The sequence below is a fragment of the Muscardinus avellanarius genome (genome assembly GCF_963383645.1).
Source record: "Muscardinus avellanarius genome assembly, chromosome: 8".
Classification (NCBI taxonomy): domain Eukaryota; kingdom Metazoa; phylum Chordata; class Mammalia; order Rodentia; family Gliridae; genus Muscardinus; species Muscardinus avellanarius.
Window position 1 is genome coordinate 87261041 of NC_137794.1, and position 144179 is coordinate 87405219.

General features: G+C 40.1%; 2 protein-coding genes across 3 annotated transcripts; one reads left to right on the forward strand and one right to left on the reverse strand.

The window, feature by feature from the left end:
* Positions 1-18315: 18315 nt before the first annotated feature.
* Positions 18316-50500, forward strand: LOC308266301 (TATA box-binding protein-like 1; the record flags this gene model as incomplete). 2 transcript variants are annotated; one of them, XM_080700466.1, is made up of 7 exons in its annotated part: positions 18316-18437; positions 44244-44316; positions 45936-46018; positions 46183-46246; positions 47864-47967; positions 48060-48154; positions 50421-50500. In XM_080700466.1, 7 exons carry the CDS (start codon positions 18316-18318, stop codon positions 50498-50500), a joined length of 621 nt encoding a protein of 206 aa, XP_080556592.1. The 2 variants fall into 2 exon arrangements, with proteins under 2 accessions (XP_080556592.1, XP_080556593.1); XM_080700467.1 differs by lacking the exons at positions 18316-18437; positions 45936-46018; positions 46183-46246 and having other exon boundaries at positions 44182-44316.
* Positions 50501-54608: 4108 nt separating this feature from the next.
* On the reverse strand, positions 54609-116647 carry SLC2A12 (solute carrier family 2 member 12; the record flags this gene model as incomplete). The annotated part of the gene is made up of 5 exons (XM_080700127.1): positions 54609-54762; positions 67839-67971; positions 73190-73312; positions 94683-96023; positions 116536-116647. The coding sequence occupies 5 exons, from the start codon at positions 116645-116647 to the stop codon at positions 54609-54611; spliced, it is 1863 nt and encodes a 620-aa protein (XP_080556253.1).
* Between the last annotated feature and the right edge of the window lie 27532 nt (positions 116648-144179).

Below are 144179 nucleotides of genomic sequence, written 5' to 3' on the forward strand. Positions count from 1 at the left end.
TTGCCTGGCTTTGCAGGCCTTCCTTTAAAATTTGGAAGGCAGCCCATCCCCTTTTTCTCCAGCAAAGCCAGTATTATGTGAGTGCTAAGATGAACTATCAGCAGGAAAGGTAGTCACATCCTCTTTAATCACAGATGCCAGGCCTGCCTCTATCCTGACCAGTACTTCCTCTTCTTTTCTTTCATCCATCTTACTTTCTTCCACAATATCATCTCTCCTGGTCCCAATTTTACACATGATTTTCTGGCCAAACTGTAAATCTCTCTGGTATATTTTCTGCTCCTGAAACTTTGGTGTATAATTTGCTGAGTGTGAACATCAATATTCATAATATAGTTTGTATACTTTGCTGTTCTGATATTTTCTCTACCAGCTTAATCAGTCCATTCATCCTTGTAAAAAGTTTCAAGACATGGGCAAAATGTTAATAAGTTCTTTGCCAAAATGTAACACATGTGGGCTCTACTTCATTTTCCTATGGAGTCCTCTTTGCCATTGGAAATCTCTCCAGTACAGTCTCTACTAGTCACCGTTCTAGCCACATTCTGGCCCTTCCAATTTCCTCTCAAAAACCAGTTCCAAATACCCAGACAGCACATGGTCAGACTTGGATACATCAGTGGCCCCACTTCTCTGATACCAATTTGTCTCAATCAACATTATCACTGCTGTGATCCAAAAAACCTGACTACACAACTTAGAGGAAGGTAGATTTTTTATTCTAAATCCAAAATATTACATAAATATTTATAAATTAATTGTATTGGTCATGGATACAAATTCGACAATAAAAAATAGCAGAGCTGGGGATCTTTAATATGTTTACATTTGAAAATGTTATAAAGAATGTCTTCAGAATCAGTGGAAATCTATAATCCATGTGGAATGCATTTTTGTTATGTAATAGTCTTACTACATGTATTTTTTCAAACAGTTAATAAATTTATTTAATACCATTTATTGTTGGTAATTTATTATTTTCCAACAAAATAGAAATGCCACCTTTACACTTTGCTAGACGTCTTTAAATATATGGATCTATATTTTCTGTTCTCTTCCATTAGTACTTTTGTCCATCCCTAATCCATTACTATACTGTAATATTGCTATTGATTTTCAATGATTTTTTATATCTGACAGTTTTAATGTTCTTCATTGGCAAATGTTTCTGTTATGTTCCTGCATTTTCTTTTTCAGATAAAATTTAAAATCTTATTAATTTTATAAAAATTATTATTGGTTAAAGTGGGATAACATTGGATTTATAGCTACATTTCAGGAGAATTGGCATCTTTATACTATTGAGTCTTTATATGTAAGCAGATTTACACTTTTTCTCTCCATCTTTTGTTTTTCTTCCCTCTATACCAGCTTTATTATCTGCTAGGGAGTATCATCTTATTCCTCACTGAAGAGGATATGTCAGTTTGTTGTTTTTAATTTACACCCTCAAGTTTCACTCCCAGAAAAGAAAATTGCTGCTTTCCCAGCCTCACCTTAATAAATCCTGGGATATGCTAGCTACTTTTAGATTGGCTTGGCCCTATATCTTTTTCTCATCCAATCACAGTAGTCAGGAAGATTTGGCAATGAATTCAATTAATAGAGGTAAATCACATAGTAATATAAGCAAGAAAACAGTCATATAAGGAACTTTAAACTATAGCATAAGGTTGGGTTACTAAGGGATTGGTAGTAAAAAATAAAGAAATTTTAGAGAGAAAAATGGTGAATCAGAAGAACTCACAGCATTCCAGCAGTTTTCTAAGAGTGGATTCAAACAGGAGACAAAGTAGGAGGACACTGAGAAAGAGCTGGTAAGCAACTCTGAGCTAGCTACCAGGTAAAAAATCCAATTACTGGTTTCTAGAATAAAAGGAGAATTAATCAAAGAAATAGTTCCAGGCCTGCTGTGGCTCAGTGGGGGAGGGGAAGCTCTTCTTCAACAACACAAAAAAAGAGCTTAAGAAAAACCCAAACTGACCAACATTCTTTCAATCTGAGTAGAGAATGGGCTCAGAAAAGCTCAGCTGAGCTTAGCAGTAAGAAGGTCCTCCAGCTTGAGGTAGACTCAGGATTCCCCAAGCAGAGGTGCTAAAAGTAGGGGAAAACTGACAGATTTGGAAAAATTGTGTTTGGACTTTCCAAGCCAATGACAAACTGGAAATCTTGCAGATCTTGCAGTTTTGTTGGTTTTAGACCTTTTTATTTGATTTCTTGTTCTTGTTCTTTCTATTCTTTTTTCTTAAATAGTTTTCTCTTTTTGCAACAAAGTGAGTGTCCATTTAAAATGCAGTCTGGCCAGGCATGGTAGTGCATGCCTGTAATCTCAGTACTTAGGAGGCTGGAACAGAAGGACTACAGGTGTGAGGCCAGTCTTACTCAGAAATTTAGGAAAACCCTATTTCAAAATAAAAATAAAAGAGGAATAGGGGGTGTAACTTAGAAGTAGAATGCCTCTGGGAGCACCCTTCAGTACTAAAACACACACACACACACACAATCTGATTTTTGGAATAAGGAGTATGGCTGAATAGGGTGGTGAAATGGGTCAGATCAAGGCTTGTTGGAAAGCAAACGGGGCTGGAGGATAAATTGAGGAATTTTCACAGACATCATCCTTCTAGCACATGCTCAGGGCTTCTTGAAATTAGGGTATAATTTAATGTAGATCAATCAACAGATGAAACAGGCAAAAGAGACAACCAACAGTCTTGTCAGACTTGCACTCCCACCCTCTGACACAATGACAAAGTTATTTTGTGGGTGAACTTTGCTCTGAAATAGACAAAAACCCCTGCCTATACCCCTAGCCCAGCAAAGTGGTCAGGTGAGGAAGGGACTAATCTCAACATGCTGACTTGACAAACAGGTTGGACCAGTTTGAAACAAAGGTGAATGCCACAAAAAGCATAACATCATAAAAGTTCCCACACAGAAGGGAGTGCCCCTTATCTCCAGAAGGAATATTGAAAATATACATGAGGACTGCATAAACATTGATATTATTAATACATTCCTCAAGTTCACTGAGAATATTGAGTTTCTTTAGAGTTCTATCCAATTCTATGTATTTTGCCAGTTTGACCCTACCACACCTCTTCCTTTTCACTCACATCTCATATCCCAGCCCCTATCCTGCATCTATTTTACTCTCCACATTTGTGCATGTGGTACTGGGGATTGAACTCAGGGGAGCTCTACCTCTGAGATACACCCTATCCCTGTTTTATTTTTAAACAGAGTCATGCTATGTTGCTAAGGCCGGCCTCAAACCTTCAATCTTCTTGTCTTAGCCTCCCAAGTACTGGCCTAGTAATTTAGGCTACAGTGCCTAAATTACTCCCCACATTTTAATCCCTGTCTCTTTTACCTTCTGCACACTTTTTATTTCTTCTTTCCATTTTTTCTATTTATTTTTGTTATTTCAATGCCATACCCTATTATAACTTAACATATACCAATTAATTTATAATATATTCAGCCTATTCTACAATATTTCTCACTTGCATTTCTCATTGATTAGTAATAGAGTGGTAGAGATAATTGCCAATTACTTTTATAGTGTATGTTGATATATAATTTGCTCTTAAATTATCATTATTATTTGCAGTCACCCTCTCCTTTCCAGAGGTATTGGGGATTGTATTAACATCCATAATGGTTTGTGTCAGGAGTCAGCACAGTAATTTCTGTGGGTTCTTGGTTTCCATGGTGAAAAGAATTTCAACATGAGCCCAGTCAGAAACAAAGACAGAGGTTTAATTCAAATGAGGATACAGTTCAAAGAAAATGCCAGCCATCTCAAAAGTGTGTAAGCAGCTACAGAGAGAGTGGTAAAGAGCAGCCAAGAGTGGCCTAGAGGCCCTCAGATCTAATCTATTGTTTTTTTATAGTAAGGGGTGGCTAAGGGGTACATGGTGGAAAATGAGGTACCAAGGGATGGCGGTCTTTTTCTTTGAAGATTTAAGTGTAGATTCCCTTTGAGATAGGCCTCCCAGGGAGTGGAGATGGGAAGGTGGGCAGCCAGGGTGCAGGGATCTTTAACAAAATGTTAAAAATGTTAATTTTCTGAGATCTCTTCCACAAGGTAAAAGAAATTCAGACAAAAGGTAAAGCTCTCTCAGGATTTAATTGCCTCAGAATTTTCTGATATGGAGATAGCTCATTACAATTTAAAAGAATGGGCCTGACTCTTTTATTTTATTTTATTTTTATTTTTTTGCAGGTCTGGAGATGGAACCCAAGGGCCTTTAACCTTCCAGCCACACCCCCTGCCCTATTTTCATTCTTTATTTTGAAACAGGGTCTCACTAAGTTGCAGAGGGCTTCACTAAGTAGCTGAGGCTGTCCAAGAACCACGATTCTCCGGTCTCAGCCTCCCGAATGCTGGGATTACAAGCGTGGATCACCACGCTCGGTTTGGGCCTGACTTTTTAAGAAATAAATGAGCTCTGTTTAAATGAAACTAAAGAAATGAAGCTTCTATTATCAGAATATTTAAGAAATCGGGGGTAACACTAAAAAACCAAGGAAGGTCTTGAGGTACAAACCAAGGGTAAAGGTAACATCAGTGAAATAATATCAGAGAACTTTCCAAACTTCTGATATTAAATGGATGTCCACATACAGCAGGTATTCAGAATTTCAAATAGACAAAATAAAAAAGAATGTCTCCATTACACCTTGCAATTAAAATGCATAAGATAGAAGCCAAGAATAGAATCTTAAAATTCTCAAAAAAAATCAGATCACACTCAGACATAAACCAAATATGAGTTGATCCTGATTTCTCAATCCAAACTCAAAAGGACAAGAAATAAAATAACTTCCTACAATACTGCTATATCCAGCAAAGCTATCCTTCAGAATCTAAAGAGAAATAAAAATCTTCCAAGATAAACATAAACTAAAAGAATATATGACTGCAAACTAGCACTATAGAAAGCACTTAAAGAGATATTACACAAAAAGAAAATTGAAAATAAACTTCAAGAACTTAGAAGGGATGAACTTCATTAGAAGAATAAGTAAAGGAACACTAAAACCGAATAAACAGTTTATATAAAACAAAATGGCAGGAAGATAAATTTCTTTCTGTAATAGCACTGAATGTGAATGATCTCAACTCCCCAATTAGGATACAAAGACTGATGAAATGGATTAAAAATTAAGATCAAAGATATACCATGCAAATGTAGAGCAAAAGCAAGAAGAGGTAGCTACTCTCATATCCAACAAAGTAGACTTCAAGCCAAAATTCATCAGAAAAGACAAAAAGAGTCACTTTAAACTGGCAAAGGGAACAATCCAACAAGAAGATATAATTATAGTAAACACTTATGCCCTGAATGTCAGTGTACTTGCCTACATTAAAAACAAGCAAGCAAACAAATGAAACTACTTGACATTAAGACATAAAGAGGCCCCAGTACAATAATACTGGTATATTTCAAGATTTTTTAGTCTTTTAGTCTTCAGACTAAAAAATACTTTAATCAAATGGACTTAGTAGATTTCTATAGATTTTATCTGACAATAGCTGAACTAACATTCCATTAGCTGTTTATTCTAGGTTATAAAGCATGTTTTAGGAAAAAAGTATTGGTATATTCCCCTGGCATCTTTTCAGATCATAATAGAATAAAATTAAAAAGCCACAGCAAGATCCATAGAAATTTCACAGATATGTGGAGATTGTACAATATATTTTTGAACATACCTGAATCAAAGAAGAAATTTGGGAGATATTAAAAATTCATAGAATCAAATAAAAATAGTGGTACAACATAACAATATCTCTGAAACATTATGAAGATAGGCTTAAGTGGAAAGCTTATAGCATTGAGTGCCCACCTTAAAATATACATTCCTAATGTTCACTGAGAATATTGAGTTTCTTTAGAGTTCTATTCAATTCTATGTATTTTGCCAATTTGATAGATAGATAGATAGACAGACTCCAAATAAACAACCTAATAATGCATCTCAAGGCCCTAGATGGCAAAACAAACTCCAAATACAATAGAAGGCAGGAACTAATTAAGATCAGAACTAAAAAATTAAAAGGATCACTGCAACAAAATGTTGGTTCTTTGAGAAAATAACAAGATTGATAAACCAACAGAGAGGGGTGGGGGAGGAAGGGAGAGAAAACCCAAATTAATTTTATTAATCATAATTAGGGACTATTTAGAAAAGGTATAGTCCAATAAACTGGAAAAACTAGATAGAATATTTCTAGATATATACAATCTATCGAAATTCAACCAAGAGGATACATAAAAACGAAGCAGACCAATAACAAACAATGAGAATTAAGCATGAATAAAAAGCTGTCCAGCAATAAAAGCTTATGGCCATATGGATCCCCAGTTGAATTCTACTGAACATTTAAAGAATAACTATTGTCATCTCCCCTCAAATCATTCCATGAACTATAAAAGGGTGGAATACTCTTAATTTTATTCTATGAATCTAGTATCACTCTGACATCAAGATAGGATAAGGACACATCAAGGAAAGTAAACTGTAGACCAATATTCCTATTAAGCACAGATGCAAATAATCATTAATAAAACACTAGCAATTCACAATCAAAATTACATCAAGAAGAGTGTATATCATACCAGAAATGCAAGATTGGTTCAAAATATGCCTATCAATAATTGTAATTCATTATATAAATAGAACTGAGAGCAACAATCACAATCTCGATTGATGCAGAAAAAGCACCCATTCTTCTTAAAATTTAGCAACCATTCGTGTTAAAAACACTGATGAAGGTAGGGATAGAAGAAACTAACCTCAACATCCTACAGGCAGGCAATATACAACAAATCCAAAGCCAATAATATACTGATCAGGAAAAACAAAGTATTTTCTCTAAAGCCAGGAACCTAACAAAGATGCCCACTATCACTACTCCTATCCAATATGGTGCTTGGGATTTTAACCACATCAATCAGGCAAGAAAAAGAAACTAAGTGGATACATATAGGAAAAGAAGCAGCAGAATTATCTGTTTGCAGATGACATGATTTTATACTTAGAAGACACAAAAAATTCCTCCAGAAACTTCTAGAACTGATAATCAAATATAGCAAAGTAGCAGGATACAAAATCAACTTATAAAAATCAATAGCTTTTGTATACACCAATAATGACTCCACTGAAAAAGAAATTTGAAAAACAATTTCATTAACAGTAGCAAAAAAAAGACCCCCACATAAATCTAACCAAGGAGGTGACATCAACAATGAAAATTAGAGAACACTGAAGAAAGAATTTGAAGAAGATACTAGAAGATAGAACTTCCCAGATTTTTGTGTAAGCAGAATAAATATAGTCAATATGGCCCAAAGTGATCTACAGATTCAATGTAATCCCTCTCAAAATATCAATCATATTGTTCACATAACTAGAAAAAAATCTCTAAAATTTATATGGAAGAACAAATGTCCCAAAATAGCCAGAGCAACTCTGAGCAATCAGAACCATATAGGAAGCCAGGATACAGGCACACTGTAATCCCAGTACTTGACAGGCTGAGACAGGAGGATCACAGGTTTGAGATCAGCCTCAGCAACTCAGTGAGGCCCTCAGCAACTTATTAAGACCTGTTTCAATAAAAGTAAATAAATAAAAAGGGCTGAGGGTATATCCTGGAGGTAGAATGCCCTTGGATTCAATCCCCAGTACACACACACACACACAAAAAAAAAAAAAAAAAAAAACAAGGAAGCATGCAGGAGGCAGCACAATACCAGACTTTAAATTATACTATAGACTACGGTAACAAAAACAGCATGATAATGGCATAAAAATGCACTCATAGGCCAATTAAATAGACTAGACTATAAAGAGATAAATCCATGCAACTATGATCAACTGATCATTTAGAAAGGTGCCAAAATACATGAGAGTAAAGACAGCCTCTTCAATAAATGGTACTGAGTAAACTGGACATCCATATGTAGAAGAATGAACCTAGATTCTTAGCTCTCAACCTGCACAAGTCAACTCAGGGTGGATCAAAGGACCTAGGAATTAGACCAGACACTTCACAACCATTAAAAGAAAACACAGTGTATAGTTACAGACAACAACTTCCTTAATAAGACCCCCAAAGCTCAGGAAATAAAACCAAGAATTAATAAATGGGATGTCATCAAATTTAAAAGCTTCTACATGATGAAGGTGTAGAGACCACAAAGACAGAACCTACAGAATGGGGGAAAAATACTTGCCATCCACCCCTCTGACAGAGGACTGATGTCCAGAGTATATAAAGAACTGAAAAATTTTCACACACACACACACACACACACACACACACACAGCAATAAATGAGAGTAATTGTGTTCAAGAGACGTCTCTACAAGAGATATACAAATGGCCAAAAAATTTAAAGATGTATAATATCCTTAGAAATCAATGAAACCCAAATCAAAATTACACTGAGATTTCTTCTTTCTTTTTTTATGGTGACAATGGGGATTGAACTCAGGGGTATTTTACCTCTGAGCTACACCCCAGCCTTATTTTACTTTTACTTAGAAATAGGGTCTTACTAAGTTGCCGAGGGCTTCACTAAATTGCTAAGGCTGCCCACAAACTTGTAAGCCTCTCATCTCAGCCTCCCAAGTACTGGGATGACAGGCATGTAGCACCATGCCTGGCTACACTGAGATTTCATCTTACTCCAGTTAAAATAGAAATCATAAAAATACAAATAATAATAAATGCTGGAAAGGAAATAGAGGGAGAGGAACACTTATACACTGTTGAGAGAATTATAAGTTAGTACAATCACTATGGAGGTCAGTATGGAGGTTCCTAAAAGAATCTAAATGAAACCAACATATAACTCAGCTATACCATTCCTTGGTATCTTTCCAAAAGAACTAAAGTAAAAACACTACAAGGACACATGCATACTCATGTTTATAGCAGCATAATATACAATAGCCAAGTTATGGAACTATACTGGTTTGGATTTGGGGTGTTCCCTAGTCCTCATTAAAACAGAGTGGAAGTGTTGGGAGCAGGGCATGGTTATAATCTCAGCATTACTATGGGTTTATCTGGGTGGTGGCCCAGGTCAGTAGGGTGTGGCTGGAAAAGATAGATCCCTGGGGCTGCAGCCTCTCTGGCTTCTGGCCTCCATGATGTGAGTAGCACAGCCTTGGTCGATCTCTCTCTCTCTCTCTCTCTCTCTCTCTCTCTCTCTCTCTCTCTCTCTCTCTCTCTCTCTCTCTCTCTCTCTCTCTCTCTCTCTCTCTCTCTCTCTCTCTCTCTCTCTGTTTACTGCCACCATGCCATGAGATCTGTAGTTTAACTCCAGTATATTCAAGGAAAACCATGAGCGAATAAATCTTCCTTCCTCTTAGCTATATGGTCAACCTTTTAGATTATACCTGTGAAAATTCTTACACAGAAACCAAACTAAGTATCCATCAGCAGATGAATGATTAAAGAAAATGCTCTACTTACACACAATGGGGTTTTATTCAACTATAAAGAAAAACAAAATTATGTCACTTGCAGGAAAATGGATAGAACTGGAGAATATTTCAGAAAATCAAGAGCTCCATGTTTCCCCTCATATGTGAAAGATTTAAAAAAAAAAAAAAAAGAAAGAAAGAAAAGGGACCTCATAAAGATTAAGAAAGAGACCAGTACAGTAGTAGGAAGGTATTGGTGAAAAAGAGAGAAGGAAAAGGTGATATATGGGACAGGAAACAGGTCATATAAGGTACCATTATAAAACTTAAAAATAAACTTGCTGGGTATGGCAGCACACCCAACATGTACTTGGAGTACTTGCTAGTACCTGAGAGGCTGAGACAGGGAAATCAGATTGCAGGTTCAAAGCAGGACTCAGCAATTGTGTGAGATTCTGTTTTAAAATAAAAATAAAGAAAGGAAAGAAGGAAGAAAGGAAGGAGGGAGGAAGAAAGTTAATTCTTTTTATTTTTTATTTTTTTGGAGGATCTGGGGATGGAACCCAGAGGCATTCGACCTCCGAGCTACACCCCGTGCCCAATTTTTTTATTCTTTATTTTGAAACAGGGTCTCACTGAGTTGCAGAGTGCCTCACTAAGTAGCTGAGGCTGTCCGCGAACCGCAATCCTCCGGTCTCAGCCTCCCGAATGCTGGGATTACAAGCGTGTGCCACCATGCCCAGTGGAAGTTAATTCTAATGAGTATAGAAATAGCACCTATAAGGAGCAAGCACTGCCTCTACAGCTTAAAGGGAGCAGCCAAAGAAGAGCCTCCCTCCATCTGCCCCACCCCACCTACATCCCTGTGTCTGAATGCCTGAGATCCAGATATTGGAGAGAACAGTGCCATAGCTCACTGGATGACGTGGAGTTCATGATGATTCACAACAGAAGTCCCTGGCTATTCTCCTTTGGGATGCTGGGAAAGCAGTTCTGAGGCAGGGGTCTGGATCTGGAGGCCCTCCCCAAGAAGGAGCAGAGGCTGGGGCCACTGCTGCAGAAGCCTCATGGATTGCAGGAGTCAGAGCTGGAGAAGCTACTCATAGGTAGCCCCTGTGCACTTCAGGCACTTGCCTGGCTTCTCATCCTCCGCATGCTTCTTTCTATAGCAAAAAAATGCTATATTTCTGTGCAATAAGATAGAGTTGTTTTTTCTTTAAACGAAGTTTACATTTTCCCCAAAAAGATGAGCCACAGACTGCCAGGAATTCTTATATCTATTACTGATTATACTAATTACTTCCCCAAATCAGTCACAGTTCCACTGAATATTCTGTTACCTGAACACTCATTATAAAGGTAACTTTTATGAAGAGTTGCATTGTGGTCTCAAAAAGATAAGTCTAAAAGTGATACTGTGGGGCTGGAGTTATGGGAGAGTGTCCTTCAGTGGAAGGGGGAAGAGAAATCAAGGGATGAACTTTCCTTCTGGATGATGAAAATGCCCTAAAATTGATTGTGGTGATGGTTGCACCACTCTGTGAACAAACTAAAACCATTAGAGTGTAGACATTAAGTGGTTTAATTATGTGATTGGCAATTAGAGCTCAATGAATAAAGCTTTAAAGAAAAAGATATGTCTAAGTCCCAGCATCCCCCCTCACACGTCTGGAATTGAAAACTTATTTGGAAATAGGATCTTTGCAAAGGTAATTAAATCTTCAGATGAGATCATCCTGGATTAGAAGGTAGGCCCTAAAACTTATGGCTGGCGTCCTTATAAGAAAAATAGGGAAAGTTGAGAAAAAATAACAATATGGAGATGGAAGGCGAGTGGAGTGTTACATCATAAGCCACAGAATGCACAGGATGGTCAGGCCGCCACCAGGAACTAGGAGAAAGGCACAGAACATATCTCGTTCACATCTTCAAGGAACCCACTCTGCTAGCACCTTGATTCCAGACTTCTGGCTTCCAGAACTGTCAGAGGATACATTTTTGCTGTTTCAATCCACAAAAGATGTAGTATGTTGTTATGGGAGCTCTGGGAAATGAATACTTCGGAATATAAATAAAAATAGGAAGAAGTAAGAGAGAAAATGGTTAGTAAATACGAATAGACACACAGAACAAGCCAGTAAAAAACATGCAGATAGATAACACAGTCCTTGTTTCCGCAGTCTTTGCTTCCCAAGGCTGTAGTTGATATCTGTGGCTTCATATTTCCTGTACACATTCTGTATTTCCCCTGCCCTTAGTCACAACTTCAGCCGCTTGGAATTCTTTTCTTGGTGAAGTGGCCCAGTTTGCCATCATTTCTGCGTGATCCGAGTCCTCAAACATCCTGCCTTTCATTTCAGTTACTGCTGTTTTTCCATTGACCTTACTGCTGGAAAACGCTAAGAGTCTCCTGGGTTCTAAACTGTCCTTCCTCCAAATCTCTATTACATGGAGGGAAGCCAATTTCCTCTTTGTGACAGGATCAATCAGTCACTCCATCCAGGAGATTACCTACTGTCTTTGCCTTTTGCTTTAGTTGTATAAAAAAATCAAAATGAGCTAGATGTGGTGATGCATATTTGTAACTCTAGTATTTGGGAGGCTAAAACAGGAAAATCACAAGTTTAAGGCCAATCTCATCAACTTAACTAGTTCCCGTTTTAAAATAAAAAAAAAAATCAAAAGGCTGGAGGTAAATCTTGGAGGTAGAACACACCTGGGTTTAACCCTAGTACCACTCACAAAAAAAAAAAAAAAAAAAAAGGCCAGGTGGTAATCTTTCTGTCATCCAATTTCATGGAATCATTGGTGCATCTCATGGTAGAAGCACTGTCTCCTGGGGACTAAGGTCTCTAAACCAGGAGCAGATAAAGAAGGAAAGACTCTGAGGGATGCTTATTAGGTTAGATGAGGTACTCTTGCTACCACATCTTGATGCAAATGTACATTGGCTATGGGAGAGACAATGCTGCATGACTTCAAAAATACCATGTAAGACAGAATCCCATTTTTCTGGGTATTGTCTCCCAGATGGGCCCCTCACCAAGTTGTTCATAAGTCATTTCACTGTTCACTTAAACCAGCTGCTTCCCAGTGATGGTGCATGTGGTTGGCCCAGTTAATTCTGTAGGCACTTCCTTTGCTGTGAAATGAGTTCCCTGATCAGAGGCAGTGTTGAGTGGAATGTACTGATGGTGGATAAGGCATTTTGAGAGCCCTTGTTGTCACGCTTGCAGAAGCATTATGAGAGGTAATGTGTTTATTCCAGAATATGTGTTTATTTCAATGAAGATAAATCTTTGTTCATTCCATAATGGAAGAGATCCAGTGCAATCAGCCTGCCACCAGATGGCTAGTTCATCACCCCTGGGAATGGAGCCATATTAGAGACTCAGTGTTATTCTCTGCACTTGAGAGATTAAGCACTTGACAATGCTGTCAGCAAGGTGATTCTGGGCAAGGGAAAGTCTAGGTTGTTGAGTATATGTATAGCTTCCATCTCTACCACCACGGATGCATTGATCAGAGGTCCATCCGGCAAGCAGTGGGGTGGCTGGGCAAAGATGCTGACCAGTATTCTCAGTGTGTGCAATTTGTCCACCTGATTATTTAACAGTCTCTTCTGCACTGGATGCCTTAAGTGTGCGTTCAGATAAACAGATATCGTCATAGTTTGTGCCCATTCAGAGAAGGGCACAAAACTTCCTTGTCATCTACTTTTCAACCCCCTTCCTTCCAAGTCTTTGACCTTCTAGACAAACTATTAGCAACTGCCCAATCTGGTTATCTCTCACTATTGACATGCTGGGAAAACAACTACGTTGTCTTATTTGTACCCTCTTAGAGAAGTGTCCTTTACCACTATTTTTCAGACTCCCAAATGGGGCCAAGAAAACCACCTGTGCTGCTGTGGATTCTAGAGAGGGTTTCTATGCTTCAGGAGCCTGTCAGGGAGCTTGCTAAAAAAAAAAAAAAAAAAAAAAGGAAGAAATCCCTTTCCTATTTCAGTGTCTAACCAGCATTCTCTACTGACAGAACTTAACACTGTGATAGGTACGGGAGAGAAAGAGAAAGAGGGGGGAGAGAGAAAGAGGAGGAGGAGGAGAAGGAGGAGAAGGAAGAGGAAGAAGAGGAGGAAGAGGAGGGAGGAGGAGAAGGAAGAGGAAGAAGAGGAGGAAGAGGAGGGAGGAGGGGAGGGGAAGGGAAGGGAAGGGAAGGGAGAGGGGAGGAGAGGTGAGAGGAAAGGAAAGGAGAGGAGAGGAGAGGAGAGGAGAGGAGAGGAGAGGAGAGGAAAAGAGAGGAGAGGAGAGGGGAGGAGAGGAGAGGATAGGGAGGCACTACTTAGAGGGTCCAGATTCATCTTTATAGAGCAGGAATAAAAAGAAAATCTGGAACTGAGGAACAATAAACAGCACAGGTACTCTATAGTTGGCTCAGCTCAGGTCAGAAACCCACTTTCTAATTAATCACCGAGGCCCTCACAGATTGGGGGCAGGCAGAAGGTAGAGCCTCAAAATAAGGGGCAGTAAAACTCTTTCTCATAGAAGAGTGGAGTTCTAGGCTAATACAAAACCCAAAAGCCAAAATGTCCCTGTATTTCATTCTATATCTATTCAGTGCATGTGTGAATACATACAGTTTTCCCCATATCTATAGTTTTTTTTAATAATTCAACTATCCCTTATACCACCACAAATAAAGGCGATTCCTCTGTCATCTGAGTAGAAAACTCAGTCATATCCAGCTACTGATTTCAGTCCCAAATTCAGAATCTTCTAGTGCTATCAATCTTGATCAAGTCCAGATATGGATCAATAATGAATAATGAATTTATCGTTAATACATAAATATGTGATGCTGAAGGATGGAAAATGAAACTAATGAAGACAAAGGCGAAAGAAAATGCCTCATGCAATGGTAGTAAGCATCCCATATTGTACGGGGCAAGAGGAATGATAAAAACGACCCCGTTTCTCCAGGAGAGAATCAAGATCTTTGGTAATCCAACCAAAGTTTCAAGATTTTCGTGTCTCAAAGAACCTTCCTTAGAGGTGTAGTGAGAAGGAATCTCCTTAGATGATCCTGGAAGCCTAATTAAGCCTTCTTCAGAACCTGAAGACTGAAACTTTGCCTTTGAGAGGGCACAACAATGAGCATCTTTTGCCAGGTTGACTACTTTCTGGTAATACCTTAAAACTTTCCTTGGCTGTCAGTCAGTGTCATCTGGAGAAGTGCATTAGCTTGTTATCAGAAATCTCACTGAGATGTGAGCTTTGAACGTGGACCCTGCCCTTTCTGTTTCTATCCCTTGGAAACTAGCCTGGTAGCTCTGCTTATCTCCAAGATCTTAGTTCAGTGACTTCTGTCATGGAGTCTGTCTGAGGAGAGGAGGATGGAAGAGGCTGGGCTTATGAAGCCAGCTTACAGCATCGGACTCCATCCCCTAAGCTGCTCCCCTTTCAACTGGTATAATGAGGGAAATGATCTTTATGATAAAGGGACATCACAGAAGATATCTGGGGATGATCAAGAGGGATGAGTTATCCCTGACTCCATACTCTCCTATGTCTCTATGCTCATACTTAACCTTATTAACTTTATGAGGCAAAAAGTTTAGTGGTTTCAACTGGCAGAGTAGATATTTTCTGATCCTCAATAGTATAGGATAACTGGCTCACTAGCAGAAAGGACTCTTCCTAACAATGCTGTATAATTTTCACTCACTTATTGACTGTCTCTTTCAGGAATCCCATGCTGGACTGCATGTCCCCTAGCACTACGGGAGGCAAGAAGCAGCCAACATATTCCAATAGCCTAAATTTTTTTTTGTTTGTTTTTGGTCAATTTTCCTAAAGGTAGGGCTTTAGTGAGTATAACAGATCATCTACCAGTGTCTCTCAAACTGTGGTGAAGTAGTCACTTTTTGGTTGTTGTTCATTTGTTTTGTTCATTTATTACCCATCACAAATGTTTTCATAAATAGGAAACTGCTTGTTTAGATGATGCTGTGATGTAAAATTATTAAAAGTTTGAAAATGTCCTTTCCATTTCTGTATTTATTTCATTGCTGACTATTACAACTTGCGGCCTGGCTTTGGTCCATTCGTCGCATTTTCTGTAGCGCCCCATCTAACCAACAAAGCTTGCTATTTTTCTATCGTGGGATTTACGATGAGGAGTCATATATCATTTTACAAGTGAGGGCTAGGGAATTGCAATTTACCATTTCCAATAATCAACTTCTATATTAATCAAAGATCATTATCCAGAACACACACTGCATAATTCTAACCTTACAATGCATTTTCTCCTAGCTGGTCCATGAGTAATGGGCACATTACAATAGGAGTAAAGTCCATGTCTTACTACTACAAATGTCTTGGCCAGAGGAATGGTGTTAGGGACACTATGAGAACATACCTGCATCCCATAAGTCTATCTGATCCTTGGGAGCGTAGGGTAATTAACCCATGGGAAGAGAGGACTCTTCCTAACAATTCTGTGTCATTTTCACCCACTCTTGCCTGTCTCTTTCAGAAAGGCCACGCTGGACTACATGTCTCCTAGCATCCCATTAGTGGAAAGTGGTTCTTACAGTGAAACCACAACCAATTCCAGATGGAGGAACTATAGTAGTGAGGCAAATTGTTGACTGATCTGTGATAAAAGAGAGCCCAAAGCAATTGGCACGCTGGATTCCAGGTATCTCACTGATATCACTGAATGAGAGCGCCTGTGAAGACCCCAGAGAAGGTCACTGTTGTAAAATGACTTTTCAGCAGTGGCACTGACCACTGGAATAGAGCATTTTGCACTGATGGTTCAAAGTCTCAATTTCTCTCCAAGTTCTTCTCCTGTCAACCTTCGCTCTCTGTGTTTCCCTGTCCTAGCTGTGTGATTACCCCCGCACAATCAACACTCACATACACTCTCCTGTCTCACTGGAGCATTCTCTCCCATCCCTTTTAGAGATCAGCTGAAAGGTACTATACATGCATTGTTTCCTAACCCAGCTTTCTTGTTCATTTTCTTCATTATATCTGGCACAGGCTACATTTATTTAATTTTCCTCAAAAGGCAAATTAGTGCAGAAACTGAAACAAATGTCATGGTTCTGCAGAGGTTTTAAGTGCTCAGATATTTTTCTGAACACTCATGACTAGGAAGTAAAAGAGGCATCCTTGGAGAACCAGCACATGAACTCCAATAGTTGCATACTCCCCAAACGCTCAGAATTCACCTCATATCTTCTTTTTCAAAAGGGCAGTGATATATATATATATTTTTTATCCTTGAGTCACACCAATTAGGGCCAGACACCTATGACCCGCCTTATGTATGGCTTTAATAAATTAAATCGAGGCTGACCCTTGTCCTCACCCAGGGTCAGAGACTTCTGGGCAGTGAATTAGGGGAGCAGGGGCCGGTGCCAGCCTGGGAGTTGGGGATCCTCGCGGTGTGACCCCCCCGGGCCGTTAAGACAGTCTCGTTCCCGTGGGCTGCGTCTCTCCCGAGGGCCCGAGGGCGCACCCGGGACCCAGAGCGGCCGTTCAAGCGGGAGTGTGGGTCCCCGGATCGCCGGGCGCAGACCGCGGCCCCTGCCCTGCAGCCCCGGCCCTCGGGACGACCCTTGTGGTGAAAGCCCAGCAAGGAGAGCTCTGCCGCAAACCCAGGTGCAGTGAGGGACGTCGAAGGGACAGGCGATGCACGTTACCTGAGCTCCCCGGCTCTTCATCCATTGATTTCTCTCCAGCCATCTTTTCCTTCTCTCATCTATCATCCCCTGCCGCTGGGCTTTACAAATAGGATTCGATTATCTTAGTGAGAGCTGTACCGCAACCTCGTAAATTAACGCGTTTGACCGGGGAAAAAAAGGAAATAGGACTTTTTTCTAAACAGATGTCTCCTCTAAGTCGCTAAGATTATTTTTATTAAAGATAGGAGAGACCTTTTGTATAGAGTCAACGACAAACTAGAATGAGAGATTTATTTTGGTACTGGAGCTTGAACTCGCAGGGGGTTCCACCGCCAAGCTACACCCTCAGCCATAGATAGATATATGTGTGTGGGTGTGGTGCCGGGGTTGAACCCAGTGGCACTCTACTTCCAAGTTACACCCTCAACCCTATTTTATTTTGAAACAGGGTCTCGCTAGGTTGATCTCACTACTTGCTGAGGCTGTCCTTGAGCCTGTGATCCTCCTGCCTCAGCCTCCCCAATACTGGGATTACAGGTGTGCCTAACCACATCCGAATATATATATATATATATTTTTATTTTAATTTTGAAATAGGGTCCCGCTAAGTTGCTGAGGCTGGCCTCGAACCTGCCCTCAGTACTGGGATCTTAGGCTTGTGCCATCACGCCTGGCTAGAACGAGAAATTTAGAATGACAAAATTCTAATGTTTGACAAAAAACTAAAAGTCCATTTAGAGTACATTCTGTACGTCATAAATTATGTTCACATGTTTAGAAATCAGCTGAAAATAGACCAGGGATGCAGATTTTTCAGAACCTTTTCAAGCGGTGCTCGGGTCAAAAAACGCGAAGCCCAAGGCCGGCTTGCACGGCTGCCCACGCCCGCTTCGCCCTGCCCAGCCCAGGCCAGGAAGGAGGAAGGCAGCGCGCGCCGAGGGGCGGGGCGAGCAGCGGGAGCAGCGAGAGCCGGAAGTGGGCGGCTAGCGAGGAGCACAGCGGGGCCCTGTCCGGCGGCGCTCTAGCCACCGCGCGCCGTCTCTATGCTCCTCCGCGTCTAGTCTATTTATTGTCGCGGAGAAGCTGGGGCCGCCCTGTACCCGGAACAACAAAGCCCGAAAGTCGGAGCCCGAGCCTCGGGGGCTCCTAGCAACGGGCCGGGGCGGGAGTTCCATGGAGACTGGGGAGCGCGCCCGCCTCGTCTTCATCCTTGTGCTCCAGCTTCTCCTTCGCATCCGACGCAACCGGCAGCAGCGCTGCCGCCGCGTCCTCTGCGGCCGCCCGGTCTTCCCACGGTAACCCGGTCGGCGGTGCGGGGCGGGAGGCGGGCCGCCGGGCGGCCGGGCCGGGCTGCGGTGGGGGAGCGGGGGCGGGACTGGAGGACCCGGGCCGGCGGCGGGGCGGGCGGCGGGGCTCGGACGGCGGGTGAGATGTTCAGTCATCGCACCCGGGATAACGGGTGGGGGTGGGGCGCCGAGGCCGGCCGCCTCGGGAAGGCCGGGAGGGAGCTGGCCCGCCGGCTCCGCCGCCCTCGCCTGAGGAGGAGGGACCGCGCCAAGATGCTGGGGCTCGGCCGCTTCCCAGAAAACTTGAGCGGCCTCTCTTCACCGGCGGGAAGGCTCCCAAATTAACGGCTTGGTCGGCTCCTGGTCCCACCCGTGCGACAGCCGCGTTTTACTATTAACATTATTATTAATCAGAATTAGGCTTGATGAAGAAGGAGTCGGAACTGAATTGTGGGTAGGGCTGGGTAAGAATCAGAGTAGGAGAATAGCTTTGTAATGACCAATAAGAGCCCCCCCCCGCCGCCTCCCATAAATCTAATAGTCAGCAACGGTTGTTTTAAGAAAGCTCTCCTTCTGCCGATGCGTGCATCTGCAGGCTGTCAGTGTTCAATAAGGTTCAAACTACAGCCGGTCTACATCTGGGAACTCTCTGACGGCATCTGTCACCTGCAGTTTCAAAGCGACACTGGCAGTAACTAGTGTGAGCTTTTGTATTTAGGGTTGAGAATAGTGCCTTAAAATTGTAGCGCCAGAAAAGGCAACAGCAAGTTTGTGATGTGTTTGTGTGTGTGAGACGAGGGAGATGAGGGAAGGAAAAGAGAAGAAGAAAAATAATGGTGATGATGACTGGTTCCTTGGGAAAGTTGAACAAAAAAAGAAATATAAGGATAATGTTCAGTCATCTGTACATAATATACAGTCTCGTAAAGTGAAAAAATAGCAGTTCATTCGAATCAAGAAGTGACTTTTAGCAGTCTCTAGTTGGAAGACTTATGCAATTTGATATGCCCAGTTAAATATTTATTAGTTTATACTGTATTTTTAACCTTCCATCACAGATGACTTAATTGCTTTATACTTTTCAAAACCATTTTAGGCTAGTTAATTGAGGTTTTTCTGTGTGCACGCTGGAAAGGTCACATATACATACTACAATAATAACATTTTTGTGGTCAGTGGAAACAAAGTTCTTTATTAAAGTTGAAGGATAATGATGAAAATAAAACTGATAAATTATAGAGTCAGTCAGGGCAACCACAGCTTCTCTTTTATTCCTCATCAATTTGGTAAGTTTGGCTTCTTTTAAGCAAAAAGGTGTTAACTTTAGCCCCAGGTCCCCTCTTTATAATCTGTGATCTCAAAATCAGGATCAGAAATGGTAATAACATTTTACTTTTGCTGTCCTGAATGAGGGCTTGCCAGAATTCAGAGGTGTTTAGTTCATTTGTTTTTGGTACCAGTGATTGAACCCAGGAACATTTACCTCCTAGCTATACCACCAGCCCTTTTAAAAAAATTTTTTATGTTTCATAACAAGATCTCACTGGGTTGCAGAGGCTGGCCTCAAACCTGTGAGCCTCCCAAGTACTGGAATTACAGGTGCATGTCACCTTGTCAAGCTCAGATTACAGGTTTTTTTTTTTTTTAATTCAGGCATTGCATTTAAAGCTTTAAATCTGGAATTGACATCTAGTGTCTATTCAGAGTAATTTCATGTATGTACAAAGAGATGGATGTTTTTCTTTAACAAGGATGGGAAGTATGAACGTTGGGAAACATTACATTTTAAGACTGTAAGAAGAAAAAGTCAATATTAAGATTTTTGGCTTAGTGAATCAAAGGCTGTTGTTTAATCTTTTCAAATGGCTGTTTTGTGAAGGATATTCTGGGATAACCCCACTTGAAGTTATGGATATTGAGTCCTGGGATTTATTTCATAGTGTTTATAAGACTGAAAGAAGTCACTTGACCTCAGGGCTAACATCAGACTCACTTCCCCTGGATCTGGTTTGTTGAGTCTTCTCTACCTTCTCAGTTTGCGCAGGGGTCAAGATTCTTTCTTTATTAACAATCCAATTTCTACTTTCCTTGCTCTCTCTCCCCCAACACTCCCAACATTCGGTACCAACACTCCCAACATTTGGTATTGTGTTTTTTTTTCTTTACCCATGTGTGTACCAATCAAAAATCATTTTTACACTGTATTTTTAATGGAGTTTTCAGCATATGTTCTTTGTATATACTTTTCATTAATGTTACATCATTTGTTATTTTTTTTCTCTGAACTCTTCCCTTTATTTGGAGAATTGAAATTGTCATATCAGATAGTTGGTTGTAAATATAACAGGTAAGAACCTTAGCTAAGAACAAACAGATTATATTGAAATAAGGCATGAGAAAATATTTGTAATTTTCAGAATAAAAACTATTAGAAGTCTAAGTGTAATATATTAATTGTAGATATAGTCACTCTTTTAAAGGTAAAAAGGTGCTGAGCCTAGTGGTGTATACTTATAATATTCGTACTTAGGAGGCTGAGCTATGAGGGTCACAATTTCAGGGACAGCATCAGCAAGTAGTGAGACTCTCTACAACCTAGTGAGACTCTGTTTCAAAATAAAATAGGGCTGGGGGTGTAGCTCAAAGGTAAAATGCTTCTGGATTAAGTCCATATTACCACACAAACAAAAAGGGTAAGAGTATTATAGAGCCTGCTGTGAATTTTAATTGAACCATTTTTTCATAATTCTGATTCTAAAAAGGCATTTTAACACCAATATTTTAAAATCATTTTGCATTTGAATATTTGACTAAAATTACAATTTTTCAAATTTAAGGGAGTTAAGTAATTTCCACACATTTTTCTTCACATAGGAAATTGTCACTTCAATTTTTTTTAGGATGGAAACAAATAATGAAACATATAGCTGAATCTTTTTGGAGCATGTCACTTACCATAGATGTGTCACATTATTTAAAAATTAGCAAATATTGTCTAGTCTAGTTGAGTAAGTCTGAGTACTGTTTTTAGATAAGGAAGACCAACCGGTAATAACCTGGTGATTGATTTCATTCTATTGCATCATAGACCATGAGATGAACTTACTGTTATGAAAAATAAAAAGTTCAAATCAATTTTCAAATTAATAGTAGAGTATATCCACTGTTTCAAAACCAGAATATGTAATGCCTTGAAAATTTAGATATATCATAACATTTGAATTTAAAAAGATTTCCTGAAATTAATGCCCATTGTATTGTACTTTTTATATGTGTGCCACCAGTTCAGGTGTGCAAAGCTGGGTGAAAGATGTGTTTCCCTTTGGGTGCTTTTTGTTTAGGTAGAGAAATGATAATACATGACAGGCACAAATTTGAATTTTAAATACTTAATTTCACACTACCTGATACTATAGTTGTTACTGTATGGATATTATTATAGCTGCTAAAAAAAGAAGTTTCTTGAGGGTTAGGACTGTAAGTCACCATCATACTGTGTGTTCATATCCTGAAGTTGTGTATTTGGTAGATTAATGTGTTACTAGGAAAAAATATTTTTAGTTTACTTCAGGGACTTATCTAGTAGATGAGAACCTTTCTGAAATCTATTCTTGATGCCTAACATTTCAGTTTTTTATCTTGGCTGTAGGGATGCAAATTAAAAGCAGCCAAAATTTCTCAAACATAAGTGGGCTTTGCTTTAGCCATATCATACAATAAAAAAAGAATGGTTGACAGTCAACTTTAGCAGATACCATTTTGGGAGATTTCAAAAGGATGGAAATCTATATACATATCTGAGATCCTTTCAAGCCACATAGACAAGCTCGATTTTTGTATTATTACAACAGGTTTTTCTTTAGCAGAGAGATAGAGTGTGTTTGTATAATTGTGGGGGGAAAAAAACAAGATTCCAGAAGTATGTCATTGGTGAAAAGGAATCAGGTCATATTAGAAATTTTGCTAATTTGGTCTTATTTGAGACCAGAGGGTGATAAAACTAAAAATTTGGCTTAAATGGCTGGTTTTTTGGTTTGTTTGTTTGTTTGTTTTCATTTTTGTGGGACTGGGAATGGAACCCAGGAGCATTCCACCTTTGAGCTATACCCCCAGCCCTATTTCTTATTCTTTATTTTGAAACAGGGTCTCACTGAGTTGCAAAGGACCTCACTAAGTACCTGAGGCTGGCCCCGAACCATGATCCTTCTGTCTCAGCCTCCCAAATGCTGGGTTCTAAAGTGTGTGTAACCACGCCTGGCAAACGGCTGGTTTTCTGCTAAGAATTATGCTGCCAGGGCTCCTACTAAATCAGTCAACTTCTGAAGCAGCTCGGAACTATTTCAAGTAAGGGTCAGTAACAAAACTTTAAAATTTCGCCAAAAAATACAGAACTTTGGCTATTGACTACTTTTACCAGGTAGTGTTTATTAAGAAAGAATACTAAAAATCAGATGGTATGTTAAGGACAGATTTTTCTCAGAACATGTGTGGGTGAAGTGAGTTTTGAATTGTGCCTACATAGATATCTATGAAGAGGCACTGGCCCCATGGTATTAAGTTTAGCTCACTGAGGACTTATAACTTAAAAGAATTAAGACATATGTTTTTGTTAATTAAATAGTTATGAAGAATCAGGTATTAAATTTCCTCCTTTTGATAAATTACTAACATTTTTATTGTGAGAGCAGTTTGGGTCAGAATTGGTTACCTTCTGGGGGGAATTAGTGTAGGTGGAACTTTCAGGAGTATTGCCTGTGGATATCAGGCTGTGCTCAGCATTGAGGCTCTGCTTTTTTGCAGTTGTATGGCCTTGGACAAGTGTTTTTGACCACCCTTAGCCCCAGTTTCCTCATCTGCACTGTGGTGTTAATATTAGTTGTGTCTTATGGAGTTGCTGGAGAATTAAGTGTAAATCACCTACCGCTTTAGTTAAGAGCTAAAAAAAAATACTTGTAGGTACTGTCAGCAGTGGTGCTAGGCAGTGCATTAAAGGTGAACCATTAGAATGTTTTGTTTCTTTTGTTCATAGGCTTTCTACAGTTGAAGTTCTTTCCTTTTTTTATCACAGGCCATTGGACTCATCTCTGCTGCTAGGTTTGGGGGGAAGTAGTTTTTAAATTTTTGAATAGTCACACAGGCATCTGGTTATCACTTATAGCAGATGGACTAAGTAAAAAGAGACATCTATGTTTCTTAGAAAAGGAAGGCCAACAAAGGCTAGTCTGGCACCAGGTTGCAGCTATTGAAATGCTATTTCCCAGTGGAATTCCCTGGTTGTTTAGCTGTATGATACTTCTGAATAAAAGGAATAGACCCTACTGGTTTCATTTAGCAGACTTAGTCATTCTTTAGGAGACACTATTTTTTACTTGTATAACCTTAATTGATGGTAAGCTTGAAGCTTTTTAGTGTCAGTATCAGGATATTTAATTCAAGTTTTCTGTGTCACTATAAATGTTCTAAGTAGTCGCTGTCTTGTAATGTTAGAAGTACCAGAAGTTGCTGCTTTGCTCCAGCAGTTCAAGTGGTTCAGGAATGACTTCATAGGATTCAAAATTGTTCATTTATGGTAAAGTTAAAACCAAATGTTGAGGCTACCTAATCAAGGAAATAATTTGATATTTGTAGCTTTATTTAGGCTGCTATTGAGATAGCTTTTTTATAGTTAAACTAAATGTTTTTATTTTGTTGTATGTATGAACATCTGTAACTACTGACTAAAAAATATTTCTACCTAAACAAAATGAACTTTCCAATTTTGTCTTTAGGTCTTGGTTTTCAATTGAAATATAGTTTTATAAAATATCTAAGAAGTTTATATAAAATATATTATTCAGAGTATTTTGTGCTTTCAATGTGTAGAGGTTTTTAAAATTCTTTTTTTATACTGTGCCAATTTTATTTGTTTTTAGTTTTTTATAAACTTCCATACACTGAAGAGATTGGCAATATATTTGTATTTAGAGGTATGACTTTTGTTTTCTTTTAAAGTCGGCTTGATACTGTTAACTTAGTTGAGCAACTAGATAGATCAGAATAGGTTTAGTATTGATATAATATTGTTAATATTATCATCATAATCATGAGATGGTTCCAGATCTAAAAACTTTTATTTTCAGATACTTTGGGGACTGTTTGGAGAAACTTTTAAGAAAGCAAATCTCCCAAGTGTCAATGCTGTAGTCTCCAGTAAGACTTGGTGTTTTGAGCCAAAGTCTACATGTTAATGTTTCTCCTAAGACAGGAGGATCACAGGTTTTGAGGCCAGCCTCATCAATGTATTGAAGCCCTCAGCAACTTAGTGTGACCCTGTTTCAAAAATAAAAAAATAAAATGGGGCTGGGGGTGTACCTTAGAAGTGGAATGCCCCTGGGCTCATTCTCCAGTAAAACACACACTCACACACTCACACTTAAATGGCACTGAAAAATTCCTGGCACTTAGTGTTTTTGCTGTAGTTTTCTATGTTTAGGTATACAAATACTTAACATTCATCGTTCTGCCATTGCCACACTGTTCAGATGCTAACGTGCTTGTGTACATTTGTAGTCTAGGAGCAATAGGTTATACCACAGGCTGTACCATCTTGGTTTGTGTAAGTACATCATGATGTTTGCCCAATGACAGAATCACTTGTTGGCCCATTTCTCAGGATGTATCTCTGTCTAAAAAGTGATACATGACTGTCTTTAATTTATGGATCCATTAAGAATATGCCTTTTAGCTGGGCATGGTGGTGCCACCCTTGCAATCTCAATACTTGGAGGCTAAGGAGGAGAATTGCAGGTTTAAGGCCAGGCTCAGCAGTTTATCAAGGCCATTAACAACCTAGCAAGACTCTGTTTCAAAATAAATAAATAAATAAATAAGCCTGGCGTGGTGGCACATGCTTGTAATCCCAGCATTTGGGAGGCTGAGACAGGAGGATCCCAGTTTGCTGCCAGCCTCAGCTACTTAGTGAGGCCCTTTGCAATGTATTGAGACCTTGTTACAAAATAAAGAATAAAAAGTAGGGCTGGGGGTGTAACTCAGAGGTAAAATGCTCCTGGATTCCATCACCAGTACCATAAAAAATAAAATAAAATAAAGGCTGAGGATGTAGCTCAGAGGCAGAATTCTCCTGAGTACACACACACACACACACACACACACACACACACACACACCACACACACACACACGCACGCACACACACTAAAGAATGCCTTTTGATTTAGCCTTTTTAGGCTTTTGTTTTTGACTTGTTAAAATTAGAAGAGTTTCAAATGTCTGTACCATAGACTTAATTTTTCTTGTGATGTATTCTCATTCTCACTTGGTAAATAAGGGAATATCGACTTTATCGTTAAACCCAATTTAATTGAATGGTTGGTATCTTAAAAGTGACTGACAGGGTAGCCATTCCATGATAACCAGCTATCATGGAATAGCCTTAAAATATGGATGAGGAAGACCCTTGAGCAGGGGGTGAAATAAAGGAGAGAGTAACTTTTAGGAGGGGAAAAGGAGAACATAGAAAGTGCTAAATGTCCATACTATTTTAAATCAAATAATTATTTTCTTGTTTCAGAAATATATTTCTGAATTTGTAAAAGCTCCTGGAAAACATTTGCCTTTCAGCATTTGGAGGTCCAAATTAAAACCAGTAATAACTTGCAAGGTACAGGAGCACTGAGCAGAGCATAAGAGAAAATGAAGAATTGGAGTGGTTTGACAATATGTAAATTCTCTTTGCTGCGTGATACAGAACTATTTGGATAGGTATTTAATTTGTATATAAAGAATGCAAATGTTGCCTCTTGATTTAAAAGTATGAATTCCTACCACCACCATATACTGGAGATTGAACCTAGGGCCTCTGGCATGGTACACACGCCCCTTATCACTGTGGTAGTGTATAGCCCCTTTTATTGTATTTTATTATTACTATTTTTGATGAGGTACTGGAGATTGAACCCAGGGGCATTCTATCTACAAGCTACACCCCCAGAGCTATTTTTTTATTCTTTATTTTGAAACAGTTGCAGAGGGCCTCACTATGTAACTAAGCCTGGGCACGAACCTGCAATCCTCCTGTCATAGCCGCCCAAGTACTGGGATTACAAGCATGTACCATCACACCTGGCCATTTATTTTATTTCTGAGATAGCATCTTGCTAAATTGCCTGGGCCGACCTTAAACTTGCTGTCTTCCTGCCTCATCCTTCTGAGTAGCTGGGATAACAGCCCTGGACCAACATTACCAACCTGTAATTATAAATCTTAATCTCTAAATTGTCATCATGAAAAATGTCTATTGTTTCCACTTATTTCACAGCCCCATAATTCTTTCATTTGTCCTTAAAAGTATTCATTTAATTCAGCAACTTTTTTTTATTGAAATTAGAACAAAGTGCTAGTTACTGAGCCAAAATCTATCTAAAGACACACATTAAATTAAGCAGTTTGCTGGGCGTGGTGGTGCACACTTGTAATCCCAATATTCGGGAGGCTGAAACCAGAGGATCACAGTTCGCAGACAGCCTCAGCTACTTAGTGAGGCCCTCTGTAACTCAGTGAGACCCTCTTTCAAAATAAAGAATAAAAAATAGGGGAGGAGGTATAGCTCGTAGGTTGAATGCCCCTGGCTTCCATCCCCAGACCCGCAAAAAAAAAAAAAAAAAAAAAAAAAAATAAGCAGTTCTTCTCAGGGAGTTTGTTGCCTGCAGTCTAGTAGACAGTTCTAATACAAACTGGACCTTTCATTGCGGAGTCCTCTCTCGGGATGCCCTTCCTTCTCCCAGTGTTTCATGTGACTGGTTCCTTTTCTTCATGATCTCAGGTTAAGAGTCATTTCTCATCTGTAACAGAGTTGAAAATTCTTCCCCAGATCATTCCTCCTAGAGTTTCTTTTTATGGTGTTGTTTTCTAGATTATATTTCTAGATTATATTATATTCTCAGACGAATTGCTGACCTACTTGGTATCTGTTTTTTCCTCGTGGAATATGACTGCCATAAGGGTTCCTTGCCTGACTATTTTGTTCTGAGGTATATTCCTAGTGTCTGCCCACGGGGCTTGGTTCACATTAGTTATATACTAAATGTGTAATTATGTGTAGGAGTTTCTTAGTTGAAGGAGTGGAGAAAGGGCATTCTAGCTAGTCCTGTATAAAATCATGAAAGGATCTGGCATTATAAGCCGAATAGTATAAAGCTGAGAACACTAAGATATATTAAAAGAAGATTAGGTTATAAAAGGAAAATTGGAAGTAGAAAGCACATTGCATTCTAAGCCAAGCCAACTAGATTCTATTTCCAGAAGAACCAAGAGATGTTTCTTTAGGCAGGAGTGTGGAATAATTACAGAGATAATTCTAGTACTTGTTAGGTAGATGGACTAGATCTTTGGAGACTATGCACAGTAAAGAGTGAGTTCCATTAGAAAGCTGTATCCATAATATGCAAGAAAAGCCTAAAATAAAGCTGTTCCTTTGGAGGCAAAAAAGTTAATTTTAAGTTAGCTGGGCATAGGAGAAAGATGAGAGGACAAGGATTTAAGGTGAAATTCTTTCATTTGTCCTTAAAGTTGATTCTGAAATTTCTGATTTAGATGCATAAATGTTGGATGGTGGCTCCATTGACTAAAATTAAGCAGAGACAGAACAAGAATAAGTATTTCTAAAGGGATTAATGAGTTTTGTTTTGGATGTATTGGTTTAGTTCGGTAGATATGCCTAATAGATATTTGCAAATATGAAACTAAATCTCTGATGGATCAGGATTGGTGTGGGAGGCACCCATAAGCTCTTGCGTAGCAGCCGAAGCCTAGAAAGCTTGAGAGGACAAGGCTTTAAGGCAGGGATCTTAAACTTCAGGGATCTTAAACACACTTGAGAATATGAGGAAAATAATGGCCTCCTCGGGCACACATATAGATTTGTCTGTATATAGTGTTAATAGATTCCTAACTTCTGAAACTGTTGTTTCAAACTTTCCAGTGGCTGTCCTATAAGATGTTCTGGTTTAAGGAGCAGACAGAAGTATTTGAGTTGGAAAGAAAACCCGGGAAAGGCGCCTCAAAGCCAGGGATGGGGATTGTAAAGGGAGAACTTTGGGAATTGGTGGTTCCCAGTGTCTTATGCTTTAGAGAGGGCCAGTAGGAGGAAGTTTCAGCGGTGCCACTGCAATAGAAACTAGCTGTTTATCTATAAAGTTTCATGCTGCGTAAGGGCAGAAGTCAGATTTTGCCAGGTTAGAGCAGGAATCAGAATTGAGGAAGCAAGGTGTGGTCAACGGAGTGTAGGAATCTTGATGTTCTCTATGATAAACATTCGTGATAAAAGAATGTAGCCTATGTTAAGGGACCTAATGACAGGGAAATTCCATTATTTTGACTACCTGTTATGATGTTTCAGCCCAGTGGGTCTCAACTAGGTGCTCATTAGAACCATCTTACACATGGTTTAAATATTATGGCCCTACCAAGGTCAATGAAGTCAAGATCTCTGGGGAATGAGCTTCTTTTTAGTCTGCTTCTTTTGTCTTTTTCTTAATGGTTAAGAACTAGTATTTGAATATGGGTTAACTCCCCAATACTCATGCAGGAGTTTAATCCCCAAAGTTTTACCTTAATGATATTACGAGGGTATAAATCCCTGACCTTTGGAGAGTAATTAGGTTTATATTAAAAAAAATTAGGGTAGAGTCCTCCATGACTGAATCCTGGTGGCTTTGTAAGACACAGGATAGACCAGACACACAAACACATGCACCCCCTTTGTCTTTCCACATGATGCTCTACTTTGCCTCAGGACTAATGCCAGCACACCATGCCCTTGAACCACTGTGAGCTACATAAACCTCTTCATAAAATTATCATGTTCTGGGTATTTTGTTATAGTGAAGAAAATGTATATAATTTGAAGCAAAGAACTGTCTTATCACTCTTATTCTGTGTAAGAATTCTTTTCTTTATTTGAATGCTATCACCAAATTACACCTCTTATTCTTGTGATAGTTTTAAATCAATGAGTTTTAGTCTTTCTTCAGACCTTAAGTTTAAATTTTAAAAAAAAATTATGGTTTTTTGTAGTCATTTATCTCTATCCTAGTTCTCCATAATTATCTTTTTTGACAGACATAACCTTTACTCAGATATGACCAGTTTCAAGTAAAATAATTTCTTAATGGTGCTTACATGAGGAAAGAACATTCTGTAATTGTTTTGGCTTTTAATTATATTGCATTTTTTTCTATTTGCTATTTTTAACCAGAAAATTTGAATTCTACATTATTTTCTCAAGTAACTGATTTCATAATCTCTTTCTTAAAATGGCATTGATTGCAGAACATAGGCTTTAAATGAGTTGTCTTTGCTAAAGCAGGCATTTTTTATGAATGATAACCCTGTAAAACTGTTGAAAGAAAACTGTCCAAATAGGAAACTTCACTTGTGTTTTTACCTCACTGTGCTTTTTCTTAATTGGATTCTTACCCATGAAATAAAAATCAGAATAAGGAGAAATTTAATATCAATGTACACTAGCCCTGACACTAACCAGAAGCTGGAAGAGGATGTTTAGTCCAAGCTACCTAGACATTTATACCTATAAGTAAAAATAATTTTTAAAAATTATATTAGCATTAGTTTAATGGCTAAACTAATCTTATAAATTGTAGTCTACTATTAGAGGTTAGTTTGAGACAAATAACAAGCTTCTTGGTAAAGATATATGCTTAACAGTTTTTCAAATGATTGTTTATAGTAAATGAGAATAGGGATGTGTAAAATAATTACAATTTAAATAAAATAAACATCTTCAGCTCAATTATCAAATTAACACCCTGCCCTGTTATACTTTTTTTCTTTTCTTCCTTCCTTTCTTCTTTTTCTTCTTCTTTTTTTTTGGTAATGGGTATCAAATCCAGAGGCAGTCTACCTCTGAGCTATACCTGCAGCACTCTTTTATTTTTCCTTTTGAAACAGGGTCTTGGCAAATTGCTGAAGTCCTCACTAAGTAGCTAAGCTGGCCTAGAACCTGTGATCCTCCTGTCATAGCCTTTCCAGTACTAAGAAGACAATTGTGTGCCACTCTGCCTATTTTGCTTCCTTACACATCACCTCCCCAAAGCAAAACCCTCACAGTCAACTATATGTTTTGATTTGAAATGATGTTGTTGGAGATTTTTTAAATCACAGTTAAATTTAGGGTTTTCTTTTTTTTTTTCAATACCAATTTCACTTATCAGATACATCAAAGTTGCATTTTTTATTTTACCCCTGGCTTTTAAACTTAAAAGAACATGATATATCTTTGTGTTCTAGAACTTGAGGACTACAGTGAATAACTAGAAATACTTTCCATTTTTAAATGTTCTCTGTCCATGAAAGATGAAGAAACACAATGATAGTAACAGTGAAAATGGCTAAATTTGAATGCTTACTATACTTGCTAGCATCAGTGTGCCAGTACTGTGCTATAAGCTAAGCACTTTAAATGAAATTTTAACAGTACTCTGCAATAGGTTTGTGATCTGCCTTACTTTACAGATGAGGACCTTGAGGCACCACGGTATTCAGTAACTTTCCCCAGTCATGAGACTCATAACTATTAGATCTGAATTTAATCTAGACAATTTGCTGAGCTCTCACACTTTAATGTGTGTGTGCATGCGCAGATGTGATATTTTAAAAAATAATATCGGGCTAAAGGTTAAGCTCTATAGACATTTAATTGACTGTATATGGTGGTTTGGGATCCATGCCAAGACCTGGGGTACAGAAATAAGTAAGGTTCTATCATGCTTCTGAGGAGCTTATTGTCTACTGATAGACATAAACAGAAAATAATTCACTGGAGTGAAACTTCACTTTGGAAAACTGCTATGATAGAGGACTGGTTTACATGGTAGTGGGACTCAGGGAGATGCTGGCTTAGTCTTTGGCATCAGCTTTCTTAGTTCCTTTGATTAAAAAAATTACCCATTACGATTTTAATTACTGTCCATACTAGGGTTTCCAAACTTACATTTTCAGCTTTGACCTAGACAGTCCTGAGCAGTGGGCTCTTCTCCGATGATCTGTTGTTTCTATAAAACAGTAGGGGTCTGATGTGAAGAACAAGCAGGAGTTAGTCACATGTCAAAGATAGTCCTTTTCAGCTGAAGGAATACATTAAGGAGGGAAAAAGTTAATACTCTTTATATAAATAGTTTCTATAAACCAATATGAAATCTCAGAAGGAAAATGGAGAATGTATATGAGACAGTTAACTTCAAAGAAATAGAAGTGTTTGGTAATATTTAAAAAGTTTGCCATTATTAGTATTCTAAGAAATTCAACAAATTCAGTATTGCCTTTTCACCTTTCTTTTTTCTTTACTTTTTTTTTGCTGTGTGTGTGTGTGTGTGTGTGTGTGTGTGGTGACTGGGAATTGAGCTGGGGCATTTTACCTCTGAGTTACACCTCCAGCCCTTTTTATTTTTGTTTTGCAACAGGGTCACACTGGATTGCTGAGGGTCTCTCCAGGTTGCTAAGACTGGTCTCTAACCTGTGATCCTCCTGTTTCAGTTTCCCAAGTACTGGGATTGCAGAGGTCTGTTATTACACCCAGCTAGTATTGTTAATTTTTATATCTCAAGTTGTCAAAGATTTTTATAAAAATTCTTTGGTGGTTGTATAAGATAGCACATATATGTGACCCCAGTCTTGTTTAATTTGCACAGAGGAGATTGACTTAGTAGCCTAAAACCATGTGCCTCTGTGGATATAGGGGGGGAAAACTTACCAGTAATTATTATTGTGCTACAATTATGAGTAACTTTTTTAATATTTCATATGTAATCAGAAATGGCGTGATATTTTCTTTAAAGGCCATACATTAAGATGACTTATTTGAAATATTAAAAAATCTGTTTGCATTAAATTTTGCTTTTATATAATAAAAATTAATATGTCAACTTTCTCATCTTTGAGTTTGAATCCTCAAATTCAAAGTTGTAGTCAGTAAAATGCAGATGGTCCCTTGCTTACCATGGTTTGACGTACAAAGATACAAAAATCATATTCAGTGGAAACCATACTTCAGGTTTTGAATTTTAATCTTTTACCTGGTGAGCAAAATGTAACCAGATACTTTTGAAATGCTGGGCAGCGCTGTGGAGCTGTAGTTCCCCATCAGCGACATCAACAAGAAGAGACGTTTCCAATAGTCCACAGTGGACTGTGTTGTTAAGCTAGGATGTTCGGTAGATTAGGTATGGTAAATGCATTTTATACCTTTGACATTTTCAGCTTTTGATAGGTTTATTGGGATATAACTCCATGGCAAGTTAGGAACATCTATATCTTTCCCTCTTTATTATTGACAGCAGTACATCAGTTAATAATAATTCAATAGCATTGAATAATGTGACTTTAATAGAGCATATTATAATTTGTAAGGTGCTCATTAATTCTTAAACAATTCTGTGAATCAAACGATATTATTTGCACTTTACAAAAGAAGAATAGGAGCAGTTCAGAACTAGTTTGTTGTTACGTAGTTTCTGTTAGGCTCATTTCTAGTGTCTTCACATCCAGGTTTTCTTTATAAATGTATTTGTTTCTCTGTTGAAACAGTGAAAATTTTAAGTAGAATTCTGTTTGAACATTATTAAGATGAGATTGGTGTTAGATTATGAGTTCTTATATTATGAAATATTTTCTTTTTTCAACCTGAATTGCTTCATTAGAATGTAAATTATCTTTCTTTAGGAATTCACTCAGAAAATCAGCATCATTGTAATCTTCTGCTACTGTTTAGGCACTGTTATAAATATCAAAAATTGACTGAATCATAAAATATGCTTTTCTTTACTGTTGTGTGTCTTAAGTAGATAGCTGCTGGTAACCCTTAGAGTTGTTGTTCATTAATCTCCTTAAAAATGGTATTGCTGTAGCTTTTTGTAGTTTTTAGATTTTAAGAAATCATAATAATCATTCTGATGTGTTAGTCACATCAATACTACCTCCTTGCCTGTTTTCAGACTTGGTATTTAGATTATGTGTTGGGTTGGGGTGTAGCTCAGTGGTGGAGCACTTGCATAGCATGTTTAAGGCCCTGAGTTCAAGTTCCAGGATCACCACCACACACAAAAAAGATTAAATAAATAGGTAGTATATAGAGACATATTAAGGTTAACTTTTTATTTAACCTAACATAATGACAATTTTGTGCATCATATACTTTTGCTTTTACATAAGTATTTATTAAAGATTCTGTATAATGTGGGTGATTAATACCCTTGAAAAATGCAAGGTTATACTGTTAGAATTTTCTTTGTGTCCCTACATGACAAAAATGCCAACACGGAGGACTGGCTCCTAAAATGTTAAGCTCCTACACTAAGCACAAAATGTCCTCGTGATAGAATGTCACCCTGCCAAACAAGTTAAAGGTTTTGTTTTTTTCAACTGGCTATGCTATTGCTCCTTAGTGCACCTAACTTTATCTCTCTACTGCCCCTTCAAACCTGATTGCATATTGAAGAGGAAGTGGGTAGTTCAGAATTGGCATGATAACTTATCTAAACCAACAGTCGTTCTAGAATTAAAATGGAAATATAGTTTATAATTTCTCAACTTACCTGTATTTACCTTTCATGTTCCATCCTTGGGGTTTTAGAATCAGATGCTGTATTTCAGAATAGATTTCCCAAGTTTGTTTGGCTCCTTTGGCAAAATCTTAGGCATCAGGAGATTCATATGAAACTTTATCCAGGTCCATTTGTACCAAGTTCAGATAGTGAATGATGCTTGTACTTTACAGGTGAGATAATTAACATATGTGGCAGTTCCTCCTGAATATTTTTGTAGGATTTCTAAAAATAATTACATTTGCCTGTTGCTACCATGTCCTCTCACCTGACAAAATTAATAGTAATTCCCTACTAATGTCTTTCACTCTGATCATTTAGATTCTTCTCAAATATTTTGTACTGATATATTTTGCCAGAATCTAATCAAGAATCATGTTATGCAGATATATTTGTTCATTTTAATTAAAGGGCTTTACACTTATTAGTGTTAAATATTATTGATAGTGCCTCATTGGTTTAGCCCAGGGATCAACAAACTATCTTAAAGGTCTGCATAGTAAATATTTTAAAATTGGGCATTCGATCCTTGTCGGAACCACTCAGCTGTGCCACATAGTCTCTGTGGAAACCCATGAGTGTGGCTGTGCTCCAGTGAAACTTACAAAATAGGCACTGGGCCATCTGCTTCAGTGTGCTGACCCCCTACCTAACCTGTTGTCATCTGGGTTTTTTCCATCTGTTGCTATGACAGTTCTCAAGTTCTAAAATCAGTTTATTAAATAATACTATTTAGTTATAATATTTAATGAATCCATCAAATAGTAATAGCAATCATTTGACACACACATACCACTGTGCTATATGCTTGATATAATCATATTTAGTCTTTAAAACACCCTGGTTGTGTAGATGACATCACCAGTTTACAGAATACAAAATAAAAGTAGGTAACTGACCCAGTGTCACCTGGACAAAGTAAACACATCAGAGTCCCCTGTGTTTTATGCTGTACTGTCAAACAGATTTCAAAGAACATGCTCTTCTAAAAGACAAAATGTTATTTTTTCTCCATTTTGGTCGCAGGCATGTGTTGAGAGACTGCCAAGTAATGTGTTTGAATCAGAACATAAAATGTCTATTTTCTCATCTGCTATTTTTGGAGAAGTAGACAGAATATGAGATTGGTTTGTCTGGCATGTCATGCCTTTAAAAGAGAATGATCTCTAGAACACGTGAGTTCATGTTGTGTTACAGATTTATTTGTTACCAGGCTTCCTTGCTTCTGCCTGTTCTGAGCTTATGGGTGGTGATTTTGTGGTTGAAACTTTGAGACCCCTCCCTCAGTGCCCTCATCTGGAACTTGAGTACACTTAAAGTAGCGAGATTCTACTTATCTTTAGAATCAGTTTTATTTAGTTTTAATATTTTGGATTTCAGTTATATTTTAAGATTTTTCATTTCTTTCATTTTTTTTTTTTTTAAATGACACTGTATTGTGGCCTTTCAGCTTAAATCTCTTTCTTGGTGTGGTAAGTTTCAACGTCAATCTTTGATGAAGTTTGTGTTATGAACCAGGAGGTGGCGGTCTTTTCCAGGTGATAATTTAGGGTTGAAATTTGTCATCTTTGCTCCGGTAATGTTTTGGAATGTCATTCAAAAGTCAGTGGACCTAAAATATAGACTATGGTTTCTTTGTAAAATCATCAAGAAAGAAACTGTTAAAACTTCTATGATACATTTTCATAGAAAGTTAGAAATATGACCTTTCTTAAAGGTAGAAAAGTTATAGTTTTGAACTTTGCTTTTAGTAGAAGGAAATATTTGGCAAACTAAATTCATAGTAGGTATTCACTTATAAAAAGGACAAAACACTTGATCAAACCAAGTCTGTTTGTGTGTGTGGGGGGGGTACCCTGGGACATTCTGACTCTGAACTATACCCCCAGCCCTATTTTTTATTTGTGAAACTGGGTCTCATTGAATTACAAAGAAACCAAGTCTAAATATTAGGCCATGAGCAAATTATTGTTATTTATATTTATATTGAAATGAAAATAACTAGTTTTTCTTATAGTAAACCTAATATGCATTTGTTTTTGTTTTTTAAATCTAGACTCTACCAAAAAAATAGGAAAAAAGTCCCCTTGATGTGCCAATTTTCTGAGTAGAATAAGTGTTAATATTTTGGTAGGTATAAGTATATAGTATATGCCTATTTATAGTAACCAAAATGAACCCATCAGACTTGTGTGATTTTTTTTTTTACTCTAACAATATGGACCTGTCTAAATTTCTGTAATCTTATACTTTATAAAATATATTTAGTAGTATATTTCATGAGACTATTGTATTTTACTGAACAGTTCCCTTTAGATAGACATGTAGTATTGATTATAAAATTTTTGTGCGTAATCTTGTATATAATTTTTTGGTTGAATTATTTAAGATATATGCTTACCAGGCTTTGTTGCAGTTTCACAATGTATATGCACATTTTTAAGTTATTTGAATATCCACTGCCAGATTGTCTTTCATAGAAAGTTTTTTGTAATAAGTTATAAGAGATTGCTGGTTTATTCATACCTTTGCCAACACCGTTCGTTATTTACTAATATAGACCATAGAAGTTTATATAATTTTGGAATCAAAGGATACGGAAAACATTGTATATCCAATTGTAGTCACACGTAAGCACTGGATTATAATGGCCTTAAATGTTCATATAAAAAAAAGAGAAAAGGCTTAAAGCTAAAATCTTAATTTTAAATATTTTCTAATATATGAAGTTAGATGAAGAATAGGATAAATATATAGAAGGAAAGAAATGGTAAACATTGGCAAAGAATTTAATAGAGATATTCAACTGCTGAGTTTTGTTCTTTGGAGAAATTTATCAAAGTGGAAAACCTTTTAGCAAGATTCAGTGGGAACAAAAAGCATGGATAATTGATAATTTAAAAAGGAGTTACTGTATTACAATAGAGATTTTTAATGATTTTTAAGAAAATGATGAAGACTTACAGGTCCAGAACTTAAAAAATATAAAAAGTGGAAAATATCCTAGAAAAATGTAATTTATCAAAACTAACTCAAGATCAAATAGAAGACATTAATTTGTCTCTTAGAAATCTACCACACAAGCCGGGTGTGGTGGCGCACGCTTGTAATCCCACCTCTTGGGAGGATGAGACAGGAGGATCGTACAGGTTCAAAGCCAGCCTCAGCTACTTAGTGAGGCTGTCAGCAACTAGACCCTGTTTCCAAATAAGTATAAAATAGCCAGGCGTGGTGGCGCACACTTGTAATCCCAGCATTCGGGAGGCTGAGACCTGAGGATCGTGGTTCGTGGACAGCCTCAGCTACTTAGTGAGGCCCTCTGCAACTCAGTGAGACCCGGTTTCAAAATAAAGAATAAAAGATAGGGCAGGGGGTGTAGTCCAGAGGTCAAATGCCCCTGGGTTCCATCCCCAGACCCACAAAAAAATAAATAAAAAGTATAAAATAGGTCTGGGAATATAACCCGGAGGTCTCAAAAGCCCCTGGGTTCTGCCCCCAGTACTACCACCCCAGAAAAAACCATAAAAAAAAAAAAGAAAAGAAATCTATCAAACAAGCCAGGCATAGTGGCATGCACTTGTAACCTCAGTATTTGGGAGACTGAAACCAGTGACACAGGTTGCAGTCATCTTCAGCAACTTAGGCCCTCTGCAACTTAGACCCTGTTTCCAAATAAAAAATAGAGCTGGGAATGTAGCTCAGAGGTAGAATGCCCCTGAATTCAGTCCCCAGTAACACACACACACAAACACACACACACACACACACCCCGACCAAATAAAAAACAGACCTACATAATTTTCAAGTAAGTTCTTCTAAACTGTCTTCCAGAGAATTAAAAGAAAAGAAACCACCCTAACTTGTTTAATGGATAACCCTTCATACTCAAAGTAGATAGGAGACAGCACAATAAAAGATTATAGGGTAATTCTACTTTTATGTTTATTTTTATTTTTTGGTGGTACTGGGGATGGAACCCAGGGGCCTTCTACCTCCAGGCTACACTCCCAGACCTATTTTATATTTTATTTGGAAACAGGGTCTCTTAGGCCAGCTGAGGCTGGCTTCGAACCTGCGCGATCCTCCTGTCTCAGCCTCCCAAGCGCGGGGATTACAAGCATGCACCACCACGCCGGCTGTAATTCTACTTTTAAACATAGATGTGGCAGTCCTAACTGAAGTATTAGCGAAATCCATCAATGTATTTTTTAAAAACATGATCTAATTGGGTTTGGGACATAATGTTTATGTAATAAATTTAAGAGAATTGTATGAGAATGATAAAAATTGAGAGTGGAGGTTAAAAATTGAGAGTAAAGTGATCTATAGTAGAGATTTTAGGACAGAAATAAGGGTGTGATTTGGGAGAAGTGCATGGCAGAGGAGGCATCAGTTGTGATATTGAATTTTGAAGCTGAATGGTAGGTACATATACGTTCATTGTAATATTCTTTGGCCCTTTTGTATATTTCATGCAATAGTGTTAATTATCAGACTTAACAGCATTGTGAGTTTGTCACTTTCAAATACTGTATTTTTGGTGGAGTTTTTAAACACATTTTTCTTAGAGCTACACAAACTAGTAAGAAACATGAAATGTAATTGTGTTTATTGCATATGCATTTTAATGTATAGTCTTATAAGACTTGTAGGGCAGTAAAAGACTCATATTTTAATGAAAATATGTGGCTTTGTAGGCAAGAAAAGAAATAAAAGGAACATAATTAGGAAAGGAAGAAGTCAGATGATATAATATTATTCTTAGAAGACCTAAAAAGCTCCAGCAAACAACTTCTAGAGCTAATAAATTTAATAAAGTTTATAAAATTAGCATGCAAAAATCAATAACTTTATTATATACTAATAATGGGTCTGTTAAAAAAGAAATTCGGGAGACAGTTCTACAGACAATAACTTCAAATATAAAATATCTAGGAGTCATTCTAGCCAAAGAGGTGAAAGACCTTTACAATGAAAATCATACAACACCGAGGAAAGAAATGGAAAAAAGATACTAGAAAAGGAAAGACCTCCCAGGTTCATGAATAGACAAGAGTTAATAGTCCCCAAATGGCCATATTACCAAAAGTGACCTACAGATTCGATGCAATCCCCAACAGAACACTAGTGACATTATTCACAGAACTAAGAAAAACAAGCCTAAAATTAACATGTAAGAACAAATGACCCAGACTAGCCAGGAGGAGGAGAGGGAGGGAAGGAGGAAAGAAGGAAAGAGAAATGGTGTAGACATTACAATACCCAATTTTAAATTATGCTGCAGAACTATAGTAACATAAACAACATGGCACTGACATAAAAACAGACACATAGAGCAATGGAAGAGACACAGAGACAGACTCACACAATTACAGTCATCTGTGATGATCCTTGACAAAGGTGCTACAAACACACATTGGAATAAAGAAAGATGGTGCTGGGAAAACTGGATGTCCATATGTAGAAAAACGAAGCTAGATCTCTGTCTCTTACCCTGCACAAAAGTCAATTAAAAAGGATGAAAGACATAGGAATTAACCAGAAGCTTCACTTAAAAAAATCATAGTATCAACACTTCCAACATACAGGTGCAGACGACATCTTCCGTACATCTTCAAAAGCTCAAAAACAATACCGAGAATTAGTAAATGGGATGGCATCAAATTTAAAGCCTTCTGTACAGCAAAGGAAAAGATGCGCATGAAGAGATAGTCTACAAAAAAGGAGAAAATCTTTGCCAGCTACCCTTCTGTCAGAGGATTAAATTTAACATCAAGAAGCAAATGACCAATAAATGGGTAATGAATAAAACAGACTTCTCAAAAGAAGAAATACAAGTGGCCAACAAATATATGAAAGAAATGCTTAACATTATTAGCAACCAGGGAAATACAGATAAAACTGCACCGAGTTATAATGGCAGTCATCTATACAAATAATATGCTGGCAAGGGTGTGGGTGGGAAAGGAACAATTACATATGATTGGTGAGATTATAAATTAGTACAACCATTGGGAATCTGTGGAGATTTCTCAAAAGATTAGAAATGGAACTGTTGTATGACCTAAGTATGCCATGCCTTGGTATTTATTTATTCCAAAGAATAAAAGTTAGCATTTTATAGCAATACATGCATATCTCAGTTTATATCAAGGCAAATCACAGCAGCCAAGTCATGGAGCCAAGCTAGGTGTCCATCAGTAGATAAATAGATAAAGTGGTATATACACACAATAGCATTTTATTCAATCTTAATGAACAAAATTATGTCATTTGTAGGAAAATTGTTGGAACTAGAGACTGTTATGCTAAGTGAGATCAGCCAGTCTCAGAAAGTCAAGAGTCATATGTTCTTTTCATAGATGGAAGCTAGAGAGAAAAAAAAGGAGTGGAGGGATCTCATGAAACTCGAAGAGAGACGGGGGAGGGAGGAAGAGAAGGAAAGGAGAATTACTGGGGGGGGGGTGAAATTGACCAAATTATATTATGTTTATGTACAAATATGTAACAGCAAATCCTACTATTATGTGTAGTTATAATGTACAAAAGAGAAAGAAAATAGGTGTTTTTGAGAGTAATATTTCAGTCTTGCTTACAAATTTTTTTCCATGACTAAGAATAAAAAGAAATACTTTAAATTCTAGGTATATGAGAAGTTTAACTATAGATATGGGATGGAAATGTTGGACTTTATAGCATTCATTAACCAGTTACTATTAAACATTACTCTTTGCAAAATACAGTGTTGAACCACGGGCATTTATTGACCTTTACAACATTGCATTTGACCTTAGGAAACTTAGAATTTAGTAGGGGAAATAATTGATCCAAATGTTTACTTGTAGGTAGCATAAAAGTCAGGAGCAATTTGGAATATTTCTTTCCTGTAGCAGCTTGTTCTTAATTTAATCAAAGTTTTCTGTGTGTGGAATCAGGAATAACATAGGCACTTTAAACTATTAATACTCCTAGAATTTTTGTTGTTTGTTTTTGTGGTACTAGGAATTGAATCCAGGGACATTTTACCTCTGAACTACATCTCCAGCCCTGTTTTTGTTTTTGCTGTTGCTGTTTAGTTTTGAAATGGGGCCTTACTAAGATACTGAGGCTGGCTTTGAATCTGCAGTCCTCCTATCTCAGACTCCCAAGTACTGGCATTACAGATATGCGCCACCAAGCCTGGCTCATGTAAACCTTTTTTACCCACTGATGCATTATTTGCACTTAAACTAGAAGATATATAATAGGCCCTCAGATGCTTAAAATTTGTCTGTTTTACTGGATTGCCATTCTAGTTATTCTATTTTAAAAGGGTATATGTTTCACTGTAAGAATTGAATTCTGAACTGAATATGATGGCACATGTTTGTAATCTCAGTAGGAGACTGAGATAGGAGGACCACAGTTCATGGCCAGCCTCAGCAACTTAGCGAGACCCTGTCTTAAATAAAAAGCAGTAGAATGACCCTGGGTTTAATCCACAGTAACACACACACACACAAACACGCACGCACGCACGCGCACGAATCTTTTATATTCAATACTATTCTTATATATAAGATTGCAAGATTGCAGATCAGTCTTTTTTAACATCATAATAAAAGTAAGTTCTTTCATGTAGAGCTCTTTTAAAAATACTGCTTTTCTCATTGTATCTTTCAATTATGTAAACTTTTCATTAAAGAAGTATTATTTTCTGAGCCTGCTTGACAGATAGATTACTTATCTAAAATATGAACACTTAGCAATTTAGGATAAACTATTTCCATGGCCTCATTTTGAGAAATTTAGTTACTAAGATTTAGAGAGCAGGGTCAATTTTGAATTAATTTCAAAGCTTATTTACCTTTTCTTTCTTGAATTATTTTTATCCTATGTATTGTTCTCGTATTGTCCTCTCAGGCAATTTAGTAGCTTATAAAAATAGTAAATTTGAGTCACTTTCTTTTAACCTGTTTGATTTTTTAAAATCTGTCATTAAGCAGCAAATTTGATATGTTTTCTTTATACAAAGTTTATCCCTAAGAATTTGATTTTTGTAGCATATCCTCCAGAGATGTGTAGCAGTTAAGACTAGGTTGGGCTGCATATAACAGAAACTCAACATAAGGGAAATTGACTTTTCTCTTACATTGGTGAGACCTAAAATTAAGTGCAGGGATTAGTAAGGACCCAGGCTTCTCTCTCACTCGATTGCCTCATGTCCCCAATGCCTACCTCAGCTTCAACTCCCATGTCAAAACTCCAGGCAGCAAGGGCAGAAAGGCAAAGGAGTCCTTGCTGGCTTCATCTGTCTTTTTAAGCAGACATCCCAGAAAACAGTAACCATTTTATTTTATGTTTTATTAACCAGAACATTGTCTGTGGTCACTTGGCTGTACCTGTTGCCAGGGAGCCTGAAAACGATAGCAGTTTATTTCTGTCACAGTGTACACAACTGGACAGCTGGGTTCTGGTCATTATGAAGGAAGAGTAGATTGGATGCTGGAGTATGTACCCTGGAGCCTGTGCCTCACAGTTACCTCATGCTTTTTTGTAAGAAAATAGTAGAAAATGGTTTTGGCCAGATGTCTTAATAACTGGGCTATAGTAATCTTAGAAAGTGACTCTAAGAAACTTCTCATTGCCTGTTGGTTTGAACTTATTTCATCAATAACCAGTGCCATTTATTGTGTTTTTATTTACCAGATATATGTACTACATACTTTGATACATTATAATTTTTAAAAATTAGTTTTTTGTGGTAGTAGGGATTCAAATCAGGGCCTTGGGCTTTTAGGCAAGCATTTTACCACTGAGCTATACCCCCAGCCCTGTCATATTTATATACTGCTCACAACACCACTCTGGTAGGCACTGTCTGTTCTGTGTTGCAGATGAGAACAGTGAGGCACAGTCCCCATTGGGCCACTCTTGCACTATGGAGTAATGACTTGAAGTGGCTCAGAAAAACAAAGTTATATGCAAACTAAAGGGAACATGTAAGACTATATAGTATTCAATTTTATGTACCAATTATACCACAACTTCATTACACTTTCTCTCCCATTCTCCTGTTCCCTAATTTTTCTGCCTTTGTTTCTAATAACACAAATTAGGGAATTTTCATTTGGACTCTTGGCATATTGTTGTCATATAATAACTTGAAACCTTATACAAAACACTAGTTTTTTATATTGTGACTGCAGGGAATCTTAAGTAATCATAGTACATTATTAACTATTTCTCATTTGGGATTGGGGGTAGGAAGGTAAGCCAGATTGTCATAGCTTAAGATGTGAAAGCCCAAAGAGAATTTTTTAACTGGTTATAGTCACATGCTTAGTAAAAAATAGGGCTTGCTGTTTGTTTATATAGATGCTTTTATTATAGGAATCTTGAAAAATATATATGGGGAGATTCTGATCTTAATAGAAATCATATTATGTGCAACTATTTGTTAGAACTCTCCCCTGTACACACAAGTACATGAGCCCTTTGAGGACAAAAACCTTGCCTTGATTCTTTTTTTTTTTTTTTTTTTTTTTTACCTCTAATATCCTCCTCAGTATGTAGGAGTATTCAGGGAGTGAATAATGAAAGAACAGCTACTAAATGAAAAAGTTTATTAAATTAATAATTCTGCTTTAAATTGAAATAAAATCAATTACTCTGCCCCAAATAGAGAAAGTAGGCCAACCTCTATATATAGCCACAGCAAGTTGTGTGAGGTGGTTTTAATACCATAATGGCTGGACATGGGGACTACAAAGCTTAGCCCCTGAACATGGTTTGGGGACTTGCCGTAACTGGCACACCTGGAACATAGTGGTTTTAAAGGCAAGTAGCAGGAGAGAAGTCTGGCACATTCTTGGCATGTAAAGATTACTTATTGAGGAATGAAATTAATATTAAGCCTAGATTTTGAAGAATATTATATAACATGGTATTTTTTAACTGACATTTTTAGTAGCAAGAAGGGACATAATTTAATTCTCATAATGTTTGAAAAATAATTACAGATTTCTGAAATTTTAATTTCAAGATTATTTGTGAAAAATAAATTGGCAGAACATATGAGTTTAATGACTTTATTTTGTTTGATTTTTTCAGGATGTGATCTTTGTGGTGGGAAGCTACATTTTTAAACTACCCCAATGGATGCAGACAGTGATGTTGCATTGGACATTCTAATTACAAACGTAGTCTGTGTTTTTAGAACAAGATGCCATTTGAACTTAAGGAAGATTGCTTTGGAGGGAGCAAATGTGATTTATAAGCGTGATGTTGGGGTAAGTATCTGAATTTTGGTATGTATACTGCATAGTCTTATTTTATACTGCTTTGAATGATATGAAGTATGTTTATTCTGTAGATAGCTTATGAGCACCTTACCATGCACATGGTGTGCTTGATTGTGTCATAGAGGTGGCAGGTTTTGGAAATTGCCTATGTCTTGACTCTTAGCAAAGAACTCAGTGATTACAGAGGCATGCTTTTGTTCTCTCGATATCATTGAACCAAAGAAAGGGACCTTAATACTTTGTGTGTACCTAAATGTAATTGTATCCGAGTGATGCCCTAATAAAATTTTTGTAGTATGTTGTCATCATACTGACAACAATCTGAGTTGATGGGTAAGCTGGGCTGAGAGGCAAAGGCAGTATAAATTCAGACCAATGTCTCTCAATCACTTATATATTAAATTTTATGATAATTCTAATTCAAACATCATCTTGATGTTGGCAAATTTTTAAGGTTCCCTGGATTTACTAGTGTTTTAGCTATCGAATATGGCAAGTGATGAAGAAAGGAAATAATTCATAATGTAATAAAAAATTTTATAAGAGAAATGCCCAATTCATTTACATGTTATTTTGTCCAGTAAGTTTTTATCTCTTTCTTACACATAATGTGCATATAATGAAGATTTCCTATGAATAAAAAGTTGTAATGAATATTTAAATTCACATCTTTTTTGGAGCTTAATTCTTGACCTATTTATACTGGCTTTGTAGCTAACTTTAAATGCCTTTCATGTAAAAGGAATCTCCGATAACATTTCAAACTCCAACATTTCTCCTATAAAAGAGAGATTTCCATGTAGAACTTTGAGTATGTAATAGACATCTCACCTCTAAGATACAATACAACGTAGTAATGATTACCATGAAGCAAAATAAAATGGGGCTAGAAATTAGAGAATGGCAGAGGGGATAGGTGTTAAGTGACAACCTGGTTCGAGACCTGAACGAATTGAGACTATTGAAGGGAGACTATTCCAGATGTATGTAATAGCTGCTTGCAGTTTTTGATTTGTGAGCAAGTTTGGTATGTATAGAGATCCATGGGAATTCCAGTGATGTGAGTAAAGCAGAATGAGAGTTGAAGTATTTAGGTACTCAAGAGTTTATTGACCCCATGATCCCAAGGAGTGTATGCAGTGAGAGATTTATATAGACCTATCTGTTTTTGTTTTTTGTTTTGTTTTGTTTTTATGGTAGTACTGGGAGTGGAACCCAGGGGCTTTCTACCACCAGGCTATCCTCCCAGACCTATTTTCTATTTTATTTGGAAACAGGGTTTCACTAAGTTGCTGAGAGCCTCACTAAGTAGCCGAGGCTGGCTTCGAACCTGTGTGATCCTCCTGTCTCAGCCTCCCAACCGCTGGGATTACAAGCATGCGCCACCACACCCGGCTTTTCTGTTTTTTTTTTTTTTTTTTAAAGACCTTTGGCATTAATTATGTTTTTGTATTCAGTATTGGACTTGGTTTTAGAATATTGATTTGAAGAACAATTCTAACCATGGATAAGCTTGGAGTAGTGCTTGGATATTAATATGGCCATATAAAATAGAACCATATATGAAAATTAATGCTCACTGGGTAATCAGATTTATTTTTTTCCAGAAAGTATTAATGAAGCTCAGAAAACCTAGAATTACAGCTACAATTTGGTCCTCAGGAAAAATTATTTGCACTGGAGCAACAAGGTAAGTGTTACTTGTTTTTTTCATTTGTATTTTTACTGTTTTTTCCCAATGGAAAGGCTGTTTTCTTAGACTGAAAAACAAAATCATGTGTAATGTTTTATTTCTCAGTATAAGATATATATTTTTTTTAACTGATAGTCTTCTTTTTTTATTTTAAAATATAGCGAAGAAGAAGCTAAATTTGGTGCCAGACGGTTAGCCCGCAGTCTGCAGAAACTAGGTTTTCAGGTAACATTTTCAAAAACTGCACTGCAAATATCAGGGGTTTATTTTTGTAAAATTAAAAACATTAATTTGATAGACTAAAAAAATCACAATAGGAATTGTTCATATGACTGAACTTTTTCTAAGTTTTTATAATGAGTGCTCTTCAGTGTAAAAACTTAGTAGCAAATCTTGATTATGTGGGTATTTGTAAAAAATCCTAGCTTTTCTCTAAATTCCTTTCCTATAAAAAAGACTTGTTCCCTTATAAGTTAATTACCCTTTCAAATATATATATATATATATATATATATACATACACATACATACATATTTTTTTTTTTACTTCTCATCAATAATAAATACTTTTTGCTCAGTTTAAGAATGCCAGGAGAATTGACATGGGCACTCTGGGTGGCAGGCTGCCACATGTGTAAAGCAGCTGTCACTGGCTGACATGTCAGCTTTGCCACATATATTTTACAGACAGAGCATTGAATAAAATGACATATTATGGCCCTGGCAGGTCATTTGCAAATGATGAGTGAGTGAAAGAGAAAGGTGAGCTACAGTCCTGGAAGAGGTGGACCAAGCCAGGCTCTTTGGGGAGTTAAGTTTCTGTCCTGGGGTTGTTGGTGCTTGAGGAGAGTGGCAGTAGAGGGAGCCTGGAGGTATAGCCATGACGTGACACTGGTGTCCCTGCACACTTTTTTGGCTATCTACTGCTTTGTGCAAGTACTGAGTTGGAGGACAGTGTGCATCCAGAATTGTGGTTTTAGAAGGAACATTGGGAAAAATAAGATGTAACAATTCAAGATGTTGGTAGGAATGGTTTAAGTCACTACTGTTAAGAGAACATTTTCAGCCATGGAGCTGCTTTTCTTAGAATACAACAGAAATGTTGAAAGTAAGAATAGTTAGTTTAAGGCAGTTTTATCACTCTGTCCCCAAAAGGAAAATAAACTTCTACTAAAGTCATTGGAAAGTAATTTCACCTTAATGAATTAGAGAAAAATATGTGACCTTTAGAGCCCAGTGTACACTTTCTGCATTTACTGACTTTATAAAAGGACAACTTAGCCAGGTGTTGGTGGCACATGTCTATAATCCCAGTATTTGGGAGGCGAAACAGGAGGGTTGCAGGTCTGAGGTCAAGCTCAGCAACATAGTGAGACCTTGTTTCAAAACACTAAGATTGGGCTGGGGATATAGCTCAGAGGTAGAGCAACCCTGGGTTCAATCCCCTGTACCAAAATAAATAAGAAGAATGAAAATGGTTTCATTTTGATTCTTTTAAAAGAAGGAGGACTCTAATATTTGTCTTTACTATTCTTGCCCCTTTCTCGATAGTCTTAAATATCTCATTTAAAGTAATAAAATTATACATAAAGTAAAATGTACTTTTTAAACATGCAAGTATCTCAGGTTTTAGTGTGAGTTCAATGAAGTTTTTAGCTTTTTTCTTTTATTGAATCATAGCTTTTAATTCTCAATAATATAGAATCCATACTTAAGATATTTTTATTTTATCTTGTATGATCTTGTTTTTTTAAGAATTGAAACTTAATAATGATTGTCATTATGAGCAGATTTTTTTTGTTGTTCCAAAATATTTCATTGAGCTTTACTTTTCTCCTGAAGGTAATATTTACAGATTTTAAGGTTGTTAACGTTTTGGCAGTTTGTAACATGCCCTTTGAAATACGTTTGCCAGAATTCACAAAGAACAATAGACCTCATGCCAGGTAAGGTTTTACAGAGTCAAGATAACTTACCAAATTTGAAACTTCCAGGCAGGCTATAAATATTTATATTAATTGTGACACTTTTTATATAGTTATGAACCTGAACTTCACCCTGCTGTGTGCTATCGGATAAAGTCACTAAGAGCTACGTTACAGATTTTTTCAACAGGAAGTATCACAGTAACAGGTAATTTATGATGTTAAAACCAAACTTGTCAGTTATGGACTGAGTGATATTAGAGACATCCAGACCTAGATGAAAATGATGTTCGATATGATGATGAAAATGATGCTCCTTTCAGTGAAACACTATGGCTGCTCTTAAGGGCAGTATATATTCTGACTTTTAGCACTAGAGATTAGTTTCATCTACTTTTGTACTAATTGTACATCTTATACCTACAGTACTCTTTGGGGTCTTTCTTGTCCCCCCCCCCCTTTATTTCTTTTTGTACTGGAGGCTGAATCCAGAGGGATTCTACTTCTGAGATATACTCCTGGACCTATTTGATTTTTTATTTTGAAAAGGGGTCTTGCTGAATTCCCGAGGCTGACCTCAAACCTGTAATCCTCCTGTCTCAGCCTTTCAAGTTCTGAAATTGTTTTGTTTTTATTAGTGAGATTTACCTATATTGTTTTATGTAGAACATTCATTCTCATTGTTAGATAGTACCCAGTATGTGATTGTATTCTCCACAGGTGTTTGGCATGTTTTCAGTTTGGAGCTATTAAGAATATTCTAAAAAAAAAAGTTTTAGTATATATTTTCATAATAGAAGTTTTTTATTTTTATTTTTTATTTTTATTTATATTTTTGGGGGGTGCTAGGGATTGAACCCAGGGGCATTCTACCTCTGAGCCCCACCCCCAGACTAATCTTATATTTTTTATTTTGAAATAGGGTCTCTCCAAGTTGGAGTGCCTTACTAAGTAGTTGAGGCTGGCCGCGAACCTGTGACAACTTCCTGTCTCAACCTCCCAAGTACTGAGACCACAAGTGTGTGCCACCATGCCTGGCTAGTTGCTAAATTTTTGATATCTTTCATTTAGAGTACCCAAAAGAGCCAGGCATGGTGGCACACGCTTATAATCCCAGTACTTGGGAGGCTGAGACAGGATCCAGGTTTGCGAACAGCCTTGGGTACTTAATGAGGCTCTTTGCAACTCAGTGACACCCTGCTTCAAAATAAAAACTAAAAAATAGGTCTGGGACATAGCTCTGAGGTAAAATGGCCATGGGTTCCAACCCCAGTACTGCCAAAAGTATATATGTATGCAAAATATTCAAATATAATTGGCACTTACTTGTTATACATTAGTTTTGTTACATCTTTTGAATCTAAGTGTTTAGAAAGGGTGGTTTCAGAAGACTAGGCATACATGTCAAAGAGTACCATGGGCATGCAGGATATTTTTAAAGGTACTGTAATTATAAATTGTTTAGAAGCATTGCTTGGGAGTCAGGTGCAACATTAGGCAAAACTGAGAGAAGGGAAATTTCTTTAGTGTCCTTGAATTTTTGCTTTTTATTTTTTCAGTTCTTAGAACTTAGATGCCTTGAGACCCCCAACAAATAAGCTTTAGTTTTGACTCATCCCATGAATTTTCCCATCTTCCTTGGGAACTTTTAAAGCCAGTTGCTAGGATCTACCTGAATTGTAAAAGTAAGGTAGTGGGAACAAGTCTTATTTGTTCCCTTCTTTCAACTCTATTTCTACACTTGGAGCCTGGCCTGAGAGGCCTTAAAGTCTGTTGATAAGGCCTTGCTAAGTATAAAACAAAGCATACATTAAAAAATCTGCATTTATTCAGCTGATAGACAGTTAAAGTAATTATAAATTGAAGACACTTGACCTTGTTAATTATTACGCATTATAAATGTACATCTAGTCTCCTATGAAAGGTTAACAATTCAGTGAACACATACTGAGGAAAGCACTACACCATGTGTACGTGGGGGTAAGGAAGTCAGAAGGCCTGGAGAAACAGGGCAGTGTTTCCTTAGTTCACAGTGAGAAGACTCGCATGTTTTCATGGCTTTTCAATAGAAGTAAATGGTCAGTTGATTAGAATACAGGCCACAGCTGTATTCTAATCAATAGCCAGACAACAGTGACCAAAAGGATAATGGTGCCTCATCCTGTTGTTATTCTTGGCTGTGCATGTTATGGTGCTTTCTATTCCCCATCATGATATACTTTTAAAATATACCCTGATTTCATTACTGATGTCCTAAAACAAGTAACATTATTTGTGTTTTAGATATTCCTTAATTGTCCAGAAAGAAAATCTATATTTTTTGGTTCTTATTATGATTATGTGTATGATTATGTTAAGTGTAGTTTCCTTTTGAATAATGGATTTGATCATCTGGCTCTGATGACTTTTTTAACTCTGGAAGCACGTTTTCTTTCTCAGCCCTTCTTACCCTTCCCCTCATATGTTTGTCACAGGGCCCAATGTAAAGGCTGTGGCCACTGCTGTGGAACAGATATACCCGTTTGTGTTTGAAAGCAGGAAAGAAATTTTATAATTCATCACTTCATTGGTTAGAAACTCTAACTGAGCACCTTTTAAAGCCTGCTGCACATTGGACTCAAAAGAAAAACTGGACCAACAGAAATTGAGGAAATAGACTCTTGTATTCACTCACGACGACAGTGTAAGCTCCAGTCCCTTTGGGTTTTATTTCAAACTTTGCTGTAATATAAAAAGGAAGTTTACAAGACATGACATTGCTGCTTTTACAAAAGGACATTCTATTTATTTTCGCAGTAATTCTCATGTCCCCATAAACAGAGCTGTCACAATGTGCACTACCTTAAATTGTTTTATTATTGTCATTGTTATTTTTTCCAGTTTGAGCTGATGTGTTTTATTTGTGAATAGTCTTTTACATTTTTGTATGCTGAAAATGGGCACCAAAGAACCTGTAAAAGTTATCTTTTTCAATTGAATGTGCACAAATAAACGTTTGGAAAAGATCTCTCTTCATATCCATTCTGTAACTTTTATTCCCTGTTTTCTATTTTAACAAAAATTGTATTCATAATTTTTTTTAATCTATGCAAGATTAGACTTTGGCTAAAGTGTGTTGGCTTCTTTTTGAAGTGCATTTTGTACATATATATGTCTGTATATAAAACATGTATATAGCATCTTTTCATGCTCTGTTACCAAATATTAAATAGGAATTTTTTTCTTGCAGCTTAGAAATAAAAATATGGGTACACTCTAGGGAACTAACTTTATAGATGAAGGATAATGTTTTATGTTGCTAATTTAATATGATAGAAAATGTTAAATACTTTTTAAAAGTTAGGAAATTGTAGTTTAAAAAGAAAAATCCTCTTACCCATTAGATGAGAGAAGCTGTGATGGGCTGCACCTGCCATGTACCTTTGTTATTCTGAAGAGACTCCATTAGAGTTGTAGGGAAGTGATTGAGGTTCTTGACTCATTAAACTTAGGTTGGTGCTCGAGGTCACACCAACTAAGTCTTATTTCTTGTCAGGAGTTGATAGCATCATGCAGTTTTCACAAGAAGTGCCCACAAGCTGCCTCTGTGCCACAATATAATTATAATATAGTTCACCTTGAACTTGAAAGCCATTATACAAAATATGTCTTTTCCCTTGTTGTGTCTTATTTAACAGAGCTGAAGAGTGAGTGTTTCGTATATGGGATTACTATTCTTAAAGTTGTGGTCAATAAGCACTTATGAAGCAGTGTGCTCTGGCTCGCCCGTGAGTCCTGGAATGGTAGTGCAGGATCAAGGAGTTGTACGCTACTACTGTGTTTAGGAGTTTAGTTTCATCAGTAGGGATTTCTACCTAGAGATAGGGCCATGTAGATGTAGAGAGAATCAAAATAGCCTCTCAGTAAAAACTTTCTAGAGACTATATTCCAACAGTCTCCCATGAAAATCTGAATTACCAAAATATTTTGAAGTGTTTGTTAAACTTGCAGCATCTGAACCTCCTGGTTTAATGCATTTTCCATACCATATTATAAAATCTTGAAAACCTTGCTTATGCACTGCATTGAACAGCACATACTGTTTCCTGTTTATCTTTCTTCTCAAAGCCTTCCCTACCCTGCCAATCACTTCCTCAACATTAGGGGAGAGATTCCAATGTGACATTTAGACTTTATTCCTTTTTTAATTTCCATTTATTTGCTTCATTTCCAAATTAGGATAGCTACAGAGAATAGTTATAAGAGTTACAGGCAGACTGTTTTAAAATAATTTGAAATTTTCACACTTAGTTTTAATAAACAGTAATAAGTGAATACCAGTTTTGCAGTGTTCACCAAAAAATAAGAAATATAGAATAGGGGAAAATAATTACATAGCTAAGGTGCAGATTCAGGTGATGTAACATTTTCAGTGTTCGAATGACTCAAAAGCCTGGCAGCTCGTGGAAGTGCTGTATCTGATGGGGAAAGAAGCCTGGCCAAGCCTGGATTCTTGCTGCGGTGTGAGCCCCACGGGGCACTGTAGTGAAGCTGGGAAGAAGCCAGTGTGTCTGATGTCCTCTTCTTACTTTCCACAAGTACTGTAAATTTGTTTTTTTAATAAATAAAAGCTGTGAATATATACTTACAAATGATAAGTACTCCCCTTTCTTATTTTTGTAAAACAAAAAGCTTTATTTGGTGTGTGGGGGTATTGGGTAAAAATTGAAGATAAAATTGTTTAACAGCCTCACTATGATAAAAGAATATAAGAGAATGTTTGATACTGAAATTAAAGCCATTAAAATATGCCACCTGGATTTATTTTCTGCCCATTTACAATGAGTGGCCAAACCAAGAAATAGTTAAAGTGTATGTGGTGCTTGAACTTGAAGTATAGAACAATTTTGTTGAATATCTTAAAACCTGTGATGGTTGGCAAAAAAAAAAAAAAAAAAAAATGCATATGGTAACCTGCCTTGGTTGTTTAAAAAAAGTCTCGGCATACTGTTCTACCAGATTCATGTTAAATTAAATTGATCTTCCACAGACACACTTTCCCTTCTCTTTCCAAAACAAACAAAAGCAGTGCATGCTCTAACTTGCTTATGAAATGTACCGCAACAGAATCAAGATCTCAGGTCTCCCTGCCAACTTTAATTTAGATGATGCTGTCATTTCAGAACCAGGACTTTGAGTCACTCTCTTGAGTCTCTGAGAGTACCATTTTACTATTGCTTACACAAATTTATAGTCTTTCCACTTTTATATAAGGGAGTGTAGTAGATCATGCACTTTATATCAAACTGGAACAATTTATTAAGGCCCAGCAATAGGAGAATTCCAAAATAAATTATTAGGTACTCTGCCTCTTGGCATTCTATTTTCTTGAGATTAATCGTATTTTTAAAAATTAATTTTCAAATCAAACTATATGCTTTAAAATGGTTTGGAGTGTGTCTTCATAGCTCATACTAGTAATCTAATGGGTTTCTACTTGAGTGGTTCAATTTTCTTTCCTTGTATCCAAATTCTCTTGGTAAAGTGCCTTATCAAGTCTTTAAAGTTCAACTAGGACACAGACCAGATCATTCTGTGTGTAAAAACCTAATTTGCAGGTCTGGTTGGCTGTCTTTGTTTCATCACAGAGAACACACGGAATTGCCCTGTTATCTGAATATTATTTGTTAAATCTGCATTCATCTGAAGGTCAGCATTGATTACAGCCTGTTTGCCATAACCTGAGGTAGAGATATTCCTGAGGAATGGGGGAAATTGCAGGAAAACAGTGGGTTGCTGTAAGTTATCAAGAAAGCCTTCCAAGGAGGGAATTTTTATAGGTTTGACCTAATAACTTAAACCTAATTGCCTAGAGAGTTTGATAAATAACTGAGTGGCCTGACTTTTTTTCTGATGTTTTACTAACAGTTACTTCTAAATAAATAAGATCCTAAGATTTTTAATTCATTCTTTATGATCATTTAGAAAAAATAAAGATGGAAAAATGCTTAACATCAAGTATTAAAGAACTCCTTTTAATACTTGGCAATATTAACAGAAATTCATAAAAGTAATATATTTTGCATTAAGTTGTACTTAATTCACAAAATAAGCTATGTAAGTTTTAGATTTCTAGAACTCTAATTAGGAATTATCACCAAAATCTTAGCCAGGATCCTGATCCTAATTTAGAACATATGTGCAACTAAATTGTCCACATTATGTGTCCTGGTTCATTTTACACAAGACCCCATGCAAGTAGTGTCTTTGTAGGCAAAAAAATGTAAGCTCATGTCCAGAGCACTTGTGTGTCTGAATAATAAAGCTGAGACTGGCCTCCATGCGCACACTGCCTGCGGCAAAGGTCAATCTCGTCACCAAGACTTAGTCTCTCAAAGGCTGCTCTGTGAAAAGGGAGAAAGACTGATCCAGCCAGTATTGTTTTTTAACTTGATATCTTGCTCAGAATAAAAAAGAGTTTGTTTAGGACCTTGTACCTCATCTACCTTTTGAATTTCCTTTTGGAGAAGAGAGGATTAAAGGTTGTCTGTCTTTACAGTTTCAGGGTGTCCCCTTGAGAATAGCTCAATGACACCAAAGATATGGGAATGGCAAGCAAGCATGGGTACAAAGACCCCCTGTCACCGTGCTTATCCCGTGTCGCCATGTCTAGGGACCTGACATTAGAGCTCTGGAGAAAGCTGCCTTCGTTGTCCCCTTCCATACAGCTTTTTACACTCCAGAAGCTGCTCTTGAGGTTTTCTTTTTTGAAGCTGTGTTGGCACTAATTCTTCTTTGCGATGACTCATAAAACAAATGTTGTTTTTCACATAGTTCCTGAAAGGGAAAGAGGCACTAATGAAAATGTCAGTCTTAGTTTATAGTACTTGGAAAAAATATGTATGCTATTATTTTTAAAATCACCCTGGGGTCTTAATGTTTTAGTTGTTTTAGCATGCAAAATATGTTCTTATTGTAAAGTGTTTATGTATCGTGAAATTTAGTATGTACCATAGAACTTTGGTCACAATCTCATTGTAAAGGGTTCGGTGGGGTGTTTTCTCAGAACACAGTCACAGCAGTCCTCTCTGTAGGCTGGGATTCTGAGGGTAACAATACAGAGAACTAGTGGAGATTTTATCCCAAATCCTATCTCCTTTTCTTTCTCAGATTTCACCAATATGCCTAAACATATCTATAAATTCTTCCTTCTATATTATCTCCTCCTTCATTAATTATTTCTACTGGATTATTTTATCAGCATAAAATATGCTATAGTATTTTATTTTTATATGAAAAAGAAGGGGGCACTGGACAAGATAGCACACCCTTATAGTCCTGGTACTTGGAAGGCTGAGATAGGAGGATTGCTGGTTAAGGCCAGCCTCAGCAACTTTGGTGAGACCCTACTTCAAAATAACAAAAAAGGTTGAGGGTATAGCTTAGAGGTAGAATTCCCCTTGAGTTGAATCCCCACCACCACCAAAAAAAAGGGAGGCCACCCTTACTCTCCCTTTTTATATATCTATAATTTAACCACTTTAATCAGGTGACTGTGCATGGTAAGTGCTATGAATGGGGTAGATAAAAACTGCTTTCCACAAGGGAGACAAGCATGTGGCAAATCATGTAAGGTGGTAAAAATGCTTACTGAGAAAAGTAAACAGAAAGGGAAGAAGAAGGGAAGGGATTATCTCACAGCTGGCTTTTCTCTAAAGCAGTTACGAGTGGTCAGAAACTGGAAGGAAGTTGGGGTAGGAACCCTGTGAAGAATGTCAGAACTAAAAGGTGGGAGCAGGAAAATGGTTTGATGCCTGGGAGGAGATTCAAAGCCTAGGGAGCTGCTTTTAGGATGGGAAACAATGTCTTGTGTGTTATGATAAACCCACAGAAGGAGAAATTGATGGCGCAGAGCAAGTGCCGGGCTCCCCTCAGCACCGTGCAGGGGCATAGGTTGAGTAGGTTAGGAGACCTCAGAGGGTGACGTGGTCTGTTTTCTCAGTGTGCTGGAAATTCACTGGCAGAGAAGATGGAGGCACTGCTGGAGGCCCGAGAGAGTATGGATATGAAGTAATCTCACAAAATCGGAAAGTCAAGGCACCAGGAATTGTGGATGGTTGTGAAACATTCCAAAAAACCTAGTCAAGACTTACTTTCATAGATTCTAAACAGGACCAGTCAGCAGAGTTGTAATGTTTTCTATTTCCTTTGGGTGTGTGTGTGTGAGGGGGGGGGGTAGTACTGAGGATTGAACCCAAAGGCATTCTACCTCAGAGCTACACTCCCACCCCTTTTTTATTTTTTATTTAGAAACAGGTTCTTACTACTTTGTGGAGGGATTCACTAAGCTGCTGAAGCTGGCCGAGAACCTGCAGTCCTCCTGCCTCAGCCTCCTAACTACTGGGAATACGGGTGTGCACCACCATACCAGGCTTTATATGTCTTCAGCAGCCACATTTTGCTCCTCAGAATACAGGGGTAAAAATAAGCTAAAAGTTGGGTTTAATTAGAGTCTTTTGCCTGAATGATGGAGGGGAGGGTAAAGAAGGGAGAAGAGGATATGCAAAGGAGCAGTTTGGCTGTCCATAGAATCTTGGGGAGTAAAAGAGAGCCTGGGTGATGGATACTCAGTGCCGTCCAGTTCCTGGAGCGCCCAGAGCATTGAAATGCAAGGTGTTTGAGAAAGCATGCTTACAGAGGGAGTGGTTCCAGGCTGCTTGTGAGTGGAGCAGGGGATTGGTAGGACAGTGGAGGGTGTGGTCATTTGCCCCCTTTGCAGCAAGACTTCTTCAGGGGGCACACTGTAGTGATGTCTTTGCTCCCACTCTCTCCTCCAGATTCTTCTGTCGGCTCCTGTCCACTCCACTGAGATTGCCCCTGAGAAGCCTATGTCCTCCCAGTCTCTCATCCTAGAACGTGGCTCCAGTGGTCCTGTGTCTTCCAAGCTCTCTCCCAGCCTCACTGGTCTCCTTTCCAGGACAGATGAGCTCATCTGTTTCTGTGACTTAGAGGCCACTGCCAAGCTGATGCCTTCCACATCTGAGCTCAGCCCATAGAGTGCAGAATTTGACGTCCATACCCAACTGCCTATTGGTCGTGTATCTGTGACGCCAATTGATGTCTAATGAACTCTCCAAGGTAGCATAACCAAAACAGAGCTGTTAACTCCTGTACCCTGAAGCCTGGCCTTCTCTCATCTATCCAGTTTCTCATGCTAAAACTTGAGAAATCTTGACTACTCTTGAATCCAGTTCAGTCACTCATTCAAATGAGCTTCATTTATGTTCCCAAAGTATTCCAGGTGCTGGGAAGCAACAATGAAAAAAATAGATAAAATCCCCCGACCTCCGTGGATTTAAATTTAAGTGAAAAGACATAGAAAATAAGCCAAGTTAAAGACTGTTTTTTGGCTTTGGTTAAAACTGAAGTAGGAAAATAGATGCAGAGTTGGGGACATGATAGTGATTTTAAATGGGGTCACAGGAAAAGTAGGAGGTGGGACAGTGAGACATGAATAATCTAGGAGAAGAAGGAAACCAGGCAGGGAAAACAGGTGCAAAGACCTTGTCTTAAGCATCCTAGGTGAGCTTGGGATGTGGCAAAGTCCACTGTGGCTATGAGACTTCGGAGGGGTGGGTAGGAAGCAGTGCAGGGTTTGGGGCTGTCCTAATCCTTTTATGCTAGATGTGAAGTCCCTGTAGCATTTGAACCAAGGATGGCTTGATTGCCTTTTTTTGGCTGCTCTGTAGAGAATAGATAGAAAGGGGGTAAGAGAGGGAACAAATAGGTAGTGATTGTAGTAATACAGAGTGAAGTTCATGGTGACTCAGATCAGGGTAGTAGAAGTGAATATGACTTTTGTAGAAGTGACTTTTGAATCCAGGGGTGTTCTACTTCTGAGCTATACCCCCAACCCTTTTAATTTTGAAATGGTCTCACTAGGTAGGTTGCTGAGTTTCACTAAGTTGCTGAGGCCAGTCTCAAACACGCCATCCTTCTGTCTCAGCCTCCCAAGTACTAGTCTTACTGGCATGTCCCACCATGCCCGGCTGGAGAGTCTTAAGAGCCAACAACTACCTCACAGATTGAACAGAGTGTGTGAGAGAGATAAAGAGGCTCACAGAAGATGCCCAGGTTTGTGGCTAGAGCAAGTGGACGGAAAACACTGATGTCAACTGAATAGGTTTGGAGACGTCCCGGGATTCCACTTAGAAAGTGCTAAGCCTTTGTTACTTGTTAGACATGTCAAAAGAAATGTAAGCCAGAGATGAATATAGTCAAGCCTCCAATTCGTGAGAGGGATCTAAGCTGGAGAAGTGAATTTCAGAGTCACATACATGCACACAGCACTTGGGCTTTCCCCCAGCTCCCTCCCCATTCCTCCCTCCCCCATACAGGGTACTGAGATTGACATTGGTATGTCACTATCAAAATGATTTACATTATGACGTGAGGCCATAATGCACCATTAAAAGCATATTAAAAGAATTCAGAGTCACTGGCCTACAGAGTATGGCAGCCATGACACTGAAGTCAACAAGCCAGTGTGGCAAAAGTAGCCGCAGGACTAATTCCCAGGGCTCGCCAACTCTAAGGGAAATGACATGGAACTAGCAAGCTGAGGGGGAGGACATACCTGGAGGGGCATCCCCAAAGGCAAGAAACAGGTATTTGGGGAAGGAGAGCAGGCTCACTTCAGTCCAATTCTGGGATGGTCACAAAGATGGTCATAGATGAGTAAGAATTGGGGACACTGGGCTGCTTGTTAAAAAGGCATTTCAGGGAAATGGTAGTCATGAAGGTCGCATGGGAGTACGTCCACAAGAGAATGGGAGGAGCAGAACTGATGATGGAATATGGACAGCTCTTTAGAAGAACTTTGCTATAAATAGAGAAACAGCAAAGGCTGGAGATGAAAAAATGGTACTAAAAGATCTATTTTTTTTATGGTACTGGGGATGGAACCCTTCTACTTCTGGGCTACACCCCCAGACCTACTATATATATATATATATAATTTTCTACTTGGAAACGGTCTCTTAAGCCATCGTGGCTGGCTTCAAACCTGCGCTATCCTCCTGTCTCGGCCTCCCAAGCGCGGGGATTACAAGCGTGCACTACCACGTCCGGCATCCAAATATCTATTTTTAAGATGATGGGAAGCCAGGTGTGGTGGCACACGCTTGTAATCCCTGCGCTTGGGAGGCAGAGACAGGAGGATCGCGCTTGTTCGAAGCCAGCCTTGCTGGCTTAAGAGACCCTGTTTCCAAATAAAAAATATAAAATGGGTCTGGGAGTGTAGCCCGGAGGAAGAAGGGTTTCCACAAACCCCAGTACCACAAAAAAAAAAAAAACAAACAAAAAAAAGATGATGGGGAACAAAACCCAGCAGGTGTTTATGTGATGAGAAGCAGGTGTTTATGTGATGAGAAGCAGGAAGGTAAGGGTAAGCAGGAAGGTAAGCAGGAAGGTAAGGGTCTCAGGGTGGGAGGGAGAATCGCAGGAGGGAGCAGGAGAGGGCAGGAAGGTGCCAGCTGCTCATAGAAATGACAAGAGTGGACGCATAGAACCCTGCAAGCAACGGGTAAAACACCGATGCGTGAACTGACGCGGAGTCCTTCCTGATCATGCCCACTATCTCAGTGTGCTCAGAAGCAATGCCATGAGTGGGGACTGAGGAAGCCAGAGGTTTCTGGAGATCAGTTGTCCCCAGCAGAGGCAGATTTACTGTCTAGGGACACACGATGGCCAGGCAGCACTGAAGGCCACTTGGGGTCAGTGGTTATGATGGAAAACAACACGCAGCACCGTGCTGCCATGCTTCTCTGACCTCATTCAGGTGGTGGCTGCAGCTGCTCACTTGGGTTCACCTTAAAATGTAAAGCCCATCTCCCAAGACTTGGGAGGCTAAGACAGGACGACTACTGTTTCAAGGCCAGCCTCAGCAACTTTGGGAAACTCGCCATAACTTAATGAAACTATTTCAATATAAAACATAAAAAGGGATTGGGGGGTATAGGTCAGAGGTAGTATGCCACTGGGTTCAATCTCTAGGACCACCATTAAAAAATACACAAATCATACGTGTATGTGTGCGCACGCGTGTGTGTGTGATCTCACATGATGTCACCATTCTACTTAAAATCCTTTAATAGTTTCCCATGTCTTTAGAATGAAATTCAGACTCCTCCCACAGCCAGCAAGTCCCTACACAGCAGTGTCTACCCACTTTCTAACTTAATCTAAACCACAGCAGCTTCCTGGATTTCTCTCTGATTCTGGAAATGGCCCAGTATGTTTCTAAATTTGCCATTACACTTGTTCTCCTCTGCCTGAATTCTCCCTGCCCCACCCCATCTTTCTTGGTTGGCTCTTTGTTATCACATAGATTATATCTTAAAAGTTATCCCCCAAAGCTGGTAGTGGTGGCGCACGCTTGTAATCCCAGCACTTGGGAGGCTGAGACAGGAGGATCCCGCCAGTTCAAAGCCAGCCTCAGCTACTTACTGAGACCCTGTTTCCAAATAAAATATAAAATAGGTCTGGGAGTATAGCCTAGAGGTAGAAGGCCCCTGAATTTCATCCCCAGCAACACACACATACACACACACACACACACACACACACACACACACACACAGTTACCTCCCAGAATGACCTCGGACTACCCAATCAAAAATAGCTCCCCTGTCGCTTGGTACCTATCCAGCACACTTTAATTCTCATGGCAGGTTTTCCAGCTGACAGTGTGGTCATACCACTTGAAGCAGAGCCTGGCATATAAGACATGCTCAATAAATACTTAGAATAAATACATTTGCGTGAGTGGACCAAGGAGTGGCTGCATCACATCAGTTGCTAAAAGTGAAAAATAATATAAGCCTCAGAACTAAATATTTATAAAACATTGGCTTTTTTATGTGTCTCCCCTTAAATTGGGGGAAAAAGTAAATAAAATGACAGTTGAAAAAGCAAGTGCGGCCAACACCCCATTCTGCATTTGGAGCTGGCGAAGCAGATATTCAAAACAAAAATCCTTTCAAATTACACGATTGCAGAAATCTTTCCCGACCCCTCTCAGCTGAGTCACTGTTTATTTTACAAGAAACCTAACATCCTTGGAAGAATATTTGTTTTCTCAGCTTTGAAGAAAGGGTGAAAGAACCCGACTCCAAATATGAGAGGGGAAAATATTAAGCGGAGAAATTTGAAGTTAATTTAATGTTATAAATAGTTTCCTTTCTTACTCCTTAGAAAAACTCACCAGGGAGTTGTACGTCAGGTCTGGTTTCCCTGGTGACAAACGTTGATTCATTGTTTTATTAACTTCTAAATTCCTAAAGACTCCCTTAGCTCAGCGGTGTCCTTCGTCAAGCTTCAAGTACACTTCAGCTCCCGGGGACTAGCAAGTTCTGTGGACTTTCCACCACCCTGCATTTCCTTAGCTCCTTTGATAACGTATTAATACCACTTTGGTGGGGGGGGGTTATTATTGATTTTGGGTTTTCTTGGCTCTGACATTTCTCTCCAGGGAAGGTTGTTTAACATATACTTCATACATACTTTGGTTGGTTTATATATTTCGGTCTGCTCGTGTTTTATTTTACAATGTTTTGCTAGCCTACTGCATCAAGCAAAGCAAAGCCCTGAGCTCTCTAGTTTTGCATAAATGAAGGTTAACCAAGATTTCTTAAAAGCCAATCCTTTTCATTTCTGCCTTCAGTACAACATGTAGGTACAGCTGTATGCCTAGTAGATCCAGCTGTTACAAGAAGTGAGCTTAAGATGCAGAACTGAACTGGGTGTGGTGGTGCATGCCTATAATCCCTGTACTTGGAAAACTGGGACAGGAGTATTGTAGGTTCAAGGCCAACCTCAGCAACCTAGCAAGTCTCCTGGCAATTTAGCGAGACTGTTTCAAAATAAAAAATAAAGAAGGTGGGTATAGCTCAAAGGTAGAATGTCCATAAGTTTAATCCTCAGCACCATAAAAAGATGCAGAATTCTTATGTTTTGTCTTTCATATTTCTCTGTACCAGTGTCTTTTATCTACTTTTGTTCTTCAACCCAAACCTCAAAGTACTGCTTAGTGATTGACAGACAATACCTTTGGTATGCTCCTAATTGACAGATTTGAACTTTCTTGGAGAGAGCCCTAGATTTCAGTTTGAGGAACTGCATGACTCAAAAGTAACAGGAATGTGATACTTTCCAGAATATTTCATAAGTGAGAAATGTGCTCACTTAGACAGGTTCTTTCCCCACCCCAAGTTCTGAACTAATAAACAGTGTTGAGTTTTAGAAAATCAAGTCATGTGTTCTCAGAAAACCTCTTGTGGAAGCCCACCTGATAGGAAGATTAGATTTTCTGAAGTTCTGTCTTCAAATTTTCATTTGGTTTGCAATATGGGACATTTGACAACCCTGTATTAAAACTGATCCAAATGTCCTCATCTTAAGTCCTGCGCAGCGTTCTGATTTCATGTGAGGAATTTTAAAGTGCACAATAGTGAGTAGTAGTACTAGGCCCTTAGTCTCACTGAAGTCATCCAATAAAAGTAGTAATTCAGCCAGGCCTGGCGGCACACGCTTGTAATCTCAGCGCCTGGGAGGCTGAGACAGGAGGATCACACCGGCTTTAAGCCAGCCCCAGATACTTAGTGAGGCTCTCAGCAATTTAGTGAGACCCTGTTTACAAATAAAGTATAAAATAGGTCTGGGAATATAGCCCGAAGGTAGAAAAGGCCCTGGGTTCCACCCCCAGTACCACACAGACAAAAAAAAAAAAAAAAAAAAAAAAAAATAGTAATTCAGTGAAGTAGCAATTCGTTACTGCTCTCTAACTGCCTCATTTTTTTAGTTAGCGATTTCCACAGAATTTTAACAAACCTTTGTTTTAAACGGAATTTCATTCCCTGTGTTCGTACATGGGTATTCCCAAAGTATATATACACGAAATTGATTTTCCATGAAGCCAATGAAACTTGAACCTCAGGGCTCCTCACATACCCAGCCTCTTCTAAGACTCACATAGCCACGCCCAATTTTTTTCATTCCCGATTTGTGTTATTTTTCTTAAACAGGGCCTTCAAAAGCTTTGGCATCACAAAATGTACCCTCCCCTGCCCTTGCCTACCTCCCTAGTAGCTGTGTACCTGTGTTGAACACCAAATCCCTATCTCCTGCATGGGCATTCCTCCTAACTGCAGGTCCTGCTGTATGCTTACATTCCCTCCCTTCCATCTGCATGTCCCCCAGTCACCTCAAACACTACTAGCACAAACAAACTCCGCATTAGCCCGACCCCCCAGTCAACTTCCACTCCCAAGCCTGGCTTCCTTTCTCCTTTGTGTCTTACTTCATGGAATGGCACTGTTGTATTCTAGCTTAGTTCTTGAAGCTTGAGAGATACGCTGATTCCTTCTTTTCCCTCAACTATCTTTCCAGGCTAGCCACAGTTTTATAGATTCTAATGCTGCACCAAGTCCAGCTTCTGAGTTCCCGTCTACTTCTACCAGCAGCTTCCTCATAGCTCTCCTGTAGTCAGTGTCTCCCTTTCCTGTTCTCTGTATTTTGCCAGAGCATTTCTTCTAAATCCTGGTCACTTTATTACTCCACTCTACTTTAAACATAGCCCTTCAAACAAATATACATAAAAATAACATTCAAATTATTTATTGAGATGGACAGGACCCTTCCTGACTGCCCTTTGCTCTGAGCTCATCTCTTAGCTCTCATCTAAAAACATGTCTCTCTTCATACATCCCACTGAATGGACTGGCCTCCTTGTGTGATCCTCTTTCTGTTGACTTTCCACACATCCCTTCTTTTACCCAGGTAACGTCTTCAAGATTCAGCTCTGGGACTATCTCTTTCAGGAAGCTTTTATAGAATGAAATCCTTTTTTAAAAAAAGTGACTTATCTTTGTATTAACTCATTCAGTATATTGCAGTGATCTTATTCCATGGCTGCCTTCTAAAGCACAGAAGCTATGGATTCTTTGTCCCTCATACTCTCCGTTCTTTCTTAGTCCAATATTTGGCCCACAATATAGACTATCAACAAAGCAAAACAGAGTGCCCTGGTATAGCGGTATGCCTCACTTAATCTTAACTCATACCTCTTCCTCTCCTGTTGTATAGACAGTGTTAGACCCAGGTTAAATCACATCCCATAAAGCATAGATCAAAACTTGTTTGGTGTATACTGTCATCCATCATGTGGGACATGGGGATCGCATACTCATAGCTAGTATCCACACACAATGAAATCAGCATTGACTTTGTCTGCAAGTTATCAAATCAAACAGCAGAAACTTCTTAGTTGTCTGCTAGGGATCAATATAAAGCTAGATGCTATAGTGATTACCTAAAAAAGATAATGAGAAAAGAGCACTCCTAGAAATCAAATCTTTATCACCTAAGGAGGTTTAACCATCAGAGTGCTAGCTAAGGCAGTATAGGAGGAAACAAAACTAAAAAATAACTGCAAATCTGGGAGAAAGGGACACTTTGCAGGTCTGACATTACTTAGTGTCAAGGCTAAGGATTTAAGTTGATTCTCAAGGATGTAGAGCTAAGTCATCAAAGATAGCCTTAATCTGGGAACAGAGAGAGAAATAAAGACATAAGAGAGAGGTTAAAGGAGATCCAGGAAAAGTTTTTCCATGAAATTTTCAAGTAAAAGTAGATGCGGTAGATTAGATCAACAGATGAATGGATTACAAAATTATGGAAAATACACAATAGGATTCTACAGAGCAACAAAGAACAAAATCGCCATTTGTAAGAAGATGGAAAGACCTGCAGCAACAATTCTTTGCCCTTCATCCCTTCAAGAAGTGAAGTCTAGGGCTGTGAATGTGGTTCAGCGGCAAAAGACTTTCCATGGCAGGCTGAGGAGATGAGGTCTATTTTTAATCCCTTTCCCAGGAATCTGAGCTGGCTGTGGAATTTCTGTAGGAAGGGGAAGTGACATGAATTCCATAATATAAATGGACCCTGAAACTTCAACCTTCACTGCCTTGGAATGTGACATATGGAGAAGTCATACTAGTCTTCTGTTAAGAAAGGGTAAGAAGCCTGTGGGGGAGCACAAAGGCTCCCACAGACAAGCACCTACCATCACCTACACAATCAAGCCCAACCTGATCATGGGCCTCCCAGTCCAACTGGCCATCCTGCCCATGATGCTCATGAGTGAGTCTAAATAAAACAAGCAGAGCACCACCAAGCCAAGACAGAGTCCTGGGAAGCAGTGAACTCTTGAAGTTTTCGCTACTACATTACAGGTTTGTTCCACAACGTAGGTAACTGGTGTGAAATCGGCATGAGGAGAGAAGGAAGACCATGGGTTTGGAAATCTTTGGTACTCAGGCACACCAGTAGTGGAAAAGGCCTCAATCCATCTGTAGTGTGTCCAAATTTTAGGTGGATGCATTGAGTTATCAGGGAAGGTTGTCAACAACTTGACTCATGTGTTTGTGATTAATAATGTCATTCTGTGCCTACCAAGAGATCCAATCACTTGGCTTCAACTTTCATAACAGCAGGCAGTGTGCGTTCAGGCTGAAGACGTATCTTGCCTTCCTGGCAGTTGTGTTTCTCATTATAAACGACTTATTTTCATTTTATGTTTTAAAAATGGCATGATCCGTATCAAAATTTAGCCCTACAATTTGGTATTTAACTTATAGTTTGGATTGAGAAAGGTTTTTCTGCTTAGAAAAGTAAGACATTTTAGCTGGGTGTGGTGGCACACGCTTGTAATCCCCACGCTTGGGAGGCAGAGACAGGAGGATCACATAGGTTCGAAGCCAGCCGCGCGCACTGGTTTAGGAGACTCTGTTTCCAAATAAAAATATGAAATAGGTCTGGGAGTGTAGCCCGGAGGTAGAAGTGCTTCCAGGAACCCCAGTACCACCAAAAAAAAAAAAAAAAAGAAGAAGAAGAAGAAGAAGAAGAAGAAAAAGAAAAGTAAGACATTTTTAAAAAATTTCCACAATTCTACTTACTACAACCCCTACTAACCTAGGATTAAAAGTCTGATTCATATAAATACATACATATACATATGCCTACCTTCAATTCACCTATAATGTTCACTCTTCCTTCGATAAAAACTAAAGAATCCCTATGCCCACAATTTCTGTAATCATATATTTCTCTATAGTGTTTTCAAAGTATTTTAAAAAGAAAATCACAAGCTATTAGTGAAAAAAGTAGTTTCCTCCTGTTGTATTAAAAACCAAGCCGGGTGTGGTGGCGCATGCTTGTAATCCCCCTACTTGGGAGGCGGAGACAGGAGAATCATGCAGGTTTGAAGCCAGCCTCACTGGCGTAAGAGAGCCTGTTTCCAAATAAAAATATAAAATAGGTCTGGGAGTGTAGCCCGGAGTTAGAAGGGTTCCATCCCCCCAGTACCACAAAAAAAAAAAAAAGAATACATATATTTCCAAGTATAAAATTTAATCCTAAGAGGAAAAACAAGTGTCCCTTCATTCCTAGCCCCTATGCATCACCTCTTTCTCCAGGCCACCAATTTTGGCAGTTACAGTAGTGAGTTCTGCTACTACAAGAAAGTTTGCTATGGCTCACCTCTCATTTCTAAATTAAATCATTTAAACAATTTATCCATGTGAAAATTATTGAACCAATTTTCTAAATGCCTATTCATCTAAGAAAATATTTTTCTTAAAATTATCTTGAGTCTGACGTGGTGGCGCATGCTTGTAATCCCAGCATTCAGGAGGCTGAGACCAGAGGATTGAGGTTCGCGGACAGCCTCAGCTACTTAGTGAGGCCCTCTGCAACTTAGTGAGACCTCATTTCAAAATAAAGAATAAAAAATAGGGCAGGGGAGCCGGGCGTAGTGGCGCACGCTGTAATCCCAGCATTCGGGAGGCTGAGACCTGAGGATCGCGGTTCGTGGACAGCCTCAGCTACTTAGTGAAGCCATCTGCAACTCAGTGAGACCTGGTTTCAAAATAAAGAACAAAAAATAGGGCAGGGGGTGTAGCTCGGAGGTCTAATGCCCCTGGGTTCCATCCCCAGACCCGCAAAAAAAAAAACAACAAACAAACAAAAAAATAGGGCAAGGGGGGGTGTAGCTCTGAGGTTGAATGCCCCTAGGTTCTATCCCCAGACCCGCAAAAAAAATGCATATATATATATATATATATATATATATATATATATCTTGAATGCACCATATTTAGAGCTATTAAAGATGTTTAGATCCAAGAGTTTTTCTACTAAACATAATGGGTTTTTTTTGTTTGTTTGTTTGTTGTTTTTTTTTTTTTTTTGCAGTACTGGGAATGGAACCCAGGGCATTCTACCTCTGAGGTACACCTCCAGCCCTATTTTTTTACTTTTTATTTTCTATTGTAAAACAGGGTCTCTCCAAGTTGCAAAGAGCCTCAATAAGTAGTAACTGAGGCTGGCCTTGAACCACAGTCCTCCCATCTCAGCCCCCAAATGCTGGAATTACAAGTGTGTACCACCATGCCTGGCTACTAATCATAACTTTAGCAAGTATTTAGGGCTCTACTGCCCGTAAGTCTGATAAAGATGAAGGGATGATGCCATGATCTTAGCTCAGGACAAGTATGGCATCCTACACCTATCCCAAAGCCCAAAGAAAGAAACTCTTCTGTGTGGGGAGCTAGAGAGATGGGTGAGGTTTTATGATCATCACTGAATAGAGGTATAAAAGTTTCACTTGTTGGAAAGCAATGGTTCTTCAATTTCTTTAGCTGAATCACCTGCAAGGCAGGGAAAGCAGAAATATGCATGAAGACAGTCATAAACCAAGGGGAATATCTGAAAATAATTTCTGATATTATAACTTAGTTGTACATACACGCTGCACTTTTAACTAAAGATTATCCTGCAGACTAATGCATACTTACGCTTTTGCCAGCTCCATTGAAATTTGTTCCAAAGAGAATCCCTTTGTTTCAGGAATAAGCACAAGAACAAAAACCAGGCTTGCTAGACTCATGATTGCATATATAAAGCACACTGATGGCAGGCCAATAAGATCTATAAGAAACAAAAGAAATTGATTAGAAATGTGTTTGCGTTGCCTCAATCCCTTGTTATGTATGCTTTTAAGAGTGTATATAGGCTGGGTATGGTGGCACACACTTATAATCTCAGTACTTGGGAGGCTGAGACAGGAGAATCACAGTTCGATGACAGCCTCGGCTACTCAGTGAAACCCTTTGCAACTCAGTGAGAACCTATTTCAAATTAAAAAGATTGCCGGGCATGGTGGCTCACGCTTGTAATCCCCGCACTTGGGAGGCGGAGACAGGAGGATCGCGCAGGTTCGAAGCCAGCCGCGCTGGCTTAAGAGACCCTGTTTCCAAATAAAAATATAAAATCGATCTGGGAGTGTAGCCCAGAAGTAGAGGGCTTCCAGGAACCCCAGTACCACACACACACACACACACACACAAAAAAAAAAAAACCCAAAAAACCAAAAACAAAATAAAAAGATTAAAAAATAGGGCTGGGGGTATTACTTGGCAATAGAATGCCCCTGGGTTCCATCCCCAGTACTGAAAAAAAAAAAAAAAAGAGTGTATATAAAGCCATATGTATTTTCACACATGCCAGGGAAATATGATTCTCAAATTAAAAATGTAGTCAACTCTGGAAGTTTTGTTTTTACAAACTGCCCCAGCTTTTAGCTGTCTCATGACTATCATGATTTAGCCCTAACTTCATCTTCTTGCTGGGCATGTCTTTCCTTTTTAAAATGCTACTGTATCTTTATTAATATAAAAAAGCACAAGTTCCTTGAAAAAACAGAGCCTCAAAGGACACAAAAACATAAAATGCAGAAGATAAATTTTCTCTTTTCACTCCCCACAATTTCCCTGGGAAATTGCTCTGTAGCAGTTTGGTTTCTATTGGGTGGACATTTTTAATTAATTAGCTTATTATTTATTTATTTATTTTTATTTTTGGTCCTGGGGATTGAACCAGGGGCATTCTACCTCCAAGCCACACCCCCTGCCTGATTTTTTATTCTTTATTTTGAAACAGGGTCTCACTGAGTTGTGGAGGGCCTCACTAAATAGCTGATGCTGGCCACAAACCCAGATCCTCCTGTCTCAGCCTCTTAAGTACTGGGATTACAAACGTGCATCACCACGCTTGGCTTGGGTGGGCTTTTCAAATGACATACTTGTACAGATGGACTTTTCTATGAATGAGCTCACCCTTCTTTTCTCTGATCTGAATAAATTACTTCATGTTGGCAATATTGCATTATTTTTAATAGTCAGTAGTAGTATATTTGCAATTCTTTTTTCTGGGTCCAGAGGGGGGAAAATGTATTGGGTCCAATGAAAGACATCAACTTGCTAAGATCCTCAAGCTTTTGAAGGGTTTCACTTGCCACCCTAGTTTTTAGTTTGACCCTATCTAGCCAAAGGTACAGTCCATTTGTAGTCACTGGTCAAGTTCAAGGAACATTAACTCATTAGATATAGCCACCCCCATCCCTATGCGTAAGTCTTCTATTTGCATCGTGCTGGTCCTTGGCTCAGTAGCAGAAAGTTCAGTGTGACAGGGAGTAGTGAGAAAGTAGCTTTCTGCACATAAGTTCAGACCAACTGTAGACAAAATCTGCAAGTAGCCCTTAACAGCTGCAGCCACTAATCACAGTTGGTCAGGCAGGAAAACTAAGTGGTTATATATTGCAGCCATTTTTGTAACTGCAGTGTGGAAGAATCTAAGCATAGTAACCGCTCGTCAGGGAGTTGTGCTGAAGTGGGAAGGAGCCCAAAGAGCAATACAGTTCCTTCTGGCAGTTTTAATTAAACTCCAATTTCTCTGTGCTTATCTTGCTGCTGGTACAGGGTTTTGTTGACTGCCAAATAAAGTGCTTATAGAATTGGTCCTTTCTCTCTGATACATAAAACTTGAATATGGGGTTGAGAAAAACCCCAAAGGTTGTGTAATCAAACTTGTCTCCAGTTCTGTCTAGGCACATTTAGTAACAGAAGCTCACCACTTCCCAAAGCTCCTCCCTGTCAAGTGAGATAGCTCACTCTGTTCAAAAGTTCTTCCTTACTTAGATTCCAAATCTACTTTTCAGTCATTCTGCTTTGTCCTCTGCCAACATACATTGAGTCGGCTTTTGCTCGTTATGATATCTATCTAGACAAATGAACACATCTTCATCCTTTCTCTGAGAACCCTCTTGTTCAAGTCAAATATCCTGATCTTGCCCAACTACTCTTTGCAGAGCATGCCCTGGTGTTCACCTCGGAGAACACATCGCAATTTAAATAGTCTTCTCAGAAAATTTTACTCAGCACTGAACACATTACTGCAACTGTGTCATGTCCACTGTGTAGTATGTTTGTCCATCTGGAATAGTCTGCTTATATTGTTTCAGATGAAAATGTTGGTATTCAAGGACTTGTTGCCAATAGAACCTTACATTCTCTTTGGTCTCTCGCTCTTGCTCTCCTCTTTTTTCCTCATTGGTACATTGTAATTGTACATGATATTGAGATTCATAGTGATACGTTCATTCATGCACCTGACATTATTTGATATGCTTCCTTTATTATACCTTACCTTTCCCTACAGTCTCCTTTCACTACTCCACTGGTCTGTCTTCTAATTTTCATGAGATCCCATTTCTTTCTTTTTTTCTCTCTATATGCAGCCCTTTATTTTCTGAGTCTGGCTTATCTCACTTAGCATGCTATTCTTCAGTGCTATCAATTCTCCTGGGAATGGTATAAATTTTGTTCTTTTCTGTAACTAAATAAAACTTCATTGTGTATATTTACACCATATTTTATTTACCCATTCATCTGTTGACATATACCTAGGATAATTCCATATTTGGCTATTGTGAATTGTGTTGATATAAACATGAGCATGCGTGTGTCACTAAGTGTGCTAATTTGAATTCTTTTGGATAAATACAGAGAAGTGGTAATAGTTGGGTCATGTGGTGGTTCCATTCTTGTTTTTTGAGGAATTTCCATAGTCCATAGTGGCTTTTCTTTTTGTGTGTGTGGTTTTTCTAATTTACAATTTTACCAACAGTGTATAGGTTAGAACCTCATATATTTTAGGTCTCTATAATCTATTCTTGGAAAAATGATATTTGAAAATAAGTAAAGATCTTCAGTTATCCCAATTAAATGTCATCTAAAGGTTTTAGATAATTTTAGGATTTTTAAAATATGATCTATTTTCCTAACATTTGTTCTAAAAACATGCAGGAGAACTTCCAAATCTTCATCAGCTCATCTAATATATTAGTTCTTCTTTCTAAAGATTTGTGTCATTTTTTTCATTCATCATCCCCATTCTTTCTTTTTAAATCTTTCTTTCTCATGCCAGGCGTGGTGCCACATGCTTGTAATCCCCGCTCTTGGGAGGCGGAGACAGGAGGATCACCCTGGTTCGAAGCCATCCTTGCTGGCTTAAGATACCCTGTTTCCAAATTTAAAAAAATATAAAAAATAGGGCTGGGAGTGTAGCCTGGAGATAGAAGGGTTTCCAGGAATCCCAGTACCACCAAAAAAAAAAAAATCTTTCTTTCTCCACACAAAACAGAAGATGAAGTGTGTTAAAAAAAAATGACAGAAAGTGGTTTGTGGTCTGAGTAGGAGAGGTCTAGCCAATGATAATAAAAAGTATCATCATTCCCTTCAATGTTGGGCTATTTAAAAAAAAAGGCCATAAGCATTTGAAATTTTTATATAAAAATCAAAACCATTCTAATTAGCAACTCCTCTAAAAATTAGTTCCAAGAGTGATGTGCTAAATATATACATATGTGTGTATGTTTATTTATGTATGCATACATATGTATATATATAAGTATGAATATGTGCATGCATTTTTTGAGTAAACATCTACTTTTGAAAATTAATTACACACACATAAATGAAAAATGTATACATAAAATTAAGAAACTAGGTCATTTGTCTTGTGGAGTTTGCCATAGTCTGTTTTTCTTTTTTTGGTAGTCATATTTCATAACCCCTAAATATATATGAAATAAAGAAAACCCAAATCATTGGTCAAATTTTCAGAATGCCAAGAAACAACCTCACTATATTAAGAAATGAAGAGAATGTTTCAAGCATTTATATTGCTTCTTTTACATGGTCTATACTTCAGGGTAACCAAATCACTAATGAAAAGAAATTTCCCTTTGGAAAAGTACTCCAGATAAAAGTTTATAAAAAAAAATGGTAGGTTGAGAATAGTGGGTCTGGGTGATGATCACCAAAGGAGTCCAACATGGCAAAGTAGGAGACAGCTAGACCCGATGTACTTTCTAATGGCAGGATACACCTGTCACCTACCAAGGAGTTTGTAAACAAACCAGAAAAATATGAACCTCCTCAATCCTTTATCTATATCTAAATAGAAACTTATATGAAACACAGAGGACAGGGGGACATGTAACATGAGTATAATCAACAAATTCCACACTCTGCAAAATTTTATGAAAGAAATAAACCAGTTTCTTCATTAAACTATAAGGTGGGTGAGGGGTGGGGAGAATGGAAATGGAACCTACATATTATGATACATATAGATATATTATTTTATTTTATTTTGTGATACTGGAGGTGGAATCCAGAGGCTCTTTTACCTCCGGGCTATACTCCCAGACCTATTTTATATTTTATTTGGAAACAGGGTCTCACTAAGTTGCCTAGAGCCTCACTAAGTAGCCGATGCTGTCTTTGAACCTGTGTGATCCTCCTGTCTCAGCCTCCCAAGCTCTGGGATTACAAGCGTACACCACCACACCCGGCTCTACATACATATTTTAAATTATGTATTTGTATGATGGTTCAACCAAAGTATAAAAATAATCACAAGACAATTGGTGGGAATGTGAACACAAATTGGATATTTGATACTTAGGGATTAATATTTTTAGGTGTGGTAATTATAATGGGGTTTGTTTTCTAAATGCCTTGTCTTTTAATGATCCATGCTGAAATTTTATACACAAAAAATGACATTATGTGTGAGATGACTTAAAATAATTTGATAGGAGGAAGAGAAGATAGGTCTATAAATGAATAAAGACTGAGAACTGATTAGGCTAGATGGTGTGGCATCAGGGTCATTGCCCTTTGCTCTACTTCTGAGTATGTTTGAAAATTTCCTCAATAAAAGTTTTTATACAAGGATAATGTGGTTCCTTAACATTTGTCCTAACAGGAAAAAAAAAATTAGAGGGAAACAAAGTTCTTACCGGTTACAGTCAAAAACGTCAGAGAGATGAGGAGATTGATGCCCCAGTTCATGGTAGAAGTCAGAGCCATGGCTCGTCCTCTAATGCCACCAGGGAAGATCTCACTGAGCAACAGCCAGGACACTAGAAGAAAGGGGAAGAATGACAGGGGACCACAAAACCAATGAAATGGCCTCTTTCTGCCCTCGTCCTGCTTGGGTTTATGATTGAAGACCAGGGCCATTTTCTACCTCAAAAGGACAGCCCAGAAAAGGGGCATGCCTTCTCTTCAACTCCAGCCAAAGGAAAAGGGCACCAAGAGAACACTAAGAGAGCTTGACAATGGCCCCACAGACAGAAGAGGGGGACGTGAAGTGCTGGTGTCTGACAGAGGTCCATAAAACGCAGGGGTGGGGCAGTGCTTGGGGCAATCAAGGGCCCCCTTTGGACATCTGCCCAGCACAGGAGCCTCTCTCCTCACAGGAGACCAGCTGTGCCTGCCACAGGACAGTGACCTTTCCTATGTTTTCCTTTCCCCTTGACCTTGGAGAAGTCCGACACTATAGCTTAAATGTGGTCAGGATATTAAGTTAGAAGGTAAGAGACACCTGCTGCTTTCCTGTCTCCCACTCGGGCTTCCTGGCCTGGGTGAAGAAAAGTTCTAAACTAAATAGAGACTCCAGATTTGTTCATTAAGGCCAGAGTAGACACTTGAGTTTCTGGAAGGTTCTTCTTGGGACCCAAATGGAGTGGAGTACTTTTTATTATTTGAGAGAGACAAGGGACCCTTTGTGGTTTACTTAATGGGATTAGAAAGGGCAGAAGAGAACAAATGAACTTGTCTTCTGCTCATGACCTAGCAGACACGGTTTGCCTAATAAAATATCCACAAGTTCTTACTGGAAGCTGACTTGACAAACATTTCTGCAGCATTATCTAATTTGATCCTCACCAACCCCCCATAAGTAGGAGTTATTACTATTCCTTTTTTTTTAAAGAAAAAAGAAACTAAACACTAAAAAAAAAATCAAATATTCTTTCTAATATGAGGAAGCTAGGGAGAAAAAGGGTCATAGGAGGAATTCTAGATGAAGGAGAAACCATAAATAAACAAAGAAGGTGACCTAACTAAGGGTGATGGAAGGGGCGAGAGGGAATTTTCCTTATGTACATGATGCACATTCACAAACATATCAATCACTAAACCAAACATGAGAAGGAGGGAGGGGGCAGGGAGTGGGGTGGGAATCGGGGAAGGGCTAAATGAGTGATGTGTGCACGTATGCCTCTACCATCTTGTACCCCATTAAGATGTATGATTACAAACAAACAAACACCCTAAGGCTTTGAAGAGTTAATAGCTTGCCAAAGTCACAGAGCTCCTAAGAGACAAAGGTGCCATTGAACCTTGGTAATCAGTCTGTGTAACTCATTCTTTTTAATCACTGTTCTTTTGGTAGTGGCTCAATAAATATTTGCCAATTAATAAGTAAATGTGAACGCAAGCACATTTGATTTTGTGGAAAGGACTTCAGAGCTGCCCAACCCTGGCTCCTGCTGGCTAATGCGCCAGGTGTTGAAAAGCCAGTCCTTGTACAGTGACCAACTACATAATCCCAGCTGGAAAGAGAAGTGGGAAGCCAGGGAGGGCCCCGCAGGCCAGCAGCTTCTTGCGCTGCTCGTGCCAGAAACGAGCAGCCAGCTGTGCTTCCAATGGAACAATTCACATCTCACATCGAGATCACTTTCTACAGAAAACATCTGCTACTATAGTAGATGTGCTATTTCAAAGGAAGAAAAATTTAATGGAATTGGAGGAATATTTTTATTATCTTCTCCAAGTGAATCTATATACAGTTACCTTCAATATATGGAAGATAATTGTAATGAAATCTATGGGGATTTTTAAATCCCTTATCTCTCATGCTCCCACCTCACCTGTGTTCCCTTGCCCCTCTCCACCCTAAAGATGGCCATTGGTTCTTACAGATTATGTCTTTAGTGGAGTCTCTATTATCTCAATGAGTTTGGCACATGGGTAAGTCTGTCCCGAGCTTAGTAACATCAAGGATCCAGCTGAGTAGAACAGGGGCACAATTCAAAGGAAGCCTGTTCAATAAAGACTTGTTGTTCTTGACCAAATACAAGCTAAAACCATATAAATCCAACTTGTTAAAACAAATAATCTACGCCACAGAGAGAACCCCACATGTCCATTTCCGTCATGGGTATTTGATGTGGATCAGGTGGAGCTGAGGGTCTCTTAAGGCCCTGTGCTATAGCAGCCAAGGGTGAGGGAGGGGCGCCCTTTTACTTTTTTATAGTGGAGATGTTTGCCAACTCATCTGCTCATGATCTCACCTCTAGCTCTACCTTAATGCCTTTCCAATCCTCTCCTTCCCAACTCCATCATGATGGCCCCTTGGAATCATTTGGTGACATTTGGGAGAATCACTGTTGGGCTCATGAGAACCATGTTAGACTCTAATGAGAATGAACAGATCCCGCTGTTACAGAAAGTGATGGATCTCACCAACAAGAAGACAAAGCAGTTGTATAAAGCACAGGTTGTAAGTGCTCTGTCTGAACTGCCAGGGTCTTGCCTAGAAAGACTCACACTGGAAGTGTATCCTAGGTAGACTCTCAATGCAGTGGCTGAGCCAAGTCCTTGGGCAAATTTAACCAGTCTGTGTAATGAGCTGAAGGTTGAAAAATAGACTTCTTTCAATCTGTGTTCTAATGAGAACTTGTCAAGCAAGCCCTGCACTTGACATTTCCAAAAATAAATGTAATGGTCCTGAAAGCATCTACTTTTTTATATAATGGGAAGAATTTTTCAAAGATGGATGCCTTTGTTGGTATAATATTAACAGACTGGATGCTGAAGCAATTGGCAAGTGGATGCTTCAGTCACCAAATGTAGAACCTGGCAAACTTTAGGCAAGAGCCAGGTGTGCTGGTGCACGATTGTAATCCCAGTACTTGGGAGGCACAGAGGTACAAACCACCACATGTGGATTCAATGTGGCAGTGTTTATAATAACAGGTGGAACTTTTCTTAAAATCAATGTTGGGCATGGTGGCGCATGCTTGTAATCCCTGCGCTTAGGAGGCTGAGACAGGAGGATCGCACAGGTTCAAAGCCAGCCTCAGCTACTTAGTGAGGCTCTCAGCAACTTAGTGAGACCCTGTTTCCAAATAAATGATAAAATAGGGCTGGAGTGTGTAGCCCAGAAGTAGAAAGCTCCTAGGTTCCACCCCCCCAGTACCACACACAAAAATATCAATGATATTTTTCCAACGAGATGGCCCCATTTCTTCTCAAGGGGAAATAAATCAAGCTTTTGCTACAGAAGAGGGCTGCCTCTCACTGCTACAAAGAAGAGGTAAGAGTTCTCTCTTGAGCATCCTCTCAGGCCAACAGATGATGCATTGTCTAATTTGCCTATGGGGGACCTCCAGGGCGTTCACAACAGAGATAGAGTGAACTCCTACATAGCGAGCCTGGTGAGCAGTTAAGCAGAGCCTGAACCGATTCTCCTTTGACTCCTGTTATCTTACCTTCAGTCTCATCCTCCAAGGCCACTTCAGCAAGTTGTACCCCCCATAAATGTCAGATCCTGTAAGTCCTTAAGGTCTTCTCTGTGTTGCAGTGACAGAAAATTTTGGACTCAGAGATGACAGAGTGGATGGCAATTATTACCAGATATGAAACTCATATTTCACTGGATATTAAGTTTTCAGGGCTGCCCATCAGAATCTGCCTGACCTAGATGCAATCTGTTATGGGCATACAAAGTGTCATCAAAAGACTGAAGGAGTTGCCTTATGTTTGGCTGGGGACATGGACTGGATTAATAGAGGTGCACAATAGAAATAACAGCCCCACTACACGTGAGTTACCCCACACATTTCCTCTCTCCTACTTATTGCTGGCCACTGCCCCAGTTTGTCCTAGAGAAACCATCCTTTAACGTAAACTCTCAGATTTCAGTCCCATAGCTCAGGGGGGCACAGTTGCCATTGGACTTGGGTTCTTCCTGAACCACCTGGCAGGCTAGCCCAGAATTTCAAAGACTCAGTGAGGTCTTGAAATTCTTGCCAGAGAACTCCTACCAACTTTGGAGGATGTTCTGCACTCAGCCTGCAGTTTTCAATAGTTTGATTTGCCAGGAGAGCCTAGTTCTATGCTTCATAGGAGTCCAGCCAAATTCTATGGTTTTTACTGCCTTCGTGAGTAGTGTGCCAGAGACCCAGCTCTCCTTCAGCAAAGCGGTACCTACAATGTGAATTTCAGCAAGAATATGCCTTTGCTTTCCACAGATGTTTTAATTCTGGCCTCATAAGTTCCCTAAGTAGAAAAATTATGTTCTTTAAAAATAGACTCCACCATAGGCCACCAACTCCAACCCTTCCATTTCACTTCTCCTCTCCTCTCCTCTCCTCTCCTCTCCTCTCCTCTCCTCTCCTTCTTCTTCTTCTTCTTCTTCTTCTTCTTCTTCTTCTTCTTCTTCTTCTTCTTCTTCTTCTTCTTCTTCTCCTTCTTCTTCTTCTTCTTCTTCTTCTTCTTCTTCTTCTCTCTCTCTCTCTCTCTCTCTCTCTCTCTCTCTCTCTCTCTCTCTCTTTGGTAATCTCAGGGATCTCTTCCATCATGGTCTTTTGTAAAAGAAATATCTTATTCAAGAACATTAACGCCAGGCATGGTGGCTCACGCTTGTAATCCTGGCAGTAGAAAGGCAGAGACAAGAGGATTGCACAGGTTCGAAGCCAGCCTTGCTGGCTTAAGAGACTCTGTTTCCAATTAAAAAAAAAATAAAATAGGTCTAGGAGTGTAGCCCAGAGGTAGAAGGGCTCCCAGGAACCCCAGTATCACCAAAAAAACCAACAACAACAACAACAACAACAACAAAAAACATTATCTTGGACTACTTAAGTTACAAGCTAAGAAAAGTGATAAAATAACCTGGGCATGGTGGTGCACACCTGTAATCCCAGTATTTAGGAAGCTGAGACAGGAGGATTGCAGATTCGAGGACAGTCTCAGCAAGTAGTAAGACTCTCGTCAATCTCACAAGACTTTGTTCCAAAATGAAAATAAAAATAAGGCTGGGAGTGTAGCTTAGAGGTAGAATGCCCCTGGGTTCAAACCCCAGTATGCTCCAAAAAAGAAATAAAGCACCAGTGTTCCCCCAATCTTTTTGTCCTAATAATTTCTAATCAAAATTACTAAAATAATTTTTCAAAAAAGTGTATAAAGGGAAATTGGATGAAGTGGAATAATGTTCAACAACAACAATAACAACTAAATGCTAGAGTTAAAAATGGAACCCTTTTGTGATCAGGTACCAAGTAGATATAAAAAAGAACTATGTTACTGACCATCCAATTTTCTTTCCTGTGCAGCCATTAAAGTAATTTGAAAAATCACCAAGTATATTTTCACTTATAAACCAACATCTAATATTTTTCTTCATAAATTTAAATAATAGCAAAGGATGCAATTTCTATTATATTTAAACTCTAACATTTAAAGCAAAATAGTTATATCAGTATTTTAAATGTTTCCTATAAAATTTAAGTACGATGCCTACTTGATGTTCTTCATCATCATTAAAAATACAAAAAGAAAGTACTTAACATAAATTTTATATTACTTCTTTTTCACTTGAACTTAATACTCTATCCTACTATAACTTATTTTAAACCTGAAAGTCTTTCATTGATCACTCTATCATACTTCTCAGTAAAAAAAAATGACCTTAAATTGAAATTTTAGGTTAGGTTTATTTACTCTAAGAGTGCCTAAGTATTTTTCTAATTTAAGCTATACAATAACAGTTAATACAAAATGAACCTAAATCATGAAAATATCTTATTTATTATTTTTACTTTACTGGGAATCAAATGCAGGGCCTCTCATATGCTACACAACATAATACTGAGCTATATAAAATATAGAACAGGTCTGGGAGGAATAGTCTGGAGGTAGAAAAGCCCCTGGATTTTACCTCTAGTACCACCAAAAAAAAAAAAAAAGAAAGAAATACTTAGCAAATATAAAAAGGAAAAATTTTTGCAAACACTTCTCTTAGTGAGATGGGTTAAGAGGTTTTTTAAATTATGTATCTGTGAGCAAATGTCATTTATTTCTAGATTAACATGACATATTTATACTTTCAAATAGGCAAAAATGATTGTTCTCAAGAATAAAATAGATGAGAAATTGATGGGATTCTGCAATAACAATGCCACTCAGTTCTTTGAAATAACAACAAAAAATTACTTGTGATGATGTATCAGCTGATAACTTGATTATGTCATCTTTTATTTTTAGTTGAAAGCAAATCATTGGAAATACCTTGGCTTATAAAAGGACTATTATCTAGTCACTTGAGGCACTTCTCAACACCCACACCAATATTTCCAAGTGTTGCTTTGCTTAGTGTTCTTAAGTATTTGTAATTTGTGATATGTATCATAATAAGATTTTGATGGCTAATAAATGAGCTTTAAGTGGAATGATTGTTAAACTGGGTAGGGAAAAATATTTAAAAACATATTTCTTTGAGTTTGAAACTCTAAAAGTGATTTCCTTAAAGGAAAAAAATTAAATAGGTAACAAATGAATGCGTGTGCTTATTAAGATAGTGTTAAAACTTTAATCTGTTTCTTCAGTGTCTGTGCTGTCCAATATGTATAATTTTCAAGGGCAGAAGACTATAATGGGAGGACGAGACAGAGAGGAAAGTTTTAAACACCGATGTCTTATGTGAGCAGTTGCTGTTGGTGACAGAATTGATGGTGCCATTTCTCTAAGTGTTTAGCTCTGTTCATGGTAGAAAAATGCTGTGTTAAAATCTCTGGTTCTGTTAGATGCCATTACTGCATTCTTTAACTTCCAACAGGAAAGAAGATTTCATTAGCTAAATTGTATTTTTTCTTTGTTGTTTGGATGCAAAGTTAGTATAGAGGTATGCAGATGCTCCTTTTTATTGAGTTGTGTTTTTTTTTTAAATGACTAACACCAGAGGACCAAACAATTTTCCACTTCTATCAATCAACGTGACCTTTTGCCTAGTTAACAGGGGAAAGAAATAGCGATTGCACAAATGTTGGTGATAACTAAAACCTATTTTAAAGATCTTAAAAATAGGGACATTTAGCCGGGCATGGTGGCACACGCTTGTAATCCCTACGCTTGGGAGGTGAAGACAGGAGGATCGCACAGGTTCAAAGCCAGCAGCGGTGGCTTAAGAGACCCTGTTTCCAAATAAAAATATAAAAAGTAGGTCTGGGAATATAGCCCGGAGATAGAAGGGCTTCCAGGAACCCCAGTACCACCAAAAAAAAAAAAAAAAAAAAAACCAAAACAAAACAAAAAAAAAACAGGGACATTTAACACAAACTCATTATGTGAAAATTATTGTATAATGGCTAGCTACATTTGATAATAAAATTCTCCTGTTAAAGAGCACAAATTCATACAATATGTTTTTTTTTTAATCTCCAAAAGTAAATAATTATCCCATAAAAAACAGTGGAAAAGGAAGATGAGCATTTGAAAAGTCTTTGACTGTGGTAGTTCTGAATGTTAGGGAACTCCTCCTAGAGCCTAGGAGGAAATGTGGAGAATGTCAGAATCTCTTTTGAAACACTGACCTGCCTCTGGGATGTAAGCCTGTTTGTATTCATACATAACCTCGGAATGTCTTGGAGTGAAGCAGCTAAGCAAACTTCTAAATTAGAACCTGATGTTCCTCCTCCTGGAATTGTCATAATTCGTAGCTGTGCAAGCATCACATGAACCATGTTTTTTGATGAGCCACAGTTACTTGGATATGAAATCGAAATTTAAATGCTATGGCAGATGACTTCTGCTTCCTACGGATACCCATCTTCTAAAAGGCTGCTTCAACTCCATATGAAAATATGAAACAAAACAAAAAGCCATCCTTATTTAATCTCTTATTTAGGACAGAAAAGAGGACATCTGAGTTTTCAGATATTTCAGATATTTGGGTTGAGAGACAACTCTCCATGGGCTTCTGGCATTTCTGCATAGACTCTCTTTGTTATACAAAATAGAGATAGTGTCTCTTTCCGGAGAAAATGATAGCTTTGTTTCTGTCCAGGAAAGTGAATGTAATTTCTGCATCCAAGGAATAAACCAGACTGGCTGACTGTCTCTTATAAAAGGTTTCGGTTCTTTAAGCCTGAGGTTCCTTTCTTATTCAACCTATTGTATATGTGATGTCACCCAGCCCTCTTCATGTTGACCTGTGGGTGTTAGGGCTTCACGGTCTAGCATAGATGCCAATATTCCTGCTAATTTCATGGCTGTGAAAAATAAATTGCCCTTTGTCTCTGACCAAGGTGTTTTGTGTCTTTTATCATCTATGAAACTGCAACAGACTAACTTGTTAGCTTGCAAGTTGGCAAAATCTCAGTCTCCTAACAGCGATTGACAGTTTGATTACTTGTGGCTATTGTATGATTTTTCTTACAAAGACCTCTTATTGCTATTATTAATTTTGGATCACTCAGTCACATTTGAGGGATTTAATCTTAATTTTAAACGAAAGTTAATCTAATGAAATATTTATATAAGATCTACTGCTAATTTAGGTAGACAAAAACATCTCCCTTACAAGTCCCAGGTTTAGACTTTAACATATTTCTCTTTTAAAAATGAAGATGTTGCTTAAACAGTTTTTGGTAAAGAGTCAGGCTTAAATACATTCAGTTATCAAATCAAGGTAGAAATACTTATGCTATAGCTAAATTCAATCTTTTTCAGGGAAGACTGGGTTTCATACTTGGGAAATTAAGTGGAAAAACTAAAAAATGAACATTTTGATTAACTCCATTATGTTTTATTTATGTGTGTGTGTGTGTGTGTGTGTGTGTGTGTGTGTGTGTGTGTGTTAGTTACTGGGGATGGAACCCAGGGACATTCTACCTCCAAGCCACACCCTCAGCCTGATTTTTTTATATTTTGTTTTGAAACAGGGTCTCACTAAGTTGCAAAGGGCACAAGTAGCTGAAGCTGTCTGTGAAGCATGATCCTCCTGTCTCAGCCTCGCAAATGCTGGGATTACAAACGTGTACCACCACGCCCAGCAATTTTCCATTAAATTTTTAAACAGCAAATATTTTAGTAAATTTAAAACATGGATCTTCTTTAGTCATCAAATATTAGTGATGGCCCTGTATCCTCAATGAAGTAGGTTTATTGAAGTGTAGTGTTTGGCTAAATGTGCATGAGGTTTCAAACAAACCACATTTATTACTTATTTGTTTGATACTGGGTCTGATTCATACCAAAGGAGATTTGGATTATTTTAATCCCAGACTAGAGAGCTTCCCTTTGGTCACAGAAGCTGAGAAAGTTCTTAAAAAATGAAAAAAAAAAACCCTAACTTATCACAGGACAGGTTCTACGTTAGGCTTGGAGAAGCCACAGTGAACAGGACAGGGTTCATATGAGCACGGGACAGTCTCAGTTTGTTGTAGCAACTTAGAAGGGTAATCATTTGGGTATTTCTCATTTGAAATTATGACTTTTTCCTTTCATCAAAGCTTCTTGATTTATTGCAAGACTTGCCTGATTTTATAGGATGTACCCTCAAGTATAAGTGACCCAGGATTGAACCATCCCACCCAAAGTCATAAGTCCATTTCTTTTCTTTTTGGTACTGAGGATTAAGCCCAGAGGTATTCTATTTCTGAGCTATACCTCCGGTCTTATTATTCATTCATTCATTCATTCATTCATTCATTCATCAATTCATTTTTAGTTTGAAACAGTTTGAAACAGGGTCTTGCTAAGTTGCTGATGGTCTCACTAAGTTGCTAAAGCTGGCCTTGAACCTGCACTCCTCCTGCCTCAACCTTGCATGTGTTGGAATTATAGGCATGTGCCACCTCACCTGGCTTCACAAATCCATCTCTATGGTCTTGACCCAACTGGACTAATGTATAGAGGAAGGTGAGGGTGACCATGGCATCATAAATTAATATTGGGCATGGGGCACTTCGTGTGTGTTCCTGAGTAGCTTGAGCAAATTGCCTGCTAAGCCCAGTGTGGCATTCTCAGAACTATTCTCATGCCTAGACACAGCCAGGTGTTTACTACCACTAGTCACTAAGTGGACTGAGTCCAGGCTGCACACCAGGCATGAAGCTAAGGATACATAAGTATACAGACTCGCTTAATTCTCCCGTTACACAGTGAGGGGGATGCCACTGCCCCCATTTTTTTAGTAAGAGAAACTAAAACCTGAAGAGAGATACTGAGCAGTGGCAGCCCTACTCTGGAACTGGGATTCAAGGAAGCCAGAGGCCAAAGCCTTGTCCAAATTCCAGCATCCCTTTGCAAGGCCCAACAGGTGTTCTTGCCAAATTCCCCTATCTTTAAGCTCACATCATCCTCAAGGCTGTTGGACCCGCCATCATCCCTGCTTAAAGCCTCATCCCTCAGATCTCCACACTGCTTTCTTCATACAAGCCTTGGCCCAAAGGTCATCACCTGAGAAATGCCATGTGTGCCCATCAGATCTGAACTAGGCCTCCTACAAGTATGCTCTCTCTTCTGGCCTCCGTTTGCTCTTTATCACTCTCGAAGCCACTTACATTTTTTTTGTGTGTGTGGTAATGGGGTTCCTGGAAGCCCTTCTACCTCTGGCTACACTCCCAGACCTATTTTTACATTTTTTTATTTGGAAACAGGGTCTCCTAAGCCAGTGCGCGCGGCTGGCTTCGAACCTGCGTGATCCTCCTGTCTCTGCCTCCCAAGCGCGGGGATTACAAGCGTGCGCCACCACGCCCGGCCGAAGAAGCCGCTTACATTTTAATGCTCTGTCTCCCCAAATTGAATGACACACATATTCATTTTCTTGCTCATCATCAGTCCCCACCACTAGCACCATGAGGGGAAGGTGTGGATCTCTGCCATCCCTTCCTGAGTCTCTGCCCCTGGCACCCTGCCCCCTGTGCAATATACACCTGCTGGATGAGAGAGCAAATCCCCACATTTTGTTCTGGAATTCTCTCCAGGATGTGTATGCCTGCCTATTTTAGTCTCTAAGTAGAAGAGATTGGGACAGATTATTTGGTGTCACTGCGATTCAGTTTTCAATGTGAGGTTCACTGTGAATATATGAAGGTAGTTCAAAGATGGTGGTCACAACTTCATTACCTGACTTAATCTGTGACCTTGAATTTCCTCTCTCTGTTCAAAATGAAAAGATACTAATCATGAGATGGAAGAGAGGTTAATTAATTTATTAACACATACATCTTTACATAAAAATCCCTAATGATCAATGTGAAAAGAACAGCTACACAGTTTTTCTGAGTTACAGTGGCTGTGTTAAGAAGGGCTGGGTCTCTATACAAGTATTACCTCAAGTGAAATCATGAGATAATATCACCAGGCCTTTGCTTTGGCTCATCTTTACTCGTGAAAGAATGAGTAGAAGAGAAATTTTTGTGTGTTCTGTGTTCTAACAATGTAAGGAATCAGTGATTTTATTATGAAAATTTTCCATTTTTTAAAAAGGTTTAAAATGATGATCAAGACCACCTAGAAATGCAGTAGAAAATCAGGTGAAGCTCTTGAACCTATATTGAAATGAAAGATGGGATATAAACCACAGAATTTTAATAAAAGTCTCTAATAGTGGCAATGAGCTACATATCTTGGTTTCAGTTAATGGATGAGTTTTAATATTAGTTACAGAGAATTAGAAGACAGGGGCTGTTAACTTTTGTGGGCCATGAACCCCTTTGGCAGGCTAGAGAAGCTAATGGATTCCTTCTTAGAATAATATCTTGCCGGACATAGGGGTGCATGCTTGTAATCCCAGTACTTGGGAGGCTGAGTCAGGAGGATGCAGATTCAAAGGCAGCCTCAGCTACTTAGTGAGGCCCTCTGCAACTCAGTGAGACCCTGTTTCCAAATAAAGAAAAAAAATAGGGCTGGGGTATAGCACAGTACTCTACTACTACTACTACTACTACTACTAATAATAATAATAATAATTATATCTTAAGTGCATAAAATAAAGTACCTAAGTTTACTTGACACTACATTCCTGACCCTCCTAAATATTGGATTCTAGGACAACCTTGCTAATTTACACTTAGGGAAACAGAGGACCAGAATGTGAAATGCTGTATGGTATACACTTCGACCTAAGAATAGAAACACTTTCCTGGCAGAAAACCATTCTGTGATGTAATACAATCAAAGAATGTTGTTCCCAGCCAACCCATATTTAAGAAGATTTAATAAGGATAGTTTAATCTTCCTTTCGATGTTATGTGAGAACAGCAAGTACTTTTTCCTTTATGCCTCTATTTATACAAAAGATTTGTTTGTATTACAAGCAATAAACTTTCTAAATGAAATACCTGAGCAATAATCACATCAGGTTAATACGTTTTTATGGTGTGTTCAAAATCTGGTATGAAAAGTTTGTTCCTAATAAAAATCTTGTTTAAACTCCAACTGGTTCCTACAGGTTTTAACCAAGACTCTGGAATACAGTTCTGAAGATTAGAATGGAAATGCTATGGCACATTTTCTTTAGAAAAGAAACTATAGTATGAATGTAGACATAAATAACTCCTAGCAAAAAGGATGGAGAAAGGACAATTATTCAGATTCTCCTAAAAAGACGAAAATATGTATCCCCAAACCATGAAGAGAAATGACTGTTCTCCTTAGTGAGGTGATTCAGAGGTCTGTTCCTCATGGAATGGCCCAGACTCATACAGGAACACCCAAACCATGAGATTAAAGAGTTATTCCTTTCATATACCCAATCACCTTCAATTTTAATGAGTCTCTAATTTATTACCATTACTTTTGATCTAAAAAGTTCTCAGAAGACTCTCCCTATATAGTTGCAAAAAAAAAAGTGTTAAAATACATCAAGGATGATCATTCAGATACTCTGTGTCCAAATAGCTATTTATGACTTCATGAAGAAATGCCCTGAAGGCTTCCCATTAGTTGGTTCTAAGCACTACTATCTCCCCTGCATCTTTTTTTTACAGACAAAACGGAAAGAGATTTTTAAAAACCATGTCCAAGTGATGGATAGTTCTGCAAAAGCCCTCGTAATGGCATCTGTCTGACAGCAACAAGACTGTCCTGGCAGCCCAGCACTTACTGGGCCCTTACCCGCCCATCAGATAGCTGGACACAAGTAAAGAAGCTGAGATCTTTCCTGGATCTACATCGTATTTTCAAAGTTATTTCCTCTCTCCCCCTTTAGCCACAAAATGTAACCAAACGTCACTTTTTTTTTTTTTTCAGTACTAGAGATGGAACCCAAGGGCATTCTGCCTCCGAGCTGCACCCCCAGTCCTATTTTTTTTCTTTTGAAACCAGGTCTCACTGAGCTGCAAAGGGCCTCACTAAGTAGCTGAGACTGTCCACGAACCGCGATCCTCCTGTCTCAGCCTCCCAAATGCAGGGATTACAAGCGTGCGCCACCATGCCCGGCACTCAAGCATCACTTTTAAACAGATTCAGTTCAAAGGAACTACGGTGGTTGTTTAAAGGAACAGAAAGAAAATCATGAGATACCACTTCTTCTTCAAAGAATGTACAATCCAGGGGAGTGGTGAGTTGGCCCGGGCCACCCTTCTCCCTCATGCCATTTTGGCATGGGGCTGTAACTATTTTCTGTATTTCTATTTTCTGTATTTCTATCTTTTTAATAAACTTCTTTAAATCTTAAAAAAAAAAGAATGTACAATCCAGTACCTATATTCTAGTTAATAAACTGAAACTAACAGAAAAGGAAGTGTGTGATGTTATTAAAGATGAAGCTGGGTTATTCCAACTCGCGTTGATCTGGGGCTCTACTGTATGCACAGCGCTCTCACACACTTGAGCTCATTCGATTTGCATCTGTATTCCAGCAGGTAGGACACACATTATTATACCCACTGCACAGATTAGAAACAGTTTATAGCAGTGACTTGAGGATCACACAGCCAGTGAATTGAAGAGCTAGATTTAGAATCTATTTTTCTGATATTTTTAACTTTTCTTTTTTTTTTAATACTGGAAATTGAACCCATTGGCATTCTCCCTTAGAGCTATACCCCCTGCCCATTTTATTTTATTTTATTTTATTTTATTTAGACAGATTCTTGCCAAGTTGCCGAGGGTCTCCCTGATCCTCTTGTCTCAGCCTTCCAAGTACTAAGATTATAGGCATGCGTCACCACACCTGGCTTAGTTTTTCTGACTTATAACTCAGGCTCTTTTTAACCAAGAACTGAGTAACTCTATGCTAGAAATGTACTAGTGGCTCATACAAATAGCGACTTCTAAGAATTGGAATGGATTCATAGAGGAGATAAGATTTTCATTGATCTTTAAATACTGGGGAGATTCCTACCTCATAGAGGAAGGTAAAGGCCACAGTAAGTGCTCTGTGTTTATTGGGCCGGAGTGGAGCAGGGGGAAATGAAGACACCTAGGTAGGTGAGTAATACCTCCCTGTGAAATGCCGGGGTCCTCATTCCCTGTGTGTGCCACTTGAGTTCTCATGTACTTCCATGTGAATGGCAACCCCCTGTATAACTCCACAGACTACAGTGATGATGGGTGAGATGATAGAGGGCCTTGAAGACTTAATGTTATCTGTCTCTCGAAGATGGGTGACACAGAGGTAGAGAGCAATGAGCCTCCAGGGGCCTGGCCTGCTCGCCCTCAATCTGTGTGACCTCAATTCTGTCTTCTTCTTCTTCTTCTTTTTCTTCTTCTTCTTCTTCTTCTTCTTCTTCTTCTTCTTCTTCTTCTTCTTCTTCTTCTTCTTCTTCTTCTTCTTCTTCTCCTCCTCCTCCTCCTCCTCCTCCTCCTCCTCCTCCTCCTCCTCCTCTCCTCCTGCTCTTTCTCCTTCTTCTCCTCCCTCTTCCTCCTATTCTTCCTATTCTTCCTCTTCTTCTTCTCCTCCTTCTCCTTTCCTTTTCTTTTCTTTTCTTTTCCTTTTTTTTTTTTTTTTTTTTGGTACTGGGGATGGAAGCCAGGGACATTCTACCTCTGAAACAGGGTCTCACTGAATTGCAAAGGGCCTCACTAAGTTGCTGAGGCTCTCTGCAGAGTGACTGGACCAAATAGAGGCCCCAAGCATCAGCCCTGTGCAACTGACTGGACAGGCGTCTATTCCATGGAAAAGGAGGGAAGAGGTACGGACTCTGGAAAGAGGGAAATGAATTCAGCTTTGGGCTTGTTGTGCTTGGCTGATAGTAAAGCATCAAAATGGAAAGGCAGCATACTCATCAGGGGGAAAAAGGAACTGGAAGTCATGTGAGAGACAGGACTGGAGAATCATCTGCTCAAGGGATATACTTAACACTCCTGAGAAAACAAACATGAAAGCCTTTATGATGCACAAGCCAGAGACTGTTTTATAGTTTATAGCTAAAACAGTAAAGGCCAAGAGACATGAATCAAATGACCGCCTTTTTTAAAGAAGCGGATGGAAGGGAAGTTAATCATATATTTTAATAATTAGCATCTTATTTTTTAAAACAAGTCTATCATAGCAAAAGCAGACTAAAATCAGGACCTGTGGCCTTTTGACCTATATTTCTTCATACCCAGATCTATTCTCCTTTAGTCCAGAGATTATTATTGTGGTGTTTTATACTGTGTCACTTTAGCTAAGATGGAAATATGTTTTCCAGAATTTCCTTCCCAGGAACAGAGAGTCCAAAGGAGTGATTAAGAGGGATTAGGGAAGGGAAGGGAAGGGAGAGTCCTCCTAAAGACAGCTGGGCATGGAGGTGCACGCTTGTAATTCCAGCATTCAGGAGGCTGAGACAGGATAGCGGTTTGAAGAGAGTCTCAACTCCTACTTAGTGAGGCTCTTTGCAACTCAGTGAGACCTGGTATCAAAATAAAGAATATAAAACAGGCCTGGGGGTATATCTCAGAGGTAGAATGCCCCTGGGTTCCATCTCCATTACTGTAAAAAAAGAAGAAAATGGTTGAAATAAATGTTCATAAAATTACCAACTCAAATCTCAGAGGCATGCATGAGGAGGGAGAAGGAGGTGGGATGAACTTGGAGGGAAGGGCACCAAGAGCTGTGTGCATGTATTTTTCTGTCACTCTATACCCCAATATGATGTGAAATTACAATTCACCAAATGATGATGATGATGATGATGATGATGATGATGATGAATTCCCTTGCCAGGAAGCAAAACCTGCCTGAGTTTCGAAGGCCAAAATAACATGGAAATGGGGCCCAGCCGCCATGATAGCTTGCATACCATGTCACTAATCACTGGTCCCCTTGTTAGCGCAGGGGAGCAGTGATTCTAGCCAGATCTCCTACAATTTTTCTAAGCCCCAGGCCAAGTATATGGTCAGATCTCTTAGAGAAGGATAGCCATTTTCTACAGATGGCATACATCCCGGGACCTGATGCAGAGAGAGAGAGAGAGAGAGAGAGAGAGAGAGAGAGAGAGAGAGAGAGAGAAATGTAGGCTGCAGTTTCTTCTCGTGGTTTCCAGTTTGTTGTAGCAGGTTTTGTTGTTTCTGCCCCCCCTGCATCCCCCTTTCCCGCTTTGGGCCTGGTTTTTGCTCTGTCCTGCAGAGACTCTGGGCCTCCATCAGAGGCACAGGCAACAGCCTTCCAGAGACAGCACCAGGTTTCCTTCATGGCCCAAATCAGTTTTCTCCCAGTTGTCCCCTTTTAAACCCTTGCTTCCTGGGCTCCTTCCACAATTATGTGATGCCTAATCCCTATGAGAATTCCTTACCAGTATCCAGTGGTTCTGCTTCCAGTACACTCAGAGTTACAAATCACCCAGGCCTTTCTCTACCCCACCTCCCTTGAACTGACTTCACTTTGAGTATTGTGATTATTCTCAAGGGACCATTAGCCACCACTAAAGGATAATGATATTTTAAAATGCATATCAATATTTTAAGATGGTTATTAGGATAAACTAGGAACCAATACTAAAGTTCTAGCTAACATAATGTCTCAGAAAACTATATGTTTCAGGTGCCTGACCCTAGACACATTCACAGAACCATGGACTATTTAGTGCTTATGAGGGAGAGAAAGAAATTTCTAACTTGCTGAAGTCATTGTTATTTTGATCTTTGTTACATTAGCTGAGCTTGAACTCTAACTGAAATATACATTCAACATGTGTTAAATCAAGTGCTATTATACATTAAAAACTCTCATCATTATCTGATGACTATGGAGCCTTATAAAAAGTACGTGGCTGGGCGTGGTGGCGCACGCTTGTAATCTCCGCGCTTGGGAGGCAGAGACAGGAGGATCGCACAGGTTCGAAGCCAGCTGCGCACGCTGCCTTAGGAGACCCTGTTTCCAAATTTAAAAAAAATGTAAAAATAGGTCTGGGAGTGTAGCCCGGAGGTAGAAGGGCTTCCAGGAACCCCAGTACCACCAAAAAAAAAAAAAAAAAAAAAAAGTACATGCTCACTTCCCTATCATAGCTTCCAAAAAGACAGACTATGTCTTCATCTTGCAAAAAAGTACAGAGTGTCCCATTTAATAGCCTGGTGGGTGGACATGATAAACTACTTTTATATATTCCTACTCTTAATGTCTCTTCCAGGAAAGGACTGGACTAAAAATAATTAGCTGCCATAGGTGGGGTCTGAAGTGCTCCCCATAGGCCGCATACTAACGGCTTGTGCCTGCCTCTGGTGCTTCTGGGAGGTGGTGGAACTTTAGGAGGCGGGGCCTAGTAGAAGTAAGTTAGGTCAGTGGAAGAATACTTGAGGAAGGTATTGAGACAGAGACCCCTTTCTGTCTTTCTCTCTGCTTCCCAGCTGCATCAGTTGGGCCGTTTCCTCTGCCATGATGTACATTCTTGCCACGGGTCCCAAGGCAACAGGGTCAAACAACTTTGCACTAAAACCTCTGAAACCGTGAACCAAAATCAATCTTTCATATATATACATATAGCTATACATGTACCTTTATGCATATAGTTATACTTTTATACCTATACACCTATATGAAGGTATATATATATATATATATATATATATAATCTTTTTTTGTGGTACTGGGGTTCCTTCTACCTCTGGGCTACACTCCCAGACCTATTTTTTATATTTTTATTTGGAAACAGGGTCTCTTAAGCCAGCAAGGCTGGCTTTGAACCTGAGCAATCCTCCTGTCTCTGCCTCCCAAGCACAGGGATTACAAGCATGAGCCACCACGCCCGGCTTATATATATTTTTATATAGGCATATAGGATGATTTTCTAGGCATCTTTGCCACAGCAATGGAAAGTTGCCTAGCATATTAACATTTACTGCCAATTTTTGTCTAGACTGGGAATTAATGCTATATTTCAGAATATGAGAAATGTTTTATTTCAACAAGTCACTTGTCTTCTTTGAGACTCAGTGTCTGTGTTCATAAAACTCAGTAGATATTATTTCTTCATGAGTTTGTTGTGAAGATAAAAATGAAGTGCTCTGCCAGGCATGGTGGCACATGCTTATAATCCCAGTACTTGGGAGGCTGAGACAGGAGGATCATGAAGGTTCCAAGACAGACTCAGCTATTTAGTGAGACCCTGTTTCCAAATAAAATATAAAATAGTAGGTCTGGGAGTGTACCCTGGAGGTAGAAAGCCTCTGAGTTCCATCTCCAATACCACACACACACACACACACACACACACACACACACACACACACACATGAAGTACTCTAAAGTATATGAAAACTGCCTATCATAGTATTTGACATAATTGGTGTCAATAAATACTAGTTGACTCTGAGCTCAAATTATATTTTAAAAGAATTATAGTGGGGTATTGTTTAAGGAATCTTAGAAGGCAAATAACAAACAGCCTCCATTAATTATTTCCAAAATCAAACTGGGCTTCCTGAAAAGGTGACTCACTGTTCTATCACAATATAATATCAAATGACGTGTTAGAGACTGAAAGATTTGCTGGATTTTTCAAAATTACCCAAAAACTGAAGTGAGGAGGGGAGTATGTGGTGGAGAGGTTGATCCTGGAAGTTTCAGATAAATTTTTCTTCATGTAAATAAGATGTGCCATGACATAAACTCTTCAATCTGAGAGGTTCAGAAGACTGAATCAAGAAACATTGATTCAATGTTCTTGAATATACAAAGGAAATATCTTTAGTTTCATGATGAACATATAGGGAAAAAATATTCTGGCAAAGGCAACCAATGGGTCAATAACTATCTACCAAATGAACAAAACTTACTTGTCCATAGGGAAAGTTTCACAAGATCAAGTTGTTTCTTGATGCATGATAGCACCCATCCCTGGTCCTTCTTTCAAATGGACTATGAAGCCTTTTTTGAAATACAAATGTAAATAAGATGCTAGATCAAATGTCAGTAGCTTAATGTGTCAGAATAGCCACATAAGTGTCTCATAGGTACATGAGTTACTTCAGTTAACTTCAGTTAACACCCAAGTTAACTGAATCTTGAAAATGGTAGACTTATTTTCAGCAAGCTGTTCATTAATTATATTTATCACTGTTGGGTCTTAATAAACAAGGTTCAGGGACAGGTCAGAGCTTTCCAAGGCTAACAGTATACTAACGTTTACTCTACCTGCCCCATGCAGCCTTCTGTGGGGAAATATGTCTGCCCACGGTTGCAGAGGATGGGTCAGCTTTCGGTCCACAGATTTCCTCCTTCCTATCTCTCTGGAATTTGAACAAAACAATATCTAGAAACTGACATTTTCCAAATAGGAGTAGAAGCTGAACAATGGATAGGTAAAGTTGGGGCATAAGAGACCATATCAGCATGTGAAATTCCAAAAGAGAGTAAGCTGGCCAGCCCCAGTGGTTGCTGACTGGAAAGAAGCCTCACAGGGCTATAGTGCAATCCACTCACCAGCAATCTCCTTGAAGAAGGAGCAAGGTCTGGCATGCTCATGACTATTTCCCCAGCACCCGGTGCCAGTGACTTGCAAGCCTCCATGGAATTTCTTCTTCAACACAGTCTATGTCTTCATACTGGTCTGGAACTTCCAATCCTTCCCTCTATATGAGCCAATTTGTTTAGCTTTTTGATTCTTGTAAATAACTTTCAAAACTAACTATAATAGAGAAGGAAGGACTGAAGGTAACTGGGAAAAGGAGGAAGAGAGAAGAAGAGAAGAAAGAGGAGGTGAGAGGGTGAGAGCTTGAGAGAGAGATGGGTGTGGAGAAAGATGACCTTTGCTTTTTTTTTTTTTTTTTTCCCCAGTACTGGGGATGAAACCCAGGGGCATTGTACCTCCGAGCTACACAACCAGTCCTATTTCTCAGTCTTTCATTTTTGAAACAGGGTCTCACTGAGTTGCAACGGGCCTAACTAAGTAGCTGAGGCTGTTTGCAAACTGAGATCCTCCGGTCTCAGCCTCCCAAATGCTGGGATTACAAGTGTGCACCACTACACCCGGATGATCTTTGCTTTTTAAGCTCTTCCCCCCCCCTAGTAAAATGTAGAAAAGACCTTCCACAGCCATACCACAGGAAGGTTTAAACTTTGGATGTGAGGCTAAAACACTATAGGATTAAAACAAGCAAACTTTTCTAAAAAAAATACCATCTCCAAGAGTTTCAGGAGGAATAGTACTCAAACTTTGTCATTGGAAAAGATGATATCTAGAAAATAAAATAACCTTTTAATTATTTCTCCATAAGCTATTTGTATTGTATTGGATGGGGAAAACTAAACTTCCATTCTTCTGTTTAATAGATAGGAGTAATGTACCTGGAATGTTACTCTGGCAAATACAATTTGTTAAAAATATAATTTCTCCCCCTTCCCCACTCATAATTCCCTTCTTCATCATTACCGAAATACATTCACTATTGTGTCTTTAAGAAAATATAAACACTTTATTTGTTTTTCTTCCAACTATAGAGAAACTCAGGGCTGGATGTGATAGCAGATGCCTGTAACCCCAGGACTTGAGAGATCATGACAGGAGGATCACAGGTTTGAGACCAGCCTCGGCAACTTAGAGACTCTCAGTAACACCCTGCTTTAAAATTTAAAGGGAGGGTTGGGGTGTAGCTCAAAGTAGAACACCCCTGAGTTAAAATTTTAACATCACACAAAAAGAAATAAAAGAGGAAACTCAGAGATGAAAACAGAGGAAAACACAACTCCAATTAACTTTCCTTTCATAAAACAATACAATACTCTTGGGTAATAAATCTTTCCATGTCTGGTTCCTTCCCAGTCAATTGTGTTAAAGGATTCTCATATGACAGATAATGGGAAACTTATTCTTCAATTGAATACCAGCCCTAGGCCTTTTGGAAACAGATATAAGCCAAGCATTACTGTCCACATTAGCAAAAACTGTTACTTTCCTTGTCTTGGTGTAGTGCTTGTATGTCACATGTTACTATAGCAGTAGGATTCACCAACTAAGTTAAGAGTAGCATATTAACATTCATAAGAAAGAGAGGGAAGGGATCAAGAATAATACTTACTTGGTCCCAGACCTATTGAAAAGGCAGCAACATACACAAGCAAGCTGGCTAAGGAGAGCCATTTCAAAAAGGCTGGGACTTCGGCAGTCTCCGTGACTACCTGCTGCTCATTTTGGTTCAGTCTGGCATTTGGTAAGGACGTGGAGGTCACCTCTCCTCTCTCATCCACGTCATTCCCCACAGGCATAAGTGAGTCCCTGCTGTGGGAACTGGCCCCTTTAAAGTGCTCTCTGAGGGTGGCGTTGCTGGTTGATAGGTTTCCTGTTCCATAAAACACAGACTCATACAAGGACTGATTGGTAGAATCATGGCTTCTGCAGATATTGGTGAAGTTCACGTGGATGTTGAGATTTACAATGCCCATGGTCAGCAGTGAAGCTGTCATCACGGAGGAGCCAATGCAGAGGAAGGTCTTGCTGCCAATTTGGTCTACGAGAAGGGTGGCCGGGATGGTACTGACCACCTTGACCACCCCGACGCCAGTGGAGGCAAGGCTGGCTGCTTCATTGCTTTGAAAGCCAACGGACTTCAAAACAGTCGATGCATAGAATAAGATGTTTGGCTGGCCGGTGACTTGTACAAAAAATACCAGCATCAGGCCAATCATTATTCGGGTCCTCATGTTGTCCTTGGAACGAAACAGGTCCCAAAAACTATACTGATACTCGTCTTTCAGGGAAGATTTAATGATGGTGAGCTCCTCGGTTGTTTCTGAGATAGCTCTTAATCTTCCCAGAACCTTACTAGCAGCTTCTTCTTCCCCTTTCATCACCAGAAACCGAGGGCTGGGAGGAAGGAAATACATGGCGATCGCTTGCAAAACTCCCAAGGGAATAACAAGTCCAAACATATACTTCCAGCCATGGGAGATGTTGGCAAATGCATAATTTAAAATATAGGCGAAAAGGATGCCAGTCACAATCATCAGCTCATTCAGGGACACGAGAAGGCCTCTTCTGTGCTGTGGCGCGATCTCCGCGATGTACACACATGTGGCAATGGAGGAAAGTGAGATGGAAACCCCAATAGCGATGCGCCCCAATAGGAGGGTCGTGTAGGACAGACTGAGAATAAGGACCAGGCTTCCCAGACCCAGCAGACAGGACGACAAGATGATCACAGTTCTTCTTCCGTACCTGTCTATCAGGACCCCTCCAGTGAGAGAGGCCAGGAAGGCCCCGATGAGGAGGGAGCTCACAACCATCTCCTGCTCGTGGCAGGTCAGGGCCAGCAGGGTTCTGATCTGAAGAAGAGCCCCGGAGATGAGTCCAAGTTCATATCCCATCAGGAGGCCACTGACGGCTGCGGTGACTGATGTCAGAAAAGTGAACATGTTGCAACCTGCATGTAGAGAGGAGAAACAGAGGTCGGTTCCAAGTAATTCTTTTTTTAATTTTTTTTTTTTTTTTTTTGTACTGGGGTTCCTGGAAACCCTTCTACCTCCGGGCTACACTCTCAGACCTATTTTGTATTTTTATTTGGAAGCAGGGTCTCTTAAGCCAGTGAGGCTGGCTTCAAACCAGCGCAGTCCTCCTGTCTCTGCCTCCCACGTGCGAGGATTACAAGCGTGCGCCACCATGCCCGGCTCTTTTTTAAATTTTTTATTGGTGCATTGCCATCATACGTCTTAATGAGGTACTAGATGGTAGAGGCAAACATGCACACATCACTCCTTTAGCCCTTCCCCAAATCCCACTGCATTCCCTCCCCCTGCCCTCATTCTCCTTCTTTTAAACGCTCTGTATCCAAAAGGAGACTCAACCTCACATAAGTGTTTCATCACGTTTGAATTTAATCATGACTATAGAAATAATATAGTAACCACAAAATGATCAGCTGTAGAAAGAAAAAAAAATCACTTTTCATTTTTAGGAGGAAAGGCATGGGAGACATTTAGAAAATCCAGGTTACTTCCATCTATGTTTTCTTCTCTCAACATTTAGTTAAGAGGCAACTGCTCTGTGAGAAAGCAAATGAGAGACGGACAATGCTACATGATCAATTGAGGGCAGTTAAGTTTGTACCTCAGCGTTAAAATTAGAATTCAGATAACCTGGCTCTTCTGGTCCCCCGGGTTCTCTACAGGCAAACTTTGGAGGTAAGATGGACAGGCTAGGCTCCTCCAGGAGGCCCCTTGTTCTGTGTTGTATAAACAGGCCTGGGGGAAGCAACCTCCAGACAACTGTCTTCATGTCTGCGCGGCCACAATGGGCTGCATTTACCTTCTACTGATGCACCTGAGGGTGCTGGGGTGGGGAATGAAGTGGGAATGGGAGTGTGTTACAGCATTCACCAGGACAAAGTCAAGGTTGTGTTAGAAAGAATGAAAGGAAAAATGGATTCAGGGTAGGGCACTGGCAATATCCATTATCTACACTAAGAAGAAAAGTGAATGAAACAGCAGGAAAACATTTTTTCCTCTTTGGTGGTACTGGGGACTGAACCCAGGGGTGTACTACTTCTGAACTACATCTCTAGGATTTTTTTAAATTTTGAAACAAGGTCTCACTAAGTTATCACACAGTGGTCTTAAAGCTACACTCCTCCTGTCTCTGCCTCCTAAGTTCTGGAATTACAGGCATGTGCCACCATGCCCAGCCAAGAAATTTCTTCCTTCTAATACTATATTAAAATCTTAGGAACAATGTCAAAAGGTGAACAGTTATTAATTTTGGGGCACACAGGTGGCTTTTTTTAATATGGCAGATAGAAACAAAACAAAAAAGGAAATGGCAGAGGGAAAAAATTCTGAACAAGAGAGAGCCTTTCCCAGGGCTGAGGACAGAAAAGTGCCAGTTATGTCTTAGGAACCATCAGATAGCCAGCAGGCAGTGTGTGGGGCTCAGGGTGAGGCCGGAGAGGTTGTCAGGACAGGGCAGAGAATGAATTTGATGGGTAGGAAGGGACATTTCTTGTGGGTCACAGTGTAACCTTTTTTTTTGTACTACACATTATAATTGGTGTGTCCTCACTGGATGGTGTAGAAGGCATTTACACTCTAAATTTCTTGTCTTCCTGGGTGCTGCTCCTTGGAGACCAAGGGACATGGCTGGTATCAGGGAGAGACTTGTTGCCGGGGTTTTCACAGAAGGTGATAGCAACTTGGACTGGAACTGGAGGCAAGTAGGCAAATACAAGACCAAAATTTGAGCCCCAAATGACTGTACTTGCTCGTGAATGGGAGCTTCAGGATCAGAGAGTGGATCAGGAACCAAGATGGCACTGTGGTTTGAGCAGTCAGGCGAGTGATTTTTGTAATATGTGATATTTTATGTGGTCATGTATGCTATGTGGTACAATAAACCAGCACAGGGAAGACTAAGAATAGAACTGGCTGCATGTGGTGACAAGAGGAATAAAAATTAAAAGTAACACTTTGGACTTACTAAGATGTTTTATTTATTTTACCTGTAAGACATTTGGGTGTAAATGCCTGCTAGTGGGTTGAATATACAGATTTGGAGTTGAAGAGGCGGGTTAAGGTTGGAGATATGTATTTGGGAATCAGCAACATGGATTTGGTACTTAAAGGACCTAAATGGCTGGGCCTGGTGACCCACGCTCGTAATCCTAGTACTGGGGAGGTTGAGACAGGGAAATCGCATGTTTGTGGTCAGCCTCAGCTACTTAGGCCCTCCGCAACTTAGTGAGACCCTGTTACAAAAGAAAGAATAAGACATAGGGCTGGGGTGTAGCTCGGAGGTAGACTGCCCCTGGGTTCCATCCCCAGCACTGCAATAAAGAATGAAATTAATTAATTAAATAAAGCACTTGAATGGATCAGATGACTTAGGAAGACAGAAGAAATGGGTGAGATCAGATCTGAGAGCTTGGGGACTCCAGTATCTAGAAGAGGTTTCAGCAGTGGAGGTACAGGAGGAGCAGAACCACAACACAAGAAGATGGGCTAGAAACAAGTGTTTGGCCACACAGTCACCACAGGCTGAAAGAAGGTCACCGCCCCTGCCTGCTTTGGAGGAATGGAGGGCGCGGTTCAGAAATGCTCTTCAGCTGCCATGAAATAAGCAGGCCAAATTAAGGTAATCTAGTTCTCTTCCCAGCACAGGTAGCCAAGAAATTTCCCATCTCCAGGGTCCTGGGGGAGAAGAGAAATGTGAGATTGAAGAAAAAAAAAAAAGACAAAACAGCAGGTGATGCTATTGTATGCTTGCAATCCCAGGAGGCTGAGGCAGGAGGACCTCAGTAACTGAGTGAGAATCTCATCATCTTAGGAAGACTCTGCTTCCAGATAAAAGAATAAAATAGGTCTGGAAGTATAGTATAGCCTGAAGGCAGAAGGCCCCTGGATTCCATCCCATTCCCCTCACACAATTCTCATGTTTATATGGAAGAGAAAATTAATCATGCAACAATCCACATTAAATAGAACTAATTTATGGAAATAAAAAACAATACACTAAAACTAAATCAGCAATATTTCTAGCTAATCAGAAAATATATAGCACCATTACATAACGGGCCTTTTCTTAGGTGCTGACATACATATATATATATATATATATATATATATATATATATATAGTGAAATAAAACAAATGTGATGCTTGTCTCCAAGAAATTTTACCACCTGTTAATCTCTCTATTATTTATTATTTATTATTTGTGATGTACTTTTTTTTTCTCGGTGATAGTACTGGGGATTGAGCCCAGGGGCATTCTATCTCTGAGCTACACTCTAAGCCTGTTTATTATTATTATTATTATTATTATTATTTAAAAAAAATTTTGAAACAGGGTCTCTATGTTACTGAGGCTGGTCTCAAACCTGCAAGTCTCCCGTCTTAGCTTCCCAAGTACTGTTATATATTGTTTTATTACTTTATACATAAAATGACTTTAAAGTACTCTTTTATGTGTCTGTTTATATCCTTGGTTTCCACATATTCTTTTACTCATGTAATCTTAAAACTTTCAGGAACAAATTCCTCTAGCATGAAGAGAACTAGGTGGATTCTTTATTTTTTGGTAAGAAAACTGTAGTACTTTTACCTCTACCTGCCACTGTTCATTTAATCTGTGTTTGATATATTGGGGTGTGTGTGTGTGTGTGTGTGTGTGTGTGTGAGAGAGAGAGAGAGAGAGAGAGAGAGAGAGAGAGAGAGAGAGAGAGAGAGAGAGAGAGAGAGAGAATTGGTCACTGGAGAAACAAGTGATTCTGGAGAATGAACCCCTTGGGCTATATATCAAGTGAGGCATGAGGGAGGTCATCTGGGGTGACAGAGGGCAGCTGTGAACACTAAATTAAGGATGTAGAGAATTGACACCAGGCTTGCTTGAGTAGCAGAGGATTGTTCTTATCACCTGCCTTACTTTACTTTGTATTAGATGGAAAATGGTGTTTCTCTACAATAAGAGCCTCCTTGAGATCCGAGAGTTCCTTCCTTTGATGCACTGTTGTGCTACCTTGGACAGGCCTGGAGGAAGCAAGTTAAAGGGAAGAGTCACAGAGCCGGCTTCTTGTCATCCAGGGGAAAATCTCTCTTGATTGAAGAAGGATCCGGCTTCTGCTGCTGCTCTCTGGACTCAGCTAATTTGCCTTGTCCTTCGGCCAGGGCTTGGAGGACACTGACAAACGGGGATGTGTGCAAAGGGTCTGGAAGCCGTCCCGGTTTGTCAATGTCCCTCTCGAGACCCAGAACTTAACACTGAATGTAATTGTTCAGAGACATAATAAAGGCATTTCCATATGAATTGGCAAAAATTTAAATTTTATGTATTACAACATGTTACTCATTATCTTTTTATTTTATCTATCTCTAGGGAAGATACATAACCTGTTTTGTTCTAAAAGGTTAAAAACTTTCACTAAGACATTCTATGACCTTAGTCCCACATGGAGAGCTTGCCAACATGGAGCTATACACTCAGAATTAAACAAAGGTCAGAGTTGTCTGATTTTTTTTTAAATCCTCTCTATTATATGCTTTAAGGAGTGCTTCCCCTAAACTAGTCCCTCATTCACCTTATTACTGGGACTTCTCACTCCTGAAGTTCAGCTACAATCCCCAGGCTGCCCATTCAGGGACTTGAATTCTAATTCAGTGTGCAAGGCTCCCCAGTACTTCCAACACCGCAGTCCACTGACCCCTCAAGACTGCCACCAGAGGACATTTTCCTGGTCTTACTGCCCCATATCAAAACCATGAAGAGTATCTACTTTTCAGTCATCAACCATGATAGAAGCAAGATATAATTCTACAGATACCAGTAAGTAAAGGTAACATTTCCAAGAAATCCAGCAGTGAGCAAGAAGAATGAAATAAGACATGGTCTGAAGCAATGGCCGGAAGGTGGGTTGTATTTACCAAAACATGACTGTGAGAGTGTGGGGCAGCAGGTGGATTGAGGGGTGAGGGAGAAGGTAAAATGAACATTTGTAATTACTGCTTTTCAAAAACTACCCAGCCTTAAAGTCAGTCTGCCCCCTGTGATAATGATGATGTTCAGCCCATCCTGCCATTTTGCTCATGGGCATACTTTACAGGGTCCTCCCTTTTATATCCCTGTTCTCCCCAAAAGTAACACTGGGAATTCTTGGCTTTCTGTGGACATCGCAGAAGTGGAAACTGCCTGGTATCTACATGTCATTGGGTTCTGCTTATCCTCTGTCTCCTGGTTGTGTTGTTGGACAGATGATGCTTTTGATGCAGTGATAGCAATCCTTTACTAAGGTGATATGAAGATGTGCTCACAACCACAAGGCTTTATACACAAGAGCAGTGAGACTCTGTCTCAGTCAGCATTCTCACTGCCATAATCCAAAATGACTGACCATGCAACTTAGAGGAAGGAATATTTATTTGCTCACAGTTTTGGAGATTTAGAGGTCAGTCCATGTCAGGCTGGGTATACGGAGCTCAGGGCATGACACTGGGAAGCAGAGACAGGGAGAGGACTAGGCTCAGCTCTCACATCATGGATATCCCGGAAGCAGAGAGAGAGGAAGGGGGGAGAGAGAGAGAGAGAGAGAGAGAGAGAGAAGAGAGAGAGAGAGAGAGAGAGAGAGAGAGAGAGGGAGAAGGAACCAGGTAAGCCCTAAGGCCACACCCCCAGAGACCCCTCCTTAGCAAACAAGCCTCATTTCTAACATTGCTACCTTGTTTCCATGAGGGCTAGTGGGACATTCCTAATGCAAACCAGTATAGACCCACTGCACAAGGCACAGGGCTGGGCACTGGCTACGGAAAAGCAGCACTGGCTTTCACAATAGCCTTATTGTCCCTGCTCACTGTGAGTCAGATGAGCAAGCCCCTGACTGGAACCGGCACTCAACAGGAAACACTCCATTTTTTTTCATAATATTTGAGTTTCTGCCTGCTTTCTTCATCCCTTTCTTCTTTTCTTGCCTACTGTGGTGTGTGTACACAATGGACATACAATAAATACCCGCCGCCTGACTAAATCCCACAGAGGGCTGAAAAGCGTGCACAGGCAGGTTTCTTTGGCAGGCAGCCAGGTAATTATACGTACAGCCTGACCAACTGTGAATGCTTTGCAAATTTAAAAGGCCCCCCTTCTTCATGTTTTGTTCAAGAAAAACTTGCAGTTGCCCCAAAATGGCCTGCCACTCTGGTTTCCCATTTCTCGGCTCTTTCTCCTTGAATACCTTTCATCCCAGCTTATCTTTCAACAGCCATCCCAAGCGCCACCTCCCTCAGGAAGACCACCCAGCAACCCCATCCTGACCCCATCCTGCTGTATTCGGCTGTCCCGCTCCCAGCCCCTTTGTATATACCCGTCCCACGGTAAGGTATGCGGTCACCAACCTTTTTGCTGTTACTATTAGACCGAAAGTTTCTTAAGGACAAAACCTAGCTCTACCATATCTGTATTTTTATCTCTAATCTTTGAGCATAGAGTCACTACTCAGTCCTTGTTTTGTTGAATTTCATGAATCAGAGGCCATCTGGCCAAGCTTCACATCTTTCTCCAAGCACCAATGCTCCGGCCCAGCTGCACCCATTTCTATTTCCAGAAACTTCTATGTTCTTTTCACAGATTGTGCTTCTCTTCACGCTGCCCCACCATGTCTTTCATCTTTCCTCATAGCCCAGGGAAACCTGCTACATCTCTGAAGAACCCCCCACCTTGACAAACCCTTTGCAGACTTTCCTTCCTGGGTGAGCATCAGCTCTTTTGTCTATCTTGCCTCTGCACCCACAGCACCCTTGAGTGTATTTCTTTGGTTATTTCTGTTCTCTGCCCTAGATTGGAAACACCTTGAGAACAGGAGTGTGTGTGTCACCTGCCATGTGCAGCAAAGGTTCTGGGATGCCCCACAAAGGAGGAGCTCTAGCTTGGCTGGAAGACTAGCCTCATGCACACTCCCAGGAGACATGTCCCATGGAAAGCTGTGAAGTGGGGTTTCCGAACACCAAAGGTCCAAGATGTTGTCTCTTGGCCCCAAAACATATATGGTGCCCCCGTATAGTGGTAAATATTGGCACTAGCCTTTATTTAACTACTTTCTACCCCTTCCCTGTATCCCAATTTTCTTTGCACACAATGATACTCAGGCCAACAGAAACTTGGTTTTCTATGATATCTACAATTGCTTGACATTCCAGAAAAAAAAAAAAGTTTTGCTTTTTTTTTATTTTTCCAATCCCAGGTTTGAACTGTAGTGCTTTTGCAGACATACTATTATTCAATTAATATTCTCCCAATGCTATTGGCAGGAGACAAGGAAGGGATATTGTTTAAATGTATATATTGGCACTAGCCTGCATTTGGCTTCTTTGGTGCCCACGCTCTGTGTGTGTGTGTGACTACATGTATGACTTATTCTTTGTGCTTTGTCCCCCCTTCCTTTCTTCATTCCTTCCTTTCCTTTCTTCCGTCCGCGTCCATGACTTTCACCAGAATAAGTCTGGGTACTTGTATTTTTGCTTCAACTTCTTCAGTCATAATATTTGTATGTTAGTTATATATGTTCTTTTCCTTCTTCATCTCTTCTTGTCCTTTGTATCGATACCCTACAATCGCTTTTCCTATTTACCCTACATTGCAGACTTTGGACAGTAACTCCGCTCGTGTACTTTTATTCTCCTTCTCCCTTTGCTCATCTTAATAATGGCCTATCCCCCTCGTTGTCGCTATGGTTTGGATATGGTTTGTCCCTCAAAGGCTCATGTGTTGGATGTTTGGCCCCAGTGTGGTGACCAAACCCACTTCTCTTTAAAGAGGCAGGTTCTAGAGGGGTCCTTGGGTCTTGAGGGTGCTGCCCCAAAAGGGAATGCTGCTCCTGGAGTGAGTTCTGTTGAGAGTGGCTTGTTATAAAACACCTGAGCCTGATCACCACCTCTCTTTCTGGCTTCCCATTTAGAGATATGACCTCTTCCTCCACATGCTGTGGCCTTTTGGTCTTCAGCAGGGGCCAAGCCAGTGAGCACCTAATCTTGAACTTTTGACTTCCAAAATGGTAAATAAATCTTTTTAAAAAATAAAGTTAGCCTGCCTTGGGCATTTCATTATAGTAATGAAAAACAGACCAATAGAGATGTCCTACATCTTTTTTGTCTATTTTTTTATAGTGAGAATAAAAGTACTTTCCAAAATTTGTTTCCTATAAAAAGAAATCTTAAAATTCATTGTGCTTGAAATGTACTTGCCAACAACTAGATTTACAGCAATCTCTCTACCCCCAAGCCAGTTATACTTTTGACTTTAAGAACCCCCCAAACCTGAAAAACAGAAACTTAAAACATAATGGCATTCATCTTATTTAACAAGAAGAACACATCAGATTTAGTGCCTTTAAGGAGGTCCATGCTACCCACTCTTCTATTCTTGCCCCTCATTGGCGAGAACCAGTAGGTCACTGGTCTGGCTGGGCTGGAAAAGAGACTGGGAAGTGCATATTGAAATTTTCAGTTGCAGATAGGAAAGGCAGGAAATCAGGAGGGAGTTTGGATGACAGTTGCATAGCCAGTCCCTGACATACCTGATGTCATGCCTGGCCTCCTGGCTACAGTTAGAAACTTGTAGATCTGAAACTGGAGGCACCATTGACATGCACAGCTGCTCACCAAGTTTCTGATTCCTAAAGTTATTTTCCTAGTATGGATCCATTGGACTGAGAAAGAAACATTTTCCGTGTGTGTGTGTGTGTGTGTGTGTGTGTGTGTGTGTGTGTGTGTGTTCCTGATTATGAATTGGGGCTATCATTCCCGGATCATTTAAAGTGGTCTATAGCTCTTTGCTTGCCAAAATCCCAGTATGTGTACAACTGCCATTTGTAGAATGCACTTCCCCAGGGGCTCTTCAAGGCTTAGTCCTGACTTGACTTGATTTTATATTCCAAAATGTAGTGAGCCATTGTTTTTCCTATCCAGCCCAGAATTTCCAAAGTCCTATAAATTGTACTCTTTGAAGAAACAGGTAAAGAAAAGTAATAATAAGAGGATAGAGTGTGAAGAGTTGAGCTGTAGAGCAGAGAAACTTCTGACCCTCTGAGAAGGCGGCTTTAAGAGTTGTTGAGCCTGGAATGGTGGCGCAAACCTGTACTCCCCGTGCTTGGGAGGCTGAGAGGAGGATTGCAGGTTCTAGGACAGCCTCAATAACACAGCAAGACTCTCAGTAACCTAGAGAGATGCTGTTTCAAAACATAAAATAAAAAGGGAAGGGGGATTATCTCAGAGGTAGAATGACCCTGGGTTCAATTTTCTACCACACACACAAAAAAAAGAAAGAACAAAGAAAAAGAAAAGAAAGAGTCTTTGGAGCTGTTTTCCCTTTCCCTGGCTGGTAAAAGTTCTTTATCTGTCAAATGCAAATACATGGAACTGGGCATGGTGGTGCACACTTTTAATCCCAGCATTTGGGAGGCTGAGATAGGAGGATTGCAGGTCAAGGACAGCCTCAGCTACTTAGTAAAGCCCTTTGCAACTCAGGGAGACTCTGTTTCAAAATATAGAATAAAAATAGGGCTGGAAGTGTAGCTCAGAGGTAGAATTCCCCTGGGTTCCATCCCTAGTACTATAAAAAAAAATGCAAACATATAATGGGATCTTGTGAATATCAAACTAAATCTACCCAATCTTATAAATTAGGATCATATCTGCATTTATTATTTAGTGTTAAGTCAAGTCCTAACTTACAAGTATGACAAATATTTCTGGCTTTTGATGCTATTGCAACTTTGTACCTATTTCCATTTCTTCAGAGATTTTCAATAGATAGGAGGAGTTGAATCAGGAGAACAAATCAATAGCTATCTTGCCTAGAGACCTCATTGTCTACTTAACACCTCTTCAGATGTGGGAGCCTTAGTGAGCTATGGACCTTTGCAAACTCACAACATCTTATATCTCCCTGAATGGTTATGTAATACTGGAAGAAGTAGTTACGTACTGATTTGTATAACAAAATTTCAAAGGTAGGTAGATATGATGAAAACTTTTTTCAAAACTCAATGTGCCATGTATGTCTCTACCATCTTGTATCCCATTAAGATGTATGAATACAATGCACCAATAAAACAATTTTTAAAAAAAACTCAATGTGTTAGTAAATACATAGTAGCTTTCTGTCATCCTATATTTTCTAATCAATAAATATAAAACTGCCAAGATAATAACCTGAATATCTGAAGCAGTTTTCCTATTTTAAAAGAAGTCTGTGTGTTCAAAAGATGGCTGAGAATCACCACTTTGTGCTTTTAAAATTCCTTAAGTAGAGCCAGGCATGGTGGCCCACACTTGCAATCCCAGCATTTGGGAGGCTGAGACAGGAGCAACCGGTTCGAGGCCAGCCTCAGCTACTTAGTGAGGCCGTTTGCAACTCAGTGAGACCCTGTTTCAAAATAAAGAATAAAAAATAGGTTGCGAGTATAGCTCGGAGGTACAATGCCCCTGGGTTCCATCCCCAGTACCACAAAAATAAATAAATAAATAAATAAACAAATCCCTTAATTAGGGAAATGGGAAGAACGTAAACAATGTTGTCAGTCCTGTAGATAGAGGTCCTTTTAGGAATAGGACTCTACTTATTAAAATTAAGGCCCGGATGGTCACGTGGATCTTAAAGGAGAAGCTCAGAGGGCATGTTGATAACAGGCAGGTGAGTCATGGGGGAAGAGGGAGAAAAAGCTGAGGTGCTTCACATAATACAAGGGAGAGTTTTGAAGAGAGAGAACAAGCATGTTATGAATAAAGAAAGGTGAAGAGCGCCTGGAAACAGGAGAAATGGAAGCGAAGGGCAGGGGAAGCTGTCAGGCCATGGGCGTGAGGTAGAAGAGGACCCTAGGAAGCGATGTGGTGAGAGATCTGCTGATTTTAGAAAAGCGAATTCCCAATAAATTTCCTATAGTGGATTTGACAAGAAGGTTTTAAGAACAGGCCTACCTAATAGTCAACTGCACTATGGCCCTTTCTAAATCATTAGAAAAAAAATTGGCAAAGACCCTATAAGAACAGACTGGCAAATGCAAAGGAAAAGAGGCTGTAACCTCCATATGGCCTGGATTGGGGACAAGGAATGAGTCCAGCTGCTGGGAGAACCCAGGGAAAACAGAAGGGAGCAGGAGGCGGACAGGAGAACCACGGCCTGCTGAGCCTGTGGGTGGCTGTGGAGGAGAGGAAGGAGGCAGTCGGATGTAACCCTGTGGGGGCTGGAGCTATTTTTACTTGAATATTTTTAAAAATGGAGGGGTGGAGAAAGACTAAGGTTTATTAATAGAAATACTACCATAGACTATGTGTATACATGGGACTATATGGGGAGGGGGCGCACCAAGAGTGTGTGCATTGTCGACATGATTTACATAATGATGTGAGACTCTAATGCACCTATAAAAACACAGAAAAAGAAGAAAAGAAAAAGAACGGTAGCCACTTAAAGCCAGAGAATCTGCAGACATGCTGGTGTGGCTTCACAAGATCGCCTCATTTTGTCACCAGTATCTTCACTTCCAGAAACTTTCTTGATTTTGCTAAGCCAATAGGGCCTCCTTCCCAAGAATGCCTGCTTGTGTGGCCCACACACAGGTTTCACGGAGTAGCCCCGCTGGCAGATTCAAATTCCTGTGTTGTCCTCATTCTTTGCTTTGCATTTCGTGCTCGCATCAACAAAAAATATTTGCAGTTCCCTGAACATGCCATTCTCTTTTCTCCAAATATGTATAGAAGCTGTTTTCTCTGCTTAGAACATTCTGTAAACCTTTGGCCTCCATGCTACCTTCTTGACTTAAATTAGATAGACTGTCTTCCAGGAGGCTCCGGGGACTGGCTGGACGTCCCCTCTCCCCACACATTATCATGGTATTATGTATCTGGCTACCTCCTCCACTGTAGGATTCTGGATCCCTGGCCTCTCCTGCCAAAATGACAGTAAGAATTTGCACAATATGGATGTCTCTTGTTTACTGTTTGGCCCCAGGGCCTAGAATCATCTCTAATTCCTAGTAAACACTCAATATTTGCTGAATTATTATCTTGTACAGTAATGTGTTGTTTAACTGGGAAATAGTCTGAAAAGTAAATTGTTGTGCAAACATCATACAGTGTATTACAAAGACCTACAGGGTATAGCTTACTACACACCTAGGCTATATGGGATAGCCTATTGCTCTTAGGATGCACAACTGTATAGCGTGTCATTGTACTGAATATGAAAGGTGACTGTAACATGATAGTATCTGTATATCTAGATACATAAGCATAGAAAAGGTATGTTAAAAGGTACTATATAATCTTATGGGACCACTATCATATATGGGCCCATCATTGATCAAAACATCATTATGCAGTGCATGACTATAGTTATGTAGGTTTTTATCTTTCTGATGAGTTGAGAAAATCTATAGATTGGAATAATGTCCTCGATATCTTCTTACCCTGAAGCCTCCAACTGGGCCTCCCATATAGAATGTCCTCCCTAAGTAGTTACTGGATTAAAATGTTCTTCAGTTCAACTAGCACTTCCTCACTCGCATCCCATTTAACCATCTTATGTGTACTGTGTGCCAACACTGTCTTGGGCACAGCGACATCAAATGAGGCCCATCTGGGTGGCTGGTGTAACCAGCCTTGGAGGTTACAGTAAGCACTGAGTTCAGATTCTGGCCACATATTGCAATCCCTAAAGTACAGGCTGGAAATCCGGAGAAAAAAAACCATAATTGCAATTTATCATAGATTGTACAGAACTTTCAAAGCACTGTCAACTCAAAGATCTTATTGGGATAAGGATGTATAGTTTATCCAGAAACTTACAATCTTATCTTAAAAAAATTGTTGCATGGAAAATGAACAAACTAGCTAAAATAGAATGCAATTGAGTTAAAAAATGAATGTAACTGGTTCTCAAATTCCCAGATAGGACAGCTAGACTTTGACAAGTCTGGCAAGACTAAACTTTCCGTTCCTCTGTGTCCTCACTCAGAAGATAAAGATAACAGAGTTACCTAACTCTGTATGAGAATGAATGTATGAGAATGAATGAGATGGAAGGGTGCCTGGTAGACATCAGGAAGCCTCGTGTAAATGTCAGCAGTTCCCTTCTGTCCTCAGTCCCCATCTGTGAGCTGGGGGCAGAGGAGGGGACTACGGCCTCCCTGAGTTGTTAATAAAAAGGTAGCCGAAGCACTTGTGATCATTTTGCAAAAGTTTGTTAAATCTGCAGCGATGTGGTAAAATCTCCATAATATGAAAGTAACACTTAAAAAACAGTCTCTCACACTGATAGAAAAGGAAATAAAGTGATACCTTGTTTCCAGCAAAACAATCGTGCCCTTTCATACATTCCTGAATTGCTTTGTTTTCAAAATTGGCAGTACCTACATAACTGAGCCCGCACCATAAACACACACACACACACACACACACACACACACACACACACGCTTCATGTGGTTTTGTCTTGTGATTTGTAGACTTTAGTTTCCCAAGGAAAATGAGACATTTCGATATTCTCCCACCTTTGATCCAAATTACAACTCCAACCCCAGTCTTAAAAAGCCTTGTACATCTGAAGCTGAGACGCTATTTCAAGCCAGTTTCTAAGTTAGTTTAGCACATAGCTCCCAACTCCAACTTCCAGAGTGTGGAAACATTTGTATAAAATTGTAAATTATATGGATTTTGCTAACAGTCCCAAAGTGCAGTGATGCCAGGCAGACCTGAGTCATGAATTGTTTAAAAAACAGTGACTTCCAAGGGAATCACACTTGAATAGTTCAAAGTTAGATTACACTGGATTTACTTAAAGGGAAAAAAAATTCCTATAAGTCAAACAAAAGACTGCACTTTCCTCTCTAATATTTTGGCAGAGACATGTAAATGAGTCACTGTTAGAAAATACTAGAAGCGGCTGAAGCAATAATGATGTGATTAGTTATTTTAGCCTTATTAGTTTACACAGATTGTGTAGAACTACTCTATCATTGAGACATGGCCAGTTAGCCAACACATCAAAGAGCATGCTACAACATGGAAAGAAAAATGATATAAGGAGCAAAAATAAAACAAAAACAACCCAAATAAATTTATGATCTCCTGTCAAGGTTATTTGACTGATTCAGCTGAAAAGAATTTTGAGGGATTTTAGTTTCTAGGACTATAACCAAGATTGGACTTTTTAAAGGGAAGATGGGATGAGAAATTGTCCTCACTTGGTATTTGGTCAAATAGTCCCTTGGGAAGGAGCTACCCAGTTTTCTCTTTCTCACCACCATAACATGATATCTTAAATTATCCAACAATTCACCCTCCTGGAAAAGACTGTTCATGAGGGGAAAAACTGAACTAAAGAGCTCCAGCTCTGATCAACTTAAAAGCCTTATAAAACCAGTTCTTGCTCATACACTCTAAGTAAATAGCGGCTTTAACTCTTAGCAGCCAGAGCTCACTACTCCACTAACGGACGTGTCAAGTTCTCAGAACTTTCTTTTAACCAACTGAGGCTAAATAGCACTTGAGTTCTTTCTACTGAGAAAATGCTACCTATGAAACCATGTCACAAAGACAGTCCACGAATGAAAAATAAAATCCCACACATCTACAGCAACTAAAAGTTTCACTGGAATGTTGCTTGGTTCATCTTTTTTCTTTTCTGCTTCTTTTTTTTTTTTTCAGATTGATACTAACGGCATTCTACCTCTAAGCTATACCTGCAGCCTTATTTATTTTTTAATTTTGAAACAGGTTATCTCCAAGTTGTTGAGGACCCTGTTATATTGCTGAGACTGGCCTCAAACCTTCAATCTTCCTGTTTCAGTCTCCCAAATACTGGGATTACAGATGTGTGCCACCACGCCCTGTGTGCTTGATTCATCATATTATATAAGCATACATTTGCGTTTCCTTGGGCTATCCCAGGGTGGAGTCACTATGAGTTCTGTTTCTATCAGGCAGTATAAGAAAGATCACCGCCAGGCGTGGTGGCACACGCTTGTAATCCCAGCATTTGGGAGGCTGAGACAGGAGGATTGTGGTTCATGGACAGCCTCAACCACTTAGTGAGGCCCTTTGCAACCCAGTGAGACCCTGTTTCAAAATAAAGAATAAAAAAGTAGGGCTGAGCATGTAGCTCGGAAGTAGAATTCCCCTAAGTTCCATCCCCAGTACCAAAAGAAAAAAAAAAAAAAAAAGAAAAAAAGAAAGAAAGACCACCAAAAAGTACCTCCTTGAGGATCCATAGGGAGTATTCCCGTGCGGTCACCTCAGAGTCCTGTCAGCTACCTCCAGGATCTTCCCTGGAAACTCAGCTGCCTCAACCACTGCTGCCGACCTGGCAGAGAGCAGGTGATATTAAAAATATTTAACAAGTGGGATGGAGGCCCCAGCCTATCAGGATGAGCACCAGCTGTGGAGACCGGTCCAGGCACGCTGGTGTGTGCTGGCTAAGCCTCCGCCTGCCCAGGTGGCCCCAGGGCTTGGCTGGCTGCTTCAACATCCGCTGGGTCCTGTGAGGCCGGCGTGCTCCTGGCACTGTGGTCAGGAGGGATCTGAGGTAAGAAACAACCCTCTGTGCCCCCTCTGAGTGGGCACATCCTTACGGAGGTACAAGCACACTGCTTCTGTTGCCTGTTCCAAGCAACACCAGGAGTCTGTGGTGACACAGACCCCACCGTGTCTTTTTAGAGCCTCTCTCCTATGCAGCCTCAGAGGAGCCGTATGCTGAAGGCTTACAGTCACACAAGGTCTCAACTTTAGACTGTTGATGTGATTTCCAGGAGAGGTTCCATGCACAGTCTCTGTGAGAAGTATTGACTAGACTGAAAGGGAAGATGTTTATCTTTATTTTTTTAATTTTTGGTGGTACTGGGGTTCCTGGAAACTGTTCTACCTCCGGGCTACACTCCCAGACCTATTTTATATATTTGTATTTGGAAACAGGGTCTCTTAAGCCAGCGCGGCTGACTTCGAACCAGCGGAATCCTCCTGTCTCCGCCTCCCAAGCGCGGGGATTACAGCGTGCGCCACCACGCCCGGCGAGGATGTTTATCTTTAAATCTGGTCTCATCACCCGGTGCAGCCTTCACAAATTACCATATCTCTTTATAAGTCCTGTCATTTTCTAGAGAATATTATAACAAATTGAACAATCAGTCGTTGTTATCAGCCATCTATTTGTTAAATATGCTGTGTGTGTGTGTATATATATATATATATATATATATATATATATATATATATATATATATGTTGTATTGGGGATTGACCAAGGGTTCTACCTCTGAGCTACACCTCAGCCCTTTCCATTTTTGTTTTGAAACAGTCTTGCTAGGTTGCTGAGAGTCTAAGTTGCTAAGGGTTATTTTGAACCTGTGGTCCTCCTGTATCTGCCTCCTAGGTACTAGGATTACAGTGGTATGCCACCATGTCCAGCTCTAAACACACCTTTTTAAAGCACAATAATTTTTATCCTGAGTTTTGGCACTTGGTTTGTTGACTTAGGTCGCAGAGAGTCTTGTTAAGTCACTGATATCCTGTTGAAATCACTGATCTCAAATCTGTGATTCTCCTGTTTCAGCCTCCTAAGAACTGGAAATATAGATGTGTGTCACCATGCTTGGCTGTAAATACACTTTTTAAAAGCACAATAATTTTTATCATGGGTTTTGGCACTTGGCCTTTTAATATCTAGAACGCCTGGGAAAATGGGAATGACCTGATGTCTCACAAACCCTGAGAGGCTCTGACACCAAGCCTCTGCCCAAGGCAACCAGCCTGTCGTTAAGATCCCTCTTCTCACAACCAGAGCACTAGCTAGCATCAGGCCAATCTGGTCGGCTTGACTTCCCTGGGAATGAGTTTGTTCCCACAAGTTTCCTCCATCTCCGGTACAAGAAGACTCCCCTTGGGCTACTCAAGCCTGAAAAAGCCAGTCTGGACTGAATTTAAGGAGGCCCAGCTTAGGCTAAGCCTGAGAGAACAGTACTCAGGAGAAACCAATTTATGGTTTCATCTTACACACTGACCACGCCCAGCTACCTCACATTAAAAGAAACTCAGAGCTTTAAGATATTTGAGAACAACTGTTGTCGAGTACTCTGATTAGCAGAAGTGCTTCTTAACTCTCCTTGCATCTTGGTTTTTGAGTCCAGTGATGAGAACCTGCATTTATACACAAAGATTGCTCTTGGTTCTGACCTTTTGAGCAAATGGAAAAAGGTAGTGTTAGTGGAGGCAAATGGAGACTTAAAGGTACTCTCTCCTGAGACAGCTAGTAGGGCATAATAAAGGGAATCCTTGGAGCTGAGATGAAGGCAGAGAAATCAAACCTCATGGGCTGGGGGCCACCGTGAACTAGGTCAACCACCTACTCTCTGGCCCCAAGTTCTCCAGATGTGAGATGCTCCAGCTGTGTGCTTTCTCACTTCACCTATATTTGTCATCTGCTCTAGGTACCAGTATTTCATATTGAGCTTGAACTTGTCCTAGAAGGTCAATTAGAATAGGTCCATGCCAGATACTTGGGAGAGTGAGACAGGCAGATCACAGGTTCAAAGCCAGCTTCAGTGACTTAGTAAGGCTGTCAGCAATTTAGTGAGACCTTATTTCAACTAAAAATTACAATTGGTCTAGGGGTATAGCCCAGAGGTAGGATGTTTGTGGGTTCGAGCCCCAGCTTCACACAAAAAAAAGAAAAAAGAAAAGAAAAGGACTATGTTCATGAACACTGAAAAATATACTAAGAATATATTTACTTTGAAACATAGCTTTCTTGAAAATGAATTAAGTTCATTAGCTTCTAGTTGTTGAAGCAAAACATTCTTTCCAATCCAAGAAGGTTAGCCAAGGAAGAATGTTCCATTGTGCACAATGGTATTAAGGGGGAGGGGACTCCAGCTCAGAGCTCAGAGTTTTTGTCTTGTTGTTTTATTTTGCTTCTCAGTGTCTCACACAATATAATCACCTTGTCCTGGGTTATTTAACTCATTTCTCTTTACACTTTGATTGTATAGGCAAGCTTGCTACCATCATTCTTTTTTGTTAGTTTGCTTATTTGTGTGTTTATTTTGGGTGCTGAAGGCTGAACCTAGAAATATTCCACCTCCAAGCTACATTCCCAGCCCTATTTTATTTTTATTCTAAAACAAAATATCTCTAAATTGATAAGGCTGGCCTCAAACCTGTGGTTCTCCTGTCTCAGCCTCCCAAATACTGGAATTACAGTTGTGAACCACCACTGGCTTTGCTATCTTCAAATGCATAATTATGATGATAATTCCTCAGCATACTTTTAATGCTCTGAATTTTCTGGATGAAAGAAACTGCAGAACATACAAAGAAGCCAAAAGAAGTGTTTGACAGATATTATTTTACCAAACCTCAATATATTCCTAAAATAGACTAGGATTCCAACATTAAATGAATAGAGACATTGACTTGTCAAAACCATACAGCAAAGGCACACTATGCATTCATTTATACATATATGTGTGTGGAATTGCCTGTGGACACCAAGAGATGTTTAAGGCAAGTTAGCAAAATTTACAAAAGTAATAATAAAGGGGTTGTATTCATCTGAATGCAAACTACATATATCATAAATTAAAGCTATATGCATCTGAGATTTTAGGGAAACATTTAAACTTTCTCTGCTACGTCATCAATGTTCATTTAAAATTAAACTTTAAAGATAAATTATTATTCATTTATTATTTCTTTACAGCAACATAGTTATACTACAAGTTAAATTACATACATATATTCAACTTTTTTTTGTGGTACTGGGGATGGAACCCTTCTTGGGCTACACTCCCAGACCTATTTTATATTTTTATTTGGAAACAGGGTCTCTTAAGCCAGAGAGGCTGGCTTTGAAGCTGCATGATCCTCCTTTTTTGGCCTCCCAAGAGCGGGGATTACAAGCGTGCGCCAACACGCCTGGCAATATATATTTAATTTTTACAAGCACAAATACCTATTGCCTTCCTTGGAGATCACTGTAAATTTGTACAATATAAGCTAGTAAGGCACATTGTGCTTTCAAAGCCATATCAAAATTAAATAGCCAATTGTTAATGGTTATTGCAAAAGCCCCTCCTGGACAGTTTCTCTTCATCTTCTTTGTGACTTTATCACTGACTCCACTTAGCCCTTTGGTTAACTCACCACCTCAGCATGAGCCTCGGGGATCAAGGAAGCTGCAGCCCAGTTCCTCGGGGATTCACAGAAAAGAACTGAGCAACTTTTTCCTTTACCCTCCCCATAATACACATATCCCTGCCTGCTCTTAAGGAACTTGAGTTAGCCAGCAAACCCTAGGGCAAGGGACAGCTTTGCTTCAGAGAGGGTGAGGTCTATTGAAGGATGATTCCTGGTACCTGGTCTTGACTAGGAGCGAGAAAGCAAGAGAAGGGTTAGCAGAAAACAGGATGCGGAAGATATCCCTGGCTTGGCCTTTGTGGAAGGGTGTGTGGATTTAATAACAAAATTGAGGAACCAACCACTCAAACACCAGTATGTAGATCCATTCCTAGGTAAAAGGAAAATGCCTTTCGTATCACTTAGTATTTTAGATTATTTATGAAATTCCTATATGTAATCTCTAGGAGTTACGAGGCTAAGGAAAGTAGTTAGAAAGAGAAGATTATTTGATTTTGATTTCATCTCATCACATAATTAGTCTCTATTCCTTTGCAAACTAACTAAATGAATAGGACAGAGTAGTCAAATCTATGCAGCGGATTTGTGGGAATTGTAAATGTAGAAATGAAGACAGGCATTTGGGTTGGCGAAGGAAATGAATGAAAACTTTTCCAAATTTTACCTCCAGAAGGAAAAAGTCTTCAACTTCTGTCTAAAAGGCTAGTTTTCAAGGACACCAGGGACCAGTGAGGAAGGGGAATCAGGCTTGGAAGAACCCTCGTGTTCACTACTAACACACTGGGAATCTGAAAAGAAAGCTGTGCTCACTGATTACATAACCAATAATTTTGAGAAGCTATTATTTAAACTATTCATTTGTTAAAAAAAAAAAAGATGCTAACCTTGCTCACTTATTAAGTGTAGTCTGTTTGCAACAATAAATGAAAAGGTGTGTGTGTGTGTGTTCACAAGTGAGGTTGGCAATCAACCTTTCCAAGATTAAAAAGATGAATACATCGCACACTGTAAACACAATTGCTGGAACCCATCATTCCAGGCCTGGGTATGTTACAGGTTTTCTTAACATAAGAAGTCCTAAGGAGACTTCAATCCCCACAGTACAGCTCTGGGTCACTCTGCGTCCCACCAGACCCGATTTCCTCGGCACGCTCAGACGCGCACACACCACAGCTACACACACACACACACACACACACACACACACACACACACACACACAGGCATGCACACCCGGGGCACAGGGTGCAGCCCGCCCCTCCAGCAGGTCACTTTACCTCCCGCGCAGGCAGGATGCTGGCCCCGGGCTCCACAGCTGCCCTCCGTCTCCGCCTCTCTCCCCTTCGGGTTTAGCAGATTGGGGCCCTCTGTGTTTTCAACAGGTACCATGGTCACGTAGCAGTTACAGCAGCTTGCTCTCCAGCAAACCACCCCGACGTTCCCTGTTGACAGGAGTGGTCACTTTCCCCATGGGGACATGCTAAGGAAAAATGGGGAAGAAAGAGGGGGGAAAAAAACTTCAGGCAAATCCAATGTGATTTGTGACCAACTTTGTTTCTATTTCCGAAGGCTTTGCCCTTTTCGGTGACACAGGCTGTTGCTATTCCCAGCAGCCTATCACAGCCAGGGGGAGGGCCGCCACTCGGGGATTGTTTTTGCCGCTAGATGCCGAGTTAGAAGCAAGAGGTTAGAGACTTGGGGACAGGACTCCGACAGCCTTGGGCCATGAGGTAGGGTAAACGCTGGAATTCCCGCACCTTTGAAAAGAGGCAGAGAAAAGAAACATCCAAATGTAAGCTGAGTGGGGACAAAGTACTCACAGATCATATCAGTTAATCTCACAGAAGAGGAACAATTTATGCAAAGACATGCCAGAAGGAAAAAGTGTGTCTCTTTGGCAGCAGGACTGTTATTCTGGGATTCTTGACACTTACCGACTTTACAAAAGCATAGAACATCTTTATTGTTTGAACCTGATGCAGGTCTAGGTAAATGCCTCCTTTTCCTCTCCAAGACCTGTGGGACAAATCAAAGCCTGCTATTCACTTAGAAGGCGTAGATTCTTTAGGCTCTTTATATCCAAAGACTCTAGCAAAGCAGTCCTATGGTGGGGGCACTGGTGATTGAACCAGGGGCTTCCTGTCACTGTGCAAATATCCAGCTTTTTATTTTGAGACGAGGTTCTCTCCAAGTTGCCCAGGCTAGTCTTGAACTTTCAGTTCTCCTGTGTTAGACTCCCAGATACAGGGTTACAGGCATGCTCCACCATTCCGGCTCAGCAGTCCATGTTTTAAAGGCATAGTTGTGTTTAAGAGCGGAGCTAATCCCGAATCTTTTGTCAGGCTGTGTGCTTACCTAGATAGGAGGAGGAGACTCCCAATCCAGAGGCTGGTCAAAATAACGTGTTGTGTAAGCATGGTAGTCATATAATCTGAAACAAATCAAGGTGTGAGGGGAGGATTTTTTTTTTTCTGAATTGTAACTATATTGATGCAAACAGTTTTATAATGTTAGGATTTTTTGACCTTCAGGTGTGTGTTTACCAAATTGTGTTTTTTGAAAACCCTTATAGAAGACACTGACACTACCTTAGACAATCATTCTGAATGAAAATTAAAACTATATATGGCACTTTATGGGCCAGAAATCGTGTTAAGCACATGAACTCAAATGACCTTTGTGAAAAGACTTGTGAGACACGTGTCACTATTACAGAGGAGGAAATGGAGGCTGAGCAACTGCCTAAGTCTTCCAGCTCGTCTCGGCTGGAGCTGAGGTGTTGAGGCTGGGAGGTCTGATGCCGTAAATGTACGTTATCCTAACTTTCCGGCCTTGCCATTCTCTGATTTTCTTGGTTTTCTCCCCTCTTCCCTCTTTTTGATCTTAAGAAGATGCCATGCAAAACGGCTTTTAGTCCTAAAAGAACAAGAAAATGAATCTGTGCTTGTATAAGCAGAAATGACCCGTCTCTGCACTTACTTCCTACATCTCAACTGGGTCTTCACCAAGCTCTTCATGACCACCACTTATACATTTCTTTATCCATCACTAGATATATTTACTTTTCTTATCCTTCAGAAAATCAGATAACAAATAGAAATGACAAACCTAAGAAACTACAACTAGTATTTACTAAGCACCTGTTTTATGTCTGCTGACAGAGCTGGAGAACAGAGGCCCCCAAGCATAGCCTCACCTGCTCCTGATTAAGAGAGTAGAAGTTCAAGTGCCAAGATCAACCACCAAAGAATGTACAGTCAGCAATAGCTTAGGCAACTACTCTTATTTTTCCCAGGGTGTGTTAAGATTGCAGAAGCAGCCGTTTTTATTTGTGAGATCACAAATATGTCTCATCAGTCCTCCATTTTCTTTTCTACCTTCTCTCTGCTCAGAACCAGTGAATGATCTTAGGAGAACAACGTTCTGGTCACGGCTGATTGTACAGTCACTGATCCCCAGGACCTGTGTCTCTAGCAACGTCTTAGCAGCGTGGCACAGGTTGGAGTGTGAGCTGTGGCGATTGAGTGGACCTGAGATCAATCTAAGCCCAGAATACCTAGTGTAGCTTAAAGCTATTTGGCCACGGTCACTTTGCTTTCTGTGGCTGAACTGCACAGAGACTCCACAGGCATGAGCCAACTAGACGCCCAAAGGGACCAGGACACTGAGCTGGTCGCCTTGCCCCTGGTGTGCCAGGTTGTTCCTTGTTGGCCTGACAAGGGCCACTGGCTATCTCCAGTGTGTACTCTGTACTATGTTCATTCTTTTAACTCAAAAAAAAAAAAAAAGTTGAAAGGGGAACATTTTGTTCATCCAGGCAAGCGAGGGACATTTTCTTTAGGTTCTCTTAAGGACCTGTACTCCTTCGCAGTACTTCGAGTACTTAAAATTAATTTGCTTCAGTTTTGTGCAGGGGTCTGATTAAATCTACCCTTCTTGCTGGATCATCTGCTCCGTGCAGTGTGGACCATGTCCACGTGGTTTCACGATGGCTTTCCAAGTGCCTGGCACAGAGTGAACACTCAGTAAGCACTGCCAGCTCTGTCTGGGCTCAGACCATAATACTCCAAAGCACAGACGGTGGCATGCGGGCACGGTGAGCTGAAGGACATTGGGCGGCCTCAGAAGCAAAGTTTCTCTGACCTTCTCCTCTCCTCCTATCTATCTCCCAGCCTTCTCTCTCCCCCAAAGCATGTGATAGAAATCAGAATTTCTGTTCCCCGAGTTAGGGCATAAAACTAGAACTGCTCTTTTCCAAAGCAACCTGTAAAACCTAGAAAGGTCACACTCTCTCCCTTTTCCCTTGAAGAGGGGCACTACCCCATCCTCAGGAGGAAGAAATACTGTACAGAGAGGCCACAAAGAGGCTGAATACAGAGCGAACCTATAATCCCAGTATTTGGGAGGCTGAGACAGGAGAGACACAGGTTTGAGGCCAGCCTCAGCAACTTAGACATTGTTTAGAAATAAAATTTTAAAATGTATAAATAAAGGGCTGGGGATTAGCTAGGAGGGGAGACACACCTGTATTCAGCCCCTAGCATCCCCCCAAAAGCAGGGAGAGATCAAAAACACCTAAATAAACAGGCTTGCTGTGACTCCCCTCATTTTATTACCATTAGATCACTCCTTTTGTTCATTTGCATTCCTGCATAGCTGTCCATTCTTCATCAAACCTAAATATAAAAGTGGATAGTTTTCCCTGGGTTTTTGGGTCTTCATTTCTGAAGCCTCTTGTGTCATGCAAAACTTTGATGAAATAAATGTGGTAAGCTTTTCTCTTGCTAACCTGGCCTTTGTCAGAGTCGTGCCAGCCATGAGCCTCATGGTTTGAGGAAGAGTATCCCATGTCGCCCTGCAGCTAGCCGACTGACTGACGAGCCTGTAATCTGATAAACGTGATCACTAGAATGTTACGTCCAAGAGGACAGACGCCTGTGTCTGCGCTGTGTCTGCCTGTACATCCCTTCATCTCTTCATCCCCAGCTCCGAGGACAAGGCCAGGCATGGTGTAGACACTTAGTATCTCCCAAATAAATGAATACTCACAAAGGGACCTTGCAGTGAGCTAATTAACTGTCAAGTTTTAAAAATATCAGAACCCATATGATGATTGCCTATGACACTTTGCCTTCCCTCCCTCCTTTCTGCTCATACCTTTAGAACAAGTGTCACCAGAGGATTCCTGTCCTCTCTGGAGTTAGACCACTGCCATCATTAGGAGCTATTTCAGCACAGAAATAACCCCAATATTTTTTATTCTTTATAACCCCAATATTTTTGCTACCTACCATTTTAGACCGCTGCTCATGGGCAGTGCTACCAAGTCTCCAAACACTTCTCATGGCTCGCAAACTCACAAAGCAGTGCTTTACTTAGGAAATACTATTATCTCCACTTTTCAGAAATCAAAACTAAGAAGTTTATGAAACATGTCCAAGATCAAAAGATACTAACTTTTGATTATGTAGAAATATGTGTGTGTGTGTGTGTGTGTGTGTGTGTGTGTGCCTGTGTGCATGCGTGTGTGTGTGTGAGTGTTACTGAGGACTGAACTCAGGGGCAGTCTACCTCTGAACTATACTCTGAGCCCTATTATATTGTTTTATTTTGAAATTAGGTTTTACTCAGTTGCTGAGATTGGCTACAAACCTGCAATCCTCCTGTCTCAACTTTCCAAATACTAGGATTACAAACATGTGCCACCACGCCCAGCTGATTATGAAAATTTTGAATGGCACAGAAATACCTAGATTCTATAACAACATTTTGTTGTACTTGCCCATTCGTCCATTTATCCATCTGTAAATCCTATGCATCCATTGACTCATATTAGTTTTTATGCGTTTTATTTTTATTTATTTATTTTTATTTTATTATTATTATTATTATTATTATTATTATTATTATTATTATTTGGTGGCACAGGGAGTGGAACCCAGAGGCTTTCTACCTCCGGGCTCTACTCTCAGACCTAGTTTATATTTGATTAGAAATAGGGTCTCACTAAGTTGCTAAGAGCCTCACTAAGTAGCTGAGGCTGGTTTCGAACCTGTGTGATCCTCCTGTCTCAGCCTCCCAAGCGCAGGGATTACAAGCGTGCGCCACCACGCCCGGCTTAGTTTTTATGAGTTTTAGAGTAAATATAAATACTTCATATGCATACCATTAATCAGAGATCAGTATTTGATAAATTCCCTTTTTTTCTTTCAGTCAAGTTTATATAAAATGTAGAGCACAGATTCTAAGGAGGTGGTATTTGTTCAGAACACATGTACAACTCCAAGTTCTATTCCAGTGTGGAACATGACCAGAAAGCTCCTTCCTGGCTCTCCTGACTAAACTCTTTTCCCAACCTCTAGAAGCAACCAATGTTCTGATTGTTTTCCATATATAATATTTTCCCCTGTTTTAAGTCTTTATAAAATAGAACTACAAAGCATTTGCTCTTGTTTAAGGCCTCTTTCCCTGGGTGTAATATGAGAGTCATCCATGCTTTTGTATATATTAAAAACTCACTCTGTTTATTGGTGAATAATATTCCATGGGTAAATACGTAAACGTTTATCCATTTTTCATGGACACCTGGGCCATTTCCAATGCTTGGATACTAAAGCTGTTATGAACATTCTTGTACTGTTTTTGTTTTTGTGAAACATATAACATTTCAAAGCACAGCAGTCCAAGTCTCTTGGATTCCAAACCCACATGCTCTCCACTACGCCCTGCTGTTTCTCTGTATGTACTACATTCATGTGGGAGGCATCTCCAGAGATTTCTGGGGGAATACGATATTTAGACAAACAAAAAAATACAGATATAATTTTTGTTTTTTATTGGCTATTGTTCAATAATATACCTCGGTATGATTGTTTGGAAGGATATTTATTGTTTAATCTATTTATACTGCCTAAATACTCTCTAAAAGTTTTCAATATAACTCCCTCCCCTCCCCCTTTTTTCAGTACTGAGGATTGAACCCAGGGGCATTCCACCTCTAAGCTATACCCACAGACCTATTTTTTATTCTTTATTTTGAAACAGGATCTCACTAAGTTGTGGAGGGTCTCATTAAGTAGCTGAGGTTGGCCATGAACCTGCAGTCTTCCTGTCTCAGCCTCCCAAGTACTGGGATTACAAGCATAGGCCACCCACCTGGTGTCTTCCATTTTTTTTAATATTACCAATTATAACATATTAATTAAAGTTTCTCAAATTATAAAATAAACCAGGTGCAGTGGTACACTTGTAACCAAAGGTAGAGGCTGAGGTAAGAGGATCATGAGGCTGTCCTGGATAATATAGCAAGACCCTGTCTCACAATAAAAAATAAAAAGGTCTGGGCTGGGCGTGGTGGTGCACGCTTTTAATCCCCACGCTTGGGAGGTGGAGACAGGAGGATCGCGCTGGTTCAGAGCCTGTCTCGCTGTCTTAAGAGACCCTGTTTCCAAATTAAAAATATATATATAAAATAGGTCTGGGACTGTAGCCTGGAGGTAAAAGGGCTACCAGGAACCCCAGTAGCTTAGTGGTGGAGCTCCCCTGGGTTCGATCCTCAGTATCACGCTCAGGTCAGACTTCTTAAGGCCTATGGGGAATTTCTCACACCTTCAGCTTATTTTTAAAAATTTGTAAGTTTATATAAGGCCCTTTTGTCCTTATATAAGGTCCTTTCCATAGGAGCAGAAAGGTGGCTACTTTTCCTTGCCTATCACGAGTGTCTCAGTTGACATACCAAAAGACAGGTGAACAAGAAAAAAGCACACCAGATTGATTTAATTGTGGTTTTACAGGATGATACAGGAGCCTTCAGAAATGAAGACCCCAAAACCCTGTGTATTATTATGCTCTGGTTGGATGAAGCATGGATGTGGCACTGCATGACTACAGTCATGTGATTGGACAAATGGGTCTGATCTTAGGATAATAAGACCCAGCAGAGCTGGGCATGGTGGTGCCACATTTTGGGTATTATTTTCTGAGTTCCAACACTTTATATTTAGGGCCATAATCTGATAAGTAAAACAAGTAGCAGTATCAGCGGGGCGTGGTGGCAGATGCTTGTAATCCCAGCATTTGGGAGGCTGAGACAGGAGGATTGTGGTTTGAGGACAGCCTCAGCTACTTAGTGAGGCTCTTTGCAACTCATTGAGACCCTGTTACAAAATAAAGAATAAAAAATAAGGCTGGGGGTGTAGCTCAAAGGTAGAATGCCCCTGGGTTCCATCTCTAGTAACACACACACACACACACACACACACACACACACACACACACACACAAGTAGCATTATCTGCAATCCCCATTCTGGAAAGGATGGTAGCAGTGGGTTTGGCCAAAAAAATTGTGGTCAAGGTTACTAGATACACACTGTGTGAGATGTGCGCGAGGGTGGTTGGACCAGCTCAGGACAAGACTCTGGGTGTTACTCTTGACACATTTCCTCTGTGTCAGGTGATATAGGAGTGGCCATGGAATATTTGTGGGGTCTGACTTAGGGTCAGTTAAGTTGGAAAAATATTTGGTCTTGCTTTCTTATGTGTGGCCACAGGCACTTTGGTGTATAGTTAAGCCTTTACCAGCTGTTCTGGTATAGGAAAGACAGATGGGGATTCTGCTGCTGGCCCTGGTGCCAGCTCATGCTGCACGTTTTCCACACCACCATCCTCGTGGCACAAAGATGGAAAGGTACAGAGAACGGCTCTCACTATGAACCAGCCCAGTGCCCACCAGGACCGTGGAGGAGGGCCATGCTAGAGGGCAGACTACAATCCCTTGTGTTTTCTATAAAAAGCAGTGTTACAAAAAAAAAAAGTGTTCTATGGAAAAGGGTTTCCAACCAAAAACTAAAGGGAAAGGGTATTTCAGAGGTATATCAGACAGTTCCTGAATTATGCAGTGTTTGTAACACTTGGCAGCTTTATAACACTTTTATCCAAATAAGTATTCACTTTCATATGCAACTTATTTTTTATTTTTATTTTTTAAATTAGGAGCCCCTAGCTGGGCATGGTGGCGCACGCTTGTAATCCCAGCATTCGGGAGGCTGAGACCTGAGGATTGCGGTTCGCGGACAGCCTCAGCTACTTAGTGAGGTCCTCTGCAACTCAGTGAGACCCGGTTTCAAAATAAAGAATAAAAAATAGGGCAGGGGGTGTAGCTCAGAGGTTGAATGCCCCTGTGTTCCACCCCCAGACCCACACACACAAAAATAAATAAATAAATAAAATAAAATAGGAGCCCCTGAATTTTGTAAATTTCAGGCCCTACAGAACTTGAATCTGCTCCTGTGAATATATTTTGAAAATATAATTTTTTTCCAGATGATCATGTTCACTAAAAATCTCTCTCAGCCAGGTATGGTTGGTGCACACCTGTAATCCCAGCCCTTAGGAGGCTGAGACAAGAGGATGACAGGTTTCGGGCCAGCCTCCGTAACTTAGCAAGATCCTCAACAATTTGGCAAGATCCTGTTGCAAAATAAAAGATAAAAAGGGCTGGGTAGTGTAGCTCAGAGAGGAATGCTCCTGGGCTCAATCCCGAGAGCCAAAAATAAACAAACAACACACACACAAACACACACACAGACACACATACATACACCTCAAATCCACATCCATTTACTTCATCCTCTCTTGCTGCTCTTAACCTAAACCACCTCTCCGCCTTCCCTGAAGGCAGTTCTAACACTACCCAGTTTTCCTGACTACTTTCTTGTTTCTCCAAACCCATTTTTTATCCTGCAGCCAAGATTGTGTGTGTGTGTGTGTGTGTGTGTGTGTGTGTGTTACTAAGGATTGAACCTAGGCGCATTCTACCACCTAGCTACACCCCCAGCCCTATTTTTTGTTCTTTATTTTGAAACAGGGTCTCACTAAGTTGCAGAGGGCCTCACTATGTAGCTGAAGCTGGCTGTGTACCTGTGATCCTCCGGTCTCTGCCCCCCAAGTACTGGGCTTACAAGCGTGCACCACCACGCACAGCTGTTTTGTTTTGTTTTGTTTTGTTTTAATCTAGATTCTTAAATGGATTCTATTTGTTCCAAACCTTTCACCTGGGCTTTTAGTTGTTCTTAGGATTGGACTAAATTCCTTAATGATGCTTAAAATGCCTTATACAGTCTGACGTGAGTGGATCCCTGCAGACGCGCCCTGGCCCCTTAGCACTTAGCTCTGCGGTGCAGTTCCAGGGTGGACCGGAGCATGCGTGGAGCATCTCTAAGCAGAGCGCACTGTAGCCGTTTGCTATGCTGCTTCCCCTATGGGTCTGAAGATTCTGTGAAGGCGAGGTCATGATCACCTTGTTCACATTCCTCCAGAGCCAGCAGGGTGCCTGGAACTATGAGTTGCTCACTATTTGTTGAAGGAAATATAGGGGAAGAAGGAGGAGGAGGAGAGGGAGTAAACACCGAAGCTTGGGCTGGATCCTGTGTTGTTCAAGGCTGCATCATTTTGAAAGTAAGTTCTAGGATGAGTCTTGCTTTTTATTTTACCACCTACTAGCTCACAAACCTCTTCACACCTTAGACTCCTCATCTCTAAAATGGGATATTAATGGTACCCATCCCAAGATCTTGTAAGGATTAAATGAATTACAGAAAGTACCTGGATAGGCATCCGATTATAGTAATCCTCCATCAGAAATGGCTGTTGTTATTGCCTCTGTTGTCTTTGTACTTCATAGAAGTGTAAAGTAATAACATACCAATTCAAGACTGAGAGAATATAAATTCTAATGTTGGGTCTTCATTAGCCACATGACTTAGAATGAGTCAATCTCTCTAGGCTCAATTTCTTCACCTATGGGGCAGGAGGGGGCACATGCACATGCCTTGTATAAAACTGCTAGATGCTTACCCAAAAGCCAGGCTCCCTCATTTTGGCCATATTCCTGTAACGTTCTTTTGGGAGATGGCATGCCGGTATGATGGACCTGCCAATGAATGTACACCATCCCTCGCCAAGGTGCATGCTTGCAGCTGCCTGCCAGTTAAGGTACACCCTTGCCCACGGGCAGGCTTGCAATGGCCTGCTGTGACAATCAGATATCTTCTCCTGAAATTCAGGTCTTAAGAGGTAGAACAAAACTGAGTGGAACAGTCATCCCTAACGCAGAGCTTAGAAAAGACCATTTTCTAGTTCCTATTACTTGATTTTCCTGAACTATCTTGGTTCTTCTCAATACTTTGTTCTTATTTTCCCATTCAGTCCTATGAACAACTCTAAAGCAAAGCAACAAATTAGTTTTTGGCCATTACTCAGAGCCTAAAGATTCTGTAACATAAACTCTCAAAGAATTTTAGTTAAGATAAAATCAAATACAGTATTGGAAACCATCTTAAAAATTATAAAGGTTGCCAGGTGTGGTGGCGCATGCTTGTAATCCCAACATTCGGGAGGCTGAGACCGGAGGATCGCGGTTCGCGAACAGCCTCAGCTACTTAGTGAGGCCCTCTGCAACTCAGTGAGACCCAGTTTCAAAATAAAGAATAAAAAATAGGGCAGGGGGTGTAGCTTGGAGGTTGAATGCCCCTGGGTTCCATCCCCAGACCTGCAAAAAAATATATATATATAAAGGTATTATATAAATATAATCTATTCCCTAAGGCAGCAGCAAATAGCAACTGTACAAGAGAACTGAGTTAATGTTTAATCTGTTTATCCATTTAAACTCTGCTCTCTCTCTTTCTAAACAAGGATGGACACGGCATATGACAGTAGACTGGCATACAGTGGTGATGAACCAGAAAGGTCTACGAATCTCCAGCCTTTGCAATAGCATGGCCTGACCCAGCATTTCAGAGAGCCACATCCCCAGTTAAAGGCCCCTGCTGAGACCTTTAATTCTCAGATAAAAATTTGGGAGCTGGCCTGACCTCCTAGGACTGGTAAACTAGCAGCCCAGGAAGAAAAGTGGCAAGTGTAAAGAACTGGGTAGTGCCTATATTTTTCAAAGATGATCTTTAGACAGTCTACTCATGCAATGGCCCTGGTGAAAGTGCCAGTCTTTCTCTCCCTGCTGGTAAACAGAGCAGATACCGTAAGGCTGAGATAATCAACTTCAGCATCAAGGTAGGAATGCATTTGATAGGACAGAGCTTCTGAGCTTGTCTTCTGAACACTTTCATGTTCCTCAAGATGTTACAACTTGAAATGAGGAGGCAGTCTCATCCAGAATGACTGAGAAATTCTTCTTATTGTACACTGTTCTTGGAACATTAAAATGACTCTTCTTAATCTTAAAAGCAAAAGCCTTGCTGAATAGATGTGTAGGCACATTTTAAAATCTTAGATCTTTTAATTTTCCATGCTAACATGCCAAGAACTTTTATAAGTTAATAGAAACTGCTTTAAGATATTTATGGGACTGGGGTTGTTTAGCTCATAGGACCACAAACCTGAATTTTTCTCTTCTTTGCTGCCCCCTTTCGGTAGATGGAGAAAAGAGCAGCTTTCCAATTGCAATGGACAGAAGAGGGAGACTGCACTTTGCTTCCAGAGTCTGTGGGCCTCACTGAGACAAAATGGAAGAGCCACTGCAATCCTGGAGATGCTCTTGTCAACGGCTCTGTGTAGTTTTTGTGGCCCCTGTTAGCTGATTGTTCATGCTGTACCTATGCCTCCCTAGGTATCTTTGAGTCCTTCATAAATGGGAATAGAAGTGTCTATTCGGAAACCCATCCATTCATCCATCCATCCATCCATCCATCCATCCATCCAAATATTTGCCATGTGCTAACCATGCATATGGTGCAAAGCAAAGTGACTGAAATATAGAGCAGGGACTGGGGTACTCTTACAGAAGAGCCAGAGACTTCCCCAGGCTCTCTGATGACCTTCATTGAACCTGGGCCTGGCCTTCTTTTGACTCCAACATTTTTTCTTTCTAAATGGGAATCACAAAGACTGACATACCTTTGATCTAGATTTCCTTCTTATTGCATCATACCCAATTTTTTTTTTTTTTTTTTTTTTTTTTTTTTTTGGTGGTACTGGGGTCAGGCTTTCTACCTTTGGGCCACACTCCCAGACCTATTTTATACTTTATTTGGAAACAGGGTCTCGCTAAGTTGCTGAGGCTGGCTTCGAACCTGTGCAATCCTCCTGTCTCAGCCTCCCAAGCACTGGGATTACAAGCGTGCGCCACCACCACGCCCGGCTCACACCCAATTTTCAAAGCTTTCCAGATCCTAAACACTATTTAGTAAGAACACTTTGCTTTGTTAGTTATACCTGTTCCACCTCAGGTTCACATAATTTTCACTGTCTCCAGAATACTGATTTCCTTCTACCCTGGGATGAGATTTCAGTCAGAATTTTTATCATAGAATCTACCATCTGGGGCTGTGCTGTACATAAAGGACATCTCCTTGTAGGAGGAATACCAGAGGGACTTCAGATAATGGAGGAGAAACTTTAGCAGAGCCAAGGAGGTAGTCTAGGGGATGAGGAGTGGGGAAGGAATTTGTAAGACCTCAGTGTGCCATCATCCTGTGCCAGTTCACAAGAAATGGAGCACTTTTGAATTTCTACAGCAAAGTAGGGCTGTTTCTAGGCCTCCATCCCACTCCTGGCAACCTCTAACTTTGCAGAAACTTCCAAGTGGCACTAAGGCCCCCTGGCAAATTCCAGAGTCCTTCCCAGGGATTGGCCCATATTGGGCTAAGATACTTTGTCATATCAGTCATCGTTACTGTGTACTACTTACTAATGAGTAGAAGTTAAAAAAAAGAGAGAGAGAGCCGAGCGTGGTGGCGCACGCTTGTAATCCCCGCGCTTCGGAGGCTGAGACAGGAGGATCGCACAGGTTCAAATCCAGCCTCAGCTACTTAGTGAGGCTCTCAGCAACTTGGTGAGACCCCGTTTCCAAATAAAATATAAAAAAAGTTTGGGAGTATAGCCCAGAGATAGAAAGCCTCTGGGTTCCACCCCCAGTACCACCGAGAGAGAGAGAGAGAGAGAGAGAGAGAGAGAGAGAGAGAGAGAGGAATGAACTCTTATTATTCTGGGAGCCCTGGTGTGTGGTGAGCTGTCTAAATTCTTCCTCATTATTAGAATTCCTATTGGTTGGCTGGATAAAAACAGTTGTTTTTTTTCTCTCGCTCTCTGAACTTCTGCCAGCCAGATGTGAACAGTGCCTTATACCTGCCTTCTAGAAAAGATAGAAGAACTGGGAGGCATCTATTCTGATGAGTGGGTGAGCAGGGACAGTGTCCTCTCTCAGACCCTGTCCCCTGCCACCAACTCACTAGCAACCAGAGGTTGGTTTCTCTTCAAAGCCTCAACTCACAATTCATCTTAATTCTTTTCACTGCCCACATAACCTCTCCTAGTTTCCTTAATGGGTAGTAAATGGGTCTCATGCAAATATACTTTTCTTTTCTAGAAAGATCCTCTGCTCCTTAATTAAACACTTGAGAATAAAAGAAGAGAAAAACCGATGTGTGAGGATCAGTATGACTAAAAACCTAACAGTTACAAACATGTTGATTTAAAGGGCGAACTCACGGTTTTCTTTGGGGATTTTGTGATTCAGTCCATATGAGGCCGGGGATTGTGAATCTCAGGGCATGGCGGCAGGAAGTGGGGAGGAGAACACAGGGCTTCGCTCTCACACCATGGAAGCTGGAAGCAACAGAGAGTGATGGACCGTATATAATCCCCATGGCTGCACTCCAGGAACCCGCCTTCATTACCCACCTACAGCCCAGGCCACTACCCACCTATATCCATTGCAATAGATTTACAGCCCTCATGATCAATTACATCTACTCCAAACACCAATTTATGAGCTCTTCAGGGGCCCATCTATATCTAACTATAATGCAGGGAAAAGCAGATTTACATTTTTCTGAAGAGTTCTACTCACAACCTCACTAGTCCTGAGCTCAGAAGAGATTTTTTTTCTTCTGATGCACAATCATGATGGAATGAGTAAACTGATCCCAGATCATGTCTTCCCTTGAGCTTTATAAGAACACCACTAAGAATCACAACAGGCAAAGATGGAATGTGACCTCAGAGACTGTCTAGTCCCCTCTCGACAAGCAGGGCAGCTAACGTCCTACATGATTAAATAATCAGCCAACAGGACCTAGACAGTCCCTTAGTTTAGAAAGGAACCATAAAGTATTGGGTAGTAGAATTATTGACTTCACATTACTTCTGCTTTTTACTTGCTATTTGTTTTTAATCTTTGCTTTTTGAAATTATCCAGAGACATTAAAGTCCAGCTCACTTGTGCTGCTGAGCCTGAGGTGACGCGGCTGGCCCTGAGCCCTGCGGGGACACGTTTTGCTTCACTTCACTCTGACGAGGACAGACGGGAAAAGCAGTTTGGCTAAGATCAAGGCACAGGTAAGGAAAAGGGCACTAGTAAATATAATTTTCTCTTTTCTTATTTTTGCAAGCAGTTCCTTTCTGTTTTCTTCTCTACACAATGAAATCTTTAAACACTATGGTGAATAATTAAAATATATAGCATGTCCAATTTGCCATGGCTATGAAATTCAATGATGAATAGATTTTTTTGTTAACTATTCCAAGAGCAGTCTTGTTTTAATCACCATCTTAATATTCATTACGCAACTCTCTACCTCAGCTAACATATGGCAGGAAGCCTAAGAACTATTTTTTCCAGATGAAGGTGGCTTTGTTCCTTCACTCAGTTGCTTCTAGATGGTGGTTTTAAAGCATTTTTACTCATGAAATTCATATAAGAACTTGAAGCCAGGAGCAGTGGTGCACACCTGTAATCCTAGGACTTGGGAGGCTGAGACAAGAGGATCGCAGGTTCAAGGTTCAGTAACTTAGAAAGAATCTCAACAATTTAGTAAGAAAAAGAATTAAAGTCAGAATGCTGTAGTGACACACATATGCCCATGTTTAGAGGCAGCATAATTCACAATAGGCAAATTATGGAACCTGGGTATCCATCAATAGATTGACGGATAAAGAAAATATGGTATATACACAATAGAATTTTGCTCGGCCATACAGAAGAAAAAAGTATGCCAATTTTAGGAAAATAAGTGGAAGTAGAGAATTATTATGCTAAGTGAGAGCAGCTCAGTTTCTGAAAGCCAAGAGTCATGTTTGTTCTTATATGTGGAAACTAGAGAGAAAATAGGAAATACAAAGGACTTTAGATAAGTGAGAGAACGATAGTGAGAGCGCACACACTCAGTAGAAGAGTGGAAAGGGAATGGGGAGGAAAATGAGAGTAAAAGGAAAAATTGAGAAAGGAAACAGTTCAAATAATGCTATGTCTATATAAGAAAGTGTCACTACCAATGTCACAACTTGTATGGAAAGGGAAGAGGGGGAACACAGGTTGACTGAGGAAAGAAATATACCAAGTAATGTGTGCACGCATGTCTGTAAATCTTTGAACCTCGCTCTAATATGCAATTACAATGTATTATAAAAGTATAAAAATAATACGTATTTTAAAATCTGTTTTAAAGGACTGGGGGATGGCTCAGAGGCAGGCTGCCTCTTAAGTCCATCCCCAGTATCAAAAATAAATAAATAAATAAATAACAACAACTACAAAAAAATAATTTGAAAAACTCAGTCATTTTTCACTATTTTTAAAACTATCTAAATGTTTTGCCGTAAGTTTAAAGAGCTGCAAAACCTGTATTTTTCATAGTATGTAATGTATATACTGTTTAAAAAAATTAATTAAAATAGGAACTATTGATGTACTCTATGTATAATGTCTACCATATGTCCTAAATATGCCTCAATGTCCAACCAGACAAATAGTACTTATTTGCCACCAGGAAATGTTTAAGCTCATTTTTAAATTCAAGTAAGCACATTAATGTGTTCTGGGACCGTCTTCTCATTTTTAAGTTATTGCTTTAAAATTGATTAATAATAGATGAAAGGAAAGAGAATCATTTTGAGTTGAACTTGACATCTGAAGTTTGCAGAAAGGAACAGGCAGGCTCAGGCCCCATCTGTCAATTGAAAAATCACAGGAAAGCGCCCGGGGCTGCCAATCTATAGGAAGACGTTGAGGACACGTAAATGTAAATGTGTATTACTCAGTGGAAGATGCCAAACTGAAAGGGCTGCGTGCTGCCTGATTTCAATCCTATGACATCCTGGAAAAGACAAAAACTCTGGAGACAATAAAGGGCTCAGAGATTGCCTGAGCTTCAGGGATCCGGAGAGAACAGAAGAATGGCGGGTACTGGGAATTGAACCCAAAGGCATTCTACCTCTGAGCTTTACCCCCATCCCTTGTTATTTTGAAACAGGTTATTGCTAACTTGCCAAGGATCCTGCAAGGTTATTCAGGCTGGCCTGGAACCTGTGATTCTCCTGTTTCAGTCTCCCAAGCACTGAGATTTCAGTTATATGCCACCATACTCAGATATATATGTTTCAGTATTGGGGATGGAACCCAGGGGAATTCTACCTCTTAGCTATACCCCAGCTAGATTTTTTTATTCTTTATTTTCAAACAAAATCTCACTGAGTTGCAAAGGTCCTCACTATGTAGCTGAGGCTGTCCAGGAACTGTGATCCTCCTATCTCAGCCTCTCAAACACTGTGATTACAAGCGTGCACCACCATGCCTGGCTACATAGAGTATTTTGAGGAGAGTGAAATTATTATGTATGGCACTGTGGTGGTAGACACATGTCTTTATACATTTGTCCAAGCCCACCGGATTCACAACACCAAGAGTGAACCCTAATGTAAAACTATGTATGGACTTGGGGTAATACCAATCTCTAAATGTAGGTTTTTTTGGCTGTAACAAGGGCACCACTCTGCTAGGGGATATTAATAGTGGAAGAAACTACATGTTGTGGGGGAATGTGGAGAATCATCAGTTTCAGTTAAAACTTTTCTGTGGTCCTAAAACTGCTCTAAAAAACAAATTCAATTATAAAAGGGGAAAGAGAAAAAAAGCCAGTGGACTAGTTTGGCCCCTGTTCAATCAGAGCTGGGCTGTGGACATCTCACAGGTGGTGTAATACCAGGCTAAGTTTCTCTGGCTTGGGGACTTGGCCAACCCCGGCCTATTACATGTGCATATCATTGTCTAGTTAAAGCCAAAGAAGGCCAGCCACTCTGGATTGGGGATGCAGCTCCATGAAGCAAGCAGAAATGTCCACAGTTATCCTGAGAAGGATCAGATCTACAATCTAGAAATGAGAACTTTGGGGCCACAGATGACACAGAGTCGGAAGGGAGGGAAATGTTTCTTTCTTTGGGGGAAGGAGGGTTCAAAAATCAGAGGTCAAGCCGGGCATGGTGATGCACTCTTGCAATCCCCGTGCTTGGGAGGCGGAGACAGGAGGATCGCGCAGGTTCGAAGCCAGCCTTGCTGGCTTAAGAGACCCTGTTTCCAAATAAAATATAAAATAGGTCTGGGAGTGTAGCCTGGAGGCAGAAGGGTTCCATCCTCAATACCACCAAAAATGAAAACAAAAACAAAAACAAAAAACAGAGGGCAGGATGTGCCCAGGGGACTGCTGCTGAAAGCCCAGGGGCAATGAGGCAGCAGGCGGGTGGGTAGTAATGAAGGTAGCGTGAGACCAGCCCTGGGTCCCTGCGCTGGAAGATGCTGTAATCTGTCTCCACACTGTCTGCAGATTTGGCATAAGGTGGCAGCTGGTCCCAGCTGGATAATGAGAAGATAAAGCAAGAATCCATGCACAGTAGGTGCTCAAAGCAAAGGCAGAGAGAGAGAGAGAGAGAGAGAGAGAGCGAGCGAGAGAGAGAGAGCGAGCAGTGTGTGTCTGAAGGCCGCTCTTGCTCTGCCTCTGTAAATCTCTCCTTCCTAACAGCCTGGGCTTCTGGGCTTCAGACTGGAGCTTTTACCCCTTTATTGTCCTGTGCTTCTTCTCTACATCAAAACACCCCAGGAGAAACCCAGGAAGGAGCCTAAAGCAGCCAGAGGAAAAACTGATAACAAAAAAGTGCCAGTGTGCTTAAATAGGCTTGTGCCTGCAGAAGGAAGGGGTGATGATTCTCTCCTGGGGAATAAGGCATGGATAGCTTTTCTAAGTGGCTGAAGCAGTGTTTTGTGAGTGCTTATTTCTGAAGTTGAGGCCCTTCATGTGTGAGTAACTATCAGATTTGTGGGGCTATAATATATCTGAAGATAGAATAATTGAAATTTAATGTCTCATTCAAGAATGCCCTTTTTTTTTTTTAAGTACTGGGGATGGAACCCAGGGACATTCTACCTCCAACCTACACACCCAGCCCAAATTTTTTTTTTTTTTTTTTTTTAGGTACTAGGGGTGGAACCCAGGGGCATTCTACCTTCGAGCTATACTCCCAATCCTATTTTTTTATTCTTTATTTTGAAACAGGATCTCACTGAGTTGCAAAGGGTCTCACTATGTAGCTGAGACTGTCAGTAAACAGTGATCCTCCTGTCTCAGCCTCCCAAATGTTGGGATTACAAGCGTGCATCACGCCCGGCTTCGGTTTTTTTTTTTTTTTTTTTTAATTATATAAATTCCATGTGGATAATTTATGGAGAAGCCGAGTATGCTCCCATCCTTACCCATGTCCACCTGGATTCACAGGGCACCAGAGCTGGGTGCATCCCACTCTGGGCCTGCTGGGCAGCATCCTGGAAGCAGCAGAGGCCCAGCACTGAGAAGGCAAGCCGTCTGCTCACTTTTTCTCTAACTCCAGACCAGTGGATTGTTCTGGACTGTCTGAAAGACAGATGAAAGAGAGGCCACTGTTTGAGGATTATGAGGATCTCTCTCTTTCTCTCTCTCTCTTTCTCTCTCTCTCCCTCCCTCCCTCCCTCCTCTTTCCCTCCCTCTCCCTTTCCCTCTCTCAAGACTCCAAGGAAGAGCCCTTCCTTGACTCTTCCAGCTTCTTGGGACTGCTGGTAAACATTGACATTCCTTGGCTTGTAGGAAGAAATGCCAATCCTTCTCACAGTCTCTACCTTCAGTGTTACCTGCCCTTCTCCCTATATGTCTATGTCTCTGTCTTATTCCCTCTTCTTTAAGGATGACAGTCATATTGGAGCAAGGCCCAGTCTGCCCTACTATGACTTCATCTTAAATAATTTTATCTTCAAAGGCCCTATTTCCAAATAAGTTCACAGTCTGAGGCTCCAGGAAATACGTACATTTGGGCAGGGGGCATGGTTCAGTGTAGGGCAGAGAGGAAGAGTTAGGAGCAACCCCTCGACAGATAGAGCTTTGGAATCTGGCAAAGAGACAGAGGGCTTTGTGGTGGCATCATTGGTGATGTGAGTTCTTGTACAATCTGTGACTCGATTGCAGCCCACAAAATCAAACACCATCCATTCCTTGACAAGGATGTGACTCCTTTAGAGAACTAACCAGTGAAGCTCAGTGAGAACTTCCATAAAGTATTCATGGGTTTTGAAATAATACTTTCCAAAAGACCTACAGAATGTTTCAAAACCCTTGGGCAAACACGAAGTGAGATATATTAATAAAAATGTCAGGAAAAGAACACAGTAACAACCTTCCTCGAAGTTATTAAGACAATTTTGCTATATACTCCCGGGAGGAAATCATGAGCGTGAACAAGATAGATGGTGATCTCTAAGGCCGTTATCTCAGATTCTTAATATTTGTTTAAAAAAAATAATATTTCTCCAGAAATACAAGGGCATCCCCATCCAATTCCAGTGGAGCCGTGGTACATGAGTGACAGATGAGGCTGTAGGGATTGTGGGAAAAACCCTTGGTCAAAATCAATCAGAAAAAAAGCTATGGTGGTTCCTAGGCTGGAAAAGAAGGGAATATTAAGTAGATGGTTCCATAGTGACAAATATCTAAAGCCAGAAATGATGCCAACCAATAAAATATCCCATATATATATTCTTTCCTGGGGCTACAACAAAATACTACAAACCATGGCGTCTTGTGTCACCATGGTGGAGGTGAATCCAAGATCACCTCCTCTACCAGGCTTGGCACAGCTGCTACAGACCCAGGCCCCCTGCCTTACCCTGAGAACAAGTGGGGAAGATTGCTCACCAACAAACCAGCGCCTACCACTGGGGGTGTTAGCATCCAGGGAAACCAAGACCTGGCCCTCTGGGAAGGGCATCCAGATAGAAATTCCAGAATTTTCTTCTCAGAAACCCAAAGGTGATTGCTTGGGAGGCGAGCAAGGAAGCGGCTGAGGTAAAGTCTTTCTTTGAAAGCATCAGTTTGCCTTTCAGTCTGGCTGCCACAGCATCACCTCCCCCATTCCAGGAGAGCGCTGGGCCTCTGTTCTCCCAGCCAGCCACGGGTGCTTTTGTGTGGCACCGCAGGAAGTAGCGGTTGCCAGGCACCAGAAGACACCCCTCCTCCTGGCTTTTGTTTTGACTAGGCCTAGGCTGATTGAGAAGAATAGTGCAGCTTAAGAGGAAGAGAGAATGGAGAGTGCAGGCTTGAAAAGACCTAAGCAACTGTAGGAATGGGCAGTTTGAGAGCTGCCCTCCAGAACTAGGAAGGGAATGGGGGCTTTTGTGATTCCTACACCAATGGTAGCAACACCTCCCCCAATACCACACACACACACACACACACACACACACACACACGCACACACATGCACACACGCACACACGCACACACGAACACACGCACACACACACCACCTTGAACATATGGGTGAGAGCAATGTTTCAGTGCATTGAATTTCTGGGTCAGAGAGGCTGCTCCTCCCATTCCCACCCAGTCCTGGTGGAAATTAAAAAGAGATGCCCATATCTTGCCTCTCACACACGAGATGGTGAGAAGATTGCAGTGTGCATTCCTTGTGTGACTGTTGTGTAAGTATTAGAGATTAAACCCAAGGGCTTCTACCCTAATGAGCTACATCACTAGCCCATTTTATTTCCTTTACACAAGTGCCATCTAGCCCCTTACTGATATTTGTCAAGGTAAATCCATTGACTTTTGACTTCTTGTTTTAATTTGAGCATGTTACTACATAATCTTCACTTGATTACTCTCTTTTTTCTTGATCTTATATCCACTATAAATTTCTAAAAGCTGTTTCTGAAAGATATCCTTAATACTTTTGAAAGATAATTGGTAGAAAAACTTCTGAGCTATATGTCTAAAACTACCTTGATTTTGCCTTCATGTTTGAGTAATGGTGTGGGTTGGTATATAACTCTAATAACCATTCCTTGGATATTTGAAGACATCCAGCAATAGGATAAGGAATTTGATGCCCACCTAATTTTTATTTTTCTTAAACATAGCATCCTGTTGTTGCCCCATGCTCTACTTCTCAAAAAAATTTAAGCTATTTTATTTGTCATAATAAAATCTATTAGTTTAGTATGAATTTTCTTCACTCCTCCATTTATTTTTCTCAGTACTTTTAATCCGAGTTTTAAGTGTGTGTGTGTGTGTGTGTGTGTGTGTGTGTGTGTGTGTGTGTGTGTTTGACTGGATAATGAACCCAGGAGTGTTTTACCTCTCAACTACACCCCCAGCCCTATTTTATTTTGAAACAGGGTCTAAGTTGCTTGATGGTCTTGTTAAGTTGCTAAAGCTGGCCTCAAACCTACTATTCTCCTGTTTCAGCTTTCTAACTACTGAGATTATGGACATGAGGCATCACACATGGCTCAAGCTTTAAAAATTTTAAAGTATTAAGCCAGGCGTGGTGGCGCACGCTTGTAATCCCTGCACTTGGGAGGCTGAGACAGGAGGATCGCACAGGTTCGAAGCCAGCCTCAGTTACTTAGTGAGGCTCTCAGCAACTTAGGGAGACCCTGTTTCCAAATAAAAATATAAAAAGGTCTGGGAGTATAGCCCAGAGGTAGAAAGCCTCTGGGTTCTACCTCCAGTACCACAAAAAAAAAAATTAAAGTATTTTGGAAATATTGGTTTTTGTTTATTTTATCATAACATTTTTTTATTTTTTATCTCTGAAACTTCTATTGACTAGGCTTTAGACAAATCCCCTATACAATAGTTATTTATTGCTGCATAACAAACTACCACAAACTTTAGCAGCCTGAAAATCACATACTTGACCCTCAGCTTCTGTTAGCTAAATCCTCTGCTTGTCAAAAGACAAAAGATGATTCTATGTAGGATTCCAAGGGTTCCCACTGGAGGAGAGAGGGGGATATGTCTCAGGATGGGTGGTGTCCTGGTTCACCTGCTGGAAAAGAATTTCAGCACTAGCCAGATACATAGATAAACTTATTTAGGAAGGCAAGAAATACACATTCAAGGACTATCTCCAGAGTTTAAGAATGAGAGACATACTTTGGGATTCATGATTCTTCCCTTTGTTGTGGTGCTGTAGATTGAACTCAGGATCTTTCTCTCTCCAAGCTACACCCCCAACCCTAATTTTATTTGGAAACAGGGTCTTGCTAAGTTACCGAGAGCCTCATTAAGTTACTGAGGTTGGCTTCAAACCGGCAATGCTACTGTCTCAGTCTTTCAAGTACTGGGATGACAGGTGTTGACCACCAAGCTCTGCATGGCTTTTCTTTTAAGGGAAATGTGGTGAGGGTTTGGGAGGGAAAATGTATATAAGGATGACAACAGTCCTGTAACCACAAGATTACTTAGGTTGCTAGGGTCATCTTCCAAGTCAGAAGGGAATCTTTTTTGTCTAACCAATACATATATCTTTAGCTCACACTATTCACAGGTGGGATGGCCAATCATGCCCAAGGAAATTATCAGAAGTGAATGGGTTTCCTGTTTTAGTTGTCTGAGCATCTTTCCGGATCTTTTGTGTGGGTCTTAACAGTGCTCAGGGTAATTATTATACATGAGTGAATCAGAGTAATTAATATAAACCAGTGGAGCGGGCATGGGACTAACCTGGCTTGGGAATTTTAGCATAGACCTTCACATCAAAGTTACGTTTTCCTCATCCTTCATTTATGTCTCCTTTCTACTTATCTTTTTTACTTCTTAATATCCTATCTCATGTTCAACACCACCAAATAGAGTCATTTGAGTAGCAGTTTTCTATGAAGGCTTGACTAGGAAAGTATTTGTTCCCAAGCTTGGCAGAATTCATTTCCTTGTGGCTCTGGGGCAGAGACCATCATTTACTGAGGGTTGTTGGCTGGAGTTTGCCCTCAGTTTCTAGAACCCCTCTTCAGATATCTGCCATGTGGGCCTCTGCCATGACTAGTTACTTCTTCAAAACTAATTAGGGAATGAGAATCCTCAGCATTTAGTTTTCCAGAAAGAAAGCACCTTGTACAATGTAATGGACAAGTGACATCTTATCATCCTGTCATCTTTATCATAGTCTACCAAATAGAGGAGAGTCACATTTTAAAAATCTACTATGCAGCATCGTGACTACAGTTAATAACAACATACTATACTCTTGAAAATTACTGAGAGTTGATCTGTGATGTAATGCATATGGTAGTTTGATTTAGCCATCTGTTGGCATTTATATATATCAAAACATTATGTTAGGTATGATAAATATTTATAATTTTAAATTATCAATAAGCCAGACATGGTGACCATGTCTGTAATCCCAGTACTTTGGAGGCTAAGACAGGTGGATTGCAGGTTCAAGGATAGCCTCAGCCACTTAGTGAAACCCTGTTTCAAAATAAAGAATAAAATAGGGCTGGGGTGTAGCTTAGAGGTAGAATGCACTGGGTTCAATCTCCAGTATCACCAAATATATATATATTTAATATATACATATACAAACATATGTATAGCCGGGTGTGGTGGCACAGGCTTGTAATCCTTGTGCTTGGGAGGCTGAGACAGGAGGATCATACAGGTTCAAAGCCAGCCTCAGCTACTTAGTGAGGCTCTCAGCAACTTAGTGAGACCCTGTTTCCAAATAAAATATAAAATAGGTCTGGGAGTATAGCCCGGAGATAGAAAACCCCTGGGTTCCACCCCCAGTACCACATACATATTATATAATTGACATATATCAATTAATAAAGGGAAGTTAGAGGTTAATCCCATGTATAATGGAGGAGAATTATACAAGGGTGTGAATAGCCGGAGGGAGGAATCATGTCTATCTGCGACATCCCAGGTCTCCCAACCACCCTCTACCTCCATCCTATACACACAGTTTTCATTTAAAAAAATTTTTTTCGCCTTTTAATCCATGTTCTGGGAGATTTGTTCTTCTCTTAGGATACAAATCTCAATAGTTTGATATCCCAGAAGTCTAATGATGAGGTATGTGGAAGAAAAGGAAGTGGGCAGCATTACAGTGATGCTTTATTTTCTGATGAGGAGAAGAAAGTCAAGAAAGAAGAGGACTGACCCTTCACCATAGAATTTAGCAGCTTGGGATCACCATAAACTTGGCAAGAATGAGTCTCGTGGAATGGTGGGGTCAAAACCTCTCTACCTCTGAAGTGGGCTCAACAGAGAGGAGAGGAACGAGAGTGGGGAACTATAGACAACTCTAAGGAGTTTTCCATTAAGACAAAGAGAGGAAATGGCAAAATAGCTAGATCAGGGCACAGGATCAAGAGAGGGATTCTTTTAGAGGGGAGAAGTCACTGCACATTGGTGTGTTGGAGGCAAGGATTCAGAGGAAAAAAAGGAAATAATAAAATGATCCAGGAAAGAAAGGGTTCAACAGCCAGGGCAATGACCTTCCTTCAAAAGGGGACACAGTCTGGTGCACAGGTGGAGAGGGTGGCCATAGAGAGGATCCTCGGCAGCTGATCAAGAAAGAGAGAGTGGTCATTGGGAAAGGAAAGTCAGGAGCAGGAATGAGGCCTATTCCTCACTGAGGGAAGGTGGGGATGGGATGATAAACCATGACCAAACCTCCTTGTAAATATGTTATATGTTATTGATATCTACCATCAGGGAGGGAGTCAACTGTCAAGTATCAAGGTGATCAATTGAGACAACCTAGAGTTATATTACAACTCAGGCCATTGCTTCAACATCAAGGCAAAATAATAATAATAATAATAATAATAATAATAATAATAATTTTTCAGGCATTTATAGATAAATGGACAAAATTAATTGTTTTTTTCTTCTCTAATCTACTACTTCTGACAGCAGAGGTGTGGGTTGTTTTCCCATGGAAAACAATTTGCCCATCTTCTATGGGCACCAACTGGATGTCCTACAGTTCGAATCAATTCAATTCCATTTGGACTGTATCTTTCTGGAGTTGGTGCAGCCCCACAGACGTGGGGCTCAGTGCCACAGCTCAGTCCCTGCTGTGGATGCCCACTGCAAGTCTGGATTCTGACTTCTACTTCTGACCACCTACTATAAATGGAAGTCCCCTTGGCTTCCTCCTCGGGGTTGATTATTTGCTAGAATAGCTTCCAGAATACAGAAAAACAAGTTACCTATAAGATTACCAGTTTATTTGAAAAGGATACAACTCAGGAATGCAAGGAACATGGCTTTTGGGAGAGGGGACGACGCAGCCAAGTCCTGTGAGGGGGTGCCACCCTGCCAGGGCCTCCATGTCTCCAACACCCTGAAAACTCTTCAGCTCCACCAATTTGGGCTTTTAGGAGGCTTCAATATGACAGATAAGACTGAGTAAATGTTTAGCCATCAATGATTAGTCTTCAGCCCCTCCCTCATTTCCTGTGAGAAGGGGGCTGAAAGTTCCAATTTGAATCACATGATAACCTGGTGACCAGCCCCTTCTATATGTAAGACTTCCCAAAAGTCACCTCACTACCGGAAACTCAGGTGTGGTTGAAAAGGGCTCATGTGCTGGGCGTAGCGGTACACTCCTACAATCCTAGTACTTGGAAGACTGAGACAGAAAGATCACAGGTTGGAAGGCAACTTAGTGAGACCCTCAACAACCTAGTGAGACTCTGTTTCAAAACAAAAATGGGGCTAGGGATTTCCTTTCTGTGAAAACAATGACTGCACACACTGTTCAGGAAACAACTGTTCATCGGGGAAAAAATGCATCCTAATGATGGAGGAAGATATGCTTTAAAAATGGAGACTGACAGACTTGGGCTCCTCCCAAAACATATGCCACCTCTGTGCCTGGGTTTTGCCTGAGGTCTGTGTAGCTAGGTGCAGGGTGAGATCTACAATTTAGGAGTGCCTATTCTGACAATCTAACCCTTCTCCCTGCAGGCAGGTAGCTGAGCAGATGTGATGGGAATGTGGTACACCATATTTAGGCAGCCTTCTTTCCTTTTTTCCTTTTACTTTCTTTTTTTAAAAAATTCTCTTTGGTTTTCTGGGTAAAGTTTGATTTCTCCAGAATTACTCATTCTGTTTATTCCTCCTGGTCCTTCTCATTGTATCACTAATTTTGGGAAATCGCTCTTGGTTACCTGGCAACACTCTAGCTGAGACTGTTAGCTCAGCCTCCCAGGGGAGAGCTTTAATTTTCCCATGTAATAAAGGGCCCCCTGCATCCACATGGACGGCTTGGACCCAAATTCAACTCCTCATGGTAGCAGCAGGCATTCTCAAAACCTCCAGATGTCCACAGCTGCCATTTCCCAGGAGGTAACCGGTCCCTGAGTTCAGACTCTATTGTATCTAAAGTCAAAATGTTTATTTTTCAAGTTGAAGACCATCACCCTGCTCATGTCATACAAAAAAAGAGCACTGGGAACGCAAGGCCTCCTGCTGGAACTCTAGCTCACTGTGTGTTCAGCTGCTCCCTGCACCGAGCATGGCCCCCTACGCAATGCCAGTGACTAGGACCCAAGTACCCAGTGCTCCCAGCGACCGCCATATGTGACCTCTGGTGTTTACCCTGCCCATCCTCGGCTGTCCTTTCTTATTTCAACATAAAGGGCTAGACTGGTTAGTGTAGGTTTCTGGAATGGTTTCCAGAGCAACTGAGTGGCCAGTTCTGAGTTTTTCCTGAGACAGACATGCTGCCAGGGGTTGGTGTGTGTGTGTGTGTGTGTGTGTGTGTGTGTGTGTGTGTATGCACATGCCTGCATGTGCATGTATGTATACATGCCCGCGTGTGTGTGTATGCACATGCACAGATGTGTGTGTGAACATATTGACTGACAGGCTTTACTTTGGGGTGGAAGCCCAAAGGGAACACATTGACCAATTTAGTTGACAAAAAGCTAGGGTTTTAGTCTTATGTGCCAGTGTCCATTGCTGGAGCCCTAAGCCCAGCATGATAGGTCACTAGAAATATAATTTTGTTGGTGCATTATAATTATATGTCATAGTGAGTTTCAAAGTGCTACAAACATACCTGCACACATCACTTGGTGTTTTTTATTTCTTACGCTTGCTCCCTCTACCCCAGACCCTCTTCCTCTCTCCCTCCCCATACATGTTCGTGAGATTGGTAGTGAATCCTTGTATGAATGGAACCTTATTTGACCTTTTCTTTCTCAGTCCTCATTTTCTCTACCCCACGTCCCTCTCTCAATCCTCATCCACTGTCGTACTGTTTTCTTGTCCTGTCTAACTAAAGGTCTTTTACTCACTGGGTTTGTTCAAGCATCCGCAATAGCATCGCATTTTCTAATTCCATCCATTTTGTTGCAAAGGACATAATTTTGTTCTTCTTTATGGCTGAGTAAAATTCCATTTGTCTCTGTACCACATTTTCATTACTGAGTCATCTGTTAATGGACACCTATGCTGGTTACTAGATTTCTTTAGAGAGCAAATCTCGGCGAATTTTTCTTTCATAAGGATAAACATACTACTGGCTGCTTGCTTGGTAGTGTGGAGTTAGAAGGCAACCACCGGCTCACTGTTCAGGGGAAAGCATCCCAGTAAGTGCCTGCCCACCACCTCTGCTCTCCTCCCTGCAAGGCAAAGCTTCTAGCCTCCCTGGGCTTGCAAGAACAGCTTCCACTCCTACTGCACCCTCTCCTGGAAACGCTCAGTAGTACCCAATCTTTTTTCTGTAGTCATTCTAGAAACCAGTGGAAATCTGCAGTCCATGCACCGCCTGCTGCAATTGTTTATAGCCCTTTATTTCCTTCC